We start from the raw sequence: 140,774 nt of genomic DNA, 5'->3' as shown, positions 1-140,774 counted from the left end.
TTCCTCACAGTGCTGTACTGGTCTGCTTCTCTCTAGTCTAGGCTTTTCTTTCACTGACCAAAGCACTCCATCCTATGGTTGTATCCTCTTTGTCATCTCTACAAATGAAATATGAATACGTTTACTGTGCTGAAGTGAGCCCGTGTACGGTGCTTATTACAGAGGATGGACTGATGGCTCTTCTTGCCCGAAGAGAATACACCTCTTTCTCTTCACTTTTCCTCAGCCCCTTCATTTTTGGTCCTTCCTCTCAGAATCCCTGCAGTCTCCCTTGCTTGCTTTCTTCCTCCCTGTGTGTCTTCCTCAGGTTCCGATAAGTGCTCTCTGCCCATGTTTCTGTTTTTGGTTTTTTTCTCCCAGCCGTGGAGCACAGTGCAAAGAGCACTCCTGGCTGTGAGTCTCAGCACCGCTGTTTGACGTGAATGGCCCGGGGCAGCTACTTACCTAGGTCTCCGTAGCTTCATCTGTAAACTGAGGGCAACAAACTAGATTATCCCTCTACTCTCAGTTCGAACCTCCTGTGTATAGAAAAAGTCTCTCAGGAGCGTGCGCGGGACTGTGTTCACCTTGCCATGGGCTCAGTTGTCTTTCATCTCTAAGGTCTAGAGCAGACGCTAATAGGACTCAAAACTCTTGGCAAGTGTCTCCCCACATGGCCTCTGCTGTCCCTTCGGCTCAACTAGATTTACAGGTTTGGTTTTTGGGGTTTTGTTTTTTTAATCTATGGCTTGTGATTCTTCTTTGATCCAGCAAGTTACAGCCAGAAACCCTATGACCCCTAGAAATTGCACCTTGCCTTATTTTCTCTCCATGGAGAGGTTGACAGACTAAAAACTGGGCTCCAGGAAAGGTGGCATCCTTCCGCCCCTAAAAAATGTTGACTTCAAGCCCAGAATTACCCCCAGCAAAGTTTTATGGAAGGACTATTCTTAGCCATGATCTGAGCACATACATCTCTGCCCAACCATTTAATGGTTCCCAATTGCCAACAAACACACCCTGCAGAGCTGGTGACTGGAAAGCCACCATAACCCAGAGTAGCCATCACCCTGATGCTGACAGAAGAGCTCATAACACTGTCCCTCGTGCCACATAAGGCCTGAGGCCCTAGACCAGCCTATACACCCACTTTGCTCTTGGTCCATGGCCATTTTCACATTGGTTATGGCCTTGACAGAACCATGTCCCCAAGTGCTGACAAGAGAGCCAGGAAGCTTGCAAGCTTTACCACCCAGCTCTTAAGCATAGAGACAGCTAGAAACTGTATAAAGGGAAGGTAAGAAAATCCAGCACCATGATTTGCTGGGTGGACAAGAATGCTTAAGGATCACTGCCCCACCAGGGTGAACGGGGAGTTTTAGGTGTTTCAGGGAGGCCAGCAGAGCCCCTCCAGCTTGAAGCCTTCTCTGATCAGGCCCTGAGGCCCTCAGCCACTTTGTTGAGATTCATATCCCAAACAACTGTCATGGGATTCTGGTCTACTCCAGCGGGAGTCCTCAAACTAGCCGCACAGTGGGGGTGGGGAGAGGCGGGGAGTGCTGGGAACAGGGAATCCTTGGTCTCAAAGTCGCTCCCACCTCCACCTGGACTGGGCCAGTACCGAGTCCTAGGAGAAAGGGCCACAGTGACCTTTCAAGACATCAGCTTGACTTAATGCAGGGATGGAGGGCAGCTCACGGCTCAGAACACCCTACACTTGTCCCTTTGGTCGTGCAAGCCCTCGTGGTTCCGTTCATCCCAACAGGAGGCTCCAAAGAGACCTCAGCTACCAGGTGAACTCCGGGCCCAGAGGAGGGAAGGAGGTCCCGGGGCGCCCCGCTCTCAGCAGGCGCGCACTATGTGAGGTAGATAATTACAAAAGAATACCATGGTGGGAGTTCTGCGGGAGGTTGCAAACATTCAGCTCCCCCAGGACATTCCCTGTGCGCCCCAGAAGAGCGTGGAGTGGCCGGGTGGGGACAGAAAAACGGATGTCTCCGTGGGGACTCTCGCCGGCCACTTCTCTCCCAGCTGCCTCACTGAGTCCTCCCCGGGAGTCCTCCCGGAGCCGCCCCTACTCGCCTGATGGGACGGGAGGAGGGGGGGGCGGGAGCAGGAAAGAAGGGATTGAGGGGGAAGTTTCAAGGGGTGTGCCGGGGAGGGGGTTGGATTCTCATGAGTCAGCGGAGCGGGCTCAGTGTGACTTCATTGCTTCCCGAGAAGAGGCGCCCGGGGCAGGAGGCCGCTCAGAGTGCAGCAGCAGGAGTGGAAGGTCGGAGCCCTTGCCGTCGGCGCCGGGCAGGGCGCGGGGCAGAGCTCAGAGGGGCCAGGTCGCTCGGGGCTGGGATGGCGAGGGGAGGCCGCGCGCGGGCCAGGAAAGCTCCGGGGCAGAGGAGCCGACCTCTCCTCTCCTCTCCTCCTCCTCCACCCTCACGGTCGCCAGTTCCCGCCTCGGCCCGAGACGCCGCGCTGCGCGCCTTCCGCCTGCAGGTGGCGCTGCAGAGGCGCCCTGGGCGCACTGCTGGGGGTCGGGGGTGGAGCCCGGCCCCTGAGCGGATCCGGGCTGGGAGGCGCGCGAGCCCAGAAAGGGGCCGGGCGGGGCGGTGGGGGAGGCGAGGGAAAGGCGGGAGGGGCCGCCAGAACCTCCACTGGCCCTCGGACCTCGCGCTCCCACGGAAGTGGCGGGAGAGTCCGGAGATCCGACCTGAGGCGCTAGCGCCGCGGCATGGGGCTGGCTCCTGCGTACTTCTTAATAGTCCCTTGGGCCACCTCTCCGGCCCCGCAGAGTTTGGGGCGGCTCACCTTTAGCAAAGGGATTGTGGTTTAGGGGCCGTCTTTCCTCTCCGGGGATGGCTCTCTTGACCCGCGGGCAGTAGAATGGAAACTTTGAGTCGCGTCTCGGGGCGTTGGGGGTGGGTTTCCCTGAACAGCCACTCTCTAGCCTGGCTCTCCTGAGACCCAGAATGCATCTCCTGCACCGGGATAGACTAGGGCTGGGGCTGGGGTGCAGTCTGGAACCAGGACTCAGCCTAGATGAGGGGCAGGGGTTCAGCTTTGGGCTGGATGTAAGCCTGTAAACTGATGGTTAGGGATTCTGCGCGTCTCAATTCAGTCTTTGGCAGCTATAGAAGAAAAAAAGCTAAGAGGCCCATTTGGGGCTCAAACTTACAACCCTGTTCTCAGTAGATAGAGCTTTGTGTTCTACCTCCTTGCAGGCCCTGAGCTCTAGAAGTCATGATGCTGCTGACCTTCCCGTGTTGGTTCATGGTTATGTGGTGGCTCTTTAGTTAACATATTAAAAGTATCAAGGCACAAAAATAACCTGTGGCCAGACACATTTAAGCTGGAAAAAAAATTGTTGGGGGCTGCAGCCTCAACCTTTCCAGAGGCTCCAATGGCTATTCCCATGATACAACTTAACATAGAAATATATGGGTAGGGTGTATCTCCCATTTCTGTGCCAAGACATCAAAGCCATGCACTGTGCTAGTGTTCTGGGTGCCTCTTCTCCTCTGTCAGTCAGTCCAGCTCCCCTGCTTTCAGGATGTCCAAAGCCATCTGAGAAAGTTATCCTTAGGATTTTCCATAAAGAAGAGGAAAGGGGTTAAAAAAAAAAAAAAAAGAAAAACCAACCCGAAGGATCCTAAACGTTTCACTGTGTTTCACTGTGTGCCAGGAGAAATACCGTCTGTCTCCTGCCCAGACCTCAGAGCCCGGGCCTCCTTCCTACAGGGCGGTGCCCAGCTATTCCTGGAAACCCCCTCCTTTCAACTAACCCCCTCCCCAAGGTGTCTCCTCCCAGAGCACGACCTAGGAAAAGGATCGTAGTGTCAAACTTGATGTCTCTATCCCCTTTTGGTCCCTAACCGGGCCTGCAGCAGTCCTCAGCCTGTCCACTCCCCTGATGCCCTCATGCTGGCTTCTCCTCCACGGAGCAGGGCCTGAGCTGTGGCCTCTCCCTCCAGCCTGGCCCTGTGCCCCACTAGGTGACTGGGAGAGGATCTGATATACTAATTTGTGTTAATGTGATAATGGGCGCTAATGGGGTCACGTGCTAACCACAGGCCAATTTCTAGCCCAGCCTTACAGCCTCAGCCCCCAAGTCCAGGCTGTAGGAATGGGAATTTCAGGCTGACTAATCTCCACAGCCCGCTGGAGGGGGCGGGGGAGTGGGAGGAACCGAAGCCCCAGGACGATCCCAGAGTGCTGGTGCCTCGGTTTCAGTTTCATCCTTGGCTGACACTTTCCTCCGACGAGTGGAATTGCTTTGGTTTTCCTCCAGTCCCTCTTCCCTCCCCAGCTGCCCCCCTTTTGGATCACTAGCTTCCCTCGGCCAGCCCTTCACTTCGGAGGGGAGAGATGGGAAGATAATTTGGCAGTGATGAGGAAAAAAATGTACACGTAGACACCCTCAGACACACAGGCTCACATACCATGCTGCCTTGCAGACACACACACACATACACACACACGCCCACAAACACACACACACGAGGGGACTTGCCACTCACATCCAAGAGTCAAGCTCACACACATGCATGTGTGCATGTGCGCGGGCGCGCACACACACACACACACACACACACCACCTTCCTGCCATGATTGCGCCCTCACTCACATCTGAGAGACCCACATGGACACCCACATAGGCAGACAAGACCCTATGGAGACCCATCCCACACGAAGACACACACACACACACACACACACACACACACACACGGTCTCTCACATACAAGCCAGCAGCAGCAGCCGAGTTGGATGGCTTCCTCAAAAGAGGGCTGGAAAGTTTGTTTGCTGCCAATGAAGGGGCCTAGACATTCCGTGAAATGACTCATACTGCACCTTTATAGACATTAAATGTATTTTTTTCTGGATGAGACAACAACAACAACCCTCGACCCCGACCCCCGTTGGGACGGCAGGGTGGGGAAGCTGCGTGGCTGTGGTCCTATTGGGTCTCTGTCTGGTGCCTGTCTCTCTGGCTTGTCCTCGCCTCCCTGTGGGACAGGGTAATCCCCAAAAAGCAGAATCCTCTACCCCCTGATACAAACAAACCTCAGCCCAGAACCGCCCCTTGGCAGGATGTGAAGTAGGGGGAATTCAGGCCCTCCAGGCCCCCTCACGCCCTCTCCCCACTCCTCTACTTCATCCCCAGACCCGAGGATCTGGAGTACGGCCTGGTGTCCCTACTCTGGCGTCTCAGAGATCGGGAGCCCTTCCCGATCTCTCCTTCCATCCAAGCACCCCATCCCCACCTCTCCTGGGTCTGTCCGTACTGCCACCTCCGAGCACAACTCCAGGGGTCGCTATTCACCATGTATATAACATGTAGCGCCACATGTGATGTGACTGGTGTCTCACCCACTCCCCTGAGCCTCCTGTCCGTCTGAGAAGGGAACACCCAGCTTATAGCTGCCTGTTGCCTGTCGCCAGCACACTCAAGGGGCCACAGAAATCATGTGGTGCCCTCCTCCAGGAAAGCGTTTATTTGTTGGCATCCCTCCGTGCCTCCATCCCGGTCTCTGCCCCCCCCAGCAGCAGTCCGCTGGGCCAAGGTCCCACGTTTTTCCTTGCTGGCCATGAAGGGAGGCGCCTTTGCAGTGTCATTTGGAATCTCCACAAGGGCTACAGAGCGCAGGGAGGCTGCCAGCCACACGAGGTGGGGGTTACCCTAGCAGATGGCAGAGGTTGAGGAGATAACCCCGACTCCACTGGACAGTGCCCCCAAAACTCCGGATGCCGCACTGCCTCTGATAGGTGCCCCAGAGTAAGTGCCTGTCCTTGGCCCTGGTCCTGGGGACTTTTCCAAGCTGATCCCTGGCTCCAGGATAGGGGCTAGAGGCCAGTAGACTCCAGGGGACTTGCCCTCATTTGCTGAGCACTGCTTGAAGCCACTTCTTCCTCATTTTTGGCAAATGAATCAAATGACTGGGTCCTCCTCCCCCATCCCACCTCAAAAATCTCCCACCAACCCAAGAGGGCTGGCCTGAAGGGCACTGAATCTGTTTCCTCAACACTTGGCCCACTCCCAGCAGTGCATGCGGTGGGAACAGCTCCTCCCAGCAGTCACCAAAGCCAGGATGGACATAGGGAGCACTGACTCAAGGACCGCAGCACCTGCTAGGTAACGTTGTCATCTCACTCCAGGCAGACCCCTGAACTGCCATCCAGGCTTCCAAGAACTGAAACCCAGTGGATCTCTGAAGTTTTGCAGGGGATCTTATGGTGGTGGAGCCTGTCCCAGCCGAGGCCTGGAAGGGAAATGTGTAATTCTCCATTTTAATGAGAGCAGTGTTGTGGGGGTAGGGGGGTAGGGGGTGGAACCAAGTGACTTCCCAAGAGCCTCAGCCAAAGAAGGTGGCTGACCAGATCAAAGTCACGATCTGGGAAGTTGCTCCCAACTACACCTTCCCATCTGCATGCCTGTGCTTTGGCCTGAGCACACCGGCTCCCACCCTCGTCAGTTCCCAAGATGGACCTGAGCAAGAGAAGACCATCTGGGGAAGGAACACTTGGGTATGACCTATCTCAAGGAATTCTTATCTTTCACAGTTATCCAACCATCTTTAAAAAAAAATTTATTTATTTGTCAGAGAGAGAGAGAGAGCATAAGCAGGGAGAGCGGCAGAGGGAGAAACAGGCTCCCCGCTGAGAGCCAGATGTGGGACTGGATCCCAGGAACACGGGATCATGACCTGAGCCGAAGGCAGAAGCTTAACCAACTGAGCCATCCAGGAGCCTGCGACGCAACAACCTTTTTAGAAGAAACACTTTTTATGATGCTCAGTCACCACCTGGGATGTAGAGATTTCTATTTGCCATTTGGAGCTTTCTAGGGCCTTGTCATGTAAGCCCAGTAGAGGCAAATCCAGAGTTACTGAACATTTCAACAAAGGAAGGGCTGCTGTTTGGACGGAAAGGATTACAAGGGGCTTCTCAGCTTCACAGGTGGGAGGATTTCTTTTAAACTATAACTTCTCTCTGGGCTTTTGAATATGGTTTTCATTCTGAAAGTCTGATTGATGGGTGACTTTTCTAGCTTGTGTCTGTAGTGGAAAGTCAGGGCCATGGCTACAGAATCTGTGGCACTGTGGTGTTCTGTTCTAGCCACAGGTTCGAATAGAATTTGCTGAGGCCAAGGGGTTAAAGGAAGGGGGGAAGCCACCAGCTACCTTGTCTCTAAAGAAGCTGGGGTGATTTGCAGAGGAGCATAGGCACTGCTTGAAAGAGGGGACAAAGAAGGGCTGAGAAAGCTGCCAAGGTGGAAAGGCAGGTTGAACCCAGGAGTGGTGAGCGAGCTGGTCCTGCACAGGCTATGGGCAGCCAGGAGGCCCTCTGCTCTTGGAAGGACCCAGGTTCTGAGGCTTGAGAGGACTGAATAGGAGTTGGGGCAGGGACAGGCTGGAAGGAGAGAGGCTGAGAGTGCACACTGGATGGGGCAGCGGAGCCTGGGCATTCATGGGCAACTCGAGAAGGGGAATTCCTGCCAAGTCAGGAACTGAGCCACTGGCAGAGACAGCGTGGCTGTCGTCAGGAGTAGTGATCTCAGTCGGCGGGCCCCACCTGGCTGGGGCTCACCCAATGGGCAAATGGAAGAGCGGGGAGCCGGGTGGAGAAGGGCTGGCAGGCTGGGGAGCAGCAAGGTCATCGGGAAGGGCAGCCTGGCTGACCTGGAGCCATGGGGCCGGGACGTCACTGCTGCGGCCCACGGCTCCCCAGCTCGAGGTCAGCGCAAGACTTTCATCAAGGGGGGGTGGGGTTTGCTTTGGCCACAGTTCCCAGACCCTGGGGCCGTGGTTAGTTTTCAGTGTCTGGGGAAGGTGGGAACTTACGGGATTCCCACAGGTGGACTCCAGGTCATTGGCAGGTACTTGGGCGGACACCGGTTACCTGTTAGCTCGTTGGCGCGGTGCCCTCTCCCCCTGCCCTTCCCAAGAAGAAGACTTTTCCTCTGGCTTTTCCGTGCCTTGAGGCTTCAGCTCTGGTTTAAGCCACACTCTTAGGAGGTATCCACCTTTAACCCTCAGCAGCTTCTGGCCTGGCCTTCTCAGACATTCTTCTGAGAGCTGGGGTTGAGAAAAGTTGAAACATGGATGAAGATGCTGCTGAAGGTAGCTAACATTGATTGAGGGCTTATTAGGCACCAGGCACCACTGCTGTAGCCACAGGTTATCTCATTCAATTGTCATCACAGCCTTTCTTTTCACTTTTTTAAAAAAGATTTTATTTATTTATTTGACACACAGAGAAAGATCACAAGTAGGCAGAGAGGCAGGCAAAGAGAGAGGGGGAAGTAGGCTCCCTGCTGAGCAAAAAGCCCAATGTGGGACTAGATCCCAGGACCCTGAGATCATGACCTGAGCCAAAGACAGAGGCTTAACCCACTGAGCCACCCAGGTGTCCTCTTTTCACTTTTTAAAAAAGCTTTATTTATTTATTTGAGTAAAAGAGAGTGAGAGAGAGAAAGCACGAGGGGGAGGGTCAGAGGAAGAAACAGACTCCCCAATGAGCAGGGTTCCCAATGTAGGACTCCATCCTGGGACTCCAAGATCATGACCTGAGCCGAAGGCAGATGCTCAATGGACTGAGCCACCCTGGCGCCCCAGCAGCCCGCCCTTCCTTCCTTCCTTCCTTCCTCCCTCTTTCTTTCTTCCTTCCTTTCTTTCTTTCTTTCTTTCTTTCTTTCTTTCTTTCTTCTGGATAGGGATGGGGAGAAGGGGCAGAGAGAGAATCTTAAATAGGCTCCATGCTCAGTGCTGAGCGGAGCTGGACACAGAGCTCAATCTCACAACCCTGAGATCAGGGCCTGAACCAAAATTAAGAGTCGCATGCTTAACTAACTGAATCACCCAGGCACCCAATCATCATAGCTATTCGATGTAGGTTCTTATTATCCCCAACTTAAAAATAAGGGAAGCGAAGCTCAGAGAGTTTAAGTGACTTGCCCAAAGACACACAGCTGGTAAATGGTCCAGCTGGAATAGGAAACGGGGTCTGTCTGATGTTAGGGACCACTGAACTCTTCACAAAATGGAAAAATATGTGTGTTTGTATCTATTAGTGAGTCTCAAGGTCAAGATAAAGGGAGCTTAGGGATGGCTGGGACCTACCACGATTTCGAGAGGGGAGCCTCATGGACAAGAGACCAGCAGAGAATGGTGAGGCTCCAGGATCAGGAATCCCCTGGTGAAAGCATGGCCACTTAGAAAAGAAAAAAATAGAAATCTGCTCTTGGTGCTTATTTCAGGGACTTGCTATAGGTAGGCAAGATAATCTCAAGGGCCAGTGCCAGTCCAGCCCCTAGGTTTTTCCCCAGAAAACTATAATCTGCAGCTGCCTTCACTGCCATCATCCACCACCTTTCCTGTCTCCTAGTCCTGTGCCAGAGACCACCCTTTCCCAAGGCTGGGGAAGCAGGCAGATGCTGGTGGTTGAGCAGGTCCCTGAACTTCAGACCCTTTGGCCATCCTGCCCTTCAGAGGTCGTTCCTCCTTTGGGGCCCCTTCAGCTTTCCCGCTTTCTGCTAAGGAGCTGCCAGGGCTGAGGCTTGGATGGGCCCTTCCTCCAGACTATGTAGAACCATAAGAAGTGACTATTTCCAGCCATCTCCCTCAGAGCCTCCTAGCTGTGGGACCAGGTGGAGTGTGGGGGCTTGTATGGATGCCCAGGCAGGTCAGAGGAGAGGGTAAGGGGGAGATAGCATGGGAGACTGGGGTTCAGGGCTTTAGAGAAAAGAGGTGCATGAACTTTTCCCCAGTACCCCAACTCTGGCTGCCTCTGCACCTTCTGTGGCAGTCGGGCTCCCCCCAAACCCAGCCCTTCCCTTGATTCATTTAGGTCTGGTCTCCCCCACCGGGAGCCCTAGGCTCTACTTCCCTCAGAAGTCCCCCAAACTCTCCAGTCACTCCCAAGTATACGATTTGGCCCAGGACTCCGCAGTGTTTGGCATCTAGCTCCCGAGCTGCATCCCCTGGGCATCTCCTGGCCTCACGCCCCCTGCTCCTGCTCCGCCAGCCCTCGCCCTCCCGTCAGGTCCGAACACAGCAGGCGCTCAATAATCTGGAGTGCAGTGGTGTGGGCCAAAGGCGTCAAGCCCACCGGCTTGTGTGCAGGCCGAGGGGGCTGGACACAGCCATCCAGGGTCCCCGGGGAGTAGGTTTCTCTCCCAGGCCTTGGGTGGGGGCTTCCCTCCGGGAAGGGCCCCGCACAGGGAGCCGAGAGCCCGGGGCCCGCCGCGTGCCAGCAGACTGAGGGGCGCGGACCAAGAAAGGGGTGCGCGACGTGGGCTCTTCAGGGGCCCTGCTCTTGCCGTCCCCGGGGGCGAGCGAGCCGTGAGGGGAAGGAGAGGCCGTACGGGCCCCTGGCACGGCTCCCCCTGCCGTGCTGGCGACCGCGGCGGGCCAGGGGTGGAGGGGCGCTGTTTCCACCAGGACGCCTCGTCCCTCCCTCGCTCGCTCGCTCGCTCGCTCCGTCAGCCACCCCGCCCGCCCGCGGTCCCTCCCGTCGGTCCCTCCCTCCGGCTCTTCCCTCCCTCCCGCCCTGCCTCCTTCGCGCCCGCCCCAGCCGCCGCCTGCGGGGACGTGTGTGTCTCTAGTGCAATTTCCCCTTTCGCTCGGGTGTCTCAGTGCAGGTCTCCGCCGGCTCGCGCCCCCTCCCCGGGCGCCCCCCGCCGCCCCTTCCCTCGGCGTGGCCCTCCCTGGCGGCCACCCAGCTCCCCCCCGCACTCCACCCCGCCCCCCGGAGTCGTTTTATCAGGGGCGCCGCCGTCTCACCTGGTATTTGCATCTCGCCCTCCAACTTGCCATTGGCGGCGCGACGTGTGGGAGAGCCCTGCGCCTCGCCCGCCCGGACCAGCCTGCCCCGGCGCCGAGGTGAGTCACGGGCGCGGGGCCGCGGGGGCAGGCGGGCAGGGAGGAAAGAGGGAGGGAAGGGGGAAGGGGGACGGTGGCCCCGGCGGCCGCGGGGACCGACCGGGCGCCGCGCTCCACTTCCACTTCTCCTTTCGCCGGCGCCGAGTTCCCGGCGCCACTGGCCCAGCCCGGCTTCCGAGGGGAGAAGGCGGGCTGAGGGAGGGCGGGAGGCAGCCGGGACCCTCGCCTGGGCCCCCAGAGCGGGGAGGGGACCGCAGCGACCGATCCCAGCCCGGCGACCGAGCCCATTCGGCCTGAGGTACGTCGATGGCGCCGCTTCTTCGAGCCTTCGGGGACCTCGAAAAGTTTGCCTCAGGGCGGGATCGGGGACGCTCGGGCCCCGGCGTGTCGGGGTTGGGGGCCCAGGGAATGGTGGGAGAGCCGCGGCGTGTTGAGTCCCGCCCTTGCCTCGCCCCACCGCGTGTGTCTGTGTGTGGGGCGGGGGGGGGGACTCGGGCTTCTGAGCCGGGTTAGAAACGGAATCGAATTCCCGAGCCAGGGTGGGAGGCCGGTTTTCCCGCGTCCCGGGCGCTAGGGTTCCGTGACAGGACGGATCGTGACAGAAGGGCCCCCCCGAAAGCCCGGCGCTCGAGGGCGGGAGGTCAGACCGTGCGGTGGCGGGGCTGCCAGATTGATTGGGCGGCCCCTAGCGCCTCTGGGGGGCCAGGCGCCTTAGTGTAAAGCACACACGCACTGGTGTAAAACACACGCGCGCGCGCGCGCGCACACACACACACACACACACACACACACACACACACCTATGACTTGGATCATCGGATCGCCAAAATAGAGACCTCTTGGCAGGGGCCAGAGTTTCCGTGTGAGCAAGACGCCCGCCTTCCCGCTCCCGCGTTCCCGCTCTCCCGGTTTCTCCCGCCTCTCTGCTCCCTCCTCTGCTGCCGGCGAGGGGATTGAGCCGCCTCACAGCGCGGGGTGCCATGCCGGCAGCGCCTTGTTTGGGGGAACTGCTGAGGCGGTATCCGCTTTATGAACGTCTGGTGCCTCCACCGCACCCTCTGTTGCCCTTCCCTCAGGACTGTGTGGAGGGACAAGGCCTTCCTGACCAGAGTCACCTCCTAACCCCTTGGTACCTCGGTTCAGCCAGGTTCTCCCTGGCTGCCCCCCACCCCGCCCCCACCCCGCCATGGGATTTGATGGCAGTTTGATTCCTGCCCCTCATCCCTCTGCCCGGAGATAGAGGCCTGTCTGGTCCTGCAGCTTCTTCTGGTTAATGTTTGACAGTTCATTGTGGCTAATCATTTTAATTAGCTCTTAAAGTGGGGAGGAACAGTTAACCTTGGACTTCTCGATTTTGGCCTGGTGGGGCCTCAAATGGGAGGAGTGCTGGGGAGGTGGGGAGGTAGGAGCGGAAGTGAGGTCACCACCCCAGGGCCCGAGCCACCACTGCTTGGCCCCAACAGCTGGTGGGCACGCCCATCAGGGACTCACCCCCTGCAAGCTGACCCCTGGCCTGAGTGCCAGGTTGGAGAGGGGTGAAGGGAAGAGATCTAGCTCTCCCCTTGGGGGGAGACAGGACACTTTGGCACTGAAAGTGCCTAGGGAACGTGTCTGCCTGGTAAGAATGCAAATCCCTCTTCACAGTTACACAGGGCTTTACCGGTTAGAAAGCACTTTCTCAACAACCATTGGTTGAGTAGACCCAGAGCAGAAACAGCCTAGCGGATGAGCTGTCCTGAGTTAAATGAAATACTTAACTATCTTGGAGGACTTGTTATCCTTGCTGGTGTGGGGAAGGGGCTGCCTACGTGTGCGTGTGTCTGGGGCTGTTCAAAGCCTGAGATGTTTGGGGGGGGGGTTGAGCAGGCTCCACCTTGCCACCCTCACCCAGCCTCTAGCTGTGAGCCGAAGGAGTGGCTTGTTTGCAACTATGTCTGGCATTCCTCCCACTGCTGCACTGTTTGCTCGATGGTTGCTCAGGAACTGGCGCCCACCCCTGGACAAGCTGGGGGCCTGAAATCCACTCTCCCCCTGCCTAGTGCTAAGTGGTGGCACAGTGGCTTCTGTCTTCTCTGTCCTGTGTTGGGATCTAAAAATCAGGGTGCTGTGGTCTTTCTTTCATAGGCCTGATTGATAGATTATCCCAAATGCCCCTAGCCTGCAAAATTCAGCGCTTTCCTCCCTGAAGAGGCCCAGCCAGGTGCAGGCTGAGGGGATTGCTTTCCCAGGGAAATCCCTGCTCCTAAGCTTGGCCTTGGGCCTTCCCACCCCCCCCCAACCCCACCCCCAACTTTCTCATTTTACCTTCCATCCCTAGAGCCAGACTGTCTGAGTCTAAAACCCAGCTTTGCTATTTACTTAGCTATGTGATTCTAGTCAGTTGTATGCCTCAGTTGCCCCATTTGTCAAGTGAGCCCTGCCTCATAAGGTTGCTCTGAAGATCAAATCCTTCAATACACATAAGCTGTTTGTTAGAACAGTATATGGCACACAGTGAGCACCAACTAGCGTGATGGTATTATCTGATACAGTGCCGAAAGCTCATTCCACTCAACAAACATTTGCCAAGAGCCAGTCCCCATAGCAGGCATCCCTGAAGTGGCAGTGAGAAAACATGGAGGTGAAGAAGATGTCACATGCCTTCCAGGACTGTGTATAGCTTAGCTTCTGTTGTAGGCCAGAGTTGGGGTGAAGGGTGTGGGAGGGAGACAGGGAGAGCATCTAGGTCATCTGTATAAATAACCATAATTCGAAGTCAGGCTGGAATACTTGAGCTAGTGTGGGGAGCTGGGCGTCCTAGACGTGGAGGCTTCTCCTTGTCTGGGGACTCTGGCTGGTTTCCAGTCTGAATGCACCGTCTGAACTGCTTTGGGAATTGGATGAATGACCGGGAAAGGGAGACCTGCTTCCTTGGTGGGCTGTAGGTGTCGTGATTTGTTGGGTGCCGGGGCAGGATAGCATTACTTAGTGCCACCCCCAAACGCCCCTCTAGGCTTCTGGCACACCCCCACGACCTCCTGGAGGTCCCCTGCGGAGCTGGGAAGGACTTTGGGCAGCCTTCTCTTCTCAAGCTTAGGTCTGACCCCAACCTGGGCTTGGTTATCTCTCCAGGATTTCTAAGCTGCAAAGAGGTTTCTGGCTTCACTGCCAATTTATTCCCTTTGAGGTTCTCAGACTGAAAACTAGTTCTGCAGGGGAGAAAGGAAACTCATCCAAGGTACCCAGAATCCCATGGGCACTTTCCTAGAGGTCAGGGGCTTTTCTCATCAACACCAACCTGCCTGCAAATCTCTGGCCGCTGAGCCTCACATGGCCAGTAATAGTGGCCGCGTCAGTCATGCCCTCTAGCTCCGGCCCCAGTGCTGGTTGCCAAGGAACTGCTGGTCGGGGTGCTCGAGAGGGTTCTGACCTCACAGGGGCTGCTGAGTTTCAATTCAACAGCCATTTATTAACACCTACTGTGTGCCCAACCTGTGCTAGGCACTGTGGAGGAGACAAATGAAGGAGGTGGTGAGGGAAAGATGACTAAGACACTGAAACAATCAGAGGCGAGGACAGGCAGCCAGGTCAGTGGCTGGTCAGGTGCTAATTGTGCTCCTCGGAGTAGGGGCCAGAGGCGGCCAGAGCTCTGAGGTCGGCCGCTGGAGGAGGGAGGGAAGGCTTTGTGAGGCTCGAGCTAGACCTTGAAGGGGAGGGGGGGCGGCGCGGGGGAGATTTGGCTGGGCAGAAAAGGGAGAAAAGATGCCTTTCTCTGTCTTCCCTGTCCACCGACTGACCTTCGAAGCCTGGATAATTGTTTGGCAAATGCATGGCACATAAAAGAACAGGTCAGCCAGTGTGGGTGGCTCAGCGCAAACCCCCGATCTCCACTCCAGGAGATAGAAAGTGGCTGGCCCAGACCCGGAGCCCAGGGAGCCCTGCGTGTATGGATAAGAATAAGACACAAAGGGTAGACAGGCTTCCTTGCCACCCAAGCTGAGGGGATTTCATTTTGAGTCCACCCCCCCCACCCCACAGGCCCTGGAGGAGGTGGGTGGAGAGAGGGGAAGAGAGGTAGAGGACATCAAAGGGACAGGAAAACTGATGCGCCAGTGGTGTTCAGAGCAGGCATGGGCTGGTTGGGTCCTACCTTTCCCCAGGATTCTGAGATTTCTCTGAGAGCCGGGAGGTTCAGGTGGAGGACAGAGATTTTCCTTTCTTCAGCCAGTTGGGAACCCAAGAGTCTAGAGAGTCCCATATGTTTCTGCCCAGACCACCCGGGCAAGGGCAAGGACTAGCCATATATTTGCTCTGCTACTTCTGTGTCTCCCATGGCTGAGTGGAGAGGGGAACTTGGCTCTTGTTGCATTTCACTGGAGAAAAACACCGGGACACACCATATCCTCCCCTCCCCCGCATCATTTTCCCTCTCTCACTGCCCTCTTTCCCTGCCCCCTCCCCAGCACGTTGCAACACTACAGGGACACACCGGGAGTGCCCTGACTTCTTGGCTGGGAAATCATGTCCTAAGGTGAGTTTTTTGGCAGAGACCCCAGCCTTCTATAGGAGGAGAAGGAGGCTCAGAGAAAGGTGTTTCATGCAGGAGGGTCTGCAAGGGAAAGTGCTGGAACATTTCTTAAACCAACAAGAAAGAGGTTAAGCAGCTTGCTCAGGCTGAGCAAGCTTTGCCTTAGGTTCCCACTTTCCTGATGGACCATTTTATTGTCCCAATGCCGGTAACTTCCAGCTTCCCAGTCCATCTGGCCTTCCTGAAGCTTCCTTTCCTCTTCTAATCTAACCCAGCATCCTTCCAGAGAAGTTGGGTTGTCTTGGGGTGGGGGGTGGGAGGCACGGGCTCTCTGTGTTCTCATTCCAGACCTACTGCTTACTGACTGTGTGAGTATGGGCTAGTCACTTAACCGTGCTGGGTTCTAGTACCCACCTCACAGGGTCGTGAGAGGGAGGACTCAGTGAGATGCTGCACATGAAGTGCTTAGCATGGTGCCTGGCACATAGTTACTGCCCCACAGGTGTTAGCTGTTGTTATTCCCGTGGCTGTTGTTGTCACTTCCCTTCACACAGCCTTGACTTGGCCAGCTCCAGGGAGCAATCGCTTCTCTGGCAGCATTGGCAAGGCCTGCCGTACCCATTCTGAAACTGAGAGGGAGTTTCCTCATCTTTCTGCTACCCCTTTGTTAAGTCTGTCATCACACAGGAGAAGGAGGGGACGTGTGTGCGGAGATGGATGTGTGGAGAAGATGTGTGTGCGGAATAGTCTTTCTGAGTGGCAGGCAGTGGTGCCGTGAAGAGCAAAAATCAAGTCCTTCATGTTTTTATTAACATTGCCATCTTTATCTCTTCACCACTCTCGTCTTAAGTATCATTTGCTACAGGAATGAGAAGTTAGTTCCTTTGAGAGAAGGCCTCAAAGGCCTTGCATCCTGGACAAGAAATTAGCAATCATCGGTCTCTTGTTTTTACCCTGCTGAGTGTAGAATTCTGGGAGCCAACTGACCAACCACTCCTCACTCTCTCCCTCCTTCACTAGAATTTGAATGGATGCGTCCATTCTTGTCCAATGCCCAGAGGCTTTGGGTTGGAGCTGGGCACTGTGTTTGCCCAGAAGAGTTCCCAAGGAGCTGTGCGCCCTCCCCATTCGAGGCCTCCCAGAAAGTACTTTGGAGGTTCCATCTGCTATCAGATGGATTGTGTTTGCCCAGGAAGGACTGGATCACCCATGGACCACCCCTGAGCCACTTCACTCTGTCCGTTGGTCTCCGCCCCTCAGGTTAGAACTGCTAGTCCTTGGAGGATGGGAGAGTGGGCAATTAGTCTTAACCTCCCCAAATTCCCGATGACCTGATAGCAAGGAGGTACTTAGACATAGATTTAGTAGATAATTTGTCTTTTTCCCATAATGCCCCAGAGGATAAAAGAGGCTAGCTAGTTCAGGTCTGCTGATTCTGTGAGAATCCGTGCACAGAAAACACCTGTCTCATTACATTAGGTGACCACTTTCTTGGTGCCCTACTGATCAAAAACAAACAAACAAACAAAAACCACCACAGCAGGACCAGCCTCCTGCTCTGAAGGATCTTTTTTTTTTTTAATTTTTTTATTTATTTGGCAGACAGAGATCACAAGTAGGCGGAGAGGCAGGCAGAGAGAGAGGAGGAAGCAGGCTCCCCGCTGAGCAGAGAGCCTGATGTGGGGCTCAATCCCAGGACCCTGGGATCATGACCTGAGCTGAAGGCAGAGGCTTTAACCCACTGAGCCACCCAGGCGCCCTGCTCTGAAGGATCTAAACCCAATTCTAGAGCTGTAGTAATACACATGCACTTAGCCCCACAGTGAGCTATTTGCATATCATAATATGGTTGCCATTGTAGTGATAATTAGCCCCTCTGTCATGGTACATAATTATCCTTTCTTTTTAGTGATTAAAGAGCAATTCAAGACTGTGTGGGATTAAGAGACTCTAGTCTCTTAGCAAGTTTGATGATTATAATACAATATCGTTAGCTATATTTACTATTCTGTTTATTTGAGCTCTAGGGCTTATTTACTAATTGTAATAGTTTGCATTTTCTAGAGTTTTATATAATGGAATCATATACCACGTGTACTCTCTTTTTGTATGGTTTCTTTCATTCAGCATATTTAAGATCTGTCCATGCTGTTACATCCATCATATTTCATTCCTTTTTTATTGCTAGGTAGCATTCCATTGTATGGAGATAGCACATATTATTTATTCATCAGTTGACGGGCATTTGGTGGCTTTCCCCCACCCCATGTTTGGCTATTACAAACAAAGCTGCTGTGCACATCTATGTACAAATCTTTCCATAGCTATATATGTCCTTTCCTTTTGGTTAAATACACCTAGAGGTAGAATGGCCGAATCATACAGTAGTTGTAGCTTCAACTTTTTAAGAAACTGTCAAACTGGGATGCCTGGGTGGCTCAGTGGGTTAAGCCGCTTGCCTTTGGCTCAGGTCATGATCCCAGGGTCCTGGGATCGAGTCCTGCATCGGGCTCCTTGCTCAGCAGGGATCCTGCTTCTCTCTCCGCCTCTGCCTGCCTCTCTGCCTGCTTGTGTGCTCACTCTCTCTCTCTTCCTCTCTGACAAATAAATAAATAAATAAATACAATCTTTTAAAAAAATTTTTTAAAAAAGAAGGAAACTTCAAACTGTTTTCCAAAGTGATTGTACTATTTCACATTCCCACCAGTCATTTGTGAGTTCTAGTTGCTCTGTGTCCTCACCAACACTTGGTGAGTCTTTTTAATTTTAGCCTTTCTAATAGGTGTGCAGTGGTATCTCATTGTGGTTTTGTTTTTTTTTTAAAGATTTTATTTATTTATTTGACAGAGAGAAATCACAAGTAGTCGGAGAGGCAGGCAGAGAGAGAGAGAGGGAAGCAGGCTCCCTGCTGAGCAGAGAGCCCGATGTGGGACTCGATCCCAGGACCCTGAGATCATGACCTGAGCCGAAGGCAGCGGCTTAACCCACTGAGCCACCCAGGCGCCCTCATTGTGGTTTTAATTTGTACTTCCCTAATGATGTACTTACTTATAACCAGTATATCTTCTTTGGTAAGGTATCTGTTTAAATCGTTTGCCCCTTTTTGGGGCGCCTGGGTGGCTCAGTTGGTTAAGCGTCTGCCTTCAGCTCAGGTCATGATCTCAGGGTCCTGGGATAGAGCCCAACATCGGGCTCCCTGCTCGGCGGGGAGTCTGCTTCTCCCTCTCCCTCTGCCGCTTCCTGCTTATGCACTCTTGCTCTCTCTCTCTCTCTGTCAAATAAATAAATAAAATATTTTTAAAAAATAATTTTTTTTTGCCTTTTGAAAATTGATTTGTTTTTCTTGTTGAGTTTTGAGAGTTCTTATATATTCTGGACACAAGACCTTTGTTCTTGCTTTGTGAAGGTTTTCTCTGAGTCTCTGGCTTGCCTTTTCATTCTTTTTATAGTGTCTTTTGTAGAGCAGAAGATTTTGATATCAATGAAGTCCAACTAATCAATTTTTACTTTTGTGGTTCATACTTTTGGTGAGGTCTCTAAGAAGTCTTCACGTAGCCCAAGGTCACAAATATTTTGTCTTATGTTTTCTTTTATAAGTTTTTATAGTTTTAGACTTTACATTTTGGTCTTTGATCCATTTTGAGTTAATTCTTTCAGATAGCGAGAGGTGTAAATTTACATTCATTTTTTTTTCCTTTTACATACAGGTACCGATTATTCTAGTACCATTTGTTGGAAAAGCTGTTGTTAGACTACTGCAGTTGTCCTTATATATGTGGGCTTATTTCTGTCCTTATATGTGTGGGCTATATTCTGGGTTTTTTTTTTTAATATTTTATTTATTTATTTATTTATTTGAGAAAAAAGTGAGTGAGAGAGAGCACAGGAGCAGGAGCAGAGGGAGAGGGGGAGAAATGGACTCCCTGCTGAGCAGGAAGGCCGGATTTCTGGCTGGATCCTAGGACTCTGGGATCATGACCTGAGCAGATGCTTAACTGACTGAGCCACCCAGGCACCCTCTGTATTCTGTTCTGCTGATTGATCTGTTTATCTTTCCACCAATGCCAGTTTTTTTGATTATTGTAACTTTATAATCATTTTTTGAAATCAGGTGGTGCTAGCCCTCCAACTTTGTTCCTTCTCAGAGTTATTTTTGCCTATTTTAATTCTGCAATTTCATATGAATTTTAGAATGAGATTGTCAATATCCTTTTCTTTTAATACTCGAATTTATCCTATTTACAGTAATTTAAAAAAATATTTTACTTATTTATTTGACACAGAGAGAGAGAGAGAGAGCACAAGCACGGGGGACTGGCAGGCAGAAGAGGAGGGAGAAGAAGACTCCCCACTGATCAGGGAGCCCGATGGGATCACCACCTGAGCCAAAGGCAGAGGCTTAACTGACTGAGACATCCAGGCACCCTACAGTAATTGTTACAACAGATATTTTATAATCATGGGTGGCCCTCGTGTAACTGTCACTTTAGAAGATTCTTAATCAGGGCACCTGGGTGGTTCAGTCATTGGGCGTCTGCCTTTGGCTCAGGTTATGATCGCAGGGTCTTGGAATCGAGCCCCGCATCAGGCTTCCTGCTTGGTGGGAAGCCTGCTTCTCCCTCTCCCGCTCCCCCTGCTTGTGTTTCCTCTCTCACTGTGTGTCTCTCTGTCAAATAAATAAATAAAATATTTTTAAAAATAGATAATGCTTAATCTTTTCATTGATATTCTTCAGCTAAAGAATTCCATAAGTTTCCAAACTTATGTATTCACAAAATAGTACTTACGTATTTTGCAAATACAAAATAGGACTATTTATTATTTGCCCTTCATTTATGAACCACATTTGGTGACTGGGCCCATGATTATCTGCTCCATACATCATTTTATAGATGTCAATCGTATTCCTTTCCAACCTTTTTTGCCTAGACAATGTAATACCTCTTTTTTTTTTTTAAAGATTTTTTTTTATTTATTTGTCAGAGAGAGGGAAAGAGAGCGAGCACAGGCAGACAGAATGGCAGGCAGAGGCAGAGGGAGAAGCAGGCTCCCTGCCAAGCAAGGAGCCCGATGTGGGACTCGATCCCAGGACGCTGGGATCATGACCTGAGCCGAAGGCAGCTGCTTAACCAACTGAGCCACCCAGGCGTCCCATAATACCTCTTTTTTAAAAAGCTTGTCTTCGGGGTGCCTGGGTGGCTCATTCAGTTAAGCATCTGACTTCAGCTCTGATCATAATCTTGGGGTCCTAGGATCAAGCCCCACCTCAAGCTCTGTGCTCAATGGGGAGTCTGCTTATCTGCCCCTCCCCCTGCTTTTGCTCTTTCTCTCTTTCTCTCAAATAAGTAAATAAATAAAATCTTAAAAAAAATGAAAATCTTTTCTTCATATAGTTATACTCACACCCCATTCTTTTTTCTTTAAAGATTCATTTTTTAAAGGTTTTTTTTTTAAAGATTTTATTTATTTATTCGACAGGTAGAGATCACAAGTAGGCAGAGAGGCAGGCAGAGAGAGAGAGAGGAGGAAGCAGGCTCCCCGCTGAGCAGGGAGCCCGATGCGGGGCTTGATCCCAGAACCCTGGGATCACGACCGGAGCCTAAGGCAGAGGCTTTAACCCACTGAGCCACCCAGGCACCCCAAGGTTTTTATTTATTTATTAGACAGAGAGAGAGAGAGAGAGATCACAAGTAGGCAGAGAAGCAGGCAGAGAGAGAGGGGGAAGCAGGTTCCCCGCTGAGCAGAGAGCCTGATGCGGGGCTCGATCCCAGGACCCCAGGATCATGACCTGAGCCAAAGGCAGAGGCTTTAATCCACTGAGCCACCCAGGTGCCCCAAGATTTATTTATTATTATTTTTTTCTAGAGAGAGTAAGTGAGCATGCAAGCCAGAGGTGGGGGCAAAAGGAGAGGGATTGAGAATCTCAAACAGACTCCCCACTGAGCATGGAGCCCGTCACGGGGCTTGATCGCAAGATTCTGAGATCATGACCCTAGCCAAAATCAAGAGTCAGACTCCTAGGGCGCCTGGGCAGCTCAGTAGATTAGTGTCTGCCTTCATCCGGGTCATGATCTGGAGTCCCAGGATCCAGTCCCACGTCAGGCTCCCTGCTCACGCTTCTCCCTCTGCTCTTCACCGTTTGTGCTCTCTCTCAAATAAATAAAATCTTAAAAAAAAAGAGACTCCTAACCAACTGAGCCACCCAGACACCCCACACACCCTGTTTTGCTGAATCATTTTCTGTCTTAGACCTGATCCAGAATCGTGAAATCTTTTCCAGAGAGTGCAGTGATCAGATCAGCACCTAATATTCCCAGGGTGGAAACAGTGTGGTTTTGTACAAAGGGAGATGACCCGATTGATCATGAACCACCTTCTCGATGCAGCTTGGAATAAATGACCCTTGCCGGTATATGTTTCCCCAAACACAGACAGGGAGCCGGAGAGGACAAGTAATGTTGGAGGCTGGGGACATTTGTCCCCCAACTCCATCCCTAGCCCCACCTTTAGATTGTAGCTCTCACATCTGTCAGGACCTGGGGTGTCTATTCTAGAGATCTCTCTTGGACAGAGACTTTATGTGAACTTAATTCATGAATGCCCAGACCTGTGGTAGAATCAGAAGAGCTAGACCTTGGTCCCATGGATTGGACGGCGCATGAAATAATTAAAGAGCAGTTCAAGCCTGTGTGGTGTGACGAGATCTCGTGGTCAAATCTGGGCTATCAGCATTTCGAAAAGGGGGCTCCATAGCTGTGCACTCTACTTCTCAGGGTATAACCAGCTCCATGGGTCTGGGGACCTTGGTGGGGACCTTGCTGTATGGGCATTATTTGATTAACCAAAACAGAGCAGCAAGGGCATGGCTGGCCTGAGAAACTCCGTGAATGAGCCTGGAATGTTCCCTCAGGGGACCATGAGGAGACCACTGGGCTTCAAGCCCAGGCTTGAGTTGGGAAATCATGGGAAACAAGGCTGAGTAGGTAGGGTGGGGTCAGACTGTGAAGGACCTTTGGAAACCAAGCAGATGAGTTCGGACTGTAAAGCTCGGCCGAGTGCAGCTGGCATGGCCACAGCCAGATCTGAATGTGTGCCCTGGAGTAGGAGTTGGCGCCAGCTCAGAGGGAGGAGCTGGGCAGAGGCAGGGCTGTGACTGGAACTTCATCTCCCTCACATCCAGTCAGTGGGCTTCCTGCTGCACCCGGTCTACTTGTTAGGTTTCGAAGGCTTGCACGTCCACTCCATACAGCTTCCTAACGGGGCCCACAGGCGGGGGGAGTAGGTGGTAAGGGCCAGATCGCTCTGTGGCTGGTGGTGTGAGGTAAGGCAGACCACTGAGAATACCCACCTGCCTCACCGACCTGCTGGGCTGCCCCACGGTTGCCCCGGAGACATTCTCTAGACTAAGACAAGGGTAGCTCCAGATGGCCTTTGTCAGAGAAAATGTGTTAAGGAGAGAGGCGACACATTAACCTAATATCACTCACTAACACATTAACATTAAATGGTTTGTGATTTTTCAGAGTGGTGGGGAAGTCATTCCTGGGGAGCGGGGATGGTGGCCTGCTACTAGGGTCAGTCACAGGAGCTACGGGTAGCATGAGGTCTGTAGTGGAGAGGGGGGCAGGAGGCCCAAGACTGGGAGAGCCATGTGACTTGGCATGCCTGTGGTTACATAGCCCATTAATGGCAAAATTGCCTTAGCAGAGGTTTTCCAAACTTTCCCACCAAAGTGCCCCAAACTATTGATTTATATCCTAGAGGCCTAGAAGGACACAATCTCATAAATTTCTATGAAGTGTGGCATTTTATCCTAAGTGCGAATGTTGCAATCTGCCGCCTAAATATATTTTCATTGATTTATCAGCAAGCAACATGGAAGCTCCTGAAAGATGCCCTGGGTTGGGAGTGTGGCTTCGATTCCTGCTGTGTGGCTTGGTCGGCTTTAGCAAGCAGGCCCTGGCCCTGTGAGACCTGCTTCTGGACAGGTCAGAATTTACACTTTCGGGATCTTCGCCCAAAGTGCCACAAGGTGTGTCCGTCACCTGCAGCGTGTTCGTTTGCCTGCTGTCCCCATCCCTGTCTCCCTCCTTGGTTCAAACTTGATGGAAAAATCTAAGCCCTTGTGTCCCCCGGGAAAGTCGTTGGACTTGCTCAGTGGTTAGCTCTGGCCTTATCCCAGCCTTTGGTGTGGGGATCATGAGACTCCGAAGTAGGCATGGATTGGCCGAGGCTGTGCCCACAGATTCCCTAGCCTTTCCCCCTCCACCACAGTCAGCCTGTGGCCCCTCATTCTGTCCCACCTTGAGCTCGGACAGTTTACAGTACTTCCAGTTAGAAAAACAGAAAACCTGCTTGTGCTCTCAGAGCCTAGCCTTGCCGCTGCTCATCTCTTGGTGGTTGAGAACAGAAGAGCCGTCAAGGCCTCCAGGCCAAAGTTATCCTTCTCAGTGACCCAAGCACCTCATTCCTGTCCCCATAGCCTGCAGATAGAGATGATGACAATGTACAAAGAATGCATGCCCTCCCCCAGCTGGGGCAAGGCGGATAAAGCGCTATGAATATTCAGGTTTCACTCTGGCAGGCAGCAAGCCTTCATCCACACCCCCTGCCGGCTAGGGGTGAAAGGGGGGTTCCAGATTATAGTGCCTGTAGTGATGAAACCACAGCAGGTAGGGCCCTGGGGAGGCTGTCTGGGCTGGGCGGGGCAGGGCAGCCAGCTGGGTGAGGCCCAGATTCCCCATGCTGATAAGACAGCCTGTAAACACCCAGCAAGGGGAGGGGGCAGAGGGCAGGCGACCAGATGGCAGGAGAAGGGGGGAACCGGAGCCCAGGGCTAGCGGCAGGAAGTGGGGCTTGATGTGGAAACATCCTGTCCAGCGGGGGCTAGACCAGTGGCCATTAGCGATCACTCCCTCCACCAAGGAGGCAAGTTCAACACAAGGTGGGGCTGCCTGGGCACCAGGCCGAGAACCTGGTACTCCACATTGCCAAAGGACATGATAAATGGGTCTCTATTATGGGTTCTTCTATCCCTGAACACTGCTGGTGGGGGGAAATCAGGACTGAGCTCCCCACGCGCCAGACCTTGGGGAAACTTAGTAGTGGAATTGTCCAAGAGAATTTGACTCTTACAGGAAAGTCCTGGTTGTCACTATCAGTGAGGAGCAACGATTGGAACGCCCAATTATGTCTAGAACCTCCTGTAGCCCTCTGAGAAGCAGCACATATTTGACACGCCTTTCTGTTCCACCTTGGAGGACTTTCTTTTTTTTTTAAAGATTTTTATTTATTTATTTGACAGAGAGAAATCACAAGTAGTCTGAGAGGCAGGCAGAGAGAGAGAGAGGAGGAAGCAGGCTCCCTGCTGAGCAGAGAGCCCCATGCGGAACTCGATCCCAGGACCCTGAGATCATGACCTGAGCCGAAGGCAGCAGCTTAACCCACTGAGCCACCCAGGCGCCCCTTGGAGGACTTTCTAATTAAAACCTCAGGGGGGCTTGCGGTGCCTGGGTGGCTCAGTGGGTTAAGCCTCTGCCTTTGGCTCAGGTCATGATCTTGGGGTCCTGGGATCGAGTCCCGCATCAGGCACTCTGCTCAGCAGGGAGCCTGCTTCCTCCTCTCTCTTTGCCTGCCTCTCTGCCTACTTGTGATCTCTCTCTCTGTTAAATAAATAAATAAAATCTTTAAAAAAAAAAAAAAAAAGAACCTCAGAGGGTTGGAGCTCATGGGGCCTTTCGCAAGGGAACACCAGACTCAACTGCTTGACTTTTCAGACGGGGACACTGGGATCCAGAGAGGGGCACTTGGTGATGCTCATGGCAGACCTAAATTGAAGCCCCTGGTCTATAGCATTTTCCACTGCCTACCCTGTTGCTTTAGGCCCAACCACCAGCCCGCATGCATGCAGGTGGCCCTGCTTTGCACACTCGCTCAGCCTCAGCATTTATCCTTGCTTAGGGCCATGGGGAGGCTGATAGAAGAGATCCTCAAAATCAGAAATTGGACATCTGGAGTGTGGCCTGAACTGCTCTGTCAACTTGCATGTGGCCTTGAGTGAGCTGCTGCCTCTCTCTGGGCCTCATTTTTGTTTGTTTGTTTGTTTGTTTGTTTTAAATAACGGTTTAGTTAGGGGCGTCTGGGTGGCTCACTTGGTTAAGGGTCCGACTCTTGATTTCATCTGAGGTCATGATCTCAGGGTCATTGAGATTGAGCCCTGTATCAGGGTCTGCGCTGGGTGTGGAGCCTGCTTAAGGATTCTCTCTCTCCCTCTGCCCCTGCCCCCCCAAATAAAAAAATAAAAATAATAATGAATAGCAGTTTAATTCAATTTAATTCATTGCCATACAATTAAGTTATATACTCAAAGTATACAGTTCATTGGCTTCAGTATATTCACAGAATTTTACTTCCGTCACTACAATGCATTATAGAATATTGTCATCACTCCATAAAGAGACTCTGTACCCATTAACAAGTCACTCCCCATTTTCTGCCAACCTCTAGGCCAAATAAGAGATATTTGGTACAGATATATTTTGGGGAGAAAAAAACCCAGCAATCGGTTAGGTAGATAGGATAACCCAGCTTACCGGGAACTTAGGAAGAGAATCTACCTCAGTCTACCTTGAGAAGAATAGGGTGGGCCTGGCGATAAGCCCCTGGCCACGGGCCTGCCATCTATGAGGTGCTCAGGGCTGACTTTCCATAAATATTTGAATAAACATGTGAATCAGTACCCCGAGAGATAAGAACCCAGACTAACATTATGTGTAAACTGAGAGCAAGTGTATATTTATGGGGCAGGGCCATGACATGGCCACCCCAGGTCTGGATCCAGGAACTCTCTGGAAATGGTAGGCCCCTTGAGGTGGAATAGAGTCAGCATCCTTCATCAGTAGAGCTGGAAGCCTCCCATTCCGCTTCCCCTTCCTTCATAGCTGGCTCAGCTTTGTCACCATTTGGGTGCAGACTTGGCGCAGAACGTTAGGGATCACTTCTTCGATGAAGCTTTGATTGGGATTGAGGCCGTAGAGGAGGGGGTGGGTCACAGACCTGGGAAGCTTTTGTTGAAGGAGCATCACAGAGGTTCTGAACCTTCAAAGTTGTGTGTTGTGAGCGAGCACTGAGCTAGGGATCTGAGCAAATGGTCACCAGCGTGGGGCCGTGGGGAAGGCCTAGACTTTGATATCGAAGGCACACAGCCTGGGTTTGAGTTCTGCCTCTTTTATTTATTTATTTATTTATTTATTTATTAACTAGGAAAATAAATTTTGTCCAGAGGAATGGGCAGATGTCTAGTCTTAGAACTTCTGGAGTTGCTTCTTGGAGCCGGCAGCCTTGCTGACCTTCAGCACGTTGAAGAGCACAGTCTTGCGCAAGGGCTGACACTCACCCACTGGAACAGTGTCACCAGTCTGGAGGTCCCTGAAGTGGGGCACTGGTGTACAGACACGTTCTTGTGGCATCTCTCACAGCAGCTGCACTTTCGGATGTAATGGGAGTAGTCTTGGTGGATGACAGTGGTCCTCTGCATCTCATTTTCATCTTGGTCAGGTGGAGACATTAACAGGAAAGGGTCATTTCTTACCAGCATAGTCGCCCTTAGTGGCCTCCTTGGGCATCTTGAAGCCCAGACCAATGTTTTTGTAATATCGCAGGACTTGAGTTTGTTCTTGCCAGTTTCTCCAAGCAGGACCCTCTTCTTGTTTTGAAAGACAGCCAGCCACTTTTGGTAGGCACCCCTCTGTTCGAACATCCGCCATCTTCTCCGCCGCCTGAGAAAAGGTCTGCTTCCATTCTGGACGGGCGGTATGACCTTGGTCATGTTACCTAATCTTTTCTGAGCCTCACTTCTGCTGTTTTTAAAACGGAACTATTAAAACAGGATTATTACCAAAAGAGATTTCACTGAAAACAAAGTTCAGAGAGCATAGTAGTTGGAAATAAACCTAGGTTCTGTCCCCAGCTCTGCCAGTGACTAGCTACTTTGTAAGGATGTTGTAAGAATTAAAGGAGATAGCCTAGATGAAGTGCTTGGCACACCGACTCCACAGCTTGTACCCAGCAGGTATAAATCCCAGCCACCTTCCCTGCGCACCACCCTGTAATTTTTTTTAAAGATTTTATTTATTTATTTGACAGACAAAGTTCACAAGTAGGCAGAGAGGGGGAGGGGAAGCAGGCTCTCCACTGAGCAGAGAGCCCGATGCTGGGCTCCATCCCAGGACCCCGAGATCATGACCCGAGCCGAAGGCAGAGGCTTCAACCACTGAGCCACCCAGGCGCCCCCACCCTGTAATTTTTACAGTTTGGCCCCTTTCTCCAGATGCAGAGGGAACAACTTGAAGTGCTATCAGAGGGCGCAAAAGAAAATCTTACCCACATTTACACAATACCCACACCCCTCTGCTCCTCCCCCAACGGGCCCATGGTGAGGCCACAGTGGCCACACCCACCATCCCAGGCCCAGCACTAGCTCAGATCTGTGCCAGCCCCACAAGCACTTGCCTTGAGCTGGCACTGATCTCAAGTGCTTCCACCCCCTCCACCCAGGCTAGATGCTCTTTCCAAACACGTGCCACCAGCTTTGAGTCGGGCTTGTAACCAAACCCTGGGCCTGGGTTTGCACTCCAGATGTAGGGAGGGGCTGGCAGAATCCCAGGTGCATATCCAGATGTTGTCTCCAAGGCCTTCTTGGTGTCCCCCATGCCAGCTGTGGATTTGCAGTATTTACTCCAAATTGCAGGGCTGAAGAAGCAGGCCTGTGTGGGGCCCTATCACTGGGGCACTGGGTCCTATTTGCCCTGGGAGGGGTGTGTGGAGGGCGAGGGGATGGGGAAAAGAGAGACTCTGTTCTCGAGACAGGAGGCGTGCCCGGGCAGGGCTCTCGGCCTAAGTCGCAAGAGGATGACCTCTAGAACTGAGAGGTATCAAGACCATCTTCCCATCCATTTTTTGTTGGCTCACCCAGTACCATCATGTCTAGGGGTCCTCTTAGCTTTTACTACTGCTGCTTGGACCTCACGGAACAATATTACCATAGGGGGGACCAGAAAGATTGGGTCTTTCCACTCCTAGGACCCCATCCCAGGCATCAGGGCTTCTAGAACTATGACCATGTAATTGTAACCTGTCCTCAGGAGGACCGGCAGCTAGGCAGAGGTCCAGGGCCTCAGGCTTCTACTGCTCCTCTGACCCTTTGCCTTGGGAAGGCCTGGCAGAGATGGTCACATGCCTGCAGGATCCCTGTCGGGCACATAGCCCCAGTGCTAGGAGCTCCAACCTTGCAAGGGCAACTGGGAGGTATTTACAAGTACAAGTCACGACACCGAATCACTAGCAGCTCTGGAATGTGATAGCTTCCTGTTCCATCACCCAGAAAATGCCGCTACCCTTGACCCACATGTACTGTAATACTTTGCTCTCCATTGTTGTCTCTGTCCATTGGTGCTGAGGACAAAATAATGCAAAATTGTCAAGTTGCTTTCAGTGTCACCTGCCCCTCCCAGTTAACCCTTACAGTCGGCCTGCTTTCTCCCAGGCTCTTGCCACAGTCCATCCCTCCATCCTGAGCCACCCGGGGCTCATCCTCAGCCCAGGTGGACATTGCCCTGAGCACACAGTCCAGTCTTTTCATCCAGTCCTGGAAGGCCAGGCTCATTCTGCACCCGCCTCCTCAAGGCGATAGCTAAGTAAGGTGATAAACCCACTTCTCCTCATCCTCTAACAGGAGAGGGTTTGGCGCAGACAGCCCCAGCTCCCTCCCAGTCCCAAGTCCCCCAGCCCAGGCAAGCTGGCAGTGGAGCTGTTGGGGCGTCCCCTTGTGTAGACAGCTGTCTCCTCAGCCTTCCTGTGAGGGATCCTCCCCCCTCCCCGGCAGGGCCCCTCCCCTCTCTGCACTCTCTGACCTGTGTGGGGCAGGGGCGGGGCAGGAGGGCCTGCAGGCCCTGAAGGGGAAACTGCTGAAACCCCTGGGACAGGAAGTGGCAGAGAGGGGCTGTTTCCTCTGGCAGAGCAGGGGTGCGGTGAGAGCTGGCCCTATCCCCTACTTGACTGCTTGTCTGCGTGGGTCCTGGGAGGCTGGGGAGAGCTGAGCACCCTTCTTTCCCTTGGCTCTGCCCCCACAAAAATGGATGCTTCTGGCCCACCAGGTCAGAGGGGCTGGGGAGGGGGGGAATGGCTCTCAGAGGAAGCCATCTCTATTTTGATGGGAGAGGACTTCAGAAAGAAGGGCAGACAGGTCAGCGAGACGGGAAGGGTGGGGAGGGGCAGGTGAGTATGGGGTGAGGGGGGCCCACAATGGCAACGGAAAACCACAGTTGGGCAGGGGAGCCTTCTGTAAGCTCTTAACTCTGAGAGAAGATCATCAGGACTGTGTCTGCTCAGAACTGTGTGAGTTGGAAATGGAATCAATTGCTGACTGTGACTCACAGGGCTAGAAAGGGCCTTAGACCATCCAGTCCAACCCCCTCACTGGGCAGCGGAGGAAACTGAGGCCCACAAAGCTGAAATGACTTGCTCAAGGTCCCAGCATGGGCAGAGCCCAGTCAGGATTTTCTTTCTGATGAAAATCTGCCGAGTTTGTGTTTGTGGTTCCACGCGTCCTTCCTGGTGCTCCTGAGTGCTCCATGACGTTCTTCTCAGAAATGAGCTTAATCCATCCATTCACACTGGAGGGGAGTGAGGCCTTTAGTCCAGGAGCAAGTAAACTTTTCCTGCAAATGGACTGTAAATATTTTAGGCTTTGTGGCCCATAGGGACTCTGTCACAACTCAACTACAATGCAAAAGCAGTCAGAGATGATAGGAAAACGAATGAGCGTAGCTGCACTCCAATAAAACTTTATTTGTGGACACTGAAATTTGAACTTCGAATAATTCTCATGTGGCATGAAATAATATTCGTCTGTTTATTTTTTTGTCCTAATCATTAAAAAATGTAAAAGCCATTCTTAGCTCATGGGCCATCCAAAACAGACAGTGGGCTGGATTTGGCATGCAAGCCCTAGTTGGCCAACCTGTACTTCAGTAACTAAGAAGTAAATCGAAGGTGTCGGGAAGAGGGGGAGAGAATATACTTGTTGGGGAGGAAGCAGGTAAGGCTGTGAAAAGGAGGTGACATTTGCTTCAGATCTTGACCACTGTGTGGGAATTGGAGCTGCAGAAATTGGGGAAGGGCACAGCAGGCCTAGGGCATGGTGTGAACAAAGGCACGGAGGTGGGGAAGTTGCTGCAAAAGTTAAATGTGTTCTGCACATGTGTGGCTTCATTGTTATTTGCCAGCCCTGGGTCTTTGGCTGCTGTCTGTTCTCACCAAAGGAAAGGGTTGGCTGTATTGAGGACACCGAGAGACAATGAGGAGGGGAAGAAGAAAGGTCACCTGGGAGTCATAGCAACTGGCTGTGTGAACTTGGGCAAGTCATTTTTCCTCCCTTGGGAGCTTGGTGTTTGCAGTTGGATGATAGGACGGATAAATGCCCTGATCTTTCAGGTCCCTTTTAACTTTGATATCCTGGGACTCTGAGTCAGGAAGAGGCTTTGAGTAGTGTGGATGAGGGGGAAGGAGGAACCCCAGGAGTCCGTGGTGACATCAGAGCTGAAGCTGCCCACACCCTGATGGGCTGTCTTTCCACCTCTGTCCTGCACGCTCCCCTGTGTGCAGGCAACACTGGATGGTCCTTTGCTTTTGTTGGCCTGGGAAGTGGCCAGTAGTGGTGGGGCGGGCGTTGGGGGTGGACATTTGGAAGGGGCACCCAGGCAGGCAGCGAACCCAGCCCAGCCCCTGCCGTCTGGGGGATTCCCAGACCTGAGCAAAGAGCCTCCGCATCAGTTTCTAGGACACGGGCTGGCAGGGGCCTTGACCAAGAACACTGTCCCTTCAATAAAAGTTATCTGACTTAATATCCTGTTGGTGCCAAGTCACAGATTAGCCCAGCTTCTAAAAAGCCCACTAATGAATTTAATTAGTCTCTGGTCAGTGTTTCCTTTTTTTTTATTTTAAAGATTTTTATTTATTTATTTGACACAGAGAGAGAGATTACAAGTAGGCAGAGAGAGAGGGAAGCAGGCTCCCCGCTAAGCAGAGAGCCCAATGTCGGACTCGATCCCAGGACCCTGAGATCATGACCTGACCAAAGGCAGAGTCTCAACCCACTGAGCCACCCAGGTGCCCCCTGATCAGTATTTCTGTTACCCCCCCCCACCCCATGGAAGCAAGCAGGCCTTCCTGGGGGCAAGGGTGGGGTGTGTACCGTTTGAGGCCACCTTTCATTCATCACATGCCACTTTCTGCCACAGTCTTGTATCTGGGATGGCAGCCTCACTGGCCAGGCCTGCTCCTTTGACCAGTAAAGGCCTGTAGAGGTCCCTCCTGCTGATGGTGTGTGTGTGTGGGGGGTGCAAAATGACTCTCCAGGTCCTCTTTTTTTCACCTGGGTTTTTCAAGATAATTCCAAATTCAGAGTGGTCCAAGGTGAGCTTATCTTCTTGCTGTATTTCCTGTTTCCATCACTTCTTATCTTTTAGCAGTCTTTACAGTAAGAACAGGCTCCACATCTTGGGGTCCCTACAACGACTGTATTACCCTATACTCTGCCATTTGATTCCCTTGGGTGGCTCTGGGCTTCACCTCCTGGGTTCCAGCTGCCCCACCGGGTCTCCTTCCACCTACTCCACTCATACACTCAGACCAAACGGATCTGCCTAAAGAACTGCTTGCCTTAGGCCCCTCCCTTGGTCTAGAATCTCCAGGAACTCCAAGTAGCTGTCTATGTTAAGTTCAAATTCCACCACCTGGTGGATCTTGGGCCTCTGCACTTACCCAGCGGATTTCCCTGACCTCCCAGCCGGTCTCTCGCCCCCATAGCCAAGCTGGTTTCCTCTCTGTCCCATGAGGTTGATGGTTGTTGGTCATGTCCTCCCTCGCCTTCGTCTCACCCCGTTATCTCCACGTCCCTGTCTTCCTGTCCATCCAGGTAAAGAGATGCTGAATATTTGACGAGTGAGTGTAGTCAAAAGGACGCAAATCAGACCAGGAAATTGAAAAACGTGTCTGAGACTAACAGCGAGTTTTCACGTGCATTAACTCACTGGCCTTGCACGACACCCCTTTGAGCTAGGGAGGATGTCCCCGTTTCACAGAGGAAGAAGGTCACCTGGCCAAACCCCAAGGCAAAACTGGATCTTCTCACGGAGAGGATCATGCCCTTATGATCTGCATAACTTCTGGGGTCCCCTCCTAAGCTGTAGCTGGCGGCCCACCATACTGGGGTTCAGTAGCTGCTCTGGACTAGGCTTTGCCTTCGTTTCTGTAGCATGTTCTTGTATTTATCTGGCTTCCTCTTCCCAGAAGAGCTTTGTGACTCTGTGGGCAGGTCCCTGGAGCAGTAGAGATGAGGATGTGGTGGCCGCAAGCACCTCCAGGGGGTGCTCTTTGGGCTTTCTCAGGCAAGGCCCCTGGGAGTCAGCTGGGGAAATAGGTTCACTTTGTCAGTAACCCTTCCCCCCACCCCCCCACCCCGACCCTCCTCCCCTGCTGGGGCTTCTGTACAGCTCTTGCCACATAACCACAACCTCAAGGGCTGGGGTGGGGTGAAGGTGACGAGGACTGGGGACTGGGAGCCCCTCTCCAAGCAAAGCAGCCTGTCCCTCTCTGCGGGGCGGGGGGCCCCAGCCCCTGCCAGGAGCCAGCCTCTACTACACCAGCAACTGGAAGCCTCCAGCCCCACCCCGTCTATGTTCTGGAGCCAACGGGGGACTTCCGGGGGCTTCACGGGGGCCCTAGGCCCCCTTTGCTCTCTGGGAGGTCACCTGAAACTCATCTTATGGATGAGTGATTTTTAATTTCCAGAGTGCTTTCCCACCACCGTCTTCATTCACCCGAAACTCCCCAGTGAGCATCTGCTAAAGCTGGCTTAACCCTCCGCCCTCCCCCACTGTAAGGATGACAGAAACCACAGCCCAGAAAGATGGCTGACTTTTCCAGGGTCTCACAGCTGGTTGGGATACAGCCAGGAGAGAAGGGGCTTCCTTCCTCCTCCCTGCAACCTGGACAGCGCCCACAGTGGGGCGAGCTTAGGGTCTCCTGGAGAAAGGGGAAGGGGGCTGCCCCCTCCTGCAGCCCTAATCGCCCCCTCCGCTGGGACAGCTCAGGGCCTGGGAAGGTAGAGGGCTGCAAAAGGACGAGGGCAGTTTGAGATGAGCTCTGGGCCTCCCTCACCGTCGGAGCTGTGGCAAGCCCTACAATGGAGGCAGGCAGTGACCCAGGGCCAAGGAAGGAAACTGGGTTTCTTGTAAATAAGCAAAGAGAAACCCCAACCAACGGGCCTTGCAAAACCTTTATTTTTTTCCTCCCCCTTCCTGATTTCATCTCAAATGGAGGGGATGGTGAAAAGAAAGGAATAGAGGAGAAGGAGCTGACAAAATAGTTGTGGCTGGGGCCCCTTCACTGGGCGCCTGCTCAGGGAGGAGGGCTCTGCTCGCTGGTCAGAGTCAAGGCTGTGGGGGAGTCCCACGGGTGGGTTACTTCTGCTCAGTCCGTGGCTACAGCCTGGACCCCTGGCTCTGGCCCTCTGGCTCTTAAATACAGCCCACTGGTCACGTGGGACAGCATGCAAATTTGCTTCTGGATGACTATTAGCCAGAGGAGGGGCTGTTTTTAAGTAGAGGGTACAGCTGTTCCTGGGGTAGTTTCCATTTTGTTTGTGGTTGTGGGGGAGGGGCGTTGAGAGAGTGGGAAATGGCATGGAGGAAATTGTCACTTCCTTTCCAGAGAATTCCAGAAAGGTTTCATGGAGGACTGGGTATTTCAGGAGTGAGGGCTGGCTCTGAGAGGATGAGGAACTGGAGAAGGAGAACTCTGCTTTGTGGCCTGGCTGACCATCAGCCCCCATGTTTCCTGGCGTGCGTGGAAATGCCCCGGGTGTTACTAGCAATTCTGTGAGAGCCACTGGCTCAGCTGACCGGGTGTAGATTTAAACTCGCTCCACAGAGACCGTGGATGTGGCTTTCACATAGGGGCTGCTTCCTCTATGCAGAGGAGTCCAGTTGGGTGGGTGCTGGACACCGCCTGACGTGCGCCAGTGACAGCCCCAGAAAGGGTCTGTACATCTGAAGGGGGCCCAGCTGTGATGACGCAGGGGCAGCCCAAACCACTTCTATTTGGCTATTTTGGTTTTGAAATGCAGTCAGAACCACAGGGAGCCCGAGGTGTGCATTTGCAGTCGCTTGCTTGCTCCCTCCTGTGGCACGCAGTCGCTCACACACGGTGTCAGGGGCCATCTGCTCTCCAGACACTGTGCTTTCAGTGCAAGTAGGACAGGCCCTGGGAGCCAGGGATCCTGCTGTGGCCTCCAGGGGAGTGAAGGGAGTGGAGCTCTTGCCACCCTGGGAGCCGACTCTGACTGGAGCCAGCTGTGATCTGTACAGGGATGGGGCGGGTGGGGAACTTCCCAGGCACGTCTGTGACTTGAACCGAGTGTCTGTGTGTACCCACCTAGCACCCTGCTCACCATCAAGGCGGTGTCCGGGGCTCTAGGCCACTGAAGCTGTGTCTCAGCATGTCTGTGAGGACACTAGGGAGGAGTGCCCCTGGTGTGGGCCTCTCTGGCCTCCAGCAGGGCGGGCCTTCTGTGGTGGTGGTTTTTTTGGTTTCAGGTTCCTGGGAGAGGGAGGTTATTTTGAGGGACTTAGTTGGGGGGTAGTTCACTCCTCTGCTGGGGAGAGTGAGTGAACATGCAAATGAGCCTCTCCCCACCTCTCACTTTCAAATCCTCAAACATCTGAGGGGGGAGGGGCAAAACTTTCTGGACTGGAAGGTTCCATGGTGGGGCTTGGATGGGAGTTTTCTTAGCCTTGGCCAAAAACAGGACGGCTACTTCCTAACCCCCAGCTGGTGGCTGGAGGTTTGGACAGAACAGGACACCAGGCTCAGCCTTGGGTCCTGGGTGCAGCAGTCTCGCAATGCCCCCAACCCTGGGTCGGCAGAACCTGCACCAACCAGGTCCTGAATTTAGATGCTTAGATGTGTGGACACTTAAAGAATGCAGTCGGATTAGTCTCTTCTGCTATTGCAAAGCTCTCTGCACCTGTGGCCAAGGCTTCCACCCAGTACGGTGAGGGGCTGCCTTTTCTCCTCCACCACCTCCATATTCTGTGGCTGGTGCATTTTTCTTCCCGGAAAGCATAGGATTTTGGCTTTTTGGTGGCCCGGGTAGTGGGAAGCAACAGTGGCAGCCCGTCCCAGCCCCCCTCACCGCAGCTTGCTGGAGCCAGCACCAGCTTGGCTCTGTCCTCCTCCTCCTCCTCACGAAGGCAGGCGTGGAGGAGGAGGAGCCCACGACGGAGTTTTGTGGCGCTGCTGGCCTGACCAGGGCAGCCCTTTGACACACACAGGCCCTCGTGCACACATCCCCACGCTTGGGGCACACGAGCACACCCTGCAAGCAAGTAAATCTGTGGTGTGTTTGCACACCCACAGTGACAACTCCTGTGGTAAATTACAGTGCAGAACTACACAGCTGTAACACACACACACACACACACACACAGAGGGCACACAACTCCCACCCCACAACCCATGTATACATGGATATATGTTTTTTAGAGAGGGAAGGAGGGGGAGAGGCAGAGGGAGAGGGAGAGAGGGAATGTTAAAGCAGATTCCCTGCTGAGCACGGAGCCTGCGGGCAGGACTCAACCTCACAGTCCGGAGATAGTGACCTGCGCTGAAATCAAGAGTCAGATGCCTAACTGACTGAGCCATGCAAGTGCCCCACGTGGATTATACTTCTTGCCCAGAAAATACACCTCACCGGTACTGACTGACCAGTAACATTCATTCATTCGTTCGTTCGTTCGTTTATTAGTTCATTCATGTGTTTGTTCTGCAAACATAAATCGAGTGTCTGCTACAGGGGAAGCACAGTGTGGGGTGCTAACGCTTTGCTGATGACCAGCATAGTCGTCCTTGCCTTCAAGGGAGCCACTGCCTCATGGGGGAGGTCAGGAAGGTGCACGGAAGGTCCGTAGGCAGAGAGCACCAGTGAACTCGCCAACGTGAAGTGCTGATCTGTGAAAACCAGCGGGAGATGAGCAAACCTAGAGGGAAGGGCTGCCTCGGAATGACGTCGTTGCGGGGAGAGGGGGCAGACACCAGAGTTTCGTGTTTAGACAAAGTGGGATTAGGTGAAAGTGATCCCTTTCATTTGATTAGTATGAGAATGCTTCCTGGGGGCAGACAGCCGGCCTGAGGGAGGGCGGGGAGCTGCGGAATGCGGGCCTAGGGGCGCTTTGGCTAGAGGAGACAGACCTTCCAAGCATAAATGGCCCTGGGAGGCTTCTCAGGCGGGCCACAGGAGACCGGGTCACAGGCAGGGCCTGGTGGGGGTAGGGTGGGGTGGGAGGGGTGGGACTCGGGCCAGACCGCGTTTTCCCCAGGGCCTCCTCTTCGTCCTAGCAGGGCTGTTCTCATTCACCCAAAGGGAAACTCAGACCCGACAGGTTGAGTGGAGCGACTTCTTGAAGTTTTGTGTTGGGGGGCCGGTGGAAAGGTGCGGGGGTGAGGGTGGGGGTGGGGAGCAGGCGGAGCCAGCCCTGTGGGCTAACGGAAAGGAAGTGGGAGAGGCCTGGGTGTCTCCTGTGGGGGAGAGCGGTCATCAGAGAGGTCACCCGTGGTCCTCCTCCCTTTCCTCCCTTTTTCCCCCTCTCTGAAGTTCCTCATTTCTTTCCGGGCCAGGAGAAGAAGGCTTTGCCACCCTGGCACTGCCAGACCTGGAGGGAAGGTGTGCCAAGGAGATAGGAGTCAAATGTGTCGCTCCTGCTGTGGTGCGTGGACCGAGTTCTTCAGGCATTCGTGGTTGCGCCGGGCTGTTTGTAGACCCACCCTATGTCCACACACACGAGGATACCATTAAAAACAACCCTAAGGGCCAAAGCTGTGGTACCTGGGGGTGGCAGGCCCCGTGATCGAGAGGAGAGGAGTAGAGCAGGCTGGCAGGAGGGCCGTGGGAGTGGGAGCTAGGCTTCGGGAGGTAGGCACTGGTCAGCCACAGCAAACAGCTGGAGGCCCCCGGCGCCCCGGCAGGTGTCTAAGGGGCATGCTGTCAGTGCCTCACGGGGGACAGGGGAGATGTGTGGGCTGCAGCAGACACATTTCCTGGAAAAGGTTGGGGGGTGCCTGAGCCAGCCCTGGAGGATGAGGAAGGCTCTGTGGGCCCCTCCCGGAGCTGAGGCTCCTCTCAAGTTCCCAGGGTGACAGTTCAGTCTTGAAACTGAAAGCAAAGTTCAGGCAAGAGCGTGAACCCACACAAGGCACAGAAGCCATCCTCTCCAGCGGGGGGGCAGTGGTGGCCGGGTGGCGATAAATGCCCAAAGCCTATGATCCACCAGTCCCTCTGTCTCAGGGCTCTCTGGGGGGCGTGACCAATTCTGAGAGTCCCCACCCCTGGAGAAGGGTCAGACCTGCGCTGGCCCTGCTGGCATAACACCCCACAGTGAGACGCTTCTTCCTCTACAGACTCTGCCTTTCGGAGCTAAGCGGCCACCATTTCCAAGGTAGAGGGAGCCAGGCAGGGTATGGAAGAGCACCTGGTACCCACGTGTGTCCCTAACCCACAGCCTCCCCCACAAGATTCTTTCTGAGCCAAGGGAATTTTAAGAATTCTTCATGCTACTGTCCCATCTATAGGGACGGATGGAGTGCCCTGATTTCCCCTGTGGCCACACCCTGGGGATTAATCTTCAGGGTGGAGAGAGCCCAGAGTCCCTCTATCTGTCACCTCTGAGGAGGCAGGAGAAAACACAGAACGAGGCTGTGTGTCTTCACAGCCAGCTCAGGTGCGGACGATATTGACAGACCCACACCGAGGCTCGGCCACTTCCCACCGGACGCAACTCAGTTAACTTCCTCCTTTTCCTGCCCCCCCCTTTTTTTAACCTGCTTCCTTTCTTCTCCCATCATCCTCCCCTGTTGGCAGTCTGGCTGTTGGCTAGACGTCCAGGAAAGAGCCTTACTCATTGCCCCTGTCTCTCCCTTCTCCCTAGGTGACTCCCGTGGTTGGCCCAGCCTTAGCATGCAGCCTTGAACCTGGCATAGGCCACCGCCTACTCCAGCTCTCTACACCCCTTATTTTACTGTGGCTCAGGATAGAGGCTCTAAGTTCCAAGGTACCTGAATAGCATCTCCTGGTCAAGAACACCCCCGCAGCTCCAGAGGGCCCTGTGAGTCCTGCTGTCGGCTCTCTGAGAAGACAGTATGGCCATTACCTTGCAGCCCAGTGACCTGATCTTTGAGTTTGCAAGCAACGGGATGGATGATATCCACCAGGTATGGCCCCAGAGAACACAGCCCGGTCGGCCAGGCGGATGATCAGACAGACACAGACAGGCCGGCAGAGAGCAAGCTAGGCAGCAGCCCCCTACTAGCCCTCCGGCAAGTACTGATCAAGCACCTACTAGGTCCAGGCCATTGGATCTCTGTGCCAGCCAAACAGTGCACCTGCTCGTCCCTCGTGCGGCCAGTCAGTCCCTGGGCGGTCATTCCATGTGCAGTCACGGGGTACCTGCTGTCACCAAGCCAGCCGTACGGCTGCAAAACACAGTGTCTAGGCTGTCAGCCGGTGAGCAATGCGGGCTGAACGCAGAGGTACACACGGACCCTCATGCACATGTCTACCCCCTTCCCGTCACCTGCAGTGTCACAGTGAGAAAGTTGCCGGGACAGCCATAGTGAGCATCAGCTCTCCCAGGTGGCCCCATAGGGCAAAGACCAATCCCTGGCCCCTTCAGACTCATGTCTCTAGCCTGGTTGATGGGCCCTTCCAGAACCATCTTTTCAGCCTCAATCTGAGGATGCAGATCTGGAAATGCAGTTCTCTGGTGGGGGGAAGGTGAAAAGGAGGACAGATTTGCAGCACTTGGGGCCGCACCGCTCCATATCTTGCTCTGTACTGGGGCTGAGAGAGCATGTTTTCCGTGCACTTGGCTGTACCCACTGGATGGTGTCTTGGCACACCCACTGTGACCCTCCACTCCTGTCCTTCCACAAACTGGAGAAGAGGCAGCCAACTACGGTAGAAGGAACAAAAGATTAAGAGTCAGGAGTCCTGATTTCTGATCCCAGTTGGGCTGCCACAGTATCACGTGGGCAAGTCCTGTCCCTACCCTATCTGGCTGCCGTCTTCCCACCTTCACCAAGAGGCGATCCAGTTGGATTATTTGTAAAGATACCCAGCCTAATACTGATGCTCTCTGTGCTGAATCCTCATGGGGACAGAAAACTTTATCTGACCTCTAGTGGCCTACCCAAGGCTGCCCCCTAGTGGGCTCTGGGCACACTGTACTTTCTATGCCGCTGGGTCTTCACCTAAAGTTGCTCTCTTACCCAACACCTGTGGTGTGCCAAGCCTGGCGGAAGGCACCATGGGAAGAGAAGGGGAGAAGAATTTAACCACACTGGGGTTCTCGATACTACTAGTCATTTTTTTTTGCCTTTTCTGGTCTGCTCAGCAACTGTCACTGTTCTTCATGGGGGCTCTTCTTCCTTCCTGATCCCATGATCCCACACCTGCCTCTCCACCCTCAGCAGACAGCTTCTGCTCCAATTCACAGAGAAACTCAGAGCTAGGGACACCCTCTGTGTACCTCCCTTCTCCCTTTTACTGATGACATCACTGTTCCTGTTTCCTTCCCGCTGCTGACCCGGGACAAGGAAATGTCCTTCTTCCTTCCAGTGGTATCTCCTACCCGTACTTAATCTCGTCTCTCCTGCCTCCAAGACCTCAAACTGTTGGTCACCTCCAGTGTCTCTCCCTTAAATCCTTCAGACCTTCCAGACATTTCTCCTCAACCCAGAACATCTTCAGGCCTCCCCAGCCCCAAAACACTCTCCCTTCTACCTATCTCCTTCAAAAGACCACCTTCTTAACTCCTTACTGTTCATCAGCACGGTCTCCACCATCTGTGCTTACACGCTCACCTCCTTTCTCTCCCTTTTTTAGGAAACCATTTGTATTAAAAGATGTGTCTTTAATACAAAAAAGTGTATAAATCATATGTATTTATGTATATGTATACATATATATATGAATAATTATAAAATGAACATCCATGAACTCACTATCCAGGTTAAGCAATGAAAGCATTACTAGTCTCCTCGAAGTCCCTGATACCTCAAACACTCAATGAGAGCTGACTCTACACTGGGCCCGTTCTATACGCTTTATGTGCATTGATCTGTTTACTTGCCCCTCTCCCCCGTTTTATAAATGAGGAAACTGATGCCCAGCAAGATTAGGTAGCTTGCCCAAGGTCCCACTGCTAAAGTAGCAGAGCTTGGTTTCAAATCCAGGTCATCTGGCTCTAGATCAGGAAAATCCAATGGAATTTCCTGAGATATTAGAAGTGTTCTGTATTTGTCCTGTCCAGTATAGGACCACTAGTCACAAGAGGCTATGGAGCACTTGAACTATGGCCAACGCAACTGAAGAACTGGACTTTTAATCTTGAAAAAATTTTAGATTCACATTTAAATAGTCACCCATGCCTAGTGGGCACCATATTGGACAGAATGCTTTCAACTCCATGGCCTCAGCCCTTCCTCTCTGAGATCCATCGTCCTGTGTTCCCTGAAAGGCCTCCAGCCAGGGTGACTGTTCAGTGGCTGAACCCAATGGCATTTAATCAATTTTTATTTTTCTGCATCCTTCAGGAGCATTAGGCAGAACTGAACATTCTCCTTCTTCTTCATGAAAAAAGAATTAAAAGCCCCATAAAAGAAAATTTGGAAAATACAGAAAATTTGAAAGAAAGGGGAAAAAGTCACCCAAATTCCCACAATCAAAATAGAATTCTTATAAACATTTGTTATAATTCTTCATATACATAATTAAAAAAAAAAGAGTTGTAGGGTGCCTGGGTGGTTCAGTCAGTTAAGCGTCTGCCTTTGGCTCAGGTCATGATCCCGAGGTCCTGGGATCAAGCCCTGCATTGGGCTGACTGCTGAGTAGGGAGTCTGCTTCTCTCTCCCTGCCTCACATGCACTCTCTGTCTCTCTGTCTCTCAAATAAATGAATAAATAAACCTTTTTTTAAAAGACAGTTACAACCACAGTCCTTTTTTTTTTTTTTTAAAGATTTTATTTATTTACTTGACAGGCAGAGATCACAAGTGGGCAGAGAGGCAGGCAGAGAGAGAGGAGGAAGCAGGCTCCCTGCTGAGCAGAGAGTCTGATGTGGGGCTCGATCCCAGGACCCTGGGATCATGACCTGAGCTGAAGGCAGAGGCTTTAACCCACTGAGCCACCCAGGCGCCCCAACCACAGTCCTTTTTTCAAAAAAGATTTTATTCATTTATTTGAGAGAGAGAGAGCACGAGTGAGAGAGCACAAGCAGGGGGAGCAGCAGAGGGAAAGAGAGAGAAGGAGGCTCGTCACTGAGCAGAGAGCCCGACATGGGGACATGGGGCCCAATCCCAGGATCCTGAAATCATGAACGGAGCTGAAGGCAGCCGTTTAACCAACAAACAGAGCCACCCAGGCACCCATAGTACTTTTTTTTGAAAGAAGTTTGCTTTTATTTATTTATTAATTATTTATTTACTTCAAAATGTAGAGCACGAGCAGGGGGAGGAGCAGAGGGAGAGGGAGATGGAGAGGGAGATAACCTCATGAGCACAGAGCCCTACACAGGAGCCCTTTCCCACAACCCTGAGGTTAGTACCCAAGCTGAAATCAAGAGTCGGACACCCAACCGACTAAGCCACCCAGCCGCCCCAATCACACTCCTTTTTCATTTAGCTTTGTTTGATTAGAGAACAACTATGCCCTCCAGGGGTCAAATTCTCATCCTGCTCATTGTATCCACTCTAGGGGATTTTGTGTCCACCCTTTTGAGCTCTTGGACACATATTTTTGACTCACTGATATGTATCTCTTTTTTTTTTTTTAAAGATTTTATTTATTCATTTGACACAGAGAGATCACAAGTAGGCAGAGAGGCAGGCAGAGAGAGAGAGAGGAGGAAGCAGGCTCCCCGCGGAGCAGAGAACCCGATGCGGGACTCGATCCCAGGACCCTGAGATCATGACCTGAGCCGAAGGCAGCGGCTTAACCCACTGAGCCACCCAGGCGCCCTATTTTTTTTTTTTTTAAAGATTTTAACTGATACGTATCTCCATGTTAAATATCTCAAAGGTACCTCAAACCCACCATATACAGGCACTATCCCCCTTCTCTTTCTCCACAACCCTGCTCCTCCTCCTCCTCCTCCTCCACATGAGCACTGTCCCCGTGTACCCAATGAATCAAGCTGGAAATTGGATCCCTCTTCCCCATCCAGACAGGGGCTGGGTCCCAACCTCCCACCTCTGTAATGCCTCTGTTCTTCCGTCTTCATTGCCAGAGACTGAACCCTCAGAGGTGCACAGTCAGAGGCCCTAATCTTGGATCCCGAGCTCTGACTGTAGGCTGAGCCCTTCACCCTCACCATTGACTAATCCTTTGCCATTGGCCTGCGAAGGAGCCTAACCATTCTCATAGACTGAGCGCTAACCTTCGCCATGGATTAACCCAGAACTACAACCAATTAAAACTGTCTGCTCCTGATTGAGTGCAGGTGGTGCAGAGCTACCCCATCTCTGTTCATCAGGAAGCTACTCAAAGCCTCACCTAGTGAGGTTGGACCCAGAGCAATGTCATCCCATACAAAGGACAGCCCGGGGGCCTCCAAGAATGAAGAATTGTAAGAAGGGCCGGATTTTTTTTTTTTTTCCTGGCAGAGGCAGGTGAGCTTTAAACCAGATCCCTATCTTGTCCGTAGCTGGAAGACCCCTCAGTGTTCCCAGCTGTGATCGTGGAGCAGGTGCCCTACCCCGAATTACTCCATCTGTACTCAGGACTGGAGCTGGACGACGTTCACAATGGCATCATAACAGACGGGACCTTGTGCATGGCGCAGGATCAGATCCTGGAGGGCAGTATTTTGCTGACAGGTTTGTTTCATTCCTGGGCAGGGGAGTGTGGAAGAGAAAGGGCTTCTGTCTTCAGGGACTGTAGTAGCCCACAGTGGCTTTCAGTGACCCCACGCAGCAAGGGCAGAGCCCCAGAGTGGGGAATTAGATGGGGTGGTTAGGACAAGCAAAAGGTCGTACCACCTCATAGAGGAGGAAACCATCCCAGGGGATCCGTGGTCTTCCAAGATGGAGCGGGACGTGGAAGCGTGGAGGGGGACTGGCTGGGGTGAGCGCAGAGAAAAGGTGGGGAGTTGCAGTAGGCGGTGCGCTAGCCCTTCCAAGTCCCTCAGCTCGTTAGCACTGTTCTCTGGGCTGACCCTGATGAGCTCTCTGCCCCGGCCCTGAGCACTGAGGGAACTTGTTTTCTGCTCACCCCGCACCCCACACCATGGAACCTGGATCCAGATGACAATGAAGCAACCTCACAAAGCATGTCAGCCACTGAAGTCTTGCTCAATGTCGAGGCTCCCAACGACATCCTGGATGAGAAGCAGATCTGTAAGTGTGAACCCTGGTGCCTTAACTCAAGGCAACAAAAAATGCCCTTTGAAAATATCACCTTCGTGCACTGGATTCGCAAGCATGCGTGCCCACAGCCACTGATGGCTGCGTAAACAGGCTCTTGAGCTGGGGCAGGAATGGTGCGGGGGCAGGGGGCACTGGAGACAGGGAAACGGGAGACAGGGAGAGTTTCCTTTTCCAATTTTTAAGTTGTGGTAAAATACACATAACACAAAATTGACAACCTTCACCATTCCTCAGTGTCCGTTTGTATTGTTGGGCAGCCATCACCATCATCCATCTCCAGAACCTTCCATCCTGCAAAACTGAAACTCTGTGCCCATTAAATACTCACTCCCTATTCTCCCCTCCCCTCATCCCCTGGCAGCCACCACTCTACTCTTTGTCGCTATGAATTGAACTACTTACTATAGGGACCTTAAAGGAGACAGGAGTGGAGTCACACAGTAGTGGTCTTTGGGGACTGGCTTATTTCATTTAGCATGGCATCAGGGTCTGTCCATGTTGTAGCATATGTCAGAAATTCCTTCCTTTTTAAGGCCGAGTACTATCTGCCAGGGTGACTTCGGTCCTCTCTGCTCTCTTGCCAGGGCCCCCAGGAAGACTATGCAGGGTGTGGCTGATTTAGAAATGTGCCAGGCTTGGAGCTCACCCCTCCACCTCCCGAGAAGGCCCCCAGGGCAGGCTCCTGGCCCAACTCCCCCTCAGGCCTTTGCCTGACTCATGGACAGGAGGACTTCCGGCCCCTCCTCCTCCCGAGGAGGTGCTGGGATCCCGTCGGGGAAAGAAAGCCTGAAGCTGACAGTTAAGAGTCCCAGCACTTCTGTTCTTTCCCTGTCACTAACGTGCACTCAGGCTTCAACAAATACTTACTGCATGCCTCCACGTGCCAGGCGCCAGCTTGCTGTGTGACCTTGGACACGTGCCCTGGCATCTCTGGATCTCAGTTTCCTTATCGGGAAAGTGGAGGAATTGGACTAAATGATACCTGAGGCGCCTTCCCATTGTAAAACAAGTGAATGACGAAATCAAGGTGGCCCTTTACCCTGGGTGTTGTTGCCTGGAACTTCCCCACTCCCAGCAGTGGGCTGTAAATGTGGCAGCCGTGATTGGGGCCAGCTCGTGCCCACAGCCCCGCAGAGGTTTCCTCTCCTTGTGGTGTGAGACACGTGAGGCATTTTCAGGTGTATCCTGTATCTGGGGCCGTGGGGGCCAGCTCCTCCATCCTCCCCGGGAGCCCCCCATCCTCTGACGTGCCGGGAGACCACACTCCTGCCCTGCACTGGGCCTCAGGCACCTCAGGCCTTTCTCTTTGCAGTCAGCACCTCCGAAATGCTTCCGGACGCAGACCCTGCTCCAGCTGCCCCTCTGCCCAACTATCTGTTTCCTGTCTCTGAGCCTGATGCCCTGAACGGGGCAGGTGACACTGATGACCAGGAGGGGCACTGTCTAGAGGAGAAGGTCCCCAGAGAGGAAAGTGCCAAGAAGACTGGAAAATCAAAGAAGAGAAGTAAGAGAGAGAGAGAGAGAATGAGAATGTGTGTGTATGTGTGTGTGTGTGTCTGTCTGTCTGTCTGTCTTCAGGGGGCTGCAGTAGGAGGGGGCAGGTCGGTGAGACTGTCCGAGGTGAGTGGGTCAAGGCTCATAGACACATTCAGAGGACTGCTCTTTGGTGTGACAGGGATGGATGAAAAGTCCTCCCTTCTGTACAGCCTGGCCTCATTGGTTGGCCTGCCCAAACCATGACGTTTCCCACGCTGCTCCTATCAGCCCAGCTTATGTGTAAACTCGTGCAGAAATGCTGAAGATCCCAAATGGGTTGCATCCTAGTCTGGTGTTCAGATACCGGGCTTGGCCCCTTGGCCAGTCCCTGGCCGTCTGGGGCCCTCTGCCTGTAAAAGATGCCTCGTGCAGTGTGCTTATCTTCTTCCTCAGACCTTGTGGAGCTTGTGCAAGAGGACTTTGGGCTTTCCCAAGCCCCCAATGTGATTGATTTACTCAGGCAAGGACTGCCCGATACTGCTTTGTCACTGTGGTGACCCAAACCCCAGTCTCACGCTTACCTGCACGACAGCTGCACCTTTAGGCTGCCTTCTCCTTTCCAAAATCAGGCCAGGCAGGTTGGGTTCATCGAAGGGTGACTCATTCGACAGCACTACACTTACGGCCATCCGGGCAGTAGAGTTCTGGTGCATCTCTGGGGCCCCAGCAAGAGGGCGGGATATTGGGCAGGCGCAGGAACGCGCAGGCTGGGGTTGCAGACAGGGATCCTGGGCCTCTGGCCCGAGTGACCTGGTTCTTCGTTATCCGCCGTGGCACCCCACTCGGGAGCCTGCACTGGAGCCCTCCGTATGGTCTCAGCCTCATCCTGCTCCCCCCCCTTCCCCTCACAGTCCGGAAGACAAAGGGCAACCGCAGTACCTCACCGGTCACTGACCCCAGCATCCCCATACGGAAGAAATCAAAGGATGGCAAAGGTAGGGCTGGGAGTCAGGCCGGGTGGGAAGGGGGTCGGGTTGCCCGGGGTGGCTCCTCACCACCTGGCCCTCTGCAGGCAGCACCATCTACCTGTGGGAGTTCCTCCTCGCGCTTCTGCAGGATAGGAACACCTGCCCGAAGTACATCAAGTGGACCCAGCGAGAGAAGGGCATCTTTAAGCTGGTGGACTCCAAAGCTGTGTCCAAGCTGTGGGGGAAGCAGAAGAACAAGCCTGACATGAACTACGAGACGATGGGGCGGGCACTGAGGTAGGAGCTGCTGGGGCGCTGAGTCCCTGCCCTGGGGGCTTCACCAAGCTCTTCTCCTCCAAGACGTCCTTCCTGCTTTAGGGTCTGCTGATGCTCAGTGCTGCTTGCCTCTAAGCCCGTCCCCAGACACCTTCTGGGAGGCACAGTCCCCTCCCTCTTACAGCTCCGTCCTAGCTTTTTCTCTTTTTATAGAGAAGAGCCTTTTGGGGCCTCCCATCCCCACGAAGGGCATTCTGCCGGCCAGAGGCCTAGGGAGGCAGACCTGAGTCAGCCGTCCTTGGTCTTGCAGGGCTGGGAGACCGCCGAGTTCCCCACCAGCCCATCCTTCACTCCCCCCTGATCCTTTGCCCCAAAGCAGAGTGGGGCTAGCATTTGAAAGGGCTTTTCATGGCCCTTCGTATCCTCGGCGGTTGGGGGGGGGTCCTCAGAAATTTCATAAAAGCCTTCAAAGTCCAAGAGTTGGCTTTACCCCTTCCCTTGACTTGAGACTCGCATCTGGCTGGCAGGCCAGCCTCCACTGCCCGCTCGCCCTGCCCCGGAGGGCGGTGTGTGCCTGTCTAACTCCCCACGCCCTGCCCTCTGCCCCCCAGATATTACTACCAAAGAGGCATCCTTGCCAAAGTGGAAGGGCAGAGGCTGGTGTACCAGTTTAAGGAGATGCCCAAGGACCTAGTGGTGATCGAAGACGATGAGGAGAGAACTGAAGTCACGGCGGCCTCCCCTCAGGCCTCCACTCCCTCAACCTCCTCCACCACTACCGCCCGACGAGCCAGCTCCAGGGTCTCGGCTAGAGCTGCTCCCCAGGGCAAGGGAGGCCCTTCCTGGGAGAAGCCAAAGGTTCAGAACGTTGGCTTACCGCCGTCTGCGAATCTGGAATTGGGACTGTCTACAGATGAGGAGATCCCCACTACCTCTACTGTGCTGGCCTCTCTCCCAGAGAGCCAGGCCAGACTCACCAAAGCCGTGAGGTAAGGGCCCCAGAGTCGTTACATGTCTTCCCGGAGTACCTCTGGTCCGGTGGGGTTGAGATGTTCTCAACCTCTTGCCGAGTTCTGCTGTATCTCCAGTCTCACGGGAACCTCACAGAATCCCTGGGAAGCCAGTGGAGTCCTTGTTGATCAAGAGAGGAAAAGTGACTTGCCCACGGTTGCACACCAAAATAATGGCAAAGCCAGCCCTTGATCTGTGTGGCGTCTGTCACCAGCTGGGGGGTGTTATCTCAGAGTGCTCCCCCAACTGTCACCAGAGCCCTCCGTGTCAGGGCCCATCTCCCCTAGCCCCCTCCGCTGCAGAAAAGTGGCAACGGAGAACGTGACAGAGATGCCCGTTGTGCTTCCCTCAGGCCCTCCAGAGCCCCCTGGAAAGCTCTTGCTGCTGCTTGTCCAGGTGAAGTGTCTCCACATTTCCCCTGAGAAGGCCGGGTTTGAGCTCTGTGTGTGTGGCACTCAGTGGGCTGGCGCGGGCGAGGTGCCCTTCTGAGGGGTGGTGAGGAACAGGAACTCTGGTGTCAGAAGGCCTAGATGTGGGTGCCTGCGACTAGCTGTGTGGCCTCGGGCACATTACCTAACCTCTCTGTGCTCCCATTTCCTCAAGCTGCGAGATCAGATTATTAATCTTACTCAGTGCGTGGCTGTTCAGAAGACGGAGGGAAGTACCACATGTCGGTCCTTGGGGCTGATTCCTGACCTCTCCTAAGTGCTCAGCGGACGTTCGCTGATGCAGCAATGAGGAGGACACCTCCTCCAGCTCCGTCTCTCCTGCGCCCTCCTCCCCACCCTGCTGGGAGACGCCTCCCGCCTTGACCAAACCTGCTTTCTGTTTCTTCTCAGTGCTGCTTCGGTGCCCGGCAACATCCACCTGGGAGTGGCCCCAGTGGGGTCGGGCTCCGCCTTGACCCTCCAGACAATCCCACTGACCACAGTGCTGACCAGCGGGCCTCCTGCCAGTGCTGCTTCCACACAGCTCGTTCTTCAGAGCGTTCCGCCGGCTTCGACCTTCAAGGACACCTTCACTTTGCAGGCCTCTTTCCCCCTGAACACCAGTTTCCAAGAAAGTCAGGTGGCGGCACCAGGGGCTCCACTGATTCTCAGTGGTCTCCCCCAACTTCTGGCTGGGGCTAACCTTCCGACCAACCCGGTGCCATCCTCTGTTGCAGGGGCTGGACCGGCCGGGCCCAGCCCTCAGCCCCCCGGGACTGTCATCGCTGCCTTCATCAGGACTTCCGGTGCCACCGCAGCCTCTGGGGTCAAGGAGGGGCCGCTGAGGCCCTCCTCGTATGTGCAGGGCATGGTGACTGGGGCCCCGATGGAGGGGCTGCTGGTTCCCGAAGAGACCCTGAGGGAGCTCCTGAGGGATCGGGCTCACCTTCAGCCACTTCCCACCCAGGTGGTTTCAAGGGGTTCCCACAATCCGAGCCTTCTGGGGAACCAGACTTTCTCTTCTCCCAGCCGCCCCACTGTTGGGCTGACTCCAGTGGCTGAACTTGAGCTCTCCTCAGGCTCAGGGTCCGTGTTTATGGCTGAGCCTAGTGTGACCACCTCTGGGAACCTGCTGACCAGATCCCCAACCCCTGCCCCCTTCTCCCCATTCAATCCCACTTCTCTTATCAAGATGGAGCCCCATGACATATAAATGAACGGGCTGGGGGAAGCGTGCCTCACCAGGCCGAGTTGAGCATCCTTTTCATACGGACTTCCTCTAGCAGAGACTGACTGAAGCAGGACATCTGCCCTTACTTTTTGGTGGGATCTCAGTACACCGGATCCCCTGTTCCCGACCCCTGTCCGGTGTCACGGTGGCCACACCATGCCCAGTTTGAGCGTCCCTGGCATCAGACCATGGCCTTCAAGAGCACTAGGGGATATGCTCTTGTCAGGGTAACGGGCTGACTGGGTGATGGAGGGAGAAAGAACCTCCAGAGAAGTCTGGCTGGGGCCGATGCAGGGGCTCTGTGGGGGAGAGTCCTTTCGTGGGGCTGTTCGCCGTCTGTGTTCCCTCCACGGGGAATTTCCTATCCCATATGTGAATATCTCTGTATGTATTTGTGTGTACTCGTGGGTCTGTATCTCTGTTTCTTTGGGGAGGATGGGGGTGTAGCTGTGAGGTCTTCAAGGGTCTGTGTTTCTGGGTCAGCTGCAGAGATGGTGGGTTTTTTTCTTAAGGGAAAGCATTCTCTAGTTCCCTTTGGACAAACCATTCAGTTGCCCTGAGGCTATGGGGTACAGGCTGGATCCCCCAGACTGGGAGAGATGTCACAGAGCTGGAGCAGATCCAGGGGAGGAGGGTTTCGACGGATATGTGTGCTGGGGAAGACGGAGTTCAAAGGGACAGGGTCAGACCCAGATACGAAGTCCCCACGCAGGGCTGGCTTAATTGAATGTTTGCGTCAAGGGCCTGGGCTGTAATACCAGCCTTTGCTGGCACACTGGCCTACCCACCCCCCACGACCCGGGGATCCTTTTCATTAGTTTTGCCCCAGTGTCTCCCTGCTGTCCGGCGTGGCTGGGGTAGCCGTGGAGCAGCGGACACTGAGGCTGCCTCCCCTCCTGCCCGTGCGCGCCCGCTGCCCAGCCTGCCTTCTACTCACCTTGTAGGTTTGCCAGCCCGCCTCCCCACGATGGCTACCGCAGACCTCGAGCGGACCGCTGGCCCTCATCGCCGACTCCCACACCTAGCCCTGACTCTACGCCGAGAAGACAGGAGCCGGTGGATGTGAGCCCGCATGACACGTCTGTCTCTGCCCGGTCCCCTGCTTCCATCTTCTCTCTTTCTGAGGACGTTTCAACCCATCCTCTCCTAAGTGAACCCCTCGGCTTCACTCCTCCTTCCCCTTCTTTGCATTAGCTTGCCTCTCTCCAGCCAAACTGGGGGCGAGCCTAAGAGCTAAGACGCGTCAGCCTCAGAAACAGTTCTATTATCTGGTGAATTTGGTTAATGTGAATCAGTGCCCAGGCCCTTGGCTATGTCCTCAGTAGAAAACCATCCACTTGAACTAACTACCTCCCCTGGTTGCTGCCAAGCCTCCTGTGTTCTCTCCCACTTTCTTCTTGTTCTTGTCCCCTTCTCTCTCTGGAAAGAACCATTTATGGGTGTGCAGGTGTGTTTATTACACATCTCCAGCACTTGGTATTAAAATGCTTTTTTCTAATATAATCCGTTTATTATGATAAATTCCTGATGGTGGAAAGTGAAACATCCTGCAAAAGAGTCACCTTAAAAAAAAATTTGCACAAAGGCGCTAGGCAGTTTAGGGAGTGGCCTTGCCCCCCTCCCCCACCCCCGATTTCACAGAACTCATCTGAAGGTCACTGATACCCTTCCCTGACATCAAATGTCTTCTTCACAGTTCTCGGTCCCCGAGAGCCCTGGCAGCTTGTGACACTACTTCCCCCCCCAACCCTGCTGCAGCCCCCACACCTGCCGCTCTAAGTGTGGGTGTGCCCCCCACAAAGGCTTTCCTCCGTTCTTCTGGCTCTGGCTTGGCTCTTTGGGGACGGGTCTGAGGTCGAGGGCGGCAGCTCCTGCTTACATTTCGAGCGGCTGGCTGGACATTTCCATCCAGATGCCTGTCATGCCTCAAACACAGCCCCTCTAGCAAACGGGGATTTTTAAAACATGAATTTTAAAGTCTTTACACACACACACACACAACCTTTCCCCTCAAAAAACAAAAAGCTGTCATGACTTGCCTATTTCTGTTCATTATGCCACCATTTTCCTGACCTTCTAAGCGTGACATTTCAGAGCCATCTGATGGCTGCCTTCCTTTGACCCTGTCCCCTCCCCCATCTTCTGAAGTCCAGGCCGTTCGCCACGTCTCTGAAATCTAGCCTTTCTTCCACATTCCCGGGGCCTCCAGCCTAACTCAGACTTACCAGAGCTCTCTGCTCTCCTAGACACATCAACACACACCACAGTGTGACTTGTCTCATCGCCCCCCGTTCTGCTCTTTCTCTGCTAACAACCCTTCAGTGACCCTCACTACCTGTAGGTAGGGGTGATACTCAGAATACTGAGCCTCTGATCTGTTCGGGGCAGCTGAGCACCAGCCCTGTATTTGCTGAATCTCCAGGCCAGCCAGGGGTCCTAGAGGAGGGAGGAGGGAGCGCTTGGGGGCCTCAGGGTTGTAATTCCCAAGAGTGAGGCCCCAAGGCCTTGACCTGGCAAGGCCCTTTCCCAGGAGGTCCCAGCTGACTTCCCAGTTGTCTCTCACTTTGTTTTCCTGTCCCCTAAAGGATGGCTCCCCAGGCACAGGGATTTGCTGGCCTTTTGAGCTTGCCTCTGTTCGAAGTGTCCCACCTCTGTTGTTTTACTTTACTTGGTTCTGCTCAGCCAGAGTGCTCCCCCCACCCCCCGCCGCTAGTACTGATTAAATCGAACCCATCCGTAAGTCTTGATGTGTGGAAGCTGCTTCCCCACACCAGCCTACCCTTAGACGGGTTCATTCTAAATTCGCCGCAATTGCCACTCTTTGGGCAACTGATCGCGAACAGCCTGTGACATCTTCTCTGTTATAATCACAAACTGTTACTTAAATCTTCAATGACTTGACCTGTTTCGTCTCCCCAGTTAGTGTGTTCCCTTCTGAGGGGTGGGGGGCCATAGCACCCACAGAGCAGGGCACAATGTGAAGCATCTAGTGAGCACCAGCGAACATTACTGATTGAGCTGGTGGAGAGATGGGGACTAAAGTCTGAGGTTGGTGACCTCTGACCTCCCCTCTGCACAGGCCCTCACCCCAGGTGCTTCACTGCCCGGGGCCAGTCCTCCCTGGTTCAGTGCCCTCATGGTACCCCCCATCCCCACCCCCCAGCCTTGCCCCTGAGACTTGTTACTACTTTGAACATTCCCTGCCCCTAAAGAAACTTCCCTGTCCGGTTTCTTTTCCTAATTCAAAGTGTTAAATTAGCTAATCTGGTCAACTCACCTGTGCTGATCTAGTTATGGGAGAGGGCTGGCGGAGACCCTCAGGAGACAGGTTCATTTTCACCAGAGTCACATGGCAGCAACATCCTTGCCTCTGCCATGGTGTAATGGAGTCAGGAGACACTCTCCTCACCCCCCAGCAGCCGCTGTGTTACTCCTTCCTCTGGGCTCCCACAGCACTTGGCCTTTACCTCTCATTGTAGCACTTGGCACATGGTAGCTCCTTAGCTATGTGTTTTTATGTATGTTGCCCCTCCAATAGACTGTGAGCTCCTCAAGGACAGGGACTGTGTGTTAGTCACTGATGTATCCCCAGCGCCTAGCACAGTGCCTGGCACACAGTAGGTGCTCAATAAATGTTCATGGAAAGAATAAATGAGTCTTGTCTCTAATGATGGGGATTTCAGCCCTAGACTGTGGCAGGCAAAAGGGGGAGGAGAAAAACAATCCATACTTGGGGGCTTTCGCAGCTTTTGGACCCCTCCTGTAACTCTGCAGGCAGCTGCTGCTTCGCGCGCGTCTGCGCTCCCCCGCTCCCAAAAAGGCTCCGCGAGGAGGAGCCCTCCCCTCCCCCAGGCGGCTTCCAGCTGTGCTGCGCTGTCACCAGGAGCCGCGGGCGACTCCTGAACTCCCGCCCTTTGCCCCGCCCCCTTCCCCCGACAGCTTCAGCACGATCTCCTCACCCCTGGGTGGAACCGAGTGGCAGAAATGTTGGGCCCAATGGAAGGGGCGCGGCGAGAAGTTATTTTCACCAGCATGGGTCTTTCTGACCCCACAATATATTTTTAGAGGCGGTTCGGTTGTCGCTGGTTCCAAAGCTCCTGGATGCGAGGTGGGCGCTCATTCCCCTCCGGCCGCTCTCCCGCCTGTGAGGCCCAGAAAGTCGCCGCCTCCGAGAGCCTCGGCCCCAGGAGGGCCGGACGTGGGGACCAACGTCCAGCAGGTGGCGCCGTCGAGCTAGTGATGAGGGGCCGACGGCCTGGGAGAGCCCGGGATGGGAGAGGCGGCCGGGGTGGGGCCGGCGTCTTGCAGTTCCTCCGTTCCGGACTCTGCGTCCCCGACAGTCCTTGGGCGGCTCCGGCCCCCCACCAAGGCCTCCCACGACTCCGAAGCTTTGAACTCCACCGGTCCCCCGGACCCCACCCTCCACTTTCCAGGGAGAATTTAGCCGGGGCTGAACGTCCTCTCCCAATTGGCCTGCCGCGCCCGGCCCCGCCTCCTCACCGCCCCCTACCCCGCCCTCCGCGAGCGGCAGGTGAGCACCCGGCCCACCGGGCCCGGCGCGCGGGCCGCCGCTCTCCCCAGGTGCCGGGAGGGAGCCTCCGCCGAAGCCCGCCGCCGCCCGCCGCAGGCCGCCCGACTCGGCCCGCTTCCCCACCGCGGTCTGCTTTCAGCTGCAGGGCCGCGAGGCGCCGCTTTCCACCTGGAAATCGGAGTTCGATGGCCAGCGGAGGGCCCCGACCACCCGCAGCGTGAGCCCGGGCTCCCCGCGGGGCTGGTGCAGAGCCGGGGAGGCGTCGGCACCCGGCGGCCGGGCACCGCGGCGGGCCAGCTTCCTTCGCGGTGGAAACCGGGGTCTAGGAAAACACGTGGAGTCCTGGCCCGCCCCGCTGCGGGGTCCAGAAGGCCGGAGCAGGGCACCTCCCCTGGGCAGCTAAGCCGGCCGCCCTTGGGGAGGACCCCATTCTCCCTAAAACACACACAAACACACCCGCACAAACACACGCGTCTTAGCAGGGGCAGGACGCGATAGAACACTGAACAGCTTCACTTGTTAGACTGTGGAAGGGGCAGTTTACTGCCCAACCCGCCCCCCTCCAACCCAAATGGGGATGCGCAGATGGTGGCTGGTCCTTTAGCCGGAAACACGGAGACTTGAACTGGGCCTCCCTGTAACCCTGCACCCCGAAAAGGAACATTCTGGTAAAACCATCATTAACTGTAGGCCCACGGCCTTGGCACGTAGGAGGAAGCAACTTCAGCTAAACAGCTGGTTGGCCCAGTACGATTCTCTTCCTTCGTGGGTCAGTCGAGACCGATTTGGCAGATGGAGCAATGAAGACTGAGGACTGGGTTCCCACCTGAGGTGAGCCTGGGCGGTGAGTGAAGCCGGCTCCTTCCCCTCGGCCGCGCTGGAAGGGTGAGAAGGCCCACTTAATGAGGGGGAGGCCGCCGCCCTCAGCCTAGTCTGGGACAGGGATGCCGGTCCTACCACAGCCCATACCTCCTGCCTCTTCCCACCCCAGCAGAAGGGCAGCGAGGGGCCTCTAGGAAAGGTGTGGGGAAGGGAGCCCAAAGGCAAGAAAACAAGGAGCTGCTGCTGGGCTTTGCTCGCAACTCGCCTCTTCTCTGCAGGGAAATAAAGGGCCATGTGTGTCCACACACCCACACCCAGATGGCCACGGCCCCCAGAAGGCTCCTCTCCTGTTCTTTTGGGGTCACGCTGACTCTGCCCACAGCATCTTCCCTCCTGACTGAAGCGGAAAGCCTTACAGTCAGTGCCGCCACACTCTCCCTTCAGCCGCTCTTCTGAATCGCAAGTGACTACCTCGCTTCCTCTCCATCCTCCAACACCTCCAACTCATCGTTGAGTTTATTTTTTTTAATAAAGTTATTTATTTAAACAAACAAAACCCCTCTATCGTTACCCAGTTCTCCTGTGGTTCCCCATCACCTAAGGCAAAAAAGTCCAAACTGTGCTCTTTGGCATGCCTGGCAGGGCTCTGTCCCCTCCAGCTGCAGTGACACGGAGGTGGCTTGTAGTTTCCTGCACAGACCACCCTCTTATTTGTCTCTAAGCCTTTGCTCCAATTGTCCCCTCAGTTCAGAGACGCTTCCCAGGCACCCCTCATTCCTGTTTTTCTACTGAAGTGCCAACGGGGTACCCTCTCCCAGAAGTCCTGCCAACCACCCCACGGCTCTCGCCCATCTCTTTGAGCTGAATCCTTGCCCTCACCACAGAGCTTTCGTGACCTACTGACAGATCTGATTTCTTAACTGCAAGTTCCAAACGGAGGACTGAGCTAAAATCAGTGCTATTATGTGGTTGTTCGGGAATATGAGAAAGCAACTGTTCTGGAAGCATCAAGAACAGAAAGTGGGTAAGCGAAGGCCAATGAAGAAGATTAACGCTGTGGCTCAAAGGAATGGATGTTCCTCCATCGGGACAGAAAGACCTGGGTCGAAGTGTGCTCCTGGGGCTTGAGCGAAGAGCAGCTCACAATTCACTCCCAGGGTTGGCTAGGCTCCGGCTGGCCAGACCCACAGATCCCCTCACCTGTACACAGACAGGGTTCTCCAGAGACTTAAGCCACAGGGAGAGGTCCTAAGAGTATAGCTGAAACGTCCCAGACCTATCAGACACCCCCTTCCCCTCAACCAGGAACGGGCCCATTCCGGAGCCAGCAGTCAGAAGGAATTGGAACTTCTACCACTGTTTTTCAGAAGTGGGGAGGAAAGGTGTAAAATCTAGAATGGGCATCTTGGCTCCACAGTAGCTGGGTCTTAGGAAGCCAGAACCATGGAAGGCCTGTGCTGTGCGGGTGGGCAGGGGAAGCACGGGCACAACAGTGTGGGAGTGGTAAGACTGTGTGGTCAGATGCAGATGTGGGTGGCCCAGGGCAAGGGAGCCAGCAAGCAGGTGATTTCCCTGAGTTAAGGAGGATCATTCCTTATAGCCTCCTTCCAGTTTGGCTACTCCTATGGCAGACAAGGAACGCGCGCACGCGCACATGCACGCACGGCTAAAGGGATGCGGGGCCTCTGTCCTCCCCACCACTCCCCGCCCCCTACCCCATGATGTGCCCCTGCTTTGCCTTTTCTTTCCAGATCTTGCCCCAGCGGCTCCAACGTTCACTAGTCCGGCCACCCTGTCCTCATTCGTGCTACCCAGACTGCAAGGCAGGATCAGGGGGCTCCCACTGACTTGATCAGGATGCCCATCTGTTTTAACCATGGAAGTGCCAATGCGGGGAGAAGAGTAAAGACAGGAGACAGAAGCCCTGACACAGGTTTTTCAGTATGCAAGTGTTTTTGACTCCACAGCCAGTTGCTTAAAATGAAACATAAAGGGCAGCCAGAATACACACCCAAATGCAAAAAGGTAAAGGCAAACATAAAATAAATCACACAATACCATGAACCCCCACAAAACCAAAAAATTAAAACCCAAACCCCTCAACTTTATATATACATATGTGTGTGTGTGTGTATACACGCACACGCACACACACACACACACACACACGTATATATATTTTTTTTTAAAAGGGAGGACAACGGTTCAAAACCAACTGGGCAGTGTGGTGGGGGTGGGGAGCAGTCCTACAGAAGGGGGCCTAGAACTTCCCCCTGGGAACAAAGAACAAACACAATACAAAGAAAATAACCACCAATGCTCCTGCATGGGTCAGGAGTCTCCAGAGAACAGATTGTCCCATCCTCAAACTGGCTTTTTTTTTTTTTTTTGCCTTTTTTTTGTCTTTTTTTTTTCCATTTTCTTCTTTTGTTGTTGTTGTTTTAGCACCTGTACAATAAAACTGTACCATCTCCAACCAGAGCCGGCCACAGTGAGGCCCTCCTGCCTTTGGATGGTACATACTCTCTACAAGGATTGTTTGGAAAAAATAGCAATTGGTAGAAAAATAAGAACAAGAGTAGGAAAGACAATGCCACAGAGCGGGGCTGGGACAAGGGACCACCCGAGCTCCTCCCTCTCTCTCCCAGAACCACCCCAGCACCGGAGGCCAGGAAGGAGACCAGGCAGAGCCCCGCAGTCAGCCCCAGGTCCCACGGTGGCAGCAGAGCCCAGCCTCCTGCCCTCCCCTAGGAAACAGCTGAGGCCTGGATCTCACATCCGGCCGTCCACCCCAGAACCCTCTGCAGATTCCAAAGGAGAATGGGGGACAGGGGGAGAAGCAAGGAGGCGAGAGGGGAAGGGGGTGCTGAGTCTGGCAAGGGGGAGAGGGGAGGGTCAAGGGCTGGAAGCTGAGAGACTCAGCACCCAGGAAGGGTGAAGGCGGGACGGGGTGCAGCGGGGGCGGCTGGAGGAGGGGGGTGGAGATGCGGGAACAAGCCCATATTGTGCACTTCGCGGGGAGTAGTGAACGAAGGGTGAGGAGGGGGCGATCTTAGCCTTCTGGCCCATTCCTGACTCTCTGCAAACAGAGTGACCCATGAACCCCTCCCCCCTACAATCCACCCTTCCCCAGAAACGCTAATCTCAAGAAGGTGGGGCTGCTGCAAAGGGTGGGTCGTGAAACAAAAAAAAATGGGGGGGGGGAAGCACCAAGGCCTCAGGATTACCCTCAACCCCCCAACCCCCCACCAGCACCAGCCACCTTCATTAGTCACAGGTCCTCAGCACCCCCCAGCCCCTCCTGCCCCCCCCCCCAGTGGGGTGAAAACAAACCTGGGAGTCACTTTGTTGGAGGGAGGGGGCAGCTCCAGAGCTGATCAAGAAAGACAAAGAAAGGTGAAGAAAGTCCCTCAATACAACAAGTTGTCTCAAATCGTCACAGTGATACAGACTTATCAGAAACCAATGAAACAATACAAATTAAATACTAATAAAATAAATACTATGGAAGACAGAAGAACACAGGGGAACGGAGGGGGTGCTCAGAGATTTGGGCTTTTCTCATTTCTCCCCCAGACAGGCTGAGGCCACCCAGGGCCCAGGTGTGGTCTTGGTCACACACAAAGGAGGCCAGTCCCAGAGACCCTGGCGCCACCTCCCACCATCCCCGGGATCTCTTGTCCTCAGACGTGGAGTTCAACTTTCCACCCCCATCACCAACCACAACAACAAAGACGATGACAGGGAGATGAGAACTAATCATAACCGGAAAAAAAAAAAATCCAGTCACTAATGCTGGCATTGATAAGGCGGCTTCTTGTTGGTCCGTATTATTGCCTCATTCTGCAGTCTGGTGCTCGGTGGGGGAAAGGCGGGGGAGGTGGGGAAGGGCGAACGTGGGAGGAGAAAGAAGAAAAGGGAGAGGCTGCTTCCCAGGTCAACTGTTCCAGGGCTGGAACTCCACCTCCGACCCCAGGAGCCGAAGGAGCTCTGGCTCGTACCGCACCAGCTCCACAGTCTCAGAGGAGCCTGGGGCGGATCTGTCGTCCATGCCTCCGGGCCTCTCGGCTGGGGTCAGAAGCTGACTGGAGACCACTTGCCGGTAGAACTCAGCCTTGGGCAAGGTGGCAATTTCAAAGTGCGGGAACCGAGCCTGAAAGATCCTGGAGGAAAGCTTCAGCCTCTTCAGGACGTCGGTAAAGAGGAACCAGTTGCAGGGCCTGGAAGAAGCAAGAGTAGGAGTTAGGGAAGGGGGCTGGGGGGAGGCAGTGGAGTGCCGGGAACACTCCGGAAGGCCCAGGAAGGGTGACAGTCCGACCGTCCCCCACCCCCCACGCCAGACTAAACCAGGGGCTAAACTTTCCTGTTTCCTCCAGTGCCCGAACCAGCTTTCAGCTTCATCTCCAGCACTCAGCCCGTGACTGACCTCTTCCCAAAAAGTGGGAGCAGGAGGGAAAGGGAACTTCTTCCAGAACCTAAAACTCAGAGCAGCCATCCCCAGACCTTCCCCCACACCCCATGACCTGGAATTTACCATCTGCTGGGACCAGTTCTTCCCCCCAACCGACCCCTGCTACCCTGTCTGGTTTCCCTTTCCTGTTCTCACTCCCGCTTCCCCTGCCTCCTTGTTCTCTGAGACCTTCCCCAACAGACGGGGAGCCGTGGAGAAAGGCCTAAACTGCGGGTAATCTAAAAGGCATTTCTCTTTGGCTCTGGAATGCATTAGACAAGTTTTTTCTCCAGTGGCAGCGCCGTCCTTTCTGCAGGGCCGGAGCTCACATTACAGCCAGTCTGACTCTGCAGAGCACACCCGACCGGGCGGCAGCCTGGGGACAGCTGGGCGGGGTGCTGGCGAGGCCGCTCAGGGGCCACGCGCTCCCCGCGTTGAGCAAACCAGGAAGACATGAGGCATCCCTGCGTTAATGGTCCCCATTCCAAGGCACTCCATTCCCTCCTCCTGTGGCACTGTCCTGCCCCCAGCGGCCCCACCAGCCTCCCTAACCGGCTTCCCTCTGCCAAGAGTCACTCTGTTGCACCGCCACCCGCCCTCCCTGGATCCTCCGTTACTGTTCATTTACTAAAAGGAAAATTCGACCTTCTCACTCCCTGAACTGCTTTCCATGGATCCCTGGTACCTCCAGCCAACAAACAAACAAACAAAAACAACCCAACCGTCCAAATTCTTTACCGCAATATTGCAAGAGCTGCAACCCAAGACCTGCAAAACATGACCCCCTCCAACCTCTTCAGCCCAGTGCCCCCCTGTAGTAACACACAGACACACATACAGACACAGACACACACACACACACACACACGCACGCACGCACTGTATACCTCCACCCCACCAAGTGCCGTTGGATGAAGGACAAGCCCTCCTTTCTGAACCCGTTGGCCTTCGCTTCCACCTCTCAAGCCCAGCTCAGACGCCAGATCTCCTGGTCGCTCGTCCCACCTTCCACAGTCTCATGGCACCCGGTGCACCCCCCCCTTTTATAATACTTCAAACACCGCCCATCTCAGAAAGACTACAAAAGCAATGTTAACTGTGCTTCCCTCCGTGGCACAGGAATGGGGGACCACTATTATTCACTGGACACCTTGCTCAACTGTGGGACATTTTTATTTTGTGTCTTATATACTCGTCTGTCTCCTGCACTAGCCTGGAGATGCTCTGAAGGCCGTATTTTGGCCTTTGGGGTTTGCCTGGTGTGCCTGCTGAAGACACGGTTACGGGATGGAGTGTTCCGCACAACACCGAGCTCTCCTCCTCAGACCCACACCCCTGCTCCCTAAAATGCAACGCTCTTCCCAGGGACTGTAAACATTCTTCTTGCGCCGTCAGGAAATGGAGTGCTCCGGCTTTCAGAGAAAGGGACTATAGATACCATACAGCTGGACCATCACTTTCAAAGAATGAAAAAGAACCCTCAGAAAGTTGGTCCTCAGAATCCAGCTTCGCTTTGCTGATTCCAAAGGCAGTTCTGAACCCCGCAGGGCCTTAGGGTCATCATTCTACACCTTCCCTACTTCTTTTGTTAGAGATCTTATTGATTTGAGAGACAGCTCCAGCGTGCAGCACGGAGCCAGTAGGGGAGGAGCCGAGGGAGGGAGAGGCAAAATCAAGAGTCCGGAGCTCAACCGACTGAGCCGAGACACCCCTACACTCTCCCTACTTCTTGGAGAATCTGTATTCCCCACTGCACTGCAGCTGTGGGGAAGGACAGATTCCAAAGAGGCAAGGGCGGAAGGGAGGCCAGAACGTCAGGAGACCCAGCTTTGCCCAGAGCAAGCTTTCACGTGAAAACTGGATTGCTGCGTGGCAAGTGGCCCTCGGTTGCCCCATGTTCCATCCACACCTGACGCACACTACCCTAGTCCTTTTGCTGCCTGGGTCCCCAGATCCTGTTTCAGAGAAGGCGGTGCTGAATACCGTGGAAGAATTAATTAACTGTGCAACACTATATCCCAGAGGCCCTGCCCCGCCCTCAGGGATCAGCTGATGCCCAGAAGAATAAGGACCCAAAGCCCCTGGAACTTGATCCCTACCAGTGTCATCATATAGGCTATTTTTATTCTTATCAGGCCCTGAGTGAAGGGATGCACAGAGCCTTGCGGCTCAATGGGTAGAGTCATCAACTCAAGGGACTCACTTGAAGGGCTCCCGGTCCCCCGTCCTCCCCTCTCTCTGCCGCGTGCACTTTGTGGGCTTTCACTCTTTAAACATAAACAGGGTTGGGTACCTTAAATATGGGTATTAAAGGAAAAGATCCCTAAGAGTGTTTGCAAAGGTATTTGAACTATGTGAAGACACCAAGAAGAAGAAAATACTGAGCGATGGAGGCTAAGAACCAAAGGACAGGTCATCCAGCGTCCCCCTAAGCAGCACAGCCACACGCTGCCATCGGTGAAAGCCGGCCAGAACCCCAGCCTCGCGAACTCCCTCCTGGATCATCAGGTGAAGATGAAGCCGGGTTTGCTCTAATGGAGTCAGGTATAGTCTAGTCTCTGGAAACGGGTGACACCCGTTAATCACATATACAGTCATCTGACATGACAGTGCCCGTGCCATCATCTTGCCAACGTGAAGGCTCCGAGAAAGCAGCCTACGGATTACTTAAGGACCCCAGCAACCCTTTAGCTATGGCAACCATATGTCGCAGTTTTTCCAAGAATCTCAATTGCAAATATTCTGTCTGGCTGTTCCCAGAAACCACAAAAATGTTCCAGAGATTCTAATAGTTCATCAGCCCAAATATCTCCCAGATCATCTCTTCCACCCAGGAAGAGCAGCAGAATCCTTCGGAGAGCAAATCGAGGTTTGGGGTTTGGGAAGAACACAGAGTCCATCAACCTAGAGCTTCCAGCCTCTGTTCGGAAGATAACTGAGCAGGGCGGGAAAGTCAGGCTGGCCTTGGTCATGTGTCGGCTTTCCCGAGCTCTAGCGTTTGCTCGCCGGGTCTCTGCTTCCTTCTGGAGAGCTCCACCCTTCCCAGCGAGGCAGGCCAGGGGTTGCCAGGATCCTGGCACTCCGTCCCTGTAGACACTTACCCGCGGGACACTGACACTTGGAGGTTGTAGCAAGGGAGAAGAGGCTTGTCTGAGAGCTCGAACATGAAATCATCCTCTTCCACATCATCTCCTTCTTGATCAGAGTTCCCGGGAGGATTATGCAGGAGGTCACAGGCGAAGCCATCTTTTTCCTCTGTAAGGAGAGCACGTGGGATATTAGGACTAAGCTACATGCACAAAACTGAAGAAAAGAAATGCTCCAACAGGAAAAGGCACCTGAAGGTGGGCGAGCAGGAGACAGACCCCGGGCTGGGGCGCAGTTTCACTGATCCCATGGTTCCCACCCTTGGGAGGGCCCCTGGAAGTTCTATCCCTGGGGGACACAATTCTGTGGCCAGAAATTCATTATACTCCTCTACCTTTCGGTTGGAAACAAGCCAGGTGATATGAAGGGTGAGCCGCTGGGCTGTTGGAGATGAAGCCTGCCGGTTCTACGGACCGTCGAGGGCGAGGGAGAAACACCTGCCTGGCCTGCTGGTCCTCAGAAGCCCAAGGGGGTGGCTCAGCCAGTTCCTTTCCCAGCCCACATGTCTGGGTGTGGCTCACTTCATTCCATCCCAACGTCCTCCTGCTCCAGCTTCCCCAGGGCTTCGGGGTGGGCACCTCCCCCACTCTGCAGCCCTGACCCAGGGGAGGGGTGCTGACGGCCTCACAGATAAAGACTCTTCTAGGAGAGGAAAGCCTGGGTCAGAGGCTAAGGGCTCGGGAAAGGACGGCCTGAGAAAGCATGTACGGTCGGGTCCGGGCAGGGAGGGGGGGAGAGCGGCCCAGGGGAGGGCCTGGGTCTCTCCTGCGTGGGAGCAATGCCCGAGACAGGACGATGCACAGTAGGGGCTTCTGATAGGGTTAAGACAAAGCAAGGGAGGAGGAAAACATTACCCAGGGCAGAAGTGGGACAGGGCGAATGAGGGGCGGCTTTGTGTGGATCTGGGCGGAGCTAGGGTTTGGGTTGAAAGGGTCCCTAAGTTACTAACAGGTGGAAAAGGCTGCCTCTACGGGGTCACTCCTGTCTTTGAGAACAATTCATGAAACCCAAAGCAATCCCCCATCTCTGAGCCACGGACAAGCATGGGAGGAATCCGACTCCAAGCTTACCCAACACAGAACTGCTGTAAAAGTCCCAGGACACGCCAGGGTCACCCTCTGCCCGGCCCTGAAGATCTGAGAGGTGATCTGATGAAAGAAGAGAAGGCAGTGAGACCAGGAGGTTAGGCTGGAGAAGGATCTAGAGACAAAGCACGTCCATAGAGGGCTAAGAGGATGGGAGAAGGGAAGGAAGGACCACAAGAGGGCCTGGGAGCTACCAGAGGGAGATATGTTTCCTGCTGTTAATCCAAGGTTGCCAACCAGCAGCCAGGAGCCAAATCTAGCCCACTGACCACCTGGAGTTTGGTTCAGTGTTTTTAAACCAAAAAAAAAAAAAAAAAAGTTAATTAACATCAAAGGTTTTAAAATTGAGAGATTTCACCTAAAAATCTGGATTTCCATCTTTTCTTGAAAAAAAAAAATCAGAAAATCTGGCAACACTGCGTCCCGCATTCCTGCATGTCAACAGTTGGCTAGAGGGAGAGGCGACATGTGCGTTCTCCGGCTCAACAGTCCCCACCCAGCCTGCTCTGCTCTCCTCACGATCAGCCCCGAAGGCATTTAGGTCTGGGATACAGGCTCGCTCTTCGTGGTGTAAGGAATGGACCCTGCCAGGAGAATCTTCGACCTATCCCAAGATTTCAATTCCCCTGCGGGTCACAATGTTCTTATAGCCAATCAGGGTCTCTCCAATTCAAAGTAAGATAAGGAAGCATAATTCCTTCTGTTTCATCTTTGGAAAACATGGGGGAGAGGACCGAGTTTATCCTCATAAAAACCTTTTGCTTACACTCCTAGGTATATACCCAAAAGAACTGAAAACAGGTGTTCAAACAGAAACTTATATACAAATGAATGTTCCTAGCGGGTCTACTCACAATAGCCAAAAAAGGAAAAAAAAAAGTGGAAACGACCCAAATGTTGTTAAGCTGATGAAGGGATAAACAAAACATGGTCTAGCCATATAATGGATCATTATTCAGTTATAAGAAAAAACAAAAAACAAACAAACAAACCTGACATACACTACAATATGCATGAACCCTAAAAACATTACACTACATGAAAGAAGCCAGACACAAAAGGCCATATACTGTACAATTCCATGCTCAGAGCAGGCCACTCTAGACAGACAGAAAGCAGACTGGTAGTCGGGAGGGAACAGGAAGCGACTGCCTAATGGGCACAAGGTTTCCTTTGGAGGTGATAAAGTTCTGAAACTCAGCGGGGATGGTTGCACAACGGTCCGGACGTACTGAATGTCATTCAATTGTATACTTTAAAATGGTTCCAATAGATCACGTTTTGCTCTAAGTACTTTTCCCTCCCAAACACATTTTAAAGCACTTTCCACATACTTGACCTGAGGACAGACAGCAGGTTGCTGCTGCTTTGCCTTCTTTCTGCCTAGCTCTGCAGCAACTGTGCAATTGTCTCACCTCGCAACCCCATGTGCACACAAAGCAGGTTTTCATGACAAACCCAATGGTGTCATCTGTGAGCACGTGGCCCAGTGGTTGCCAATATGCCACCCGGCACCTCTGGCAAGCTGACTTCGCTCTGTATGCTTGCTACCTGCCCTCCAGCGACACTTGGGCAAAGGGCCGGGGTGAGAGTCCAAAGGGCACAGAGGATGCCAGGGTGCCCTAGGGAAGCCAAATCCCAGGAGGAAGGTGGCGGCGCCTCCTCAAGGCACGAAGCTGGTTTTCCCCGGGGAAAGGCACCAACTGCCCTCCAATATCCTCCCCTTTTGGGTCACACATCGTATCCACAGAAACGCCTATTAGCTCTTGTGAGCTCCTGAAAGAAATAACTTTTTAGCAACCTTCTAGGAGATGATGGCTTTCTTCTGGCAGGAAAAAGCAGCCAGAGAGAGCTTTCAAAATAATGGCTGAGAAGCTACAGTGGAAAACCTTTAGTCATGTATGTTAGATCTTTTTCTATGTACTCTGCAAAACAACGCTGAGGTCACGACTGGCCGTTTGGGCACTTTTCTGTACCCTGTGCCCTTGAGACTTGGAAAGAGTTTCTTCCAGAAGCATCAGTCAGGGAGCTGCCCATGGTGCCTGGCCTAGTGCTAGGTGTCCTGGGAGATGAAGGTGTGAGATTGTTAAGTTTCCAAAAGGCGGGCACCACGTCTGTCTGGCTTGTCACTGTCTCCCCATGACCTAAGCCCAGGTTCCTGGCGCATCATAAGAGCGCAATAAATATATGGGGAAGACACGGAGGGAGGAATTACTCCAAGGCAAGACAAAATAGCGCGCCTGCTTTAGCAGCCGGGTCCCAATCACTGCTGTAACCCTCCGCCCCCACATGCCCTGAGAGGTCACATGGTGACTCCATCAGAGCAGCCCTCACTCACCACGTTCCTGGGGCTCCTCTCTAGGGACTGCCTTCAGAGCCCCCAGCATGGCACAGGCCCCTAGTTCTCCTCACTGACAGCAAGTCTTGGTCATCTGCAGGGGAATCTGCCTTTCTGAGGCAGCCCAACGTGAATCAGCAGGAGCCTAGATGTGGACGTCGGAGCAGGCAACGGGGGTGCACCAGAAGCGACTCCGCGGCCTGCCTGATGGGGCAGCTTCCCCGCCCGCTGCCTCAGAGGCTCCTCGCACAAGCAGGACGAAGAGAGCCTTTCCTTTGCCTTGACTGGCCCTTGCCCCTTCCCGCCACTTTCAGTCCTTTGCTCTTTTCCTCTCCCCGCAAAAGTGCCCTCAGCCCGGCAATCCTGTTCCCGGCTAAACCTCCCTGAGAACTGCAAACAGGTAGTCCCACCAGTGGCCGCACACACGCGTCCCCGGCGGCACCAGCCGCAGCAGGCAGACAGCACCGACGTCCCTCGGCTGCTGAGCGGCTAAAGACAACGTGGTAGAGCCATGTGATGGCACACTGTCCAGCCTTCAGAAGGAAGGATGTACTGAAACATGCCACTACACAGGGGGACCTTGGAAACGTGGCACTACCTGAGCACAGACGCAGACGCAAAAGGCCCCGTGTTGTACGGTTCCAATACACGCAACGTCCAGAATGGGCAAATCCACAGAGTCAGGCAGTAGATGGGGGTTACTGGGGGCTGGGGGGGGGATGGAGAGCAACTGCTTAGTGGGTGCGGGGTTTCATTCTGGGGCTCATGAACATGTTTTGGAACCAGACAGAGGCAGTGGTTGTATAAGGTTGTAAATGCACAAAACGCCACTGAATCATTCGCTTCGGAGTGGTTGATTTGATCTTCTGTGAATTTCACCTCCACACATGAAAAATATGTTTTAACTACTCAGCGTGTGAGAGGTCAGCCTGACAATCAGAGTTTCTCTCTTTCTTGGGGTCCCAACATACCGCTCCCTGTGTCCTCCAACCAAGACACCAGCTGAGGGACATGAAGCGGGGACAAAAACCAAGAACAAGCCATCTTCGAGGCCGAGGTCTCCAACAAGACAAACAAAACCTGTGATTCCGTGACCTCAGGGGATACACTGCTGACCCTTTCATCAGCAGAAGGAAAAGCAGTCCCAATACTTCCTCAGATGCCCCAAACCAAACTGCAACAACTCCCCCAGGCCCCTACATTCTTTCTGACAGGGGAGGGACACGAATCTGTTTTCCCTCAAGTAGCCTGGATATTATTCTTTTGTTCAAAGGGTCAAAGGCAAATTGGTCACATGCCTGCCTGTATTTTGGCCCAAGGAGGAGGTCTTCCCAAGGCCTCTGAGAGTTTGGATGGCTTGTTGCTCCAAGCCTGAGGATGAGAAAGAAAGGGCTCTGCTGCCTGACCTCCAGAGCCCGGTGCCCTGCCTGAAATCCACGGATGAACGGATGGATGGGGTTGCCGCCACACCCTTCCGGATCTCAGGAGAAATGGGCTTCCCTTTAAGCCAACTCAATACAGAAAAATCCACTTACAACCCAGATGGACTGCCAGCATCTTTGACTTCGTGAAAGGATTCACTACAGGATATTGGTAAATAGTGACATGCCTTTGTGTATTTAAAAGAGGATTCAGGGGCACCTGGGTGGCTCAGTGAGTTAAAGCCTCTGCCTTCAGCTCGGATCATGATCCCAGGGTCCTGGGATCGAGCCCCACATCGGGCTCTCTGCTCAGCAGGTAGCCTGCTTCCTCTTCCCTCTCTCTCTCTCTCTCTGCCTGCCTCTCTGTCTACTTGTGATCTCTATCTGTCAAATAAATAAATAAAATCTTTAAAAAAAATTTTTTAAAGTATCTCTCCACGAGATATTAAAAAAAAATAAAATAAAAGAGGATTCAATTCCCAGACTTTTCCAAAACAGGGGCCTCGCACAAAAAGAGGGAAACTACACCACGAGCAACACCGAGGCTCGTGCTCATCTTCTCCACCTGCAGAAAATGGAGGCCTTCGCACCCTACAAGGATTCGCCTTCATCTTCTGTCCTGTGGGATCACTACTGGGGAAGGAAGAAGACAATCAATCTATAGAGAGTCTGGTCAGGCAAATGCTTGGGGATGAAAAGCAAAAAGCTTTTAAAATACCTCAGCCAGACAGACATTAAAAAAAAAAAATAAGTCCAGAAATCCACCCAAATGCATCTAGGTTTAGGGGCTGGGGAGGGGGGCAGTGAGGGAAATGCCTCCCAAACTTCCAAGCCCAGGGTCAGGATGTCTCCTGCAGCCACTAGGGAGGCTTGTCCAGTGGTTCCCTGAGAGTTGCTGGGTGGGGGAGGGGGTGACGAGATTCAAAAAGAGGGAAAAATACTCGGTTCAAGGAATTAAGCTCATCATTATGCCACTGAACCATTCACTTCCAAATGGTTATATGTCATTAATTTCACCTCAATTAAAAAAAAAAAAAAAACACCTGAGTATTATTTCGTCATCCCATGAAAACAAACTCTGGGCCCAAGTCCCCTCTCCAAGGAGCCGCTGACTACTACCAGTGCCTGCCTCCCCGGGGTGCTGGGCCAAGGTCCTAGCCTGGCTTGCTAGCACTGTCCCAAAAAGCCAGCCAGAGATCTGCCTTTGAGGGCACTTGATATCTGCATGGAAAAGAGGGGACCCTGTGCGAACACTCCTTTCAGCTCTGGGTCCCCATTACAGTGCTGAAGCTCCAGGTCTACAAAGTTGAGACGAAATGTTAAGATTTGAATGAAGGTGTTTGGCCTGGACAGGCTACCAAATGCCAGAATTAAGAAAAGTCTTCTCTTGGGGCGCCTGGCTGGCTCCATCAGTACCGCATGTGACTCTTGATCTTGGGGTGGTGAGTTCGAGCCCCCACATTGGTTACGGAAATTACTTAAAAATAAAATCTTAAAAAATCTTGACTCTGCAATGTGGGCTGGCATCCGGGTGACTTTAAGGAGGCATCAAAAGGCTGGCTAGTAGTTGAGATTAGCTAATGGAAATGAGGAGAAGGGGAAATGTGTCGGTTTCTAAATTTTTAACTACTGAAAATGGTTTCAACATTTGGATTCCTTTGGGATCTTGAAGAAGGGGCCAGGGAAGAAAAGAGTTTGTCTGCTTACTTAGGTGGTCCGAGATAGCTTTATTTGGATCCAGAAGGCCCGGAGACCCTCAGGAGGCCAGTTTCTAGCCCCAAGAGAACCCCCTGGATTAAACCTGTTGATCAGAGACAGAGCTTCATGCAGTGTTCTTATCATGTTGAGAAGTTCTGGGTGTTCATCTGTGCCAGCTTCCCCTGGGAATCAAGTCAAGTGCAGACAATGTGTGTGTCTGTGTGTGTGTGTAAGTGCACGTGGCACATGATAAGGGAGAAAAGGTCACAAAGGGTGGCTTGCCCTGAGCCCCACACCCCCAAGACAGTGCAGCCAAAGTGAAGAGGAGTCATCACTAGCCCAGGACAAATGACCAAATGAATATCCCCAAACTGCTCTGCCCTGCAGGGACAGAGGTCCGGGACCCCAAGGCCGGGAAGGGGGAAAAGGCAGTCCTGCCCCTAGGCAGAAGGGCTGGGTCCCAAAGGGAGGCCTGAGGCCTGTACACGGTGACCGGGGACTGCAGGGTTTAGTCAGCTCGACTGAGGGCTGGATGGAGGCTGGCTGGGCAGGAATCAAGGTCTCCCACCATGGCCTCCCACCACTTCCTCTCCGGCTTTTATTAGTATCAAGGTCATGCTTCCCACCTAGCTCTCCTGCCATGGGGACTTTTAGTTCATGTTCCTTTGTTTCTCCTTCCATCATCAGCTATCGAGTTAAGCTTTGCTCAATAACTAAATGATCCCCTGGTTGGGAATCCAGAACTCTACCTTCAGGGATCTCCAGAATCTGGAATCTGGAGCCAGGTTCCAGGTGAGAGTGAGCAGTCTTGAGCAAACCCTGGGTCTCGTGGACTCCTGGTCTGAGAGTGGTCAACCACGAACACGGAAGCCTCCACAGAGGGTCAACAAGACGACTGCCAAGGGGCGCCTGGGTGGCTCAGTGGGTTAAGGCCTCTGCCTTCAGCTCAGGTCATGATCCCAGGATCCTGGGATCGAGCCCTGCATCGGGCTCTCTGCTCAGCCCCTCTCTCTCTACCTGCCTCTCTGCCTACTTGGGATCTCTGTCTGTCAAATAAATAAATAAAATCTTTAAAAAAAAAAAGATGACTGCCAGCTGCCTCATCTGTCCAGCACTCTGGCAGTCTGAAGAAGAAACTGCTAGAGCGAGGGCCGAGCTGTGACGTCATTAAGGAGGTGGGGTTCCTTCATTCAGTCAAGTCTGAGGAGCTTCCCGGTGAGTATGTGCATACTAGACTTCTCTCCTTCCCTCTGCCCTGCTGCCCAACTCAGTAGAGCTATCTAACTGCAGGCACAAAGTGGCCATCCACTAATGAAAAAATAAATGCACGTTGCCTTGTGGTCCTTGCCATGGGCCTGAACACCAGACACTTTTCTCAAGGAGCCAGGTGAGGGAGAAAGCTCTCTGCTGAGCAGAGAGCCCGATGCAGGGCTTGATCCCAGGATCCTGGGATCATGACCTGAGCTGAAGAAAAAGGAACAGGGAGGTGCAGAGGGAACGTCAGTTACCACAGGAAGAGGCTGTGAAAAACAGCATCCGGGGCACCTGAGTAGCTCAGTCAGTTAAATGTCTGCTTTTGGTTCAGGTCATGATCTCGGGGTCCAGGGATTGAACCCTGCATCTAGCTCCTTACTCAGCGGAGAGCCTGTTTCTCCCTCTCCCTCTGCCCTTCCTCCCTGCTCATGTGTGTGCATGCTCTGTCTAAAATAAAAAAAATAAATAAAATCTTTTTTTAAAAAGAGAGAGAAATACAGCCTCAGAAGGGGTCCCAAGGGTTCCACTCTGATCACCAATAAGGAGAAAGTACAAAGACAAAAGCAAAATGCTTAGTGTCACTTCTTTGTAACTAACATCCCACTCAGAACAGGGGTCAACACATTTTGCCCCCAGCTCAATGCATCAGTGGGGCGGCTGTCTCCCTACGTGGGCCCACCCCACATACCTCGCTGGGAAATGGGTCCCCGTGGGCTGCCATGGCCCTGAGGAGGATGCATGCGATGTGGATACTCATGGCATTGGAACAAGAGGAAGTGGACCTCTGGGCTTTTTAAAGTGCATAGAGATTTCTGAGACACTTCAAGGAAAGCCTATAAAGAGGGCTGACGCCCCTCATGGGAGCTGTTGGAGATGAGGGGAGATGAAGAATATCTCCTCAGGAGTTCAGAAATGAGAGGCCAACCCCAAGGATGATGGCTTCAAGCCTGGGGCTGTGCTTACCGCTGAGAAAGCGCTTCATGGTGTCGCTGCTGGCCAGCTTCATGGCTGTCTGCCCCGAGTAGGTGGCCAGTGTGGGGTCAGCTCCATAGGACAGCAAGAGCCAGATGGTCTCCAGGTTGTCATTGACCACCGCGTCATGAACCGGCCTGCGGAGGTGATCCAGGGTGAGGACAATGGGGCCCAAGCAGGAACCTGGGTGTCTAGCCTCAGGCTACTTCATTAGGGGAAAGTAACCTAACATGAGCCCAGAATAATGTGGGTAAGAGTTCGTCTCTGAACTGTACCCCCCCATCAGATCTCCCCACTTCCTTCTCTCTCTGCCTCTTTCCCCTCCCTCCCATCTGTCTCTCAGGTTCTCCCTACATTTGGGACAGTCCCTGAGGTACACTCTAGCTCCACTGGTTGCTCTGGAGTTCGGGAGAGAATGGGCCCCTGACTGAGGATAAACTTAAAGCGGCTGCCGGGGGTATGAACAGAAAGATCTGGATGACTGCCCTGGAGCAGGGACGAGTGGAGTCCTGGTAAAGCTGCCCTTGTCAGGATGATCCCTAGATAACCCAACCTCTCCTTGGGAACCAACGTGGGCTGGCCGGCCGGAACTCGTCCACCCCTGCCCCAAACTGCCCCCCTACAGCGGTCGGTAGCCGTCTTCCCGAAGCACTTCCCGACAAGGCCTGGTGTGCTGCGAAGGCCCAGGCTGCAGCAAGTTCTCTGGAGTGAGGGGCTGAGCTGCGGGGCCGGGGGTGCGGGGGAGGGGGGCTGGGGAGAGGCCTTCTTGCCTCGTGCCATCTTGCGCACTGCAGTTCACGTTGGCCCCGTGCTCCAGCAGGATGTTCAGGATGTCGGTCCAGCCCCTGGAGCAGGCCTCGTGCAGGGCCGTGTAGCCAGCATTGTCGCGGTGATTCACGTCTTCGCTGTCCTTCTGGAGGCAGTAGAGAACAACGTCCTGCAGAGACAGGGGCAGCTCCATGAGCGAAGAGAGGCCTAAGTCTTGAAATCACCCCAGTTAGGCTCGAAGCTCTCCAAACGTCCAAAGAGAAAGTCTTAGAGCCTGCACTTTATTCTGGGGCCTAATGGGCAAGTCTCAAAATCTTCTGTCAATAAAGTCAGTCCTGAGGTGCCATGGCCAGGCCCTCAGCTCTGGGCTATTTCCTTTGCAGTGGGGAGACACGTATTACGACCAAGGATATTCCCTCATCTGGGCGTGGGTTGTTGGGGTGAGGTCCGCAGAGAGGCTCACCTGCCCACCCAGAGCTCAAACTCTCAGGCCTCAACTCCCTGAGTCCTGGTTCCCTAGTCTGGGGCTTTGCAAGAGGGCCCCAGACCAGAGAAATGAGGCATGTGCTGGCAAGCACAGCCTCTGGCGGTAACTGGAGAACAAGGAAGAAAGAATGGGTTGAAGTCCTCTCCCTGGACGCTGGTGTTAATAGTTGTAAGTGCTGTCCCTGGATGTTTACCCCAGGGCAGTCCGTTCTTGCCTTCCCCTCAAATCGGGATTGCTCTGAGTATACCTCAGCGTGGTCATTCACTCACCAAGTACAGATGAGCCTCCCTGGGCTACACGACAGGACCAGAGGCAGGACTCCGGGACTAGAAGCACCCCAACTGGTCTGAGAAGAAGCTGGAGAATAAGCTGAGGGGGGAGGGAGGGGTGGCCCCCTCTTCTGAGGGGAAAAGGCAGGCAGCAGTACCAGAGGCCTATTATTAGCCCTCTCTCCGGCCCTGGGGACATGGGCGGCTCAGGCATCCTGACCGACAGTTAGCTCACAGGCTAGCCAGCGAGAAAAAAGTGCGTGAGAAATGAGAAAGTGAGTGAATAAGCAAGCGAGTGTGTGCCTGTGTCGGGGGTGCTGTCTCCTGGATATACAGGAACTATTCCGCTCGCTCAGGAGAGCACAAGGCCCCTACCTTCCTCCCCAACGCAGACACCGTTGGCCCCTCCCTCAGGCCTCAGACTCCTCCTCCTCCCTCCCGTGACAGGCCGCCCAACCTGCTCCTGTCCTGCGCTGGTTGGTTCTCCTATGGCCTCCTACTTGCTGGTTTGGCCCCAGGTAGAAGAAGATTAAACCTGACGGCAGGGGTTGGTCATCTTTTTTTCTTAGATCTCCCTTGGCACCTACCCTGGCCCCCAAACTAGGCACTCAGGAGAGACGGGCAGCTCGCCAGTGAGCCACTGTCAAGGCAGTTCTCCTGTGCCAACCAGCCCGGCTGGGGCTGCGCCCGTATTTAAATGAGTCAGATATAGGGACTGGAAGCCTTACATCAAGGCCTACTCTAAAACCCAAATTTCCACCCTTAAGAGCAAATCCTTAGGAGATAATTGGTGCAGTGGGCAAATACACGTGGTCAAGGAGTTCGTATCAACAAAAGTGCCTGACAACGTTTTATCATAGTCACAGAGCCAGGCTTCCGCCCTACCCTGGCACCTGGGAATCAAAAAGACCCTGGTAGGAATTCAGACTCATACCTATGTAAGAGTTGAATGGTCCTGGCCACATCATCTAGCATTGCTAAGCCTTGATGTTCTCACGTGTAAAATGGAGCTAATAAAACCTACCTCCATGGTCAGTGAAGAGCTACCCCAGGGAAGCAGTGTGGGTGTGAGGAGAGAAGCCCTGCCTGCCAGCGCGCCACTGACTGCTGGCCCCTGGGAGTCCCAGTGAGGGGAGGCTGGAGGGTATGAAGAGTGAGCAGTGATCACCCCTATTTCCTCTCTGAGTGGGGGAGCTGCCACAAAGCAAAGTTTAAGACGACATCAAAACCCCGTTTCTGGCCTACAAATGTGTTGGATTATCAATATTTCAATTCTTTTCAATCCCAACTGATACGCCAATGAGCTTGCGTTCCCACGCTCCCTGAGAGCAGTGAGGCGGCCCCAGAAGCCATCTGGGCCGTAGAAGGAGTCCAGTGGAGGTTGAAGCCCCAGGTCCAAACGAAGTCCCGCCCAGGCCACAGAAGACACAATTGGGAGAAGCTTCTCCACAGATGCTGGGGATCTCCCTACCTTATAGCCAAGACGGGCCGCCCGCTGCAGGAGAGTCTCGCCCGCGTTTTTGTTCACTATGAGCCGACGTGCCTCTGGAGGGATCTGCCGGGCTGTAGGTGACTCGGAGGCCTCCTCTGGGCCGGCACTTCGGGACTTAGAGGGTGTGCATGGTTCTGTGGGTTTCACTGGGGTGGGAGGCTTGGGAGATTTTGTCTTCTGCTGGCTCCAACGACCTTTGCCCTGGAAAGCAGAGATGGGGTCCTGGATCAGCACAGCTTCCCGTCCACTCCCACCCAGATGTTGAGGGGCTCAAATCCTCAACCACATAAGCCGACAAATGACCAAGGGATTGAAAATCAGAGACAGAGGGGACATCCTAGCTTCCCCAAAGCACTCCACATGCCTTCTTTACCTGCCTCCATTCCATTTGTTGCAGTTTTGACAAGTCCTATTTCTAAATGAGTGAAGCAAACTGATAGGAAGGAGAAGTGGAGACAGGTATCTTTGACCAAAGACGTACAGCTGCTAAGGCTTTCAGTCTTGTCGCAAAAACCTGCCTCTTAACCTGCCCCAGGCTCTTGCCACCTTCCTGCACACCCCAGCCCTGGATCACATCCATGCCCACCTTGCGTGGTGCAAAGCACATGGGCTCAAGAGTCAGAAAGATGTTAGTTTGGAATCTTGCCTCTGCCACCCACTAGTTACAAGACCTGGATTAAGGCCCAACCTCTCTGAGCCTCACTGTCTCACTTATGGGCTCTGCACATGGGGGAGGAACCGCATCTGAGAAACTGGACTCGAGGAACCAGACCGAAGGAGCGTCATTTACACCGGACCTAAGTTGGATGATGAGATTCTAAACTAGGAGCTGGGGGCAACTGGGTGGCTCGGTGGGTGACGCGTCTGTCTTCAGCTCAGGTCATGATCCCAGGGTCCTGGGATGGAGCCCTGAAACTGTCTCTCAGCTCAGCAGGGAGTCTGCTTCTCCCTCTGCCTCTCTCCCTCCCCCACTCATGCCCTCGCTCATTCTCTTTGTGGCTCTCAAATAAATAAATACAATTTAAAAAATATATAAATAAACTGAGAGCTGAAGTTATAACTGGACAAGACTTCGGAGGACCTTGTGAGAGGTGGGTCCACCTTGCGTGTGGGAGGGACTGAATCACTGGGTGACCAGAGGGCAGACTCTAAGTTGCCCTCATCAGATTCTAAGTCGGCCCCTGATGATCCCCCTGATATTTGTGCTCTCATGTAGCCCCCTCCTGCACTGAACAGGGCCGATATATGTAGCCAACAGGAGTGCGCAGAGGTGACAGTGTTTGACTTCCAAGGCCACTTCCTAAAAGACAATGTGGCCTCAGCCTTATTTATTTATTTTTTTTTGGATCACTTGTTCTGGGGGAATCCAGTTGTCATGTCATGGGGACTCTCAAGCAGTCCTTTGGAGAGGTCCCCAGGGCAAGGCAAGGAGGCATTTCCTGCCAATGACCAGCCATGCGAGGTAGCCCCCCTGGAAGCAGACCCTCCCACTCCAGTTTAATGGGGCCCTGGCTGACACCTTGACCGCAACCTCACAGAAGACCCCAAGCCAGACCCAGCTAATCTGCTCATGAATCCCTGACCGCCAGAAGCTGTGGAAGATAGTGTGTTTGTTGTTGTGTTGAGGTAAGGTTGAGGATAGTGTTAGAGCACAAGAGACAACTAACACATACCACTTATCCAAATCCCTCAGAGCATTACTAAAGTCTCACAGAAATCCTATGTCTTCTACAACCTTTTACAACACTCTAGACTTCCTTCTCCCCATATGCAGGCCACCTAGCCTGAAACGAATAATCTGATACTTGATGCCAGGCTTTTAACTTCCTTATACCATTTCATGGACAAGTCTGGCCTCCTGCTGGGTTTGAGGCTCCTCTGGGGCAGGGTTCACACTGTCATCTTCTCTTTTTTTTAAAAAAGATTTGACTTATTTATTTGACAGACAGAGATCACAAGTAGGCAGAGAGGCAGGCAGAGAGAGAGGAGGAAGCAGGCTCCCCGCCGGGCAGAGAGCCCGATGTGGGGCTCGATCCCAGGACCCTGGGACCATGACCCAAACGGAAGGCAGAGGCTTTACTCCATTGAGCCACCCAGGCGCCCTGTCATCTTCTCTTTTGTTCCTTACAGCACTTCACTCCGGGCTGGACACATCATCACAACACGTATTTGTTGACTTGATTCCAGCCAGCTCTGTGTAGAGCCCTGGGCAGACTGAAAAGTTACCGAAAATCATGAAGCTTGGAAAGCGATGGCAACAGGGAGAAGACCAGAGCCCAGGGCATTTGTCCCCTCTGGTAAATCCCAAGAGAACCGGAACTGCTGTCCATCTGCATCTCCACAGGGCAGAGAGGTCCAATCACCAGCAGGAAGGCATGGCTGATCAGTGTAGGGTGTAGCTCTACAGCCACGAGGGCAGAGGTAGATAATGGCCATGCTGGAGGATGCTGGGTAAAGTGCCTGGGTTTTTGCTAAGCCAAGCCGGGAGCCAAAGGGTGACTTTCCTTCTGGGGGCAAGAGCCACCAGAGACAAGGGAGGCTGCCTGAGAGGGGGAGGAGCAAGAGCAAATGGGGGCCCCGCCCCCTCCCCTCTTCCTCCCTGGCTCAGAGCCCCTGTGGGAAGAAGCCTTTGGCCGATGCCCCAGCTTTAGTGTTGCAGGCGCGTCCCCCGCCCTCCCCCCGCCCTGCTTCCCACTACAAAGCACCATGGCATGGGGGCATCCAGAGCAGGTGGTGGGGACTGGGAGAGAAAGAAAGGCGGGAGGGAGAAAGGGAGGCCCTGTGAAGGGACAAAACCTCTCTGGGAGGAACATTTCAGCAGACACTGCCAGGCGGAATAACCAGACACAACTACCAGCACGTGCTGCTGAAAGTCAGGCAGCCAGTCACCTTTGTGTGGGATGGGGCCCTGGGGGGGGAGGAGCAGGGGGAAGAGGAGGGGGACGCCCACCTTTCCCCAGAGCTGCTCAGCATTGCAGTGTGTCCCTGCCTGGGCGCCCCCAACCCCAGCCTCTCCCAGATATAGACGAAAGCCACCCATTGACCAGGTGGAGGCACACGGAAAGAGCCGGGGCGGGGAGACCCGCGTCATGTCCCCACGTCGCCACTCGTGACCACTGAGTAACCTCGTGCCAGTCCCTTAGCCCCCTGGAGCTTCACTTTCCTCACCATCAAACGAGGACCACAGTGCATACCTCTAACAGCCACTGCGGGAATTACGAATGGCCTCGTGAAGGGAGCACTCAGCACGGACCAGGCTTCTTTTCTCCCCCTGCCCCACTCCCTCTGGCGGTCTGAGGGAGTGGGCACTGCTACCTTGCCATTCTGTGCCTCTGTCCTCTCATCCTTGCCTCAACCTGAAGCTCAAGGATGTACACCAACCTCAAAGAGCACTTTATGATTATCAAAGCCTTTTACAACCCTTGCCTCCTTTGTTCCCCAAGCACCCTTGTGAGATGGAAAGGGCATGGAGCATCATCTCCATTTTTTTAACAGATTTTATTTATTTATTTGACAGAGATCACAAGGAGGCAGAGAGGCAGGCAGAGAGACGGGGGGGGGGGGGGGGCAGGCTCCCTGCTGAGCAGAGAAAGGAATGTGGGGCTTGATCCCATGACCCTGGGATCATAACCTGAGCTGAAGGCAGAAGCTTTAACCCACTGAGCTACCCAGGCGCCCCTCATTTCCATTTTTAAAGGTGAGGAAATAGGCTTGAATACCTTGTCTGAGCTAGAACCAGATTCCAGGAGGGGCAAGGGAAAAGGAGGGGGAGATAAGCATCCGGGTCTCCGGCCCTTTGCCACTGACACTCCAAGCTGGAAAGAGCTGGAAAAATCACAACCACCAAATAAGCCCATTCTGATCTTTGGTGGTTTGTTTTTTATTTTTTATTTTTTTTTTTGGCGGCCAATGACATCAGAGCCTGGACCTTTGCTTCTTTCAAATGTGAAGTTCACCAGAGGAGTGAGGACCGTGTTATTTTTTGCAAATGGTACAACACGAAACCCAAAACCAATGATGTAAACATCAGACCCCCCAAAAAGATGTCAATTATTCAATTATGAACAGGGATTCTAGAATGCTGGCCTGGCTACGGACTGGTGAGTGCCTCTCTGAGAAGCAAAGGCACTGGTGAGTTGGTGGTGGGAGGGCAGCTCTAACTCTCTCAGTCCTACCGTCAGGCAACCTATGTCTGGACATCAACATCCCTGCTTCTACAAGTGGCTTTCTACCTTGATTGACTCAGAAAACTCTGACTGGGTTTCCAGGGAGTTAAGCCCAGACGAAAGCTTCCTGATTGGATGTTAACAAGCTATTCAGGCGAACATCCTGCCATATTCTTCAACTCTTCCTTAACTCAAAGGAAATCCCAGGCGTGTTGAGGAAAAGCCAGGAAGAACCAAACCTGAGAGTTTTCAGGCTCTTATTGTTAACTGATAACTTTAGGTCCCATTCTTCAAATGTAATCCCCAACTCGCCTAGAACTACTTCAAAATGCTTCAATAAATATGAGTTAATTTGGTCCTCCCCGTCCGCTCACTCACTCACTCACTCACACGACTGTTGATCAAGGAGCCTCGGGAATGGCTGCCGCCCAGCCCACTCCTTTCCCACCAGCTCCCCTCACTGGCAACGCACCTTGGCCTCTTCTGAGACGTTTGCCATGTGCTTGGTCTTGCACTTCCGTTTTCCTGATGGCTTTTCTGAATTTTCAAGGCAGGCTGGTTCCTCCAGGTTATTTGGGAGGAAACCGTTTGGTGAATCCGAGATCCCCTGGGCTTTGTTGGGCAAGAGAAGGTTCCTGTTCCTGAGGCGGTGCTCCGAACTTTGGGAGGAAGTCTTCTGCTTCCGAGCCTTTAAATCTGAAGGCAAGAAACAGGAAAGAATGGATGTCAGGGAAATGGAGCACAGAAAAGCAATGCCTTCCTCTACGATGAATCAGAAGGCTTTGGGGAGTCGAATCTCAGTGCCGAGTTGTGTAACGAGTAACTGCCAGAGCCTAGTGTGGTGCCAACAATGCCACTAAATGCTTCGCAAGTGCCCACTGTACTTCAACAACAAAGTCCCTGCTCTCCGAGCCGATGACCACTCCCAGCCCTGCCAGCAGGGGGCGGCCCAGGTGGCTGTCCCCAAGATGAGGGTAATTTTAAAAGGATTTCCCCATAGCCCAGAGCAAATCAGAACTTTATTTTCAGCTTTTTCCCCATCCCCTTTGTCTCTTTCCCCATTCCAATACGAAAACAAATTCAGCAGTTCTGCTGAAGCGAAGTATGAAATATCCTGGGGTGGGGTGTAAACGGAGGTCTTCCCTCAGTGCCTCCACTCACCCACCTGACTGCCTGGGTGGTCACTCGCTGAAGACATGAAGATCAAAGCCACAGAAACTCCCTGAAATCAGAAGGCGCCCTGGGCCTACTTAGCCAATGGGCAATCACAAAATCCTGCTGCCCTCCCTGGCTGGAAATCAAGTCACCAGGATACCCTGGGCAACATCTCTAATTCTAGCCAGAGCTCACTAGACAAAGCACTTTCGAGTTTCAAAAAGCGTGGCTGTGACTCGAGGGGCACCTGGGTGGCTCCGCTGGTTATGCAGCTGACTCCTGGTGTCAGCTCAGGTCACGATCCTGGGGTGGTGGGATGCATCTCCCATCAGGCTCCACGCGCAGCATGGAGTCGGCTTGAGATTCTTTCCCCTTCCTTGTCTCTCCCCCTGACGCTCCTCCCCCCACTCACCCCCCCCCCAGTCTAAAATAAATAAACAAAACCTTTATTTTCAAAAAGTGTGTTGTGATTCTTACAGCTCTTTCTGGATGGAGCCCTGAGTGGCACTGGGAATTTCATTGCCACAAGCCTCATCCCACAGGCCAGTCCTAAACCTCAGGTACAGCGGGGATAGTTTGGGTTAACCCTTATCTCTTAACTAATATTAGCGTCACATGGCTTAGCCACTAGCTGTGTAACTAGCTGGAGGCAAGTTATAATCTCCCACAGTTTCTATGTCTGTAAAATGGAGAAGACCTACTCCACATCAGAGGACTGGTATGAGAATTAAATGAGGTATCATACACAAAACCCCTTTATAAGGTGTTATAAAGAGAAAGGCATCCTTACCATATTATTTCAGTAAGCTCTTTAGGGAAGGCCCTGCCCATGTGTTCTTTATTTCCCCCACAGGACTGAGCACATGGCAAAAGATCGGTATGTCTATGAAATGAATAACTGCAGCCTCGGTTTCTCCAATATGTGAACCAAGAGGGTTGAGCAAGATCCAAGAGTTCTCAGTTGGCTTCCCTCCACCGTGGCCTGTGTTCTCACATGTGACATTACCAAGGCCAAGTCCAGATGTGGGAGCCATCACCAGAGTACGAAGAACTGGCTCTAGGTTATGTGCGGCACTTAGGAGGCCAGCAGCTGTCACACCAGCGCTTTCCCCCAACTCTCTCCAACCCACTCATGGGTCCCCACGCTCATGCAAGAACTGCCACGTTAGATGGCTTATAATGGCAATTCCAACGAGAACATTCTCAACCAGGGCTTTTGAAGCAACAAGTCTGGGCTGAGTCAAAAGAGGAAGGAACAGAACGGTGCCTTGTGAGGGGGGACGTCAGGAAACATGGGGAAGCCATGTTGCGGCATTCACTGCCTGAGGAAAAGCAGTAGCTCCCTACCCGGCTTACCCAGGGCGGGGCAGGCTCCGGAGTTTATACAGCTGCAGTGGAGCAAGAACTTCAGAGTAGCACAGAAAGAGAGTAGACGCAGTAGCTGCGCGAGTGGAAGCGCCTCTTCCTATCCCCTCTGCAGGTCAAGGAGGGACATATCGAAGCCCAGGACAAGAGGAAAGGTTGTGAGGGCGCCTGGGTGGCTCAGTCAGTTGACAGTCTGCCTTCGGCTCAGGTCACGATCTCGGGATCCCGGGATCGAGCCCTGTGACAGGCTCTATGCTCAGTGCGGAGTCTGCTTCTCCCTCTCCCTCTGCTCACCCACCCCTCATCCTGACTCATTCTAGCGCTCTCTCTCTCTTTCAAATAAATAAATATAATCCTCAAAAAAACCAGAAAGGTCATGAGGCTCAGACAGAAATAAGGTGACCAGGGGCACCTGGGTGGCTCAGTGGGTTAAAACCTTTGCCTTTGGCTCAGGTCATGATCCCAGGGTCCTGGGATGGAGTCCCGCATCGGGCTCTCTGCTCAGCAGGGAGCCTGCTTCCTCCTCTCTCTCTGCCTGCCTCTCTGCCTACTTGGGATCTCTGTCTGTCAAATAAATAAATAAAATCTTTTAAAAAAGAAATAAGGTGACCTGTCTAGTTTGGCCTCTGCCCGACTTCCTCATGTCAACCTGAAAGACAGGTAGTAATAGGAAGGTTCAGAGCTTTCCTGAGAAGAGAAATGTTTGCCAGGCGATCCCTTCATGAAGATGTCACCACTGGATCTGGAGGAAGGCAACCAAACCATAAGCCAAAGCCAAGAGCCTTGACTCAAGACCCTTAGCCACATGCATGCAGGGAGAATGACCTACATTTCAACAAGCAAAGCTGCCCCCAAATCCAACAGGATGCCTTGCCAAGCAGTGTTCTCCATGCCCTGGGAGGTGTTTACGTAAAGGCTACCTGTCCACAGTGCTACAGAGATCTCTGCTTTTCGACGGAAAATGGAACCAGGTAATCTCAAAAGTCCTTCTGATTCCAAACCAGTAAGTTCCGCGGGAAGAGTCCCAGCTCGGAGGAAACCAGCTCTCAGTAAAGAAGACTAGGTGACACCAAAGCTCCTCTTCATCCTAACACAAGCGGCTGAGACCAACGACTTGACGCCTCGTTCCTGACCAATCCCTTACGGCTCTGGCAGGAAAAAGGGAAAATTATCCTCAGTCTCCCACAGTTGATGACGATTAGCTCCATTACCCTCTGCAGTGTGGGGATGGTATCAGCTACATCTCTGCTTAAACCGAGCTAGAAGTGAGGGTTAGCCTTCTCTGCGTTAGAGCAAACCCAGAATCTACTATCCCTTCAGAAGGCATTTTCAACAATAGGGAGACTGTGGATCTTTCCCACCGGCTCAGGATAAATACATTATCAGAGACAATCAACTGTTGCTTCAGGGGCAGAGGTCAAAGGAAGAGTGAGACACAGATATGCTCTTATGGAACCCAGAGACATACTTTTTGTTCATCTAGAAACATGTTATAGAAATGCTGCCCCCCACACACACACACAAAAAAAAACAACAACAGAAATGGGCCTGACCAGTACTTAGCAGAACATACTGATACAGGCCTCGGTGATAGTCTGTGCCTCCATGATTACACATGACAGCATCTGGCAGAGCCAAATAGCCAAAGAAAGCTTGGTTTTTCTCCTTGGTCTGCCTGCTCTTCCGACTCGGGTCGAACAAAACTGATGCCACCTCGGGTCACCTCAAAGCTTCATTCTGCCTCTTAATAACCTCTGTAGCTTTAATTGAGAAAGCAAAGTTGTGCCCGCTTCTACTTGAAGTTCTTCTGTTAAGTTGAAGGAACTTTGTACTTCTTTTTAGTGTAGGGGCTGGTGGCATCCCAGGAAAGGCAGCCAATGCCTCTTTCTTCTTGAACCCAGGATTCTAGGAGAGAGAACCCAGCCTCCTAAGACCCAGCTCCCTCAAGCCAACCAGAGAACTCCCTGGTATCGAGCTGTCCCATGCCAAGGAAGCCACTGTGGCCTTGCCCAGGGGTTCAGACTCTTACATGAAACCGGAGGGCTCGGGCCTTCATGTCCTCCGCTCCCCTGCAGGTCAGTCCAAACTCATTCAATCTGAACCCCAAGCCAAAAACTGGGGCCTGGAGTTGAGCGACCACCTCTGGCAGCTGGAGCTCACAGCACCAGGTTTCTACGGGTGCAGAGGCCTTCGGCTGGCGAGGAGAAGGCGGAGGTGGGAACACCCGAGATGCCCGAGGGTCCCCAGAAGCCAAAGTCACTGTGGCCTGGGGCTGAGGGCCAGCAGCTCGCTGGGGCAGCAGCCCCCAGCCAGCCTTACCTGCTCTCCCTCTCCGCCGCTGCTCTTCTTCTTGCTCTGTCAGGTACTCCCCAGTCTGATACTTCCGGCTCTTCTGTCGTCTCCGCTTCTTCCTCTTCACCAGGCCCTCCTCCTCGTCTTCCTCCTCCTCCTCATTGGTGTCCCACATTTGCCGGGCAGCCTCTGTCCTCCAGGGCATTTCTCGGGCTCGCCACAGGTGCCGGCGGCCCTGGCTCAGCAGAGTCTTGTCCTGGGCATGGTGGCTGCGATACTGGGTGTCCCGTTGGGTTTTTCTCACCTTTCGACGCTTAGCTGGGGTGGGGGTCACATCTTCTTCCTCCTCTGTGGGGAAGACCTCCTGGCTTCCCATGTCACTGTCTGCCACACCAGCAAAGGGGCTACAGATGCCTCCTGTGGACGGGATGTACAGAGGACGGTCAGGGACCTCTTCAAAGGACAAAGAGTATGATGGCGAAGCAAGTGCCCCGGATTAGAAGCTTGAAGGTCTGGGTTCAAGTTCAGGCTCTGCCAGTTATTAGCTGTGTGCTCTGGGAAGGTTCCTTCACTTCTGTTTCCTCCTCTATAGAACAGGGACACTGTTCTCTGCCTTACTGGCCTCACAGGACTGTTTTGAGGCTCAAAGGAGATAATCCGCCCAGAAGCACTTTACAGAGTCCGGTATGCCACACAAATATCGAGTATCCAAGCCACACGCCCTTCCTCATCCATTGCTGTGACTTTAAGTCATTGCACAAACTCTTACTTAGTGCATACAAGGCGCGGAGCATTATGTGAGAAGCAGGAGGGGGCCACGGGTCCCTGCCCTTTGGGAAATCAGGGTTCAGTGGCAGGGGAGGGAGGGCAGATCAGCAGCATATCCTGGCCCCTGCTCACTGACAGAGACTCCCTAGGCAAAGCAGAATCATCACAGAAGAGTCGCAGGAAAAGTGAAGCAAGGAGTCCCTTTCCTGTGACACAGCCTGGGTTAGTCCCCCCGCAAATGCTCATACACAGACCCCCACCTCCTAGTAAGTGGCCGAGAGTCCAGGGGTGGAGCTCTGTCCCTGAATGCCCCCCTCCTCCCCACCACAGCCGCTCCTCCCAGCTGGGCAGGCGCTTCCCTCCCCTCTCCGCAGCACCCCAGCACGATGGTACCTTTCCTGGTCTCCTCCACCATCTTGCCAAGAGGCCATTTCCATCCCCGCTCCTTCCTTCAACTGTGCTAACCACAAAAGTACGACCCTTAACCGGCCCGGTTTAGCGCAACGGCAGATCTGACAGTCTTCCTCCGAAGCAGCTCTGACACCCAACCACCTTTCTCCCAAGGACTCGGCTATTAACTTGACAGTTCCCAAACACAAGCGAGGTCAGCAGAAGAACGAAATGGTTTCGAGGCACATGAACAGTCCTTAACCAAAGTTTCAAGTGAGTCAGACCGTTTAAAGAGAGCAAATATTTAGCAAAATGTCCATATATAGACCAGGCAAGGAACAAAGTGTTCTGGTTAATCTAATATTCTGGTTAATACGGAATCACCATAGAGATCACACAGGGATCACCAATTTCCAAAGAATCAAATACAGTACAATGTGTTTAACAGTAAAACGAGACTGGGTGTAATGTAATCACTCTTTGATGATTCAGAAGACACTTCAGGATTTTGCAAGGCCTCCAGGCCGTCATTACGAGCCCCAATTACCACGGCGCTCTCCATGTGCTGAGGTGCCAGTTAATAGAATGTCAGCTAGCAGAGTTTACACTGCGCCCTGCTTCCCCATTCCATCCACTTTGCATGGAAATACGGGTGAACCAGGGCAACCACTTCTAGCGCTACATACCAACGTGGAGGCTAGCGCACACTAGCAGGGACTAGAAAGAGCTTTTTTTTTCACATACTGAATACAAATTCAGGAGACCAAATGTGATTCTACTGGCTCTGACAAGCCAGTGACCATTTCCGACTTTGTTCACGCCTGTCACCCAGGGCAGTAAGTCCAAAGGTTGTATGTCCATGCCTGACACTGGCTCCACTCATCACGAGAAGCCAAAGCTTGGAGTAGGCTGGGTTTCCTGGGTGGCACAGGCCTTGCCTCTTCCCACCATTGGCCGCCCACAAGAGACATCAAATCCCTGCTCGGAAAAGCCCCATGTGGGAAGTCGAAGCAAGCACTCCTAACATCGTGGGCCGTGTTCCCTCTCCCCTGGGCTCTCTGATCTCTGCAAGGAGCTGGGCATCTTAGCACAGCGAGTCAAATTCTCAGCTCTCCACCTGGGCCAAAGGCAAAATCGCTCAAGCAGATTTCTACCTCTCTCTGCAGAGAAGGGCCGAGGTGGGCCACGGCTTCAGACTCACTCACCAGACTGACTGCGCGTCCGCGTGCTCAGAACCACGGGGATGAAGTCACGGAAACTGCTCTTCGCTTTCTTCTCCAAGGAACCTGGAGTGATGTGTGGTTTCAGGGCAGAAGGTAGAAATATCACAATCAGGAGTCCAGGGACTGGAAGCCGCCCCCTCCCACCCACCCAAGAGGCCTGGGTGCAAAAATCAAGGGAGGGTTTGCATCCTTCCCAGGGTCTCCTTGGCTCTCCTCATGCTCTCACCTGCGTGCCTCTCTTGGAGAAGGAGCACCTCCCAGTAGTTTTTGAAAACTGGGAGCTGGGTCACTTTCGGTGACACCAAATAAAGGGCTGTGTACAGAACTGATTTGGCAGCACGCCAGCAAGTTGAAGGCCTGGCTGCCTGTAGGACCAGGAGGCTGCCACACTTCCACAAAGCTAGAACTAGGCTGGAGCAGGTCCCAGACAAGGGCAACCTGAATGGATGGTAGAGGACTGGGCGAGGCAGGAAGATGGGAGCAGGGAGTAGTGGACAAAGGGAAAATGCCATGTAAGAACAGACTAGAAAAAGGCAGGTCATGTCAGACAGGCAAGGCCATGAGAACAGGCTACTGTGTAAAGGAACGCATGGGCGTCTCCCCATGATGAGGGCACCAAGGAACTATCAGGGGCAGAGCACACAGGTCAAGTACACACCTTCCTACTGCAGACATACTGCGTGTCCCTCGATAATAAGGGTTCAGGATTTCCCTAAATGCTTCTGGCTAGGTGTCTGGGTATTAATTTCTTAACTTTTTATAATAGGAGTTTTCGAATATACCAAAGGTAGAAAAACAGGTTTCATGAACCCCATTCTGTTCTGGTCTCAGTCCTCATGAACCCTGTTTCGTCTCTGAACTTAGACCCACTGCACGGTAATGGGTCGGCTACTCTGTTGGAGGACTGACTTTTGTTTGTCTGAAAACCATCTTTTCTTTGGCCTTCTGTGTATCCTATTCTAGTAATCAGGGTGAACAGAATAAGCCCCTTCTCCCTTGCCTTTGATTTTACAGGTGTCGATTTTATCTTCCTTCCATAACGAATAAGTCTCGCTCTCTGGGCAGTGCAGAGACACTCCCCACCCCGCCACTGACCTGCCTTGGGGATCCCTCTGCAGCTCAGCCCAGAGGGCGTGGACCTGTGGAGCCTACCTTCCTCGTGGCCATCAGCTCGCTTTCCTGGAGACTGGGAATCCGGCTTTGTTGGCTTCCGGTGCTTGTGCTTTACCCTGACTCCATTGTGCTCTTTTCCTGAATCTGAAGCCCCCCTGGGGCTTTTCTTGGTGGGTTCCTGGGGGTCACTAGGCGGCTTCCGGCACTGTGGAGAGGTAGAGAGAGTCAAGTCTGAGACCAATTTCACTTTTTAAGAAGGCTTTGCCAATGGTAAGTCCGGTGCCCTGTTCTGACACATGGACAGGAGCTGCCGTGGGGTCCCGGGGCAGGGGCTTTCTGAGCCTGAACCCTGTGCCCTAGCTAATCCCCACAGACAACCACATGCCATCATTTTTACAGGTCTACGGAGTCTGCATTCACAAGCTACATCAATACCCAAGGTCATTTTCAAAGGTGTAAATTCAGGCCTGTGTTCTCTACATCCAAACAGCAATAGAGACGGGTAGAAAACAGAAATGCCTCTTCGGCAAGTCGTGTGACCACACTGGTCAACTGCCTTCACTGTGAATGGTATGGACACCAAGAACTGAAAACAATGCTTAGCCCGGGCCAACTCAAGAAAAACGGTCTATCTCCGTGTGTAATAGATTCAATGAAGGGGAGAAGAAAGGCATGACATGGGAGCAACTCACATCACCCCGTACTTAGGGAAGACAAGGAAAAGGCCGAGGCATTAGTACTAAGCCACTTGATACTCTTCAGTACTTCCCACGTCTCAAAACATTCTCTTCTCCATTATTTGATTTGATCTTTTTGACAACCCCGAAAGGAGAAGCTGGTATCATCCCCACTGAACGGACAAGGAAACTGAGGCTCCAAGAGTAGAGGTTAAATGCTTTGTCCAGAGCAACACACGGCCTCAGGCGTCCTTGCACTCGGGGATGGCTGCCACTTACCAGGCAAATCTGCAAATGAGCTCATTTGTACCTGCAGTGAGAAAGTGGCAGAGCTGGGCCCGAGACCCGGGGCTCCTGGCTCCCCACCTGGGCCTCTCTCTGCAGCCCCTCTCACTCCCTTCCTTCCCCATTCAAGTCCTCCTCTGTTTTCGCTCAGCCCTGCTCACTGGGATAGGCACGATGGCCATGCTTACACAGCGCAAGGACACTCTCAGCCAGCCTCACAGTCGCATATGCTCGCAAGCTTTGAGGTCTCTCCATGCGGCCAAACAAGAAATAGGGCAAGGTAGGGATTTCCAGTATTCTAGCATCCAGGGAGTGCAGAATAAGCAAAATGTTTTAACAATGAAAGCAGGCCCTAGGAAGAAAGGAAGAGTTGTTTTCCCCCTAAGCAGACCCACATGCACCTTCTAGAAGGTTATCACTGCCTACCTCCAGCTAAGGGGATGGAACATTTTCTGGGATGTTGGGGGGGGGGCGGATCTCAATTCCCCAGGAATAGGGAGTGACCATTCCCCACCAAATTCCCAGGACTCCTACTACACTGTGAACTCCTCCTTCTTCTTACTCAGCAGAGGGCTGAGCTAAAAATTCAAGTTCAGTTGCCTCCTTTGCTTGCTGCTGGTTCCTACAAATCAAAGTGTTAGGAAAAAGAAAGTACTAGGAGGAAAGAGAAAGACGGGGAACTGTTGCTTAAAATCTCACCTTCAGGAATGGCCAGAAAAAGACTACTCGAAGTCAGGGGGAATAAAGTTAAATGCACATAAGTCTGAACATGTCCTATTTATTTCTGAATATCACTTTTAGCCGTCTCTTTCAAGTGCAGATCATTAACTTTTATTTCCTAAGACAGACAAAAACAAGTAAAACAGAACATCTAGAAGGGATTTCTGTCCGTATGTTCTGCAAGGGCAGCCCCGAGAGTAAAAATGTATACACATGCTCCAACTTACTCAAAAAGTTGGGTGGATGGGGAGACTGTGTAAGATGAACATTCCGGTTAACAGAGTTTTTAAAGCTTTTCCAAAGAATTTCCCAAAGGATGAGAAGACAATAAAATACACCCAGCACCAAATGAAGCAGAACTCTTTCTTTGCTGAGGATTCAGCCAGCCCTTCAGGATTCCATGAGCCCTTGGGGCAGGTGGTATAAGGGACAGGAGACTATTCTGATTCTTGGCCATACCCTGCAAGGGGCTGTTTTGAATTAAGCCCTGATCTGACTTTGCTTATCAACAGTTTCTTTCTCCGGAAAAATGGAAGATAAGAAGAGAAAGATCTAAGTTATTTACTCTCCCCCACAAAATGGACATTTGCTAAATCACTACAGGAAGCTGTGAAGGCCCCTGATCTTGTAACTTTATTCTCTGCCCTCAGCATCTGTCAGTGGGCCCAGTGAACTGTTCTTCTAATATAGTAAAGGGCAGTGCCTGCCTGTCACCAGGTCGCCTGCAAGACATAAGCTCCATGAGAGCAGGGAGCATGTCTATTTTGTTAGCAACACTAACAATAACAACCCGCAGCCAAGAGCATTCACTGAGCACTTACTCCCTGCCAGGCACTGTTCTAAGCATTCATATGTATTTCATATATATCACCTCATTTACTTGTTTTAATATCAGCTTTATTGACATGTAATTTTTTGAGATATACCATACAGTTCATTTGATTAAGTTTACAATTCCATGGTTTTTAGTACAGTTGCAGAGTCATATAACCACCATCGAGTTCCAGAACATTTTCACTGCCCCAAATGGAAACCCCATACCCATTTCCCCACCTCCTCCAGCCTTATACAACCACGATTCTACTTTCTGTCTCTATCAGTTTGCCTATTTTGGACACTTCACGGCATCATCTCATTTAATCTTTACACAGCCCTATGAAAGTATTATTACGGTCTCATTGTGCAGATGAGGAAACTGAGGGCCTGTGAGATTAAGTCGCTTGACTGATAGCACAGTTAGGAAAAGTAGGACCAAGATTTAAACTTGGGCACTGTGCCTGGCTCTGGAAAGCACCTTCCTCACCACAGCGCTGTACTGCCCTCCTGAAGATGCAGCTCACTGCCCCGGAGGGAACAGCATGTAGTAACCACTCAGCAAACGCTTGCCAAATGGTCCGTGAAACAGTCATACATAAGGAGAGTAGAAGACAGGGTGTCATAGCGGACGATGGTCATGAACTTCGGAGCCGATGACCAGAATCTGAGTTCCAGCTCTGCCGTTTAGTAGCTGTGTAATGTTGGGTAACTTGCCCATTTTGTTTGTTTCCTTCATTTTCTTATCTGTAAGTTGGGTATAGTATTCACCTCACAGGGTTATTGGAAGGATTGAGTTAGATGACGTGTGTAGAAAGCACTTGGCATATAATATATATGCCACGTGTGTGTATGTGTGTGTATAACATACAGCACATATAATGACATAAATGATTTTTCTTATTACCACTAAGGACAAATCACAGTTACTTGAGCAAATGCTACACATATGCTCTACTATGTTATGACCTGTGTTCCTATTTGGCATGTCTCTGCCATACAGAGATGGCTATGAGATCATTGAGAAAACTCACCCAAACTCTATCCCTGGGGTTCTTAATTTGGAACCTATGGGCGGGCTTTGTGGAGGTGGTGGGCCCATGAACTCCTTGAAATTACTGGCAAAATTCTGAGGTCATGTTTCTGTGGACAGGGTCTTACAGTTTCCCAAAACATTCTATAGTCCAAAAAAGACTAAGAACTTCCACCACAAACCCAAATTCATGGTATTCTGGCTAGAAATCTGTTCATTAGTGTATATCAACATTTAATTTGAAACTGAAAAATGTAAAAAAAAAAAAAAAAAGAAGAGCATGGCTGCATTCCAATAAAACTTCATAAAATATATAAAATTAAAATAAAATATTGCAACCAACAGCCAGAAAAAAAGTGGGGTGGCTGTGTAGCTCAGTTGGTTAAGCGTCCGCCTTCAGCTCAGGTCATGATCTCGGAGTCCTGGGATCGAGCCCCACATTGGGCTCTCTGCTCACCGGGGAGTCTGTTTCTCTCTCTTTGCTTTCCCCCACTCCCCCATAGATAAATAAATGCTATCTTTTTCTAATTTTTTTAAAGATTTTATTTGAGAGAGAGAGAGAGAGAGAGCGAGCATAAGCAGGAGATGGGGGAGGGGAGAGGAAGAAGCAGGCACCCCACCAAGCAGGGAACCCAACACAGGGTTCAAATCATGAGCTGAGCAGAAGGCAGACTCCTGACCAACTGAGCCACCCAGGCTCTCCTAAATAAATACAATCTCTAACAAAAAAACAAAAACAAAAACATTCAATTTGAAGGCTTCTTAACTTAAGGCTTCAAATGGCTCCACATTTTTTAAAAAGTTTTTTTATTTACTTAAATAACCTCTACATCCAACGCAGGGCTCAAACTCATGACCCCGAGAAGAAGAGTCACGTGCTCTTCTGACTGAGCCAGCCAGGTGCCCCTAAATTGCTCCACATTTTTTGAGAAGTCCTATGTTCAACTGCTTCAAGCATCTCCTTGGATCACCAGTGGCTTCTGGATCCCCTCTGGAACACCACGGGATTCAAGTGGAATCCTCTTGGCTCACCTTTGGGCCTAGATCCCTGCCACCGTTAAGAACCCAGACCCAGATGCCCACCTGTCTTGCACACCAAATTCCCAATGGGCCTAAACACGAAGCTGTCACCCCAAGCACTGGGTGGATAGGAAACTGGCAGATGAGCCCAGAAGCCAAATTGGCTTCGGCCCCACAAAACTGCAAGCATATCCTGAGCAGGCTCCCCCAGTGGTGCAGAAAACGACCCTGTCAAAGGCCCCTCCCCTCCCCTTGAGAATCCCTAGTTCTCAAGGCTAGCTGTCATCTCGGAAAAGGAAAAGGAAGAATGGTTATGCGGGGAAGGGCCTGTTATTAACTGATTTTCCTTGCCAATCCCCTCTTCCGCTTTCCAACCCCATCTGGGACAAGGGGCTCCCTGGCCTCGGGGACCAAATCACTTCCCTCATCCTACAAAATACGAGCCAGCCCCTCCTCGTGACAGAACACCATATATGGACAGTGTGACTCAGAAAGAGGACAGCAGGTCAGTAAGCACGTTCCACAAGCCTTCCAATCAGTTGAGTTCCCAGAGCTACTCCACAACACCGCAGTGGGAGGTTGACATCTGCAGGAGAAGGCAAACCTCTGGTGTCCGGGCCCTGCCCTCGACCTCAGCCCCACACTCACCTTGGGTCCATGGGAACTCCGGGCTATGACCTTGGCTTGTGGCTGCTCCTCACCGTCCTTCTCTTTGCTGTACTTCATTTTCTTGGGCGGCAGAGATTCGGTCACCCCATCGGTCACCACTGAGTCTGGCTGCCACTTGTTCTTGCAAGCAAAGACACCTATGCTTTCCTGTTTCACTCGAGCCTGCCCGGCCTTATTCCGAACTTCAGCTTGGCCCCTCTGGGGAGCTGCTGGGAGGCCATCAGCCCGGAAGCAGGTGGCTAAATTGAAGACCACATCACCATCCACTTTCTCCATTTTCACCCGCCCCAGGTCCACCTGGCTTCCAAGCTGTGACAGCTCTGTGCTGGAGCCCCTCTTGCTGCTTGGGACCACATCCAAGATGAGTTCCTTGGGGCGGTTGTCATGAGGTAGCAAAGGCAGCTCGGGCATCTTGTGCAGGTTCTGGGGGGGGGCCAGGACCAGCTCATGAGACATGTAGGTGGCCAGTACTTGGTTTTTAGGCTTTGTGTCTCCTGCCAGCTTCAGGCCACAAGCCCCCTGGGGACCTTCTATCTTAGGAGTGCTGTCGGGGCAGAGGTGGCTCTCTGATTCCTCAGGCCCCTGATTCACTTTTATGTCCCCACCGCTAGGCTGGACAGACAGTGCCAAGGTCCCTGTCTGAGGGCTGAGAGTCAGGAGGACAGGGTTGACTTGTTCTTCGTAAGGCTTGGCAGCAATCCGACAAGTTTTGTTCTTCGTGCCAGTGTCCTGCTCTGGAGCAAAGGGGCCCCCAGGCCGTGGCTGCCCCTCTGGAAGTCCATGCACAGCTTCACTGGGGCCAAGAGACGGCACACCAGAAAACTCGGAAACGACGCTGGTGGGCCTGATGGGCACCCCCTGACTGGGGGTCAGCTGCCCGGCACTGGAAATGCCAATGGAAAGCAGAGACGCTTGGTGGTATGGTGACCAGCCAACAGGCAGGACCTGGGTGCTGGTGGGTTTCCCATTGACTGAACACCGTGGGTAAATATTTGCTGGCCCCGTGGGCTTCCACAGAGAGAGCTCCTTGGTTTGGCACCCCGGGAGCCCAGGGGCGATGCGGGCTGGGGTGTAACGTTTGACTGTGCTTGGCTGTCCCTCAGTCCCAGCCTGGCTGCCCTTCTTGCCACAGGGGGCACTGGTGCTCTTAGGCTCTCCTTGATCGATGATGGAGATGGGCTCCTGCTTGGGGAGATGGCGGGGGTCTCGGGTGAGGCCCAGGTTAGGGTCTTTGTTCAGCAGCAGGGATGCAGGCACTGGGTTGGCCACTCCCACGTAGGTGCCGGGAATGGTGCTGATCAGCGCAGTTGAGTTCTTCACCCAGGTGCTCGGGTCCCCATTCCTCACGATCTCAGGGAAGATGACGAAGGGCGAGGAAGTAGAGCCCAGGCATGAGGTGACATTGCTCCCAGCAGCCTGGGTGGTGCGCTGAGACCTAGACAAGACCGTGGAGAGGAGGGCCTTGCTGCTGGTGTGCACGGGGGTCAACACGGGCATGGGGGGCGTCTTGCGTTGGTTCGGCAACGGGAGCTTCTGGCGGTTGGACTTAGAGGAGAGGTCCAGGGGCATCTCGCTACACTCAGGTGGAGAGGCCATCTCTCGCTCCAGCTGTGGCGGTGACTTGAGGGGAGAGAAGGTGATGGAAGTCCCTTCTGTTTGCTGCTCGCCACCACCTGGCATCTTGGCGGGGTGTGGTGGGGCCGAGCTCACGCTGGGGGCTGGCAGCAAAGGCTGTGGGGTTGGAAGCACCTTGGCAGAAGCAGTAGAGAGGGAAGTATCTGCCAAAGGCCCGGGGACCCCATCGGGCGCAGGCTGGGTGCTGGTGCTGCCGGATGGGGACGCACAGGGAAGCCTGTTCACCTCCAGAGAGACCAGCTTGGAATCTGAAGTCAGAGGCCGGGCCACAGAAAACGCATATGGGTAAGACCGGAGCTCTGGGGAGGCCAGCACACCAGGGAGACACCTGTCCTGAAGGTAGGAAGGCAGGACAGGCAGGGTAAGAGTTGAGGAGACCCCCAAGGTCGTTGGCAGTGTGGCCACACTGAGTGGCTGCCCACAGCTCGGAGGCGGGATATATACCAGCGGCTGGCTTGGGGTCAGTACTGTCCCTGGCTGAAAGGACAATGGGACTTTTTGCATAGCTGGTGCCTGAGCTGCAGGAAAACATACTCGACTCAAACTAAAGGAGGCCGGGATGGGTGCAGAGGTGGGAATGGCAGCCGGAGTGGCAGCCGGCATGGGCGTGGGGGCTGGAGTAAAGATCGGGGCCGGGGTGGGTGCAGGCACCGGCGCAGGAGCAAAGGCAGGGATGAGGGCAGGGGTAGAGGGTGGGCCAGAAGACGGAGTCGGGGTGGGCATCGGCACTGACGGAGGGGCGGGAGCCGCTGGAGGCGTGGACGCTGGCATGGGAGCCAGAACTGGTGTGGGGACAGGCGCGAGGACCAGGGTTGGAGCTGAAGGGGGCACGGGAGCCTGGATCAGAGCCAAGGGAGGAGCCGAAACTGGGACTGACAGGGGGGTGGGGGCCGGAGCCGACAGAGGAACAGGACCCGAAGGGGGAGCCGACGCTGGCACAGGCACCAAGACCGAGGCTGAAACTGAAAGGGGGTTTGAATCAGAGATGAGTGTGGGCACTGACGGCGGTGCCGGAGCCAGAGCTGGGACAGGTGCTAAAGGAGGGGAAGGGGCTGGAACCGAAGTGGCAACCTGGACGGGAACTAGCCCGGAGTGCGGCACTGGGGTGGGGACAGAGAGGGGAACCTGGAACGGATCCGGAACAGACGGGGGGGCGGAGGCCGAACTGGGAGCAGGGGGGCAGATGGGGGCTGGCAGTGGACTGAAGTTAGTGGTAACCAGAGGCAGGGTTCCCTCCACGGGGACTCCCGTTCCCAGAGTTGCCAAAATGAAAGTATTCTTCTCCCCCACACCATGCCGAGAGTCCAAAGCCTTCACCCCAGCTGCTGAGCAGTCCACCTGCTTGCTCATTTGGGTGCTGAGGGGGGCCCAGGAGCAGTCGGCCCTGCTGTCGCCAGCCTCAGTGGCGCCGTCAGGAGCAGGAAGCTTGAGCCCGTCCCCCGAGCCGCTCAGCGGCACCAACAGGCCCTCAGCCTCCGCCACATTCCCAGCATAGTCCATTTGGGGCTGGGGGTCGTCAGGCTTGTCTTCTGACTTGTGCCCAAGTTTTTCTGCTGTACTGCCATCTGGGTCTGCCCCCCGGGCATTGCTGCCACTTCCAACTGCCGTGAGCTCCACCTGCAACGACAGAGCAGCGTGCCCGTCTTAGCTAGCTCTCTGTGGTCGGTGCAAGTGTCCCGAGGCCGGGGAGAGGTGGCAGCGGGTCCTCTTTGCAACTCGACCAACCAGGTCTCAGCAGAAGCAAAGAGCAGCTGGCCGATTTCGGTCTCACATACAGCAACTCCTGGGAAATACCCTGTTCCTTCCTGCCCCCCTTCTTGGGATGGCAGACTGGGCACCTCGCCCGGGCAGTTCAGCGCCACCCTTTGGTGGGTGACATGTGGCTCCACACGGCCCCTTACCTTGGAAAAACTGCTGCTGACACAAAACTCCTGAGATCCAAAGCGCTGGCAGTCACCTGTCGTGGACTCCTCATCAGAAAGGGGTGCTCTTCTAGCATGGGAGACACAACCAGAGAAGGGCCATGAGGCCTAGTCTTTGGGCCACCACCACCTTCGGCAGAACACCTCCTGCCCGTCTGGTTCCCATAAAACCACTTCCCTTGGTGGCTTGGAGGAAATCACAAGGAATTGGGCTGGGAGGGGGACAGGTCATGAGCCGGAGCCTCCACACCCAGCTTTGCACGTTCCTGCAAAGGAGCCCAATCTGACTAGACTCCCCTCCTTGGGCTGTGTATTCTGTTCTCTGGGGCTCTCACCAGGAGCGTGGAGGATGGCCTAACACCTTTGCTTTTGTCCCAAGCTTACCTGTCAATGTGACCATCCAGGAGGTACTGGGCATTGCCAAAAGGCAGATCTCAAAAGGCATGCAAACCAGTTTTCTCTTAAGTGCAATCTTATTTTAAGTCTATAATGGAAGTGGGCTGCAGGTATCGTAAGGGTAATCATTTTCTGAAACAAATAGCCACCTCCATTGTGCGTCATGTTCTAAGTCTGAATCATCACCTATTCACCTGATGAGGTTGCTTGCCTAGAGCAGATACAGATTTATTAGCGCATAGAATGATACTGACTTGAGGCCACCGGGTCACTGGGTGCCGAGGGGCATTTCAAGGGCACAACTTCTCTCCCTCCAGGGTACCTCTTGCCCTATTCTAAAGTACCACTGAAGGTGCCTCCTTAGCGCAGTAGGCAGTGGGTCAGTCTCATAAAGTGCCACTGAGCTCCAGCCCATGCCCCGGCAGCTCCCGTCTCTCCCCTTGTTCTCTTAGCACCCCAAGTTCACTCTCACCCCAAAGGGAGGCCTTCAAGGCCACAGACCCCAAATTCAAGTCGGTATATTGCAAAGGGAAGGACTCGAGGCCAGAGAGCTGGGTTGCGAAGGAGGAAAGCCTAACTGAACCCCAACCTACCCAAAAAAGTCTTCTGCAGGTTTTCAGTAAGAACCTCAGGAGGGAAAAAAGACGAGGAGGGTGAGGTTGGAGAGAGGACAAACACCCACTTGAAGTTTAGTTTTTTGGTTACAGCAGAAACCCACCACTGTCTGCCCAAGGGAGGACGCCACTGGGGCAAGAGCCCAGGTGAGCGGCTAAGTGGAAGGTCTGGGTAGAAGAAGAAAGCTCCAGCAGAAGTCCTGTGGTACAGTTCCAGAGGCGAGAAGCACAGGCATGCTCTGTGAGCCTCTGGGGAAGTGGACCACCTTGGAGTTTGCTCCTCCTCCTCCCCCTCAGCTCTACAACAGCCTGGGAAGAAGCCAGCATCTGCCACACCAGCTACCCTAGCCTAGGACAGTCACAGAGCCTACAGCCAACCCCCACAAACATGGGGAGGGTCCTGCTAACCCCTTCCCTCTCACTGGAACAGGGCCCCACTGATGGGCTCCAAAATTGTCCCTGGGCCAAGAGAAGCAAAAAAGGCAAGGGAGATCGCACAGGCCTCTCCCTATCGTTCCAGGGCTCCAGGAAGGATTAACTGGGGAGGGGGGTGGAGATCTGTTCCCTTTCAAAGGCAGCTAGGCTGGCAGAAGTGGGAGGTTTCCACTGCTGGCAGTGACTGCTGGTGACAAACAGAAATGACTGTAAGGACAGGCAAGGGCTGGAGAGGCAGTCAGGGGTCTTGAGGAAGGGGACAAAGGGGGACCTTGAAGGAAAGGGAAAGCGTACTTGGAAATCAGGTCCTGGGAGACCGGAACAGCGGGCCCTATACCCAGCCTTGGGCTGCGGAGAACCACGTTCAAGTAAGACTGGCCAGCGAGGGTTTAGGGAGGAGGGCAAGGGGAACGAGTGGCACTGCCAGCCCCTTTGCCAACCCTACCCGAGGGGCTGCCGGGGAGGGATGTTCGCTATTTCTATTCTTTCCTCTCCTGACCACAGGGAGGGGAGCTAGCTGCCCTTGCTGGGCTCCCATCCCCTTAAGATCCCCTTGAACTGAACGCTGAGGGCAGCCACCTGCCCTCCAAGGCCGACCCACAGAGCCAGTGGCCCAGGGACTCTGGGGACAGCGGCGGAAGCAGCAGTCCCGGCTACTCCAGCCATGCCCAGGCCCAAGTGCCAGTCCCAGAGGCTCTGGGAAAATGTCGTGTGGCTACGTTTCAAATTCTCTGAGGAGAGGGGTGTGCAAAGCTAAGCAAACATTAAACCGCTCCGTGGAGAGAGGAGCCTGGGACAGGAAGAGCTTGCAGGCAAGGGGTGCACAGAGAGAAGCGGGCCAACCAGGCAGGGTTAGGAGGGTGCAGGCGGCAGGCAGGAAGGAGCAGGGGTCAAAGCAGGCTTCAATCAGGACTGAAAATCAATCCCACCACCTCTTCCGGGCAGAGATGACCCTGGGCTGTTGCGCGTCAGGCTTTGTTGAACTTAAACCAGAAATGGCGATAACCTTTCAGGGCTGTTTTCCCAATTATGAAGGGCTAGCACCGCTGTCAAACCAGAGCGTTTTTAGTGCCCACGGGGCCCTGACCACACCACACACATCAGGCACTCAGATTCCAGCCCCTGCAGACTTTCCCTGCCTGAGTCCCGTCGCACCCCAAGACAAACTTCTTCCCAGCCAGGGTCTTCTCCAAACAGACCTCACCTCAAACTCCTACTCGTCCCTCAAGCCCCGGCTCAGATGTCACCACCTCTGGAAAGCCTTCCCTTATTCCCCCAGGAAGTCTATCCATGTTGCAGACAGACTCGCACAGGGCCAGGACGAGCCACGCTCCAGCACTCCCCATCAGTGTCCCGTGACTGCTGGCTTGCTCCTGCTGGATTTAGTAAATGTTGGTTGAATGAAGGAATGAATGGATACAAGAAAGGAAGCAACCAAGTGAGACAACAGGGAGAGTGAGGCAGAGGTGTGACTACAGTCAGCCACCTGGGGCCTGCAGAAAGCCCCGGCCCCCATCTCTGCGACTCCATCTAACGACGCCGGCAGGTTTCTCAAAGAGTTTTAAGAGTTGACCCCCCACAGGCAGCTTTATACCCGAAATGTCTAAGTTCTACAAGTTGCAAAGGGCTGAGAAAGATGGTTTTTAAATAAGGTGAGATCACATTTCGGAAAGCAGCTCCAGCACAGCCTAGACTGTAGAGGAAGGCGACAATAAAGGGTAGATGAGATCAGAAGTGACAATGCTTAAAAGGTCATCTTAACCACTAGGCATATTTGGTAATTTAACATCCCAAGAAAGGTCCATAAAGAGGGAAAGGCAGGTTTGGGGCTCACTTCCTGTTTCTTTCTCAGCAGGACTGAGAATGGACAGTGAACCGAGGCAGCTTGTGCACTGACTTATTAAAGGCTCCAGTCCAGATCTCTGCACGCAAGGCCCAAATGCCTTTAACGAGTTGCCGAGTTGCCGAGTTGCCAGTGAATGCTTCCACAAATCAATACCATCACCTGGCCTTCCCCCTGTCCACTCGTGGGCATTATCTAAAGCCGCACCTCACATGCAAAGGAAAGTATCTTTCTTACGCAGATCTGAGAGGAATTCAGTCTTACTTTCCTTAGTCCTGACTTTTGTATCCTAAAATCAAATTCCTTTTAAGTCCATCTCTAACTTGTTCCTCAGGATAGAGAACATTAAACTATTACGCACTAATGGCTTTAAAAAAAAAAAATGGTCTCTTCTCGTAACCTGAACCTCAGACAAGTACACACTTCTGTCAAGAGCAGAAGGAAAAAGAAGATACTCACAAAGACACACGTTCCCCCACGTGCACACACAGCCACGCACACGCTTCCAAGACTTCCCCAAGGAAACACCGGATTTGAATCCCAGGACAAGCTGGAACAGTCCGTGTTAGAGGACTGATCTGATGCATTGGCATTTAAACAGTGGATGGACTGAAACAACAGCTAAACACCAGCAAGCGTGCCTTCTCTAAAAACGGGAGAGGCACGCAGAGCTCTTTCTTTGGCCAAAGGTCACAAGAGTCAAATATAAAATCTGAAGGCCATTTTGAGTGTCTTTCCCACGGGGCATGATCAGTAAACGGCAGAGCTTGGTCAACCAAATATTTTGGTGAACAGAACATTTAAAACACATGGATCAGGCAGGCATCCCCAACTCTTAGTTCCATATGACAACTACAGTACGCAGTCAGATCTGCCCGAGACACTTCATAAGGATCGGCTAAGAATCGTCATTAGCCTCGTGAGGCAGGAAAGCGCTGATCACCAGAATACCCACTAACAGTTCCCAGTATACAGCTGAATAATAAAACTGCCTTTCTTCCAGGCTTAGATCAAGGACCAAAAATATCTTGTGCGTATCCTTGAGCACCGAACATGGATGCAGCAAATAAAAACTGCAATTGCCTGAGCTTCCCCTTACTCCAGGCTGACAGTTCTTAATGAGTAGACAAATGTTAGTTGGCAAAAGGTCATCTGCTGGCCTCCTCACCTTCATCCGAACGGGGACAGCGTGGGAGGACAGGCCACTCCCATGCCCCCGGCTCCACCCCATCCCAGGAAAATTACAAATCACCGAAGCCTCTTACCCAAGGTCCCTCCCAGAGCCCTGCCGCAGCTGTCCCTCTGAGGAGCGGGGACCACACCCTGGGAGCCGGAGACGGCCACCTTCCCAGCCTCCTCACCTCTCCTCGTTGATGCCACACATGCGAATCCGGTCAGAACTGGTCCAGTTGTGCACGCCGCTGTAGAGCGGTGCTGTCGAGATCATGACAGCCACTCACCACCAGATAGGACCTGCTGTGGCCGCTCCCCCTGAGGAAAAAGAACTCCAAACAATCAGAACTCCGAACAGGGACGGCTGCTTGAACCACCTTTAACAGGGAAACATTCAAGCAAAGGCAATTATAGTACCAACACAGTAAAGCCGTCTCTCCTGCAAGCCAGCCTGCTATGGAAAATTAAGGTCCAAACAGGGATGAGGGCACCGGCTTTCCAGGACTCCATAGGTTTCAGGACGGAGACAAGGATGCTGTTAATCACCTAGACAGAGATGCTTGAGTGTTCGAGGAAATTCAATCTGTTCCAGACAAACGAGATGACAGTATATTTTTCCACACACATTTAGCCTAACCAACTACAATTAGAGGGTTGTTCCCATATATGAACAATGCGTTGAAAGACTACCGGGGATCTTTTGCTCGTCAACTCTCTAATCCATGGGTACTGAAGTATTTGAGTGACGCACCAATTTAAGTTCTCCAGAGGAAGCACACATTTTCTTTAAAAGCCCTTCAAAAATGCTCTATTCTGATTTCGACTTGGGAGTTACAGAGATATAACACACATATTTAAGCTGGTTTAAAGCTCCCTTGAAATCAAATGCAATACTCCTTGTACTCGGACCACAAACAAGCAAACAAACAAAAAACAATGTTCCATCACAGACCACACATTTCTGTCCGTGTCCCTTTCTATCAGCCTAGTCATCCCCATGACCTACCACCCCCTTCGGCAGCTAATGTCCAGCTGTCGCCATTGACAACCACCGCACAGCCAATTCTAGAGAAAATGAGGCATCAAGAAAAGAGACCCTCAAGCTCCCAAGTTAGCTAAAAGTCTTCTCCGTCGAAGCTCAGCTGAACAGAACCCTCCAGTGATCAGAATTCTCTGCTGTTCTCCACTTTCCCACGAAGTAAATCAGTACAATATAGTCACATCAGGGGTTTGTTTTGCTTATTCTTTATATAATTTTCAGAGACTGTCCATATTCAACAGAAGAGCACTTACTCATCCAACAAATATTTATTGGGTTCCTGCTACGTGCCAGCACGGTCTCAGGTACTGGGGATTCAAAAACTACCAAAAAAGACCCCAAATCCCTGCCTTCACGGAACTTATACTCTCGTGGGATGAGACGGACAATACCCACGCCTCCTGCTGCAGGATGTTAGAAGGTGGTAGAACACAAGGCTAACGGGCAGAGCGATGGTTGGGCGGGGGGGGGGGGGGCGGATGCAGAATGGGCTACGGTTTTGAAAGAGGGTGTTTATCACAGGCCTTGCTGAGAAGGAGACATTTAAACAACCCGAAGGAAGCGAAGTGGTGAGCCATGTGTGTATCTGGGGGAAGAGCATTCCCGGCAGAGGAAACAATCTGTGCAAAGGTCCCAGGCCAGGAGGCTGCAAGCTAAGATTGAGAAAGAGCCAGGAGGCCAGGTGGCTGGTGCAGAGGCTCCCAGAAAAGGAGGGAAGCCGTACTAGGGCAGCAGCCCCCATTCTCGTCCTGGTCCTCGCCTACCTGCCTCTCTCTGCAGCACAGGTTACTGCTGCCCTTGCCTTTCGCTGTACTTGGCCGCTCTTGGCTTTCCTGAGCCAGGGTGTCCGGGGCCGACTCTCTCTCCACCCACCCCAGAATCCTAGCCCTGGTCTTGCTCTGTCTCGCCTCACCTCTGCCAGCCCCCATCTCTTCACCTGGCCTTTTTGCCTCCCTGCCCCATCTCTCTCTCTGGCTCTCTTTCTGTTTCACCTTCTCTCTCAATGCCCCTTTCCTATTCCCCTCTGCCACTCCTCTTCGCCGCCCTCTTCCCTCTGCGACCCTCCCCGCGTGTCTCCCTTCTCCCTCGGCACCGCCTGCGCCCCTCCACCTTCCTGCCCTGGTCCCTTCCCCCTTTCTCTCCTCACCCTTGGTTTCTCGCTTCCCTCTCCCCTCACCTCCCTTCTCTCCGCCCTCACCTCCCCACCTTCCCCCCCACTCTGTCCTTGCCTCAGCCTTCCCTCTCCCTCTCTGGTCTTTCCGTCTCCCTCTGTCTCTCTTGCCCTCCTCGGTCTCTGTCTTTCTCGCTGGCTCAGTCTGGCTCTCTTGGGCTCTCCCCAACCCCGCCTCTCTCACCTGTGGGGGCGGGGGGGGGGGGCGGCGTGTGAATCCCGCCCCTCCTGCTTCCCAGCTCCGGAGCTCCCCCAGTTGCAACTCTCCCCTTCCTGCACCAAAGACTCCCAAATCTATATCTCTAGCCCTGACCTCTCTCCTTAGACCCAGACCAGAATTTCTAGCTGCCAGCGACTCGCTGTTAATTGGACATCCACCGAGCCCCTCAAACTCAATGTGTCTCAAACCGAACTCATTATCTGTTCCCATAAACCTGCTCCCCACCCCCCACCCCCAGCAGGTTTCCTATCTTAGTTAATGGCACCACTGTCCCCCAGCCTGGACATTTCAGCAGCAAAGTCGTCTTCAACTCCTTCTCTCCCCCCACCATCTCCGCCCACAGCCAATCAGGAGTCGAGCCTTAATAATGCCAGCTCCGTCCTCGCCTTCTGCCCTTCTTGCCACCACCCTGACGCAGGCCCTCATCATCTCTCCCCCAGAATATTACAACAGCCTCTTAACTGGTCCCTCTGCCTCCAGTCTCTTGATTTTATAATCAATTCATCTTCTAAAGCACCAATTCGATCCCAGCAGCCCCCTCCCTCCTCAAAAGCTTTCAGTAGCTTTCCTGTCTTCAGAATCAAGCCCAAATTTCTTAGCACAGCCTTCCGGGCCCTCCCTGACCTGGCCTCAGACCTCCTCTGGCCTCCTCTTTGGCCACATCCTGCTATTTCCCTGTGGCCTCTGCCATCCCGGCTCCTGACCCTTCCCTGAGCAGATCATCCAGTTTTAGGACTTTGCTGTTTCCTCACGCTGAAATGGCCTCTCCTGTGCCTCTTCTCCTTTCTCTGTCACCCCTCAAAGTCTGGCTTAAATGTCATCATGTCATCTCCCCAGCCTCAGCCCCTGATCGGTTAACTCTTCCCTCTCCTCAACTCTTTCTTCTCCTCAAACATTTCATCCTTACCTCTCCCACGGCGCTTATCTCCCCTGCAGTGTGGCTAGCTGGGGGTGTGGCATGTCTGTCTCCCTGGCCAGTCAAGCTACTTAAGGTAAGAAACTATCTTTTCTGTCTCTGGTTCCTCCACAATGTCTTACAGATGGTAAGTACTCAGTAAATGAGTGTTATATGGAACTGAACGCTGGATGAGAAATTGAGGTGATGACCCTGAGAAATTACAAGAAGCAAAATCAACCATCCCCCCCAGAAGGGTCCACCAGGCTTAGTTACTACAGAAGAGAATGCTGTACTTTTCCTAAAAGCACCACGCATTGCCCACAGCACACCCTGCATAGCTGCCCCATTCCAGTATCTCTCATTGTCTCTGAGCTAGTTTGCACCTCTGTAAATTGCAGGTAACTGATGGATATGCAAACTCTGTCTTGTCCCATAGAGTTCGGATTGACTTCCCTCCCCCCTGCGGGGGTGGGGGGGGGGACCAGTGTTGCCTCCATTTGCAATTCAATTCCTTTACTCCATATAAATTTGTGCTTTTGGACTTTTTCTTTGAACTGGCTCTAACATCTGTCTGGTTCCCTTGTGATTAACGAGTAAAATAAAATCTTTAACGCATGTTCATTTTTATAACTGTATGAGACTCATGATCTTACCTTCTTCTGAAAATTATCCTTAACATTCCTAAAACAGTTATGTGGGTTAATACAAATTTTTAGAAAAATTTCAACAAGGAGTAAGACAAATGGGTTGACTGTCTGCTTCCAGTCAGTTCACCAGGATCCCATCCTCAAACATCCTCAAGTTTTGACTTTTTCTTAGAATATCCTGGAATATCCCCGTTCAAGAAACAACAGCTCAGGGGCACCTGAGTGGCTCAGTTGGTTAAATGTCAGATTCTTGATCTCAGTTCAGGTCTTGATCATATAGTCATGAGTTCAAGCCTTCACTGGGCTCCACAAGCATGAATCCTACTTAAAAACACACAACACAACACAACACAACACCACACCAGCTCAGCCTGTTGACCAACACACCAGGTACTTTTAAAAACTATTTTCTCTGTATGAAGCACTGGAAGAGTCAAGCATGAAGGGGGCCATACTTGCATAAGATGAATTTTAACACAAAGTTTAAGTTTTAGTGCCTATCTGAATACTTGTAGGCAGCAGATATAAATCAGTAACCATCGGCTTTTCGCTCTTGGGCTGATTTTTGTTCTATTTAGAGGAGATTAGTTCTTTGTAGGTCCTCAGACAGAAATCAGAGGTGGGGGGAAATGAATCCTGGCATCTGAAAACAGAACATAGAAAATATCACCACCTAGATAAAGGAGTTTTTAGAAGCACCCCCCTCCAAAACACAATAACAACAACAATAAAAAGAAAACCAAGTAAAAACCAAAATAATTACCAGACAATACCACACATTTTAGGACTACCTGGAGGCACCCCCACTTTCGTAAGATCCTGAAGATAGAATATTTGCTTCACCTTGGCTTCCCACTCTTCCATTAGGAATTTCTCAGAGCAGCCCCTCTTCCTATGGAAAGCCCACTGCTGCTATTAACAGTAGCCTTTGCAGAGGAGGGAAGAGGAGAGGTAGATATCACAGATAAGAGCACCCTGAGCTAAGTGGTCTACACAGGAAGGCAAGACTGGTCTTCTTGAGCCAGAGAGCAAGCAAAGGGAACTTCCAAAGAGTCACTGATGGTGTCAGTGTCCAACCAGGACAGGAGGAGTCAAGATGGCCAATGTACACCAATGTCTCCCAAACCAGGATCACCAACGAGCTTGTTCAAGACACAGATTCCTAAGTCCCAGCCCTGGAGATTCTGGTCCAAGAGGCCTAGTGTTGTGTTTCCTCACCATCACATCCAATCAAATTAACAACCACTCCATTGTACGCTCCTTCTCAGGAGAGGTGAGCAGAAAGGAAAACCTTCCAGACACACCACACTCCGTAGGCTCCGCTGGTGTGCACGTTCTCGTGTGCCGACTTGCTTCTGCTCACAGAGCCTGCACTCACGTGTGGTGTGCTTTCTTAGTCTCTCTCTTGCTCTCTCTGATGGGAACCATCACATCAAAGGCTGACGGCAAAGTTCCTAAAAGGAACTTCGAAGAAACCTGGTAATCCCGAGTGACCCAGGAAACATGGGCACAAGCATACGAAATACCTCAAAGGATTTTCCCAGATATCACAACCATGTAATTGTTAAGAAACGAACAGCTGCATGGCCCCAGAATCAAATACTGGTCACTGCCTGGAAGGCAGCGGGACCACTGTGAGCTATCCCCACTTTGGGGGGAAAAACTTGAAAGACACGTCCGACTCAGTGAGAACAGAGGAGAGCACATGCTCCACGAGCCCAATGCGGTGATCAGCATAGGCTGCAAAAAATAAAGAAATACAATGCTTCAATTTAGCAGGCACATGTACACACACTTAAGTAGAGGGACTGACCAAGATCCGAGGGGATGAATCCAGCAAGCAGAGAGCAGGCACGCAGACATAATCAGCACACTACAAACCAGGGGAAACCAACAAGAAATGGACTAACAGGAGAGCAATAACTTTAAAATGGTGAAAAGAGCAGTTAAGCTGAGGGTGAGCAGATAGCAGAGGACAAACCATAATGAAGCAGAGATCTTTCCCCCCAAAAACCCAAAAGAAAAAAAATAACTTCTAGAAGTCAAGGGCAGGTGTGAAAGGCATAAAAGAGAAGCCCACAGAATATAACAACCAAAAGAGAAAAAACGAAATAGGGGAACCTGAAATATTTCACCATCGTGGGCCAAACTGAAACACTGTGGGGAAGCACGGAGTACAGACATTTTAGAAAAGTTTTGAGAGAATATGTTATCAAAAGGGGAAGAACATCAAATTATAATCCAAGTCAGGGTTAGGGGGAGCTGGTAATAAGGGATGGGCAGCACTAAAAGCTCAAAGGAGATTGTACCGATTGGGTAGACAGTTTTTGTTTTGTTTTGAAATGAAGATGCCAAAACAAGCAGATTTCACAACAACTACAAGCAAAAGTATGGTCGTCATGCGTATGAGGAAGGGAAGGACACAAAAGGAGATAACACAGCACCTATCTGACAAAATGTCTTTGCCTTGGTAGAACGTTAACCTTGAACATGGCTGGCCAGGGTGTTTATCCTGTGAATGGGTTCCCCAGAATCACGTAGCTTCCACTGGGACCAAAGACCCCCTACATGCAGAACAACAGGCACTGGCAACATATGGAATACAACTAGGCCCTTTAAGCGTAGCATGAAACCTGTCCATTTATTCATGGTTGGACCCTTACTATCCAGCCAATAAATTAGAAATTCAAGATTAAGAAGGTCTCAGTTAAACTAAATCTGGTAGTACTCCCCCAGGCTTCTTTTGGTTCACATTGTCTGGTGACCTGGAAGCAATTATGACTTTAAAAAATGAAAGAGCCGGAAAATATTCTTCTTGAAGCCTGGCCCTGAATCTGTCCTCAAGAGAATAGGCGTGGCTAGTAGACAGTTTAAGAAGGAGGGTTGGGTCAGTGATGACTAATGTGTAAAGAAAACCAACTTTGGGACCTATTGCTCCAACAGAAATCCAGCGCTCTGGGTGAAGCTCCCATAAGACAGAGACATTCACATTCAAACATAGAATCAAAGGAGAGGCCAGCCCATTACCCCACTTTGGTAAAAGCAGCATTTAAGACACCCCCAAGGGGATCCAAGAGGCCACTGACATTTAAATCCTGAGGCTGAAAGGAAGAGGCCAGGACTTCCACCTAGTCACTGAAGTGCCTTTAGAGAGAGGTCAAAATGTCTCAAAATCAGTTGTTTTCAATAGGAAAGTGTACATGTACCCAACAAGGAAGACTTTACCTGGCTTTAGATATGGAACCTTGACCACAGACCTTACCCTCCCTGCCGCTCTGCCTTCTTCCACGTATACTCGACAGGAGACTGATGGTCCTGTTTTCCCTACTTAATCATATATACCAAACCTCAACCACTAATGAGGAAGTTCTCCCAGTGTAAATTATCCTAATTTAACGATTTCCCATATAAAGGTTTTCTAATATTCTCCGCAGGCTTCCTAATATCTACACCCCTTCACCTTCCCCTGCCATTAACCAATGTCATTCCCTGAAACTCAGGTGTCCCTATCCATGCCCCAATCACTTTATTTTACCCGCCTTCATGCAAAAGGGTTCCTTTACCACTATACACCACCACATGTGCGCACGCACGCGCGCGCACGCGCATACACACACACACACACAATCAACTGGAAATAATCTGCTGGGCAACTGAAAGGAGGAAGGGGCCCTCTGCACCGTTCATCCCAGCCTTCTGCCTGACTAATCTACTGTAGCACTTTCTAGTTCCCCTGGAGTTTTTTCTACCCAAATATTTCTTTTGGTTCTACCCCAAGGGCTAAGTCTTATAGGAGACACTACATCCTCTTCCCAGATACATTTAATTCCTCTGTTTACCGAGAAGACTAAGTAGTTACCCACACATGGCTATAGTGTGGACACCTTCATAGACTCCTTGGTATCTCCATGTTTAAAAACCTGGCCTATAAACATTTATGAGACTGGATACAAAAGAATTTTAACTATCTGTTAAACACATGAGAGCTTACTCATTCAAATGAATGTAGTTACCTCCAAAGTAGTCACCTTGGGAGGCTAGATGTTCATCTCAACAGAGTGGCCAGGGCTTGCGATCTCCCTGGAGCTAGCTCTTCACTATGACCACCCCAGCCCTTTCTAATCCAAACCATACCCTTTCTCAATCTCCTCACTATTGCTGGATCCCTACTCATTCTGAGAAAATCTGATGCTTAAAAACTGCCAAAATCAAAACCTGTCTAGTCACATAGCAGCAACACCCTTCAAGAGTGATATAGTCTACTATCCACAGCCTAAACTTGTTGTGTGTGTTGGGGGTGGGGAGACTGGGTTTGCCAGCCATCTCAGGTACCTCATTACGTCCATTTACCATGTCATCTGCAAAACGGGCATCAATGAGTCCTTACTTAAAGTTGAGAATAGGAAGGGCCTGGCTGTCTCAGTCAGAGAGACCTCCTTAAACTGGACTTGGGGTCATAAGTTCAAATCCCATGTTGGGCATACAGCTTACTTAAAAATAAAATAAAATAAAATAAAATTGAGAAGAGCACAAAAGCCATAAAAGGAACAAAGATAATCAATTCCAACAATGAAGCAGGCAAAAAGCAGAAGTTTGAATCTCACTCCCATTTTCATACGGCCAGTTTGTTTAGCTTTTCTACCCACTGCCATACATTTTCCCTATTATTCAAGTACTACTTCCATCTCCTGCTGTAAGGAAGTAATTTTACTGCATTTAAGGAAAACATCTCATCATAGCTTTATGTTAGACCTAGGATCTAGCCATAAGATTTTATACAATTTCTAGATATCACCAATATCTAGAAAACCTAAGCAATCACCATGAAATTAATCAGTCCTTGCCAAATGCCAAGTCACCTCAAAATGCCACGCTAAGTTACCAGGGTCATTTTTGGTTTGCTTTTTAGCGCTTCTCATTTCTCCTAGATCAAAACTAAGAGTTGGCTTTCCTCAGTCTTGGTCTTCAGCAGAACCATGTGAATATCTGGTGTGTCTTTCACACTCCAAAGTTGAATCATTGCAATCTGAGACCTGAATCCCTTTTGTGATGCTTGTGTGTCTTCCATGCCATGCACTGTGGCAGTGGCCCTCAGGCATCTCCATTTCAGTACACGGCATTCGTGATAAGGATTTTTTCATCTAAAAAGGATTCCTCCTCACCGAACTTTTACCTTTTTTTTTAGTCTCCTGGACCTCTCACACAAATATTTGGAAAGGCCATTATCAGACTTTTTTTTTTCCACTCTCCAGACTACAGGCTCAACTCACTTTGTATAAATTACTCATATATATAAATATATACATATACATCCATAGTATATACACACACATACACACACACACATACTCATCATAGTGTACATATAATATATATATATATATATATATATATATATATATATATATATATATATAAAATGTGTTGCCTCACAGAATTTCAAACTCCTAGTACTGACTCAATCTCCCTACCTGTCTATACGTTCCCCAAGGCCAGAAAGAGTATTTTCTGCTTCTTTTAATAGCCACTCCCAATACTGTCTAGCATGATACAAGTAATGCAATATGTGTGCAGTAAATACTTGCTGAACTACTGGGAAAAACTGAAAATTCTCGCTAGGTCATATGGAAACCAAGAATCCCATGTAAGAAGCCCTGTCTGTGGATGCCTTTTACTTTCCTTGCTCTCTCCTAAACTTCCTCTTCTTTCTTTTCCTTGCTTCCACAACAAAGACAACCATAGAAATAAAACTGGGCCTGGGCAAAACAACAAAGTCAACTTCCAATTATCCGAGCATGGTTTAGCCACAGCTAATTTTTAAACCCGGCCAACTTATGGACTGCCTTCTGCCCACTTACGGTAGATGTGTACTCAGGGACGATTCATTTTAATGTCTCCCTAAGCAGAATATAAATCAGAAGATGAATCTGCTGGGTAGGGGGGCAGGTAGAGAATAATAACGCATTTCCAAGCCAAAATGAAATTATTAATTTGTTAACTGATCTGCTGTTTTAAATTGGCCTGCTACCGCTCTCTCCCTGTATTGGCACAGCTGCCTGTTGGCACCAAAGTCCACTCTGGCTGCAGAAAGAGTCTCTATTTTACAGCCCATCTTTTTTTCAGTGTCCAGAAGTTTGGTTTGAGGATACCTGAGCTATTCAAAACGTGTTTTCTCCCATCCAGTCGCTGATGAACATCCTTGTCATAGAGCCATACAAGACTCAGACTCTATCTACCACCCTTCGTAGAACTTCCAGATGTCAGAGACATCTGGAAAGCCCAACCAGTTGTAATTAAATACAGCAGCCCTTTTCAGAAAGCAATGGTTTTTTAAAATGTCACCCCAGTAAACTAGGCTTGGGTCATTTTTTAAGCATGGCCCAAAATGTCCCCTGAAGTTTCAACTGGATACACAGTCTTCAGTTCCTGCCCTAAACTACTGAGCAGTGTTACAGCACAGCTGTTAAAGAAGCTGCCACTTCCACCTCAAAGGTGGATGCAATAATGGAGTGATGAGCCAAGCTATTTCTTCCTACCACACTGTAAATGCTAAATGTGTACTAATACAACAGGAATATGGAGAAAGAGCACAGAGAATCAAGATACACAGGGAGTGCTCAGGAGCCATTGATAGTTTTAGTTCTGCCACCATGTTTACCACAGAGTAATATCAAAGGTCACAGGACTCAATGGAATAAGAAAAACTAGATTATAATATAGTGACAGATGTCATTTATTGGGCTCCTGCTATGGACCTGGTCTGCCACATAGCTATTATCCTGTGTAATCTTCATAGTCCTGGGAGACTGGGGTTTTCATCTCCATTTTAGAGATGAGAAAACTGAGGTTCAAGAGAGTCGAGTGGGTTGCTTCCTGTGACGCAGCTAGGAAGTAGAAAAGCAAGGACTCTGACTTAAGGCAGTATGTCTCCAAAGCCCTCCAGGTAATTCTGAGACATGCAAAAGTTTCAGAACCACTGCAAGATACTAACATCTACAAGGTGCGACCAACTTAAACTGAGTAAAGCTTCATCATCACAAGACACCTCAGCGCCTCATGGATCCTGGTGGAGAGTGCACGGACTCGTCCCGGGGATCAGGGTCACATACAATAAACTTCTCTACAGTCCACAGAACTTGGAGAAATGGAAGTCGGCTTGTTTTCCTTGTCCCCGGACACCAAAATTGTAACACAACTTGAATGTACCCTTACACGGCACCAACACTAAGATTTCTAGGCATACCTTAGCAATGAGGGAACCAAATTTTGTTTCTTAGCCGAAAATCAGTAAAGAAGCCTGAAACACAATGCTCTGCTGCCCCTCAGTACTCTCAATTTTTCACGGACGCTTAACTTAAGATCTTCTTAAAATCCAAATGAAGACGTATCCTGCCTCACATACTCTCAAAGAATAAATCTGAAAATTACCACATCTTACAAATAATAAATCTTCGCTCTTCAAATTCATCACAATTCACTGACCAGGGAAAATATGACCTTGACATGCAGCCTGCAGCCACTTTTTAAACAATTACCCATTTTTAAATGTTTTTTTTGGGGGGGAAAGGGTGGCTTCAGCTTAAAAAAGAAGAGGGAAACAGAACAGCATATTGGAATTATGGGGATAGAAGCAGAGTTAAATTTTACTCTTGACCAGAATTCAACTTCAGTTCACCAAAGAAAGTTTTCATCATGAAAGACTGCTTTCAAGTTATGAACAGTAGGAAAAGGTACGATTTAGAAAGAGAACAGTTTCTACATTACTTCAAGGATAACCATTCAAACACTGGCATTAAGAAAGCCTAGTTAGTATGTGAGATTATGTAAAATACTGTACTAGCATCCTAGTGGCTGAAAGGCAGATTACCGGTTACCTCCCTCTTCGGCCATCCTGGCGCTAAACCCTCTGGCAAGCATAGACTCATACCTAACTGGAACTCCAGCATTAAGAAACTTCCTTTCCTTCTAAAACTCAAAGGTCTAGGGTCTTCCTCCCCACCCCTTATGTAATCATAAGTGGCTTGTCCCCTTTGCCATCTGCTTTATCCCAACAATGCCCACTTTCCCCAGGGCTCTCCGTTCCACTCTAGTTAGTGTTCATTTTCCCACCCAGCTTAACCATGAACTACTCCTCTCTCCATCCCAGATGCTGGCTGATGCTGGAAAACAGCTCCCTACCCCACTGCGGCCATTCTATTCCATCTCAAATTTAGCTCAGCCTAGAATCAATGAACCAGTCCAGATGCCCAACCCCTGATTAGCGCCTCTCCTCCATGCGCCCACCCCACCCTCCAATTCTGGCCCAAGGCTCTAAGGCCACTGTTTTTTTCTCCTGTTTCACTCTGGAATTTCTATAATTCACCTCCCTATATCTAGGATTCCTTCCACTTGCAGACTGGAAAAACTGGTGTATTCCTACTTTCAACTTCTTTCAAGGCCATTCTACTTACATCAGTGAATTGCTTCCCCCATCCAGTATGCTTATTTTCGTCTGAATTTTCTAACTAATGCTTAGACTTGTAAGCCCTGGATCTCAGCAACCTCTGCTGCTTGGGCCCTCCCAGGACAACAGCTATCAAAGGTAACTTTTTACCTTCCCTGACACTTACTCCACATGACATGTGAGTAAACACCTTCTCCCTTTGGTTCCTTATTCCGCCCTCTTTCACATTCTGCATTTTTTAGTCTATATACTATCTCTAAATTCTCTATTTCCCTATAAGTAAATATATGTATATTCCTTCCTACATGCCCGTTTCTCTACAACCCTGTTTTTACCCAAGATAGTCCTCTCTCTCACACCAACCATAATGATTCTAGCATGAAAGTGTAAAGAGCCTTAAAGGTTCTTCAAAGTTGACTTCAGAAAAACTTAGCCTGGAAATTTCAGGGTTCCACTTTTTCCTTAGTGGGCCCTGACGTGTAACCAGTGATGATCACTTTTCTTCCCCATTCACTGCCTAAACGACCCTCTTCCTGACTTTTCTTTTGGCCTTCCTTCTTTCTAGTATTCAAGTCCTTTTCTCCCATAATTCTGTTCTCCTAAATGAAGCCCCTCTCTGAAACCCATAATCCAGACTCATCATGTGAGATTCTCTGCCACCTGTACCAAACACTTTTTTCATATGTAGTTAACTACAGCATGAATAAAGCAAACAGACCCCTGGAAGAAACCCCTTTGCTTCCCCCACCAAAAAAAAAGTCTAGGCCACTGGGAGTCTATGCTCTACCAGCTCTGGGTAATCAAAACAGCCAGATCTTTGAGCGCCCTTGGTGCTGCCACCATTTCCTCTGGAACTCCCCTGCACTCTGCCCAATCCAGACTCCAACAAAAGAACTTGCCAGGGACTTAGCTTTCCTCCTGCCCTATCCCAATAATTTGCTGTCTTTTCCTTATGGCCTATTCTAAAGAAACAGTCCTCCTTAACCCCTTCATGAGAGTCACATCAATGACTCTCAAGAGCCAGAACAAAAAGAACCCTACCCTTGCTGTGTAGCTGGTAACAGGGTCAGCCCTCTTAAAGTCAGTTTGAGTAAGGCTCTGTACCTGATGGCCTGGGCCCCTTGTCCTCCCCATCTATCCCAAAGGCTGCTGCCCAGTTGCCTTATCAAAAGAGGAGTCTGCCTATCAATAGCCACATGGCTTACTCAAAACGACCATGTCCCTCCTAAACTCTATCAACCTTCAGATTCTCTTAACTTGAGTCACCAAGTCCCCTGCTCCCCCTAGCTGCCCCAGTCCTTCTTACTAACTTTGCCTCTCCATCAAAATTTTACATGTTCCTCCCCCAAACTTTTGCTTCTATTTGGAGGCTCTGGGTGATTTGGGGAATTGGGTTATCCCATCTAATCCCCAGTGGAATCCTCCAAATTTCTTTCTTGTGTGCTGTCCTCTTCAGTACCACATGGTGACATTGCCGTCTAATTTAAGTACCCCTAAACCCTGCTCCCTCTCCCCCAAAATAAAGCTTCCACTATCCCAACATTCAAGGACAGGTCAGGTAAACAGAGAACAAGATGACCTTTAAAGTCCCTTCCAACCTTGCGACTTTATTATAAACCTAATCCACTTCCAACAGCCTTCTAAGTTGAAAAAGCCATGCGGCCAACCAGAATAACACTAACCTACAACTATACCCACAGAAGTCTCACCAAAGATTTTTGCAGTTATACTCCCCCTCTGTGCTATGGGGACGACCTCCAAACTGCCTTGAGAGTATTCAGCTGTCGCTCGAAGTTAGCAGGCCCCCTTCCCACTTTCGCGTAAAGAGCCCCTAAACCCTGGGTCCTAGACGAGTCCTGGCCAAGCGACGCCTGTCCTTACTGTCTACTCTAGGAGACATGAAGAATGAATAAGTATCACCACATCGACAGCTTCCTACAGCCAACACTGAAAATTTCAAAACAATAAAACAAAAACATAGTGCTTGCACTGGGGGAGGGGGAAGGTGCGGGCGAAATAGAAGGGCACCTCCACTGGCCTGGGCTGTTGGCCTCCCGGGTTTGCAGTGTGCTTCCCTCTCGCCTTTCCCCTCGACCACATCTTTCCCTACAACAATCTCGCGTCCCTCCATAACACGAAATCCCCAGCCGAGGTGCGGTCGGCTCCTCCCAGCCCTACCCCGGACGTCCCTCGGCCCAGCCTTCCCTTCGGCGGGACCCCGGCGAGAAGGGCCCCCTCCACCGTCCAATTCACCTCCCTGTCCCTTCCCGGGCCTCTGGGCGCCCCTGCAGGGCTCTGTCCCGAAGCAGAACCTCGAGGAGCCAAGCCCACGAGGCCCGTCGCGGGACCCACCCCCCCTTCCTTCTCCCAGCACCTCGTCCTCCATGCACCCGGCCCCCGGGGCTCTTCGTCGTCGTCGTCCGGGCTCGTACCGCCCCCCGTCGGGGGCTCCACCCCCCGCCTGCCCCCGCCCCCAGGACGGCCCCCTCCCCACCACGCACCGCCTGCGCCCTCTGCCCCGGCACGGGACTCCCTTTGGCCTCCGTTCCCCGCCCAGAAGCGGCGGCGGCGGCGGCAGCAACGGCTGCGGCGGCCCCAGCAGGAGCAGCAGCGGCGGCGGCGGCAGCAGCGCCGCCCCAGCCCCGCCCCGCCGCCCGCCGGAGCCCCACGCCCCGCCCGCCCGCCCCGCCGCCGGACTGCTCCCCCCGAAGCCCACCACTAAGCCCCCCCACTCCCCAGCAGCGATCCGCTCGAATCCAGCTCCGCTGGGCCTGCTGTCTGTTCCTCACGCCCCTTAGGACCCGGGGTGGGGGAGCCCTAGGGTTCGCAGCCATCCCTCTCCCTCCTTCAAGGGCTGGGGGATTGCCCCTGATTCCGAAACCCGGCCCCGTAACCGGAGCCTCCCTCCTTCCACCTCTCGGCTTCGCTCTCAGACCCCTTGCCTCCAGGCCTGGCGCGGAGCGGGTGGAGAGCTTGCACGCCGGATCTCCCCCTGGCTTGCTGGGGCTAGTATGAATTGCCCCCATCTCATCCTCCTTCAATTTAAGCCCCCTCCCCGCCGCGCCCGGCCCGGCGGCCCCCGCCCCTAGAGCGAGGGCAGCGGAGCCAGGGCGCTCCGAAGTCATCCCCCGCCTTTTTTCCAGGGACTCGGATAATTGCCCCTGCCCCCATCACAGCACTCCCACTCCCGAACCCAGGCCCCGCCGCCACCTAGGGGTACCCCTTACCCTACGGTTCCCTCACCCCAACACCGGGGAGAAAGCAGCCCTGAGGAGAAACCGTCGCACCTCCCCTCTGAGGTTGGAGGGTATTTTCTCCAGGTCTCTTCAAGACTTCATCACGGACAGCCACCCCCCCCCCCCGCCAAAAAACAAGCCCTTTCTCGCCCTGCCCTCCTGGCCAGCCTCCCTTCGGATCACTGGATCCTTGCATGGGGGGGGGGCGGGGGTGTTAGGGCTAGGTAGTTAACAAGACCATAGCCTCCACCTCCCTTTCTGAGGAGTGGGGTAATTCCAGTGGTCCCCCCCCCATCAACCAGACCCCCGTTTCCATGGAGACCCCCGCCCAGCCAGGAAGAAGACTCAAATCGTGGAGAACAAGTCTCACCTGGCTAAGGGAGAAGGGGGTGAGGAGGGGGTAGGATAGGGCAGGGATGGGGTACGAAGGTGGGAAGTGGAGGGGAGCTGTCCCGAAGGGAGGGGCGAGGACAGAGCGAGCTCCAGGGAGCGCTACGTCCGGGGACACGAAGAGGACGGCGCCCCCGGGGGGCAAACACAGCGGCCGCGGGGCGAAGAACGGACAGGGTTGGGAAAAGGCTTAAGATAGAAAGAAGCGGGTGGGGGGATACGAGAAAGCCGGGGAGTCAAAAGGGGTGGAGGGGTTGGGGGAGAGAAAAAAAAGACGCACCTGTTCCCGGGTCGGCTCCGCGGGGAGGCTCAGGCCGCCACCCGGGCTCCCTCTTACCCACTCTGAGCCGCCACCCGCCTAATACTGCCCCGATCTGATGCCCCCCCTCCGCCCCTTATCGCCACCGACCTCCTTCTCCTCTCTCTCGGCGGCGGCGGCGGTCGGACTCTAGGAACTGAGAGGAAGAAGGGAGGGCTCGGCAAAGCGGAGGAGAGACAGAGCCACACACTGGCAGCAGCCGCGGCAAGCGAAAGAGTGAGGGGGAGAGCGGTGTGTGTGTGTGTCTGTGTGTGCGAGCGAAGCCTGGTGGAGTGGGTGCCGGTCGCAGGGCTCGACGGGAAGTGGAGTCCGGCGGGGTTCGCGGGCGGCGCCAGCCGCCGCTCCACGGGACTACAACTCCCAGAATGCCACCTGCTGGGGGGGAGGAATGGGGAGGTGGAGGCGAAGGGAGGGAGCGAGCCAGAGAGGGAGGGACGAAAGCAGGGAGCAAGCGGCGGCGAAGGGGGCAGAGCCTAGCAGCCCCGGTGACACTGGGAGGGGAGGGGAGGAGGAGGGGATCGCTGCGAGGACCAAGCGGATTCCGGAGAGGGAGGCAGCAGCAGTGGCTGCAGCAAGCCGGGCAAAAAGCTAGACTCCCAGGAGAGGCGGAGGCACTCAATCCTAGGGGCTGCAAGAGCCCCACGCCCCCAGCCCTCCATGCCCCTCGAACGGGAAGGTTGAGGAAGAGAAAAGATCAGGGCGCCAAGGCCAGGGGTTTCTGTCTCTTTCCCCCAAGGCTCTCCACCATATGCCCCGACTTGACTTTCTCAGGCCACTGGTGCCCGATCCAGTGTGCAAATCCAGAGACCCCAGATCTCCCCTGCCCGGCAGCACAGAACAGACACATTCAGTCCCCTTCTCCCAGGGGCCTGAGGGAAGCCCCCGCACCCCCGTGCTGACAGGGTGTGACTACCCCCTTCTTCCCGCCCCCCCCCGTCGTCACCAATCCCTATGTCCCTCCCCAGAACCCCTCCCCTGAAGCCTGGGCTCGCTTCTCCCTACCTTACAAGAAACGGAGTCCCTCGGGGGTGACCACCCAGACCCCTCCTTTATACTGGTCCCCTGCCCACCAGTATCTCCTTAGCGTTGCCCCCCTCACCGAAGTAATAGTGGGGGCGACCCGAGTTGGACTGGTGGCTACTTTCCCTCCGAGACTAGCCGTCCTTGGCCACGACGACCCTGTGTAGAGATAGAGAAGCAAATTAATACCGCCCCCCGAAGTTCGGGTCCCCGTGGAAATGGCTTACAAGGAAAGAGGGGTTGATAGTGGAAGTGAGCTGGGGGTGAATTTCAATCCTCAAACCTCGTTCTAGGCGTGGAAATCCAGGGATTCCTCCCTTTCCTTAAAAGCCATCAAATCGCTTGGTGGGGGTGGGGGTGGGGGTAGGTTATCTAAACCCCAATGTCCACAAGACTCAAAGCGACGCTACATGTAGGAATAAGATACGAACTAGGCTGCTGCCGCGGGAGGGAGAGTATATCGCCACCCCCACCCCCAGGCCGTCGTCCACCCCTAAACACAAACCCCTAGGAGAGTCAGATGGCCTAGGAAGGGGGGAGGCGGTGGGAGTGCAGGAGAGTGAAAGGGTTGTGGCGGGGAGGGTCCGCGGCCCCCTGAGAGCAAAATCCAGATGCTAAGAGGTGAGTGGGGGGTGCGGCATAATTGCAGACGGTGTCTTTCCTTGCTTTTCCCGGAATCGCCGCCGAACACCGTCTAACACTCGCAGTTGCTTACCAGTCAGTCCCCTAGCCCCATTTGTGCGCGTGAGGCGGCCGGAGCCCGGGAAGCCCGGGCACAAACTCCGCGGAAGCTGGCCTTCGCTGCCGCCGCGCTGCCGCGGGCCTCCCTCCCTCCGCTGGCGGCCCCGCCGATCTACCTTCGCCCCCGGCCGAGGCCAGACCCCGCTCGCAACTCCACGCCCCTACTCCACCCCCGGCTCCCCCCTTCGCCCTCTCCCCGCGGGTCCGGCCCAGCCCCTAGCGCCGCCCCGCCCTACCGCTCGGTCCCGAGCCCAGCAAGTGCCCCGAACTCGCCCCCCGCCCCCACGCCCAGGCCAGTCCGGCGGGGCCTGGTTTCCCCCTCCCGCCGCGCCCCGCCCCCGAATCCACGTCCTACTTCACCACCCAACTCGGCCCGGTCCGGGTTCGGCCCGCGCCCAGGCCACCGGAGTCTCCGGTTCGGTCCGGTGTGCGGCCACCCACCCCGCCCTTGCCTGGGTGCCGGCCTGGCCCGCTGCCTGCGCCCGCGGAGCCGGCCCAGGCTCGCGGTCCGGGTCTGGGTCCCGGTGCCGGCCTCGGTCCCAGCGGCGTTGCCGCGTCTCGCCACGAGGGCTCGGTCCACGCAAGATCCGAACCCGCGCGGGGTGGGGGCCACGGAAAGCAAGTTTCTTTATCTTCCCTCCGCCCCCGCCGCAGGGCCGCGCCATCCCCCACCCCCCACGGCGCCCCCTTCACCTGGGCAGAGCCCCCCGGCCGCTGTCGCAACTTTGCTCTTCTCCACGCCGCCGGGGAAGCGGGCGAAGCGAGAGGAGGAGGGAGGTGGCGGGGGGTGCTGGGATCAGGCCGCTGGGCTCCGGGAGGACACGTGGGGGAGGAGGGGAAGGAGGAGGAGGAAGGGGGGGCGGGCCTGCAGTTCTCGGGGCTCCCCCTGCCAGCCCCGGGGAAGCCGGAACCTCTCCGGGCAGCCGCAGACCCCGCACTGGCCACGGGGGAAGAACGGAGCCACCTTCCCCGGCCAGCCCCCGGCTCCAGGAAGGGGGGGGGGCAAGCAACGCCGCTCGGGGTCGGAGAGCGAGCGTTTTCGCTCGTGCTTTATGTGTGACTCTGTATCTCTGTTTAGTCTCCGAGTATGGGGGGGCGTGGGGTCTTGCCTGCGCGGGGGGGTGCCCCCGCCGGACGCCCCGCCCCTTCCCTGGCCCCCCACTTCCCTAACCCGGGCGACCTCGGGGCAGGGCTCTGGCGCTCCGGCCCCGAGGCCGCCCGCGGGCGCAGCCCCAGCCCCGGCGCCGAAGTGGGACAGGTGCTGGGGAAGGGAAAATGCCGGGGCTCGCTGCCTCGTCTCGCGTCTCCCGGGTGGCCCACCCTTCGTGGCAACCTTCCGTGCTGCAAACTCCCTGGGCTGCCTTCAGAGGACAGCCCCTGGCCTGGGCGTGGAGGCACCTTTGCGGGGGGGGGGGGGGCGTCCTGGAGCGAGAGGCCTGAGGGAGGAGGAGAGGGAATGAAAGGTCTGTAAAGGGGGAATCCTGCACGACTTGGGGCTGAAAACCTGGCTGGAGTAAAACTCGGCTTCTGCTCGCCACCGTCCCCCGCCCCCCACCCCCACCCCGACCCGGGCTCCTCAGTCACCAAACCGAGCCCCCTTGACCCTTACTCTTTACCCTAACGACTCCCCGCCTGGCCAAAGGAATAAATCCTCATATGTGTTTACATCCCAGGCCATCCCGCCATCCCCAGGACTGAAGGGCTGAGAAGCCTGCGGTCCACGCTGGAACTCTGATGACTTTACATTAACTCCGAGGAGGAGAGCAGCTTGCGAAGGAGCTGAAGCTGCCGGCAGACTTGCTTTCAGTCTTAGGGTGTTTCTTAGCAGCTCCAACCCTGAGCCCGCGGTTGGGACTTCAAAGGCATCGCCTCAGCCTAGAGGGTATTAGGGGAGGTGCCCAGCAGTTCCTGGAGGGTTCAGGGCTTTGTAAACACGGAATGTGAAATGAAAAGCAGGAATTTGGGGAAAAATCTTTATGTGCAGATATATTGATATTATTTATTATGTATTTATCTACACTAAGGAAGCGGGAGGGTCATTTGGACTAGAAGGAAGCCCTGACGGATTGCTGTTTGCCTCCTCCTCCTCCTCCCTGCCCCCCTCCTTTGTCCCAGGCCCAGAGAGGTTCCATCTCTAAGCTAAGGGGTGTCTTCTCTCATTCGGAAGGACTTTAGAGATGGCAGCTGAGACTTGCCTGGTATGTCTCCCTCACCTGGTTTAAAGGAGGAGTATTGCAGACGAAGGTAAGCCGCTAAGGTAGCAGTAGTGGCATTGCCGTTGTCTAAGGCCTGGTGTTTGTGACCCCACTGGCTTGTCCTCACCAGCCTCAAAATCTACCACCAGCGATGTGGACTTAACGCTTGCCATTTCACTTTACTTTGGGAACTTCTTCACTAGCTGTCTTACTTGGCCGGCCATTCCCACCCTCCTGTGCAACCCCCCACCACACACACACACACACACACACACACACACACACACTTTAAAGAATGTTTGGCCTAAGTTGCACCAAGGGAAAGTGAAAATCTGAAATGATTCGTTTAAACTAACCAACATACAAATTCTACAGGCACTATTAAGGTGTGAGGGATCACCTCTATTGGGCCTGATAATGCAGGCCCCACCAATTCAGCTTTGATTTAAATTTGCTGTCTTCACTGATCTTAATTCTTCTGGTAATTACTAAATTTCCACTTCTTTTAAGGGCCTTGGGGCCTTGGGGCTACTTTGCTCTTCGGTTTGAGGCTGAAATGGATTCTGGACACCTCTGTTCCCCACTCATTTGTATCTCATCATTTGGCTGCATCGTTTATCTGGCGAAATGAAGATTGGGGCAAGATGGTTATTTCCTGGCTGAAGCTCTAGCTTCTCTGAGCCCTTCCTGTTGGGGGCCACGCTTCCTGCCCTACAGGAGGTGATGGGAAATCAAGGAGTAGGGTAAGGAAAGCTGTGGGAAACATTGTAAAGAATACAGATTAATGATTATTATATTTGAGGCTAGAATCACCACCACCATAACAACTAGAACCACCATAACAAGCTAGAACCATGTGAACCACCATAACAACAACATAATAAATAATAATACCTTTGTACAATATCACGATGTCTACAAAGCCCTTTCACATGTGTTCTTTCATTTGTTTTCTCACTACAATCCTCAATTTTGTAATTGAGGAAACTGAGTCTATGAGCATATATGAAAGGCTTGCTCAAAGTCACATGGCTAGTGAATTCCTGAACCAAGACTGAACCCCAGTAATCCTGACCCCACATCCAGAGTTCTTTTCAACATGGTCTAGCATCTCCATTTAATGCCAAAATGTTCCTTTTCATACAGATTTTTAAATAATTGTTTCTTAGATCAATAACAGCTGCCAGCCTGGGGTTGGACTCTCAGAGAGTCGGCTTGGTATGGTTCTGTCCCATCGATGACTAGCAGTGGAACCTCAAGCAAGCCCTAACAGTGCCAGCTCCAGGCACTGTGTTTTGGGTCTTCCTCCCAATTCTAAAATATGGAAATCAATGCACCTATCCTTCCTCTCTCACAAGCAACCCCCTGAGCATCAAATGAGATAGTGGATGGGAAAGAATTTTGTGCGCTGTATACTACTGGACTCATGCCAGTGTTACTATTATCAGCGTTGGCATCACCGGCCTCCCTAACACAGAGACCTAGGGGTGACATGGGCCTGGGCTCTGTTCTCCTGGAGCTGACCAGACAAAATAGGGCATTTAAGGCTCATGGGGGTAACTTAGCCTCAAACCAACCTCCAACTTAATTCATAACGTAATTGTTCCAATTCTCTGCTTTGTTCTGAAATCAGAGGTCTTCCTTGTGTTTCTGGTAAAACAGCCCAGTCCTGTAACAGCGATGATGACAACAAGGACAATAATTTCAGTGGCTTAGATCTCTGGAGTGTCAGAAGGAAGCGAATTTGATGCTTCTGGTCATCCCTTCATCCCTAGTCCGCCCACCCCTGGTCAGTTAAAGTGAAGTCAGATCTGGAACTCAGAGTCTCAGGACCGTCAAAGGGCTCATTTGAAGCCACCACAGCTGGAAGCAGACTGCGGAGAGAAGGGTCCAGAAAGAGCCTTGTAAATTCAGGAAAGGAAGAGTGAGGCTGGTACTAGGTCATCAGGGTTGACCATGAGTTACATATGTTATGTGCTCTATAATGTTTCCCTTTGTGCCCTGGGAGAGGCCGTGGGGGAGAATTTATCAATCCTATTCGCTCTTCATGTATCTCAAATGCACTAACCTATTGCAGCAGGTTGCTGCTGGAAATGCATTCCAACAGCCCACTGCATGCTGAGGAAGGCCTATTCTCTGCCCTCTAAGAGCCCTGGGTCTAGATGGGGAGACACCATGTCTGGTTAAACTTAACTCTGTAAACAACTAACAGCCTTTCTGGATTTTATAGCCAAAGGGGGGAAAATGAGGTAGGGGGCTAAAATCACCCCCAGAGGCCTCTCAAGGTCAAGCCTCCCCACTTACCTAAGACTCCTAGGCACTTAACAAAGTTTTTAAGCAAACAGAGAGTGTTAGAGATGGAAGAAACTAAGAAATGATCTGCCCTCCTGAAAAACTGGCGATGCCTGCCCACTGCCAGCAAAATCAACTCCATAAGCCTTCACCTAGCTTCCACGGCCCTCCCTGATCTTGTTCCAGCCTCCCTTCCATCCACGTCCCTACAAAGCCTCTGTTCTCAGAAACCAACCTTCTCACCATTCCTTGACAAGACAAGCGCTTTCTTGACTGCTCCTTCAGCATTTTCTATGCCCTTCTGGGCTTGTTGAAATCCCACTCAACCATTACTCACGCTGGTTCTTTATTCCACTTTCCCAGACCCCCACTCCCTCCCTCCTCATGGAAGTTAACTGCTCCTTGGGGGGTTTCCCCCACCCTACTGAGCTTGGCTGGCCCTTTATTAAGCACTTCTACCCTCTGTCTCTCCAGCTAGATTTCCACTTCCTTGGATTTCTCAGCAGTGTATCACAGTCTCCTTTCTTTCCCTGCAACATCCCCTACCCTGACTTGGAGTAGGCCTTCTACAACTATTTGTTAAATGAATGAATGAAAGGATGATCTAATCTAATCCTTTTATTTCGTAGTCGGAAAACGGAGGCCCACATCTGGCTTCCCTTCTTGCCCAAGGAAGACTCAGTTTTAAGTTTTAGCCTCCTTGAGTCTTTCTTTTCCCATTTAGCGCCTACACAGTCTCACAATTTACACAGATTTGGTTTGAATCCTAACTCTGCCACTTCCTAGTGATATCACTTTAGGCCCTTAATTTCTGGGGTGCCTGGGTGGCTCAGTCCTTAAGCATCTGCCTTCGGCTTAGGTCGTGATCCCAGGGCCCTGGGATTGAGCCCCGCAGCATGCTCTCTGCTCTCCCACTCCCCCTGCTTCTGTTCCCTTTCTCGCTGTCTCTCTCTGTCAAATAAATAAATAAAATCTTTCCCAAAAAAAGACCCTTAATTTCTGTCTGAGCCTCAGTCTTCTCTTATAAAATGGGTGCTAATAAAATACTTCCTGAAAATGTTACAAAGATCAAATGAATTATTGGACAGTAGGCACTTAAAACAGTGCTTGGCACCTAGTAGCTACCCCATAGCAGTAGTTCTTTTTTAAGCATGAGGACTTTTAATTTTTATATATTTTTAAATTTTTATTTTAAGTAGGCTCCATGCCCAATGTGGGGCTCGAACTCACCGAACTGAGGTCAAGAGTCACATGCTCTACCGACTAGCCAGCCAGGCATCCCAAGTATGAGTTTTTAGAGTTCAGAACTTGGGAGCACCTGCTTAATTCAAGCCTGGGGATCAAAGCACAACACAAACATAAAGAAAAAGAAAGGTGGACTTTTGGCAAGGGAAATGGAATAAAATTTAACAAGACCTTTCAGCAAAACTATTATCTCTTCCCCCAAAGAGGCTAAAGAATATTGAGACTAGTACCCAGTTCAGTGGCGCACATTCAGTGGGTGCTTGCCCCATTCCACTTCCTCTGGCTGTGGTGGTGATGTTGTGCAGGCTCAGAGATGTTGGCATGGGACTAAGCTACCCTACTGAACTTACACATCTCTATGCCCACTCCTATCCACATGCGTACACTCGAGTTCCTTTCCACCTGGCCAATCCTTCAAGCCCCACTTCTACGGAGCTCCCTCTGAATGCTTTTGCCTCTGTATTCTTGGCCCTGTCAATAAGTACTGCTTAGCGCTTAGTGATTTTCCATGCTCTGTGACTTAGTTCTCCTTCCCCATCTGAGGGCAGGCACTTTGCCATAGAAAGCAGCATCCCCTACAATGCACTCCATGAATATTGGAGACTGATTGACAGTAGGCGTTCAATGGGGGCACGCAGTTTGCCAAACCGCCATTCCCCACATACACACCACTTCTCAAATCCACCACTCACATGATGCCTAGCCTTTTCAGTAGCCATCTTGTCTCGTAGAACTTGACAGCACCTGGAAGGAAAGGGCCATGTTTTACTGTGTCCTCCACAGAGCCCAGCATAGCACTTCCAACATTCACCGAATGGAGTAAGCATGTAGTTTTGCCACTATAGATAATTTGGTCAATATACCATTCTTATTACGGGTGTGTGTGTGTGTTTATATGTATTCCTGCCTGTCTGTTCTTGCTCATGAAGCTACAAGCGGCTCTAGAGGAAGAATTGTCCTAGGGGCTCTGCAGGGAGAATTGGGAAGAAAGTCACAAGGTGATCAAAAAATAAGTTGAGACCTGGGATTTTGATTTTTTAAAAAATCCAGAGAACAGGGGCACCTGGGTGGCTTAGTCAATTGAGCGTCTGCCTCTGGCTCAGATCATGATCCCAAGGTCCTGGGATTGAGTCCCGCATTGGGCTCCGTGCTTGGCAGGGAGCCTGCTTCTCCCTCTCCCACTCTCCCTGCTCGTTTTCTCTCTCTCTCTCTCTCTTTCTCTGTCAAATAAGTAAAATCTTAAAAAATAATCCAGAGAACAATGTTCTACCTTCCACATACATTCAACCTAAACTCTCACACCAAATTTTCTCAAACTTAATATACATAAAAATCACTGGGAGGAGCTTTTTAAAATTCAAATTCCAAGGCACCCTCCCACCCAGGGTCTTCCTGAATAGCTCTGGGGTGGTGGTACCTCATACTCTGAATTTCCAATGTCTACTGGGAATTAGAAACTAGGGGTCTCTTGGGCTACACATTGAAATACATGGAGCACTTTTCCACTTTCATCTTCACCAGAGATCCCCAAACTTGTTACTGCCAAGGGTCTATGTCTTTCCTCTTGTAGATCCCCTTAAACACAGTTATACATTACTGAGTATGTACCAGAAACTGTTCTGAGGATTTTACAAATAGTAACTCATTTAATACTCATAACAATCTCCTAACACTCATAAGCACTCATGAGTACTTCTGAGTACTCAGAAGTACTCATAAGCTAAGTACTATCGTTTGCCCCTTTTACGGATGAAGAAATTGAAGTACACAGAGTTTCAATGACTTGCCCAAAGTTGTCCAACGACTTAGTTTTTTAAAAATTGAAGTCAGATTCACTCACATAATATAAATTAAAAACTACCATTTTAAAGTGTTAGATTCACGGTCATTTAGTACATTCACAACTCGGTGCAACCACTGCCTCTGCCTAGATCCAAGATATTTTCATGACCCCAAAATAAAACTTCATACCTATTGGGGCACCTGGGTGGCTCAGTGGGTTAAAGCCTCTGCCTTCGGGCTCGGGTCATGATCCCAGGGTCCTGGGATCTGAGCCCTGCTGGTCCTGGGATTGAGCCCTGCCTCGGGCTCTCTGCTCAGCAGGGAGCATGCTTCCCCCCTTCTCTCTGCCGGCCTCTCTGTCTGCTTGTGATCTCTGTCTGTCAAATAAATAAATAAAATCTTTAAAAAAAAATAAAGTTAGGATCTGAATCCAGGCAGTCTGGTTCCAGAGTCTGGACTCTTAACCCTGTGTGTTCAAAATACTTATCTACTTAAATGGGATGTATTTTCAAGTAATAATTTGCCTTTTAAAAGTGTATCAGATATGGGATACCTGGCTAGCTCAGTCAGGAGGGCGTAGGGCTCTTGATCTTGGGGTCATGAATTCAAGCCCCACTTTGGGTAAAGAGATGACTTAAATAAATGAAAAACTTTTAAAAAGTAAAAAAATTAACCTATATCAGATACAAATAAAGCTATGTCAGAACTTCTTTTTTTTTTTAAGATTTTATTTATTTATTTGACAGACAGAGATCACAAGTAGGCAGAGAGTGAGAGGGGAAAGCAGGCTCCCTGCTGAGCAGAGAGCCTGATGTGGGGCTCGATCCCAGGGCCCTGGGATCATGACCTGAGCCGAAGGCAGAGGCTTTAACCCACTGAACCACCCAGGCGCCCCTATGTCAGAACTTCTGATCATCCCAAGATAGTCTCACTGAGGTCATTCAATTCCAGCTAAAGCCAACAACACTTGATGTTGTAGTTAACCTCTGCAGCATCATACAGGTACGTTTCACTAGACTTTATGAAATACAAACATAGGTCAGAGACTCTCTCCCAGGCTTTTGTGGGTTGGAGATACTGATTTGGGATCCACTGAAGACAAATCCCTGCAAGATGCCCAGTCAACAATGAGAGGCTCCATCAAGTCGCTCAGTGAACTCTACTAACAATTTAGAAAGTGGGCTCATGCCTGTTAGAAAGATTTTCCACCAAGAAGCTAAACAAGAAAGGAGATGGAGGTTAGCTTTGACTAAACTAGAAGATTCCCAAGTCCAGGAAGCCATTCTGCCTGAATGTTCTAGTTAACTCACCAGAGTTCTCCCACCAAGGAAACACATGGCCATATACTGAGGATGAATAAGACAGCCCTTTAACTGCCCCCCAGAATGGTGACAGCCTAAGTTGGACTTACCAGTGAGGCCTTCCAGATCCAAAGCATCTGCTCTGACAGAACCTGAGGTGAGAATGTTATTCCAACACAATGCTGATCACATGATTTTTCTCCTGACTTTTCAAGTGTGTGGATTAAAAAAAAAAAAAAAAAAAAAAAAAAAAAAAAGCTGTCTCTTCTGGAGTTTGTAACACCTGTGCTCTATGTCCGAGAGCCCCACTTGATGTTCTGAGCACTTCTCTCCCCAAAGGGATCCTTCCTTGCCCCATCAGAGATTGAAGCAACCAGACTAGATTCAAAACCGTTAGCCCTGGCTTCACTCAGCAGACTCAAACGAACATCAGTGAGCGTCTTGAAGGGGAAAAAAGTGCCACAAAACACGTTGCTTGAGAGGGGAGAGGAGAATTTTTATTGCCCCAGGGCCTAGCCGAAGTCCTGGCGCAGATGAGAAAGCACTCAAAACGTGTTTGTTGGTTGAATGACTGAAAGAGAAACTTCTTCTTGGTCTGGAGGTCATTATGGAGGCATTGTAGAGCTGCTCTATGGGGACAGAGAATGGAGCGAGGTTGGCCTATGTCTGCAGGGCCCTGCCAGGACCTACATAGATCATGTTTTTCTCTGCCTGAAAATTTCTCCCAGGCAAAGTTCTCAGAGCCTGCAAGTCTCAAAAGTAGTTTCCTCTGAGCTCACTGTGTGCTTTATTCTACTGAAGTCAAGTCAGAGTGACTTAACAGTGGCATAGTGTTGTGGGGAAAATCTGATGAGAGCACCTATATAAAAGCATACTGAAAAAGATAGAGAGCTAGGGAATTCTTATTAACTTAGCCGTACTGGCTTTGCATGATCTAAATGAGTCTTTGTGCCATTTGGCCAAGTAGCTTTCTATCTGTGGGTCTTACCACTGAACATAAACATGTGCAGACATCCCCCCCCCAACATATATATTATAATGCAGTCAACTCCTGTTTGCCAAAATCTAAATAACCACAACTGTCGGAGAATCAGAATATTCTTTTTGGAATACAGTGCAATAATCCCCTACATTTGTGCGGGGTTTTGCTGGACAAAAAGTGCTTCCCCAACCATGACCCCGTTTTTTTGTTGGTGTTGTTGATTGATGTTCAGAATGGTCCCGAGGCTTTGTAAGAGCCTGGAGAGCCTTGTGAGGAATCAAACAGTAATGACATATGTAGTGTGAGTAACTTTGGCTGTGTGTTGGGCCTCTGAACACCAGGCTTCTTGTTGTGGCAGAGACATCGGGGTACGGTGACTCGCTGCTACAGACTTGCAAGGATGTACCAGCACTTGGGGGTACTGGGCTGGTGGGACAGGACTCCTGCCGCTGAAGGGAGCTGAGATACACGTGATCAGAACTATAGTGGCAGCAAAGAAGGCAGAAGACTTGGAGCACCCCTCCCTCATTTCCTTCCAGCAGTCATTAAATGGGCAGACATTGGATGCTTGAGCTCCTTCCCTCAGCTTGTTCTGGCTATTGAGGGTACAGAGACAAGACTTGTCTCCTAGACTTCTCTGGCCATATGATTCATGAGGTCTCCCCTTCAAGTCTCTTTTTGTTCATTATAGCCCATTTTGCCAGGGGACAAATGTTGAGGGAAGGGGTTCCACCTAATCATTCCCTCTGATTTCCTTCTCTCTCTCTCTCTCACTCTCTCTTATACACAAGCTGTGTGTGTACACGATGCTTCACTCAGGGCCTCAAACACCCAAGGCTAACCTGTGTGTGTCACGTACCTCCATTAAGGAGAATATTGAATACGTCGGATCCAAGGAAGCAAAATGAAAATTTGTAATTCATAGTATTAATAATGGTAATCCCTCACATCTGTATAGAACTTAATAGTTTATGAAACCTTTCATTCCTACTCATTTGATCCCATGTCCTGTCACCATTTCATATTCAAAGACAATCTTGTGGGGGCACCTGTCTCAGTCTGTTGAGCAACAGCCTTCATCTCAGGTCATGGTCCTGAAGTCCTAGGCTCAGGTCATGATCCTGGGGCCCTAGGATCTGATGGAGCCCTGTGGGGGCCAGGGTTCTCTGCTCAGTGGGGAGCCTCTCCCTCTGCCTGCAGCTCCCCCTGCTTGTGTTCTCTCTCTACTCTCTCTGCCAAATAAATAAATAAATAGAATATTTAAAACAATGACAACAAAAAGCCCAAAGACAATCTTCTGATTGTGATCTCCATCTGTGAGTGAAGCAATGCAAAGGCAGGGCTAAGAGTCCTGCCCCCTGGTTTGTTTTTTGTACTTTTTCCTTTCTCTCCTCTCTATCTCTTCATGTGCTATCTGTGGAAGTTGCCTCTGACTTCTCAGCCTCCTGGGAACCCCAGGGAAAAGGGCTGCTGATCAGTAGCCGCCCCCCAAGCTGGGCTACCAAGCCTTTGGCTTCTGCCAGAATCAGTACCACGGGGAAGGAAGACTTTCTACTTTGGGCAGCCCCAAAGTGAGCACCAACGCACCTCAGGAGATTAGGCAGGCCCCAGAGAAGGGGAGAATTTCATAAGAACAAGGAAAGGAGTGTGCCATGAAGCTTTTAGTAGGTTGTGAAATGTTGCTTTGCAGGGTGCAGACATACCAAAGGAACCTGGGTTTGCAAGAGAAGATTCTAGTGAAGGGCAAAGAGGAGCCCCCATTGTATCCACTGGGCTTGTTGACCCTTTTAAAAAAACCTATTTCATTCAGCCCCATTACCTCTCATACTTCGCTATCTTCTTCATTCCTCCTTCTACCTCATTCCTCTAATGCAGCCACGATTTTCTGAGCTAAAGATGCTTTCAGTGAAAGTCCACTCCTGAGAGTTCTCAAACATTCTCAAACTCCCCTATACCTCTCTCTACAAGGTCCTTAGCCCATAGCAATGGCCACACCAGTCACACCCTCCTCCTAGCCCAGAGCTGGCCCCACATGGGAATGCCTGAGAAACGAGGGAGTAATAGGGGGTATAAAGCCACTGTGCTCTGGTGGTTTGCAGCAGATCAAAGCCTGTCCTCCTTGGTAGGAGGGGTCAGGGCTGTCCCGGCCAACGCAAGCACAGGGGCCAAACAGCAGGGGAAAGCTGCTTTTAGCGGGCGGCCAGGTTAAAAAGAGATGGTGGTGCTGAGTGGCTGCCATGCTGTGCTGGGACCCCCGACCCCCTCCATTTATCCCTAGTTGTGACCGGCAGACAGTTGAGGTTTCCAGCCTCCCTCCAGCCTTGGAAACTCCCTTCCGTCAGGGAAAGAGCTTCATTCGGGCCCGTGAGCCCCTGGCTGAGCCCTCTTGCAGCTCCGACACTGACGTCTGGGGCCAGCCGAGTTAGTACTGTCACTCCGGCAGTGGCAGCCAGCGCGGGGTCGGGAGTGTGTAATTGCAACCACTTCCTGCCCCAGCTTGCCCTAGGGCTGGCCCCGCCCCTGAGGACAGTCGGGGCGGGGCCCAGGTACAGTGAGGGAGTCCGATTGGTGGTGGGGGGGCTGCGGAGCAGGGCGGCTCTCAAGGGAAATCAGCTGAGACTCATAAAGGGAGGGGGTGCCCTCGGTTCCAGCCAGCCTGCTGGAAAGGGCCGGGGCCTCGGGGCATTCTATTGGCACAATACGTCCCTGCAAAGGAGGATCCAGAGAACAGTCCCTTTCCGACTGGTATAAGACCAGTTCCAATATTAGCTTTATTCATGAGCTCTGAACACTCCAAAGCCCCAAAGGAGAGGGGGAGGGGAGAGCTGTGGTCTACACCCCTAGGGATGATCTCCACTCTGGCTTTGGCACTGTTCTGTCTGAGCAAGTGAGGACAGAGAGAAGACATTACGGGTGGGGGCTGCTGAAAAGACCCTGGTGGTACCCGACACTGGAGTGGGAAAATGCCTCTCGCTTCCTGGAGACCCCAGGATTTGCTGTTTGATTAATCGGTCTGTCTACCCAGGCCTTGGAATGCCCATTGGGTACAGTGCCTGTTCTACGGCAGGTAGCCTGGAGGTACAAAAGAGGTAGAAAGGAGGCTCTCTCCCTTTGGAGAGATGGACATCAACTGGGCACTAGAGTGGCGAGTGGGTAAAGTGTGCACTCTGTAGTCAAAGATGGCGATTGTGGTATTAGCTGTGTGACCTTGGGCGGCTTGCTTATCTTCTCTGAGCTTCAGTCTCCCCGTGTGTGAAATGAAGGTACTAACACTTGACTTACAAGGTTGTGGTAGCGATAAAGTCAGACACATAGGGGAAAGCGCTTTGAAAGCTATAAAGCACTCTACAAGGCAAGGAAGGTATGCTCATGGTAAGTGGGGGTGGAGGTGGGAGGGAGGACCGTGATGGGGGAAAATGGGTAGGCACCAAAAACTAGGGTGCAAACTATTCACGAGAGCGTTAAAGGAGCACACTGTAATGGAGCTGCCAGAGGCGGGTGCAGGGTTAAGTGTGCCTCGGCTTCCAGTTAGAGGTGGGTCTGAGAGAGGGGATCCCCCCTAAGGAAAGGCAGGCAGGCAGAAAAAGCTTTAATTTCTCTCCTTTTGAGAAGGGCTTGAATGGTCCGGGTTGTCTGCATCATGCCCAGTGAAGAGAGGCCAGCGGTGGGTAACGAGTTCTGTTTGGGGGGAGGGGGCTGCCTGTCAGCCCTCGAAGTGTAAGGCAGCAGCTGGAAGCGCGCCGCTTACTTACATACCACGCCTGCAGCGTGCACACAGCTCGCTGGAATGAGCCCGGAATGTCTCCTCTCCTCGCCCTCTGCAGACGGAGGAGAACCAAGGGGAGCTGGGGCGAGTTGACCACATTAAATGACAGCTGCAAAACTGTAGGCTTCTCCGTCCCTTTCTGGCCCCCTGGGAAGGGCTGCTTAGGCCCAGGGTGACCCCTGCCCTCCCTTCCCAGATCAGCAGCCACATGGGGGGGCATCCTCATTTGCTAGGTGGATGTTGGGGGAGGGTGTGCCCTGCTGTAGTGGTGGCACGTACGAGGATGCACCCACGTCTATGCACGTCAGCAGCCACTTGTGCAGATCCAGACAGTTGTCTGTGTACACACAGGTGTCATACATGTGCATGCTCCGAGTGGTGAGAAGGTGGGACAGATTTCTGCTGCTGCGTGACTTTGGACCTTCTTATCTGGAAAATGGAGAGTGTTGTACCAGAGCATCTCAGAGGGCCCTCTCAGCCCGAACAGTCACTGTTTCTACACATAGGGCTATGGCTGCTTAAAAAAGTCAGGGCAGAAAAAAAAAAAAAATCAGCCAAACCAGTTGTGATGTTGGCTGTCGACACTTTAGATGTTTAGGTTTGGAGATTCAATTTTCAAAAGGCCAGTTACTTGGCATCATGTAACATCTGTTCATTTTCCAAGTGGTGGTCTCAGACTGACACCGGGACTGTGGCAGGAATGTGTTTGTCTCTTTGCTCTGGTTGTGTGTTTACACATGTGTGAGGGCATCTCTGGGTGCATGTTAAATAAGGTATACCTTCTGCCCTCCAGGAGCTCACAGTCTAGCAAGGGAGAGAAACATGGAAACAAAAAAAATCACAACACAATGTGACAATAGTAGTATACATCCTACTATGCTGTGGGAGTAGAGAAGAAAGACTAATTAATTCTGCCCAGGGGTGGAACTGTCTGGGACAGTCTCATGAGCACTCCACAGCTAGTGAGTTTTACCTTCCCCTTCCTACTTCCAAACTATTCATTCTGTTCTCCTCGCCCCCCCTTTCTCTAAGGAAGTCTAAGAAGATGTCTTCAGCACCTGGAAAGGATTGGCCAGGTGGGGTGGCATACTAAGATCCACAGGGCCCACTGGGATCCAACCTGACCTGTATCCCTCTCAGCTACAGGCCAAGGGAGGCTCAAGCGGGGCTAGCTGAGGCTGCCTGTGGCACTGGTGTAGCTCATCTGGGCTTGGAGTTGGAGGCCAAGGGAACTGAGAATTCAGTCAGTCCTTCCTGCCTGGCCAAAGGGGTGTGCAGAAAGGGAGGAGAGCTCATGCAAAAAGACGTGCCCTTTGCGTTTTCTGCCCCCCAATGGGCCGCATCAGGCATCCCCCTCTCCCTTGCCCAGTGTCCCTGCTGAAGAGCAGTGCCCGTTAATGAGATGGTTGCTGAGGATAATGGGGCAGCCTTAGTGGGGAGGGCAGATTAGAGCGAAGCTATCTAGCAGAGGGAGGGGAGACAGTAACTGGACCAGGTTCCCTCTGCCCTACCTGCCCAAGAGATGGCCGTCGGAGGCTAAGCTCCAGCCCTCCACCTCCACCCAATCTAGTGTCTTTCTCCCTCTCAGCGGGCAGAAGGTGAACACCCTAGGGGCCTACCACCCCACCGGACGGGCAGGGAGCACTCCCTTCCTCCTCCCACCCCTCAGAGATGCTAGGGCGAAGGGAACCCTGGGAGTGTGTCTTGAATGACCCCCAAACACATCTGGATTTTTGGAGTTCAGGCCAGCCCCCGAAACGGACCCCAGGGAAGTGCGCCAGAGGGAGGGGGCGGGGGAAGGGAAAGGCAGCGCGGAGTTAAGGGCCTGCCGTTTAGGACTCCCGGCCCCACGACTAGGACCGTCCCAAACTTCCTGTTTCTTCCGGCCGCTCTGACCCCGGGGCTGCAGCTCCGAGATAGCTCGGGGCCTGGAAGTGCATGCTGGGTAAGCGCAGACGGACGGAGTAGGCGAGCAGCTTGCTGTCGCCGCGGCGCCGGGCCGGTGTGGGCGCGCGCTCGGCTTCCTTCCCCGGCGGTCACGCTTTGCATGTGGGATGGGCAGCGGGCAGGTGGCAGGGAGGCCCCCACGCCGAGGGCCCGGGGCGGAGCCTTCGCCGGGGCGGGGGCGGAGGGGGAAGGGGGAGGGGGCGGCCCTAGGGGCGGGGGTGTGGGCCGGGAGTTTCTGCATTTTCAAGGGAAGCAGAGTTGCCTTCGTCGGAGGCCGAAGTTCGAGCAGACCTCGCGGCGCGGAGTGCAGGAAATCCTGGAGGGGCAGCGCAGCCGGCTCGGCCCTGGCCGGCCCCGAACTCTCTCGCCCCACTGAAGCCCTAAGGGGATCGTTTAGGAGGAGTAGAAAGAAGCCCTTCTTGGCACAGCGGGGAGAAAACTTAACGGAACTGGTGACCCCCATCCCAAATGCGGGCCGCACTGAACATTAACCAAAAAAAAAAAAAAAAAAAAAAAAAATAGTGCAGGCAAATGCTCGGCTCCGGAGAGATGCTAAGGCGATCTCAATCATTGAAGGGTGGAGAGGTCGGGACAGACAACCGATCCCCTCAGTGTCTCCGTCCTCAAGATGGACCGCATGGGGCGGGAGGGGCTGAAGCAGGCGACACCTGACTGCTGTTCCTGAGGTGCCTTCTCCCCAACAACCCGCTTTCCTCCCCCGGCGTTGCTCCCGCTTTAGAATGGTGGGGGAGAAGAGGGGCTGTGGAAAGACGGTTAGATACATAAAGATGATTAAGTCAGAATAGAAGGTTAACCTTCACCTCTACTCTCACCTTCCTTTGGGGCCCGCACCCCTTGTGCCAACGCCCATCTCCCATTCCCACCTCCTCTGGATTTTCCCCACTCTCCCCAGCTCTGCCAGATGTCTGCATGCATCTGGAAGACGCAGTTATGATCTCACTCTGGGGTCGATGTTTCATATAGTACCAGGCAAGGTGGGAAGTAGGGCACACAGGACACTGTCACAGGGGCCCACTTCACACATTATGGCTCCCATTTTGAAGATGAAGAAACTGAGGCAGCCCAGAGAACTTAAACATTTGCTGAGCTCACACAGGGAGTTAGTAATAGAGGTTAAAACACAGCTTGGAGATGGTGGGGGGGGGTTGATGCTTAAGATTCATGAAGCAAGTACACCCCCCACTAAGTCTCTGCAGACAACTTTCCCACTGCTAGACGAATGCTACCTTAACAGTCTTCTCTTATCCTCCCTCTGATGGGACACCAAGTCAGGGTTCTTTGGTTATGTTTCTTTCACCCATGCTCAACTAGGAGTACCTCAATGATGGAGACAGGGTCTTATTTTTTTTTTTTAAGATTTTGTTTATTTTTTTTTTTTTTTTGACAGAGAGAGACACAGTAGAGAAAGGGAACACAAGCAGGGAGATTGGGAGAGGGAGAACAGGCTTCTCACGGAGTGTGGAGCCAGATGCAGGGCTCCATCCCAGGACTCTGGGATCATGACCTGAGTTGAAGGCAGACGCTTAATGGCTGAGCCACCCAGGTGCCCCTGGAGATAGGGTCTTAATACTTATTATGTTCTCTCAGTGCCTAGTAAAGTGTCTGGCATACAGAATGTATTCAATAAGTATTTCTTTACTGAACAACAGAATTCAGGAGTCCAGGGATGCCTGGGTGGCTCCGTCCTTAAGTATCTGCCTTTGGCTCTGGTCAGGATCCCAGTGTCCTAGGATCGAGTCCTGTAGCACATAACCCCCCCGCCCCACATCCGGCTCCCTGTTCAGGCTGCTTCTCCCTCTCCCACTCCCCCTGCTCGTATTCCCTCTTTATCTCTCTCTCTGTCGAATAAATAAATAAAATCTTAAAAAAAAAAAAAGAAATCAAGAGTCCAGAATCTGGCCCTTTTCAAGTCAAAGTGCTCCTTATCCACTCATCCACTTATATACCTGGCTTAGAAGTACCCCTTTAGGGACAAGATATTTCTATTACTACATATGGCTGGTGCTGGATTCTGCACTTAGAGGAGCTTTCAAAAGTAGGCACAGAAGGTGAAGGGCCATCTTGGGCTGGCTGGTTAGTTCACCCAGCTAGGGGCAGCCTCAAGCTGCCCAGTTACAAATCTGTTATGTATGTTATATTCTGTGCCCTGGTGCCCTCCTCCAGAACCAAAATATAGCAGGCAGTGCAAACATTTATGCAAATGAACCAAAAGCTCTGCTGCTTTCAAAAATAAGTGATGGAGCCCATATCAGTAGTTGCAATGTGTCTTGGCAGGGTTTGGAAGGGGCCTTGCCCGCCTCTTGCTATTTCTCTCTTGGGAAGCCGGGCACAGTGAGAAGCAGTGTCCCCTACCCCTGTCGTTTCCCCCTCCCTTCCAAAACTACAAACAGCCACAAACCACATGGCCCACAAGAAACAGAGATTTGTGGCCTTTGGAACCTCCCAGGGCAGGGGTCAGTCAGGAGGTCAACGGGGGTGTAGGCATCGCACAGTCCAGAGTCATTACTCTAATGCCCTCTGGGAGAGTTTCGAATCAATGGGCCTATTTGTCCTCCCTCCAGGGAGGACTGGGGGTAGGGCAGTGGGGGTCCATTATCAAGCCCACCCCCAACCCCCATAAGACTGCTAAGAAGCTCACTCTTGGGCTGGCATCCTGCAAATCTCACCATTACCCAAGAAAGACAGAAGCCGGAAGTGGGATGATTTCTATGGGGATGGTCAGATAGGATGGGTCCTTCGGGTTCTGTTAGAAATCTGGGATCTAGACTTTTATTTGGGAGGCTGGAGCATTTACGAAGCCGGAAGGATGACTTTGGGCCCCCGTTGACCCACATTTTGGTTAAGTAGCCAATTTCAGCAAGGTTGTGCCCTGCCCCATGATTGTCCTTGTTCCTTCTGGGAGAGTTTTAAAGTCACTCCTTGTGGGAAAGAGATGGAATGGCTTAGTGGTTAAGAGCCTGGGCTTATGCATTGGCCAGACCTGGATTCCAAACCCATCTCTGCCACTAACCAGGTGTGTGGCCTCTTCAAGTTACCTTCTCTGAGCCTTACTGTCCTTATCTGTTAAACTGGGATAATTATAGTGCCTCCCACCTGAGACTATTACTGGGATTAAATATGATGCGTACTATGTACTTGGCACTTTGTAAGTGCTCAATAAAGTGTAGCTGTGGTGACCATTCTTGCTAGGTTTTATTGCCCGCAAGTACTGTTCTTGGTACCAGTCAAGCCTGGGGTATTCCTCAGCTCAAGTCCCTCCCTAAAATCCTGGAAAGATAGGATTCCTTCTGGCACCCATCCTCTCCCAACATTTGGGTAATTTGTTATTGGGGTTGGCCTGGGATATGCCTAATGCACAGCAGGTGTGGCTCTGGCCACAAGCACTATCCTGTAAGGGGATTTAGTTTTATTGACTGGAATGGTTGTAGGTGGTCATTTGGGGGGCTCAGGGCAACTGTCTCTCCGTAGGGTCTAACACTCCGTAGGGTCTAACACGAGTACTTGCCACTAGCTAAGTGTTCTTCTACAATGAGGCAGCTTTGAAAATGTCTGGTCTGATTTACTTGATAAGTTCCATCTTAAATGGCTTTTGTTTAAAATTTTACCCTGGTGTGGAATGAGTGTTTTCACCTTTAATTCCAAATTTTGGCAGTGGGTGTTGGTTGGATGGGGAGCAGTTGTGCTGGGATAAGTACTAAGTGCTAAGCAAGAGGGGCAAAGGGGGCAAGGAAACACGATCTATTTCTGCCAGAAGTTCGGGAAGATGCAGGTCCAGCTCAGCCTTTACATGGCACTTTCATCACACTTTGAGATTCCTCCGTTTTTATTGACTTTGTACTGTAAAGAGTTTGTCTCTCCCATGAAACTCAAGCTCCCTTAGGTTGCAGACCTAAGGTTGTGCCCTTGTGTCCCTTAGGTTGTCACCCGCCTCAGACCAGGAACCTTCCGACGGCTGGGACGAGTCTCCCCCCACCTTCTCCACTCCCCACTTAGCTGCCCGTTCCCCAGCCTAGGAACCAAGAGAGCTGCCTCCCGTCCTCTGAGCGTCTCCCCGACCCGTGACCAGTGCATTCCTTGGTATTCCAGACGCCCGGAGGCTCAGCACCCGCAGCAAAGAGATTGGCGCGAACAAGGCCGGGAAAGGATGGTGCAGGGGTGGCGGGGGCGAGGAGGGGCGAACTCCCGGGACCTCTGGCTGGAGAGAGGAAGGGAGAGCTGCACTCGCCCCCCGGGGGGAGGGGGCCTCGTGGGGAGAGCTGCCGTAGGGTGCCCCCGAGTCTGTCTCGGCCCTTTTGTCTGTCCCCCGCGCCGAAGCCCCTCTCCCCAAAGAGGGCTGGCAGCAGGAGTGGAGGGAGGCCCGGCGCAGGGTGGGGGGGGGGAGGGGAGAGGGAGGGAGCACTATGGGGGCTGGGAGAGGCTGGAGGGGTGGAGGGCCAGAGGCCCTGCGGAGAGGAGCGGCCGGAGCTGCCCGAGAAGGCGAGGAGGAAAAAGCGGAGGAAGGAAACCCATCCTGCCCCCAACACCCGAGTGTCTCCTGTTACCAACCGAAAGGTGCAGCCTCAGGAAGAGGTGATCGGAGCCGTTGAGAGCAGGCAGTCACGTGAACCGAAGAGGGAGAGAGAGCGAGAGAGAGCGAGCGAGCTCCGGAGAGCCAGCGCGAGAGAAAGCCGACAGACAGACCAACCGACAGACAAAGAGCCCGAGAGGGAGGCCGGCGGGGACCGCGAGAGAAAAGAGGAGCGGGAGGGAGGGAGGGCGGCGCGCCCAGTCCTTCCCCTCCCTTTCCCTCTCCTCCCCGGCCTCAACTCTCTGGTCACACACTTGGGGGGCCTAGTGACTGAATGGGGACAGGAGAACCTGTCCTCCTGCCAAAGGGGCCCCTCGTTGCTCCGCTGTCTCACTGCCCCTGCAGATAGGTTTGAGGCTTCCTCACTCCTGGAAAGACAAAATCAGCTATCATTAGGCCCGGCAAATACTCCTTTCTAGCTTGCAGAAGAAGGACAACTCCCTGTTATCCGCAGGAGCTCTCCCAGGGTCCTGGGAATCCGGAATCTCCCAGACCATAGAGATGCCCCAACCTCCAAGTCCATGAGTCCATCCCATTGGGCAAGAACAAATGAGGCAAGGGCTAGGAGCCCACTGAGTCAGGCACTGTGCTAGGTCCAGGGGGCTGCTCAGATGAACAACAGCGGAAAGGCTGTGGCCTCCCTTCACCAAGCTTCTCCTTTCCAGGGAGAGGAGGTCACAGACAGAAAGGACTAACTGTGAAAGGCGCTCTACCCAATGCCAGGAAAGTGCTAGAGGGAGTATGGAAGGAAGAGAAAGGACTGAAGAACTCCAAGGCCTCTTGGAGGAAGTAGGATTTGAATGAGGCCTTGAGGGCTGAGGAGAGCTCTGGATTCTGGGGGGATATGGGTGCAAGTGGAGGGCTTATTCTGAGCGGAAGGGCTGGAGCCCTGGCCAGTTCCTTCTAGCAAGAACTTGCGTTGGTTCATAATTATAAAGGTAAATCTACTGTTTTAAAACAAATTGAATTGTAAACATCACTATTTTTCCTTATCTAATTGCAGACCCTCCTGCTGGCCCCTTGTTGGTACTGATTACTGGGAATTGGCTCTAATTTTCCAAAGTGCTACCAGTTCAATGAAAGCTTTCCTCACGCCACTTTTTGCATTAGGGAAGCTCAGGCCAGAAGGAAATGAAGTCATTAACCTGTCCCCTGTCCCCCTGTCCCTCAGAGATCGGAGGTGGCCACCCACTTGGTGAGTAAAGAACAGGGGCACCCAGAGGTTTGCCTTAGCCCTGCCCTTCCCTCTCATCATGTGCTTGGCCTCACCCGGTGGAGTCACTAAGCAGGAATTCTAAATCCAGGTTCCAAGTACCTGCAGCAAGAAGGTCAGGTGTTCTTTGGCCATTCTGGTCCTTTCTTCTTGCCATATTAATCATGTGAATTCCTTTATCTGTTATCCTTTTTAGCTTGCAAAATACAGTCAACTTCCTGTGATCTACAGGGCTTTCCAGGGGTGCGCTAAGATTCCAGCATCTCCCTGACCTTAAACCTCTTTCCCCTCCAGCTTGCTAGGAGCTGGGGCCTAAGAAACAAAGGGGTATTTCAGTGTTCAGCGTGGGGAGGGACCTGGTAGCAATAAGCTCCAGTACATGGAGTTCCCAAGGCTAGGGATATCACCTGAGATACCGCTGGCCAGCTGGCCAAGTTGCTCAAAGCAAGGGGACCCAAGCCTCATAGGAAAACGTTCAGCCTAATGGCACGCTTCTCAACATTCTAGTGAAAAGGCTGAACCCTCCCCAAGCAGCCTGTACACACAAGGCTTAACATCATCACTGTTAACTTGTTCATGACTGGTTCTCATGTATTCTTTCATGCAGTCTTTTATCCCACAGACATCTGTTCAGCACCACTGTGTACTCCTCTGTGCTCAGAACCGGGGACTTAGTCCCTCCCCACCATTAGCTCCTGCTCTGCTGAGAAAGAGATCACAGGTTCTATGGAGCAAGAGAGAATGCTACCCTTTGTTCCTAATCCGGGAAGGGTTAATTAGATGAAGAAAGGGACAGTTGGGAAAAGGTAGAAAAATGACATGTTCATTGTCAAATTTTGGAAAATAGAGAATAGCAGAAACGTAATTTTTAATCAATAATTTTTAACGATGCCACTTCTGAGCTGTGTGGGTTTTAGCAAGCTGGCCTCTGGGATCCTCAGTTCTCCCTCCTGTAAATCGCCACCCAGGGCTGCTGTGCAAAGGCGTGCGATAATTTAAGTAAGTTAAATGCCAGGACGGAACCTGGTACATAAGAGGCTCTTCGTATTTAGCAGGTATGTTACGTAGCTACCGTCCAAAAGAATCAAATGCTACTAGCATTTTGGGTACATTTCCCACACATTTTTAAAATGCATTTTTTTCCATGCAGTTTGTGATTCAACTCAGGTTACCATTTTATAGCTCGCCTCTTTAGTTTTACTTAAAGTTATAACAAGAATTTCCCCCATGTTATCACAAAGGGTCCATGAAAACATCATCTTAGTGGTCATGTCCATTGTTTAGATTCTGGTCCCTTTCTAAAAGCTCCCAGGTTATATGTCAGTTATATTTCAATAAAGCTGGAAAACAAATAGAGAAGGAGAGCTTTCTAGCCTGCTGTCTCCTTTATCCTTTACCCATCACCACCCTAGCCATGCCAGGCCTTTACTGAAGACAGTTATGGAACATGTTTCCCACCCCCACTCCCATTCAGATCCAGTTATTTCTTGAGACATTGATTGGGATTGGTCCTTTCATTTGGGCATTTCTGCTCTACCACACACTCCTTGGCAGCCAAGACAGTCTCAGACCTTGAGGTACCCTGTTGTAACTGGATACAACCACTGCCTTGG

General features: G+C 52.4%; 3 protein-coding genes and 1 pseudogene across 14 annotated transcripts in view; 1 reads left to right on the top strand and 3 right to left on the bottom strand.

Annotated features, from left to right (window-relative positions):
* The window catches only part of LOC116582180, a 28,328-nt gene extending 17,006 nt beyond the window's left edge, over positions 1–11,322 (bottom strand). The window contains exons 1-3 of one of the 2 annotated variants that reach the window (XR_004282411.1): positions 10,755–10,844; positions 9,093–9,183; positions 6,929–8,048 (exon numbers count right to left, since the gene is read on the bottom strand). Coding sequence is in view for 1 of the 2 variants with exons in the window: in XM_032329632.1 (XP_032185523.1) it covers positions 9,093–9,165; positions 10,755–11,141 (460 nt within the window). In the remaining variant the exon portion in view is untranslated. Of the gene's footprint in view, positions 1–6,928; positions 8,049–9,092; positions 9,184–10,754 lie in introns of both variants that reach the window. The other variant, XM_032329632.1, reaches the window with a different exon arrangement.
* On the top strand, positions 10,776–50,788 carry ELF4 (E74 like ETS transcription factor 4). Of its 3 annotated transcripts, none has more exons than XM_032329626.1 (9): positions 10,776–10,853; positions 38,403–38,685; positions 43,175–43,346; positions 43,773–43,865; positions 45,208–45,399; positions 46,283–46,366; positions 46,444–46,636; positions 47,227–47,604; positions 48,466–50,788. In XM_032329626.1, the coding sequence occupies exons 2-9, from the start codon at positions 38,614–38,616 to the stop codon at positions 49,265–49,267; spliced, it is 1,986 nt and encodes a 661-aa protein (XP_032185517.1). In that variant the 5' UTR covers positions 10,776–10,853; positions 38,403–38,613; the 3' UTR covers positions 49,268–50,788. The 3 variants fall into 3 exon arrangements, with proteins under 3 accessions (XP_032185517.1, XP_032185518.1, XP_032185519.1); XM_032329627.1 differs by lacking the exon at positions 10,776–10,853 and adding an exon at positions 11,075–11,151; XM_032329628.1 differs by lacking the exons at positions 10,776–10,853; positions 38,403–38,685 and adding an exon at positions 42,525–43,096.
* Positions 26,664–27,125, bottom strand: LOC116582181 (annotated as a pseudogene).
* A 7,646-nt stretch (positions 50,789–58,434) lies between the features above and the next one.
* Positions 58,435–118,889, bottom strand: BCORL1 (BCL6 corepressor like 1). 9 transcript variants are annotated; one of them, XM_032330221.1, is made up of 15 exons: positions 118,544–118,888; positions 117,160–117,268; positions 99,915–100,044; positions 95,245–95,335; positions 91,688–94,960; positions 86,531–86,696; positions 85,361–85,441; positions 83,025–83,414; positions 78,658–78,881; positions 73,999–74,220; positions 71,774–71,940; positions 70,995–71,140; positions 63,306–63,383; positions 62,190–62,343; positions 58,435–58,858 (listed from the first exon to the last, which is right to left on the bottom strand). In XM_032330221.1, exons 3-15 carry the CDS (start codon positions 99,998–100,000, stop codon positions 58,576–58,578), a joined length of 5,361 nt encoding a protein of 1,786 aa, XP_032186112.1. In that variant the 5' UTR covers positions 100,001–100,044; positions 117,160–117,268; positions 118,544–118,888; the 3' UTR covers positions 58,435–58,575. The 9 variants fall into 9 exon arrangements, with proteins under 9 accessions (XP_032186112.1, XP_032186110.1, XP_032186111.1 ...); XM_032330219.1 differs by having other exon boundaries at positions 117,189–117,268; positions 118,544–118,887; XM_032330220.1 differs by lacking the exon at positions 118,544–118,888 and adding an exon at positions 117,825–118,268 and having other exon boundaries at positions 117,189–117,268.
* Between the last annotated feature and the right edge of the window lie 21,885 nt (positions 118,890–140,774).

The sequence above is a fragment of the Mustela erminea genome, chromosome X (assembly GCF_009829155.1).
Source record: "Mustela erminea isolate mMusErm1 chromosome X, mMusErm1.Pri, whole genome shotgun sequence".
Classification (NCBI taxonomy): domain Eukaryota; kingdom Metazoa; phylum Chordata; class Mammalia; order Carnivora; family Mustelidae; genus Mustela; species Mustela erminea.
This window is presented reverse-complemented; position numbering and strand designations above follow the sequence as displayed.

Bases quoted from the DNA above. Each gene is read 5' to 3' on its own strand.
- BCORL1 (XM_032330221.1), bottom strand. From the start codon at position 100,000: ATGATCTCGACAGCACCGCTCTACAGCGGCGTGCACAACTGGACCAGT. The intron at 63,384-70,994 runs GTAAGCACAGCC...TTCTTTCATCAG, and splicing joins CATGAAGCGCTTTCTCAGCG to ATCACCTCTCAGATCTTCAG. The intron at 62,344-63,305 runs GTAAGCTTGGAG...CTCTCCTTACAG, and splicing joins TTACAGCAGTTCTGTGTTGG to AGGAAAAAGATGGCTTCGCC.
- ELF4 (XM_032329626.1), top strand. From the start codon at position 38,614: ATGGCCATTACCTTGCAGCCCAGTGACCTGATCTTTGAGTTTGCAAGC. The intron at 38,686-43,174 runs GTATGGCCCCAG...TCTTGTCCGTAG, and splicing joins GGATGGATGATATCCACCAG to CTGGAAGACCCCTCAGTGTT. The intron at 43,866-45,207 runs GTAAGTGTGAAC...TTCTCTTTGCAG, and splicing joins CCTGGATGAGAAGCAGATCT to TCAGCACCTCCGAAATGCTT.